Source organism: Lepidothrix coronata, unplaced genomic scaffold (assembly GCF_001604755.1).
Source record: "Lepidothrix coronata isolate B3197 unplaced genomic scaffold, Lepidothrix_coronata-1.0 Scaffold50, whole genome shotgun sequence".
NCBI classification, from domain to species: domain Eukaryota; kingdom Metazoa; phylum Chordata; class Aves; order Passeriformes; family Pipridae; genus Lepidothrix; species Lepidothrix coronata.
In genome coordinates this window covers 1685559-1829737 of record NW_016690230.1, presented here as the reverse complement: position 1 = coordinate 1829737, position 144179 = coordinate 1685559, and the positions used below count along the sequence as shown (strand labels likewise).

The window sequence follows — 144179 nt, the reverse complement described above, 5'->3', positions numbered from 1 at the left end:
AAACCAGCATCAGAAAACAATGAAGCAAAACCACTCAATTACTCTAAAGCTGTGAGCCTGACCAGGAGGAACAGAAACTCTTTGGTTCAGAGCATGTCCCTGTGTTCATGAGGGCCAAGTTCAAGTCCCTGGTCTATCATGGGGTTAAGAAAATCATTGTGTGATCTATCACAGGGTTAAGCCAGAACACTCACTCTCTGCTGAAGGACAGAGATCCAGTTGTACAGGAGAGTTTTTAAAAATAAATACAGTAGAGGTTGTTGAAGCCAGGCTGCCTACATGTATAGATATGTAAATACTACAAAAGCTTCAAAGCACAGACAGCCAGCTCTACTCTGGTTCATCTCTGAATCCTTGCCTCATTTCTCAGTGACTACTGCTGCATTTCTCAGGAAAGGCCATTAACTGTAATGAGTCAGAACACATCACAGAAAATAGAACTTTTCTGTAAGAAGTACCTGTGGATTAATGCCAACATTGATCAGCATTGATCTAAGCATGGGTCAGCTGTTATCCCTCCTGTGTCAGGGCACGTAATGAAGCCTAAGCTGAGGCCCTAAGCCACAAGAGAGATCTCAAGCAACATCAGAGATCTCCACAAGAGATACCAAGGGACTGTATCAGGCAGTTGGCACTACCAGGCCAATTTACAGTGTCCATAGTCCAAGGGAGGAGCACTCCTATGAGGATACCCTATTGCAAACCAAATTTCATACTTCTGGTTGCTCAGTCTACTCCCACTCAATTTGATTTTGTCTCATACTGCTTTGGTAAGGGAGTTTGTGTCTAAATATCCAAAGAAAAATGAGGTCAAAGAAATAGAATTTGAGATTTTTTGCTTTTTAGGTATTTGGAGGCGTGCAGTTTTCCTAAAATAGTCCATGCAGTAGGAGTAAGCTAGCTTTTTTGTGCTCCATTTCTCCTGTAATTTCAGATTTCAATTTGACCTCGAATTTCTTTAGTCACTTCAGAATACAAACCCTTCCACTAGTGTAAATTACACAGCTTTCAGTTCTCAGTCCTCATGCAGACATCCTCTTGACTTCAACATAAAGCACGAGTATATTCAAGTGGCAACAGAAGAAAACCTGTGCAGTTGTAGTTTAAACGTCATGGTTCACAAAGTAAAAAAGCATGTGAAATTATTCCTGAATATTTCTAAAATGCCAAAAATATTAAGAAACTAGGCCTGGCTCAATTTGCAATTTTTTTTTTGTAAAGCATAGAAAATGTTGTTAAATTCTAAGAGCAAAGTGGCAGAACATTGGCATTTCAAAAAGAATGCAAAGACTAATTACTAAGAAGTCAAAGGAAAAATATGGTCTTGTTCTACACTTTCAATTTTTTCCATTCAGCAAGAATTAGAGCTAATTGTATTAAAATATTTCATTAAGCCTTGAATTTTCAAATGTTGAAACAAGCTGTTCAGTGTTTAAATGCACACAATACAGGAAAAATAAAATAGTGTAATCAGTATAATTACAGAGAAAGAATAAAGGAACTTTTCTTTCATTGATCTCAAATAAAATCTAACTTGTACAAAATGAACAGTTACATCATCACTGTATCAATTTACCAATATTAATCTAGAATACATTAAAAAAATCATATGTATACAGTTAATCTTTTATAAACTAAACCAAACCCAAGGAAATACAAAGAAGCAATTTATAGGGGAATAAAAAGAGCCTTACTTCAGTGTACAACATGAAGTTTTAATTTCTTATCATATTCTCAGCACATGCATGCAACAATACTCCTGCCCATAGCTTTAATTTACAAATAATTAATATCTATTATTGGGTGATTATACTGCATAGCTTCCCACTGTTACTCTAATGAAAGAGCACTCTAATACAGAGAGTAAACTCTTTGAATAGAAGATAATACTCTAATAGAAGAGTATTTAAAATAGAAATTAAGGTAAATATATGCATTATTTAAAGAAGAGATTACACTTACTAGCTAATTTTTAATTTAATCTTACAATAAAAAATGTCTGATTCTTACAGACTTTACAGTTTTACAGAGCAACTTCTCTGCTTGAGGAGAAGGGGAACTAGGGCAGCCCCATTGTGCTATCAGACCCAGCAGAAAAAGACCATGCACACACATTCCCCAGACTTTCTATTCCTGGGGCAAACCCCATCACTGAACTTTAGATAAAAATTAAAAATGTTTAACTTCATTAAGCTGGGACCTGAGAGTTAGGATTGACAGGACGCTGAACATGAGCCAGCAGTGTGCCCAGGGGGCCAAGAAGGCCAATGGTATCCTGGCCTGGATCAGGAACAGTGTGGCCAGGAGGGCCAGGGAAGTGATTCTTCCCCTGTACTCAGCGCTGGTGAGGCCACACTTTGAGTACTGTATCCAGTTCTGGGCCCCTCAGTCCAGGAAGGATATTGAGGTGCTGGAGCAGGTCCAGAGAAGAGCTACAAGGCTGGTGAAGGGACTCGAGCACAAGTCCTGTGAAGAGAGGCTGAGGGAGCTGGGGTTGTTTAGCCTGGAGAAGAGGAGGCTCAGGGGAGACCTCATCACTCTCTACAACTACCTGAAAGGAGGTTGTAGCCAGGTGGGGGTTGGTGTCTTCTCCCAGGCAGGTATCAGTAAGACAAGAGGGCTTGGCCTTAAGCTCTGCGGGGGGAGGTTTAGGTTAGATGTTAGAAAGAAATTCTTTACAGAGAGGGTAATCGGGCATTGGAATGGGCTGCCCAGGGAAGTGGTGTATTCTCCATCCCTGGAGGTTTTTAAGATGAGACTGGATGTGGCACTTAGTGCCATGGTCTAGTAATCACGGCGGTAGTGGATCAAGGGTTGGATTTGATGATCTCAGAGGTCCCTTCCAACCTGGTTGATTCTGTGATTCTATGATGAAGCTGTTGAACACACCTGTCATGTGAGTGTAATCAAGGAAAGCAGATGTGGCATAGAGTGGCTTGGTCCTTTAAGGACCAACTCGGCATTTCATCATCTTTCCTTCCAAAATTTCGCAGGACCTGTTGAAATCATGTTGTGACATGTTCCTGAATGATATTTTGGCTTTACCTTTTGTGGGGTCTGTACATAGCAATGTCCTGATGCTACAAAATGCAATTACCAGAAGGAAGTAGTTCACCACGTACTTGAGGTTCAGACTCTGCCTCCTGAAAACATAGGAAATAATCTACACTGAAACATTTCTCACACTAACTCAGGTAGGTATTTAAGTTTCATAAACTATTTACATGGAAACAAACAGTCAAGTACAAACTCACTTTAAAAAAAATTTTTCTAGAAGCTAATTTTATTTATTCAAAACCCACTCCTCTTTTGGCAAATAGAACAGTTTTACCTTACTTTGTATCATTAATACTTAAATTTGCAGCATCATTAAACATTAAAATGTTTTTAAATGTTTTTCAGACAGCGAAGAGAAAAATACTTTTGCTTTTTTTTCAAGGACAAAATTTATCTTTAAATTTTGAACATAACAAAGTATGCCACAAACCCCACAATGCTGTGTGAACAATGAGGACGGCAGCTGTCTGACAAAGCACAGCATTACCCATCAGGAAATCCAATCGGGACAGTTCGTAGGAGTTAACTCACTTGCAGACTGATCAGTTACATCGTATATTGTCTTAATACTTCACTGATTTATTAATATTAAGTTGCAGTCCTGTTAGTAGAAACATTTTGGAGATGCTGGTGCTTTCACTGGATGAACTGCTCTCTTAAAGAGCTCTGCAGTAGATGAGATGATTCGTAGTCTTGAATATGCCAAGTTTCCAACTTTTATTTGATATACACAATAATACAATATATGCTACAGTGATTCTGATAACAATTTAATTCCAGATCTTGGGTCAGGCAGAAGCAAGGAGAGAGGCTGCAGGGAATCGAGTTCTGGGAGTGCATGAAGCCATGATGAGGGTATAACTCATGTGGAAAGAGCTTGGAGTTGATATGTACTTATTTTATCTGTGACCTGGTCTGACCCTCAACAGCATAATTTGGTCAAAAAGTTCACTTGGAGTCCCCTCATTTCAAAATCAGCAACAAAACAAGAAAGAAATGCATAACCTGAGGGACTGTCAGTTGGTTAAACTGCTTTTGCTACACTCACTTCAGTAGAGTTTGATACTAATTTACACCAGCTAAGAATCTGTCCTGATATGTTTCATTTACTCCTGAAGTCCTTTAAAAAACCTACCACATTTACCTACTAATTTTGTCCAAACTTTTGAGGTCACCCCTACCTATTTCTGAGCATCTCTTTGAATCAGAATCAGAATAGTACAGTTTCTCTGCGTGGAAAGAGATTGATTCTTCCTAGTTTATGAAGATTTCAGTCAACAAAGTGATGATTCCATCTATTGTGATATCTCATAAATGAATGTAACAGCAGAATCAGTGCTGTTGCTAGCTATTCCACAGGAACAGCTATCATGATAGGAAGCTGTCATGGCAGGAAGTTATCATCCCTACTAACAGTATGTCAATATGGTTAGTTAAGGACTAGAAAGAAGAAGAAAGCCCAAGTTCATGACAGGTTTTCAAACCAAACATCACAAATGCACACTTGCATCCCAGGAGACAAAGAAATTACTCAAAAGATAGCAAGTTGCAGTCCAGGAAAAGCTACTACTATAAGATAAACAGTGATATGACCAAATTCAGTGATTCAAAACCAGCTTAAAAGTAGTAAGAAGTGATTCTACTAGTACACCCATGGAAAATATATTTCCCTATTGAAGGGCAAGGAGGCAAGAAGGAAAAGAGGATAATAAAACAAAAATAAAACAAACTTATACAAGCTCAGTCTCAGCGAGACTGACAAATAGAATTCTCACTATGTTGTAAAACACTTTAAAAGTAACTTGGAATTTTCTGGGAAAAAAAAATGGAAATTATCTTAGGTCTAGGGATAATGACTTATCTAGGCAAATGAACATACTGAAAAGCTTTCTGCCAAAACAAAATACAATTTTGCATTTTGTATCACCTGTGGTGAATGGCATTTTACTGCTTAAGTCATATTCCCCATAAAACAGATAATCATTGGTGTATCAAACACAGGAGAAATCTCTCATACAGACTGAAATTTCTTTAAACTGCAAAAGATTCTGGAGAGAGGTAAGAAAAGTCACACACTGCTTCATATCCTTCTGTAATTTCCCTGGATATGGATTAGCAGAATCTCTTGAATCAAGGCCAGTGCCTCCTAACAGAGTCAATCAAGCTATTTCACCTTCATCAAATGCATCTAAAACCCATGCCCTTCTGAAGGTTAGGAACCTTCTTCTACTATCCAACCTAGCTTTATCCGTGGAAGAATGAATATATCTGGCTCACCTTTTATCATTCTCTTCTGTTGTTTCCTAGCACTTACCCTTTATATGTTTCTACTATGCAATCAGACCTTCTCTTGCTAGACTAAACAAGCCTGTTTCTTTTGTCTTGTTCTGGAAAGACTGACTTTCCATTCCCTGGTCATCCTAGTGCCACTTTTCTGCAGTGTTTTGCAGTTTGAAATAATTTGAACTCAAGGAAGTTATATGACAGTAAATCTACAGTAGAAAGGAATAGAATGTGGTCTATGGGATAGACAATGGTATCTGTGTGCTCTGGGTTATATTTGCTGCTTATAAGGGGGAAAAATAATATTGAGTTAGTAACTTGGTCTCTCTAGTCTCATTGCTTTCCCTTGTTTCCTTTCAAACTGCTTTATTAATAATTGCAAAGAGCAAATCATAACAAAATTGGAAGGCAGAAACTTGGCTGTGCCAAACAAAAAGCCCTCTTCCTAACCTCAAGGACATTTTGCCATTACTAAATGCTCGTATAAAACTAAAAATAAATGCATGGACTCAGCTTACAAGATTTTCTTTCTACAGCTTCTCCTCACTGTCAAACCACAAAAACCAGACAAGGGCAAGAGAGCCTTGGGTGCCCTATTTCCTCTCCCCGAAGGTTGTAATTGCTTATACATTAGGTTATGCTTCAAGAATTTACAGTGTAGAGTGATAAACTCATTATTATGTTATTTCTGCCTTGCTTCATTTTTCCAATTATTCTTAGATTTAATTGAAAATGTATACCAATGCGCATAATTTTATATTTTTATAATTTATATCCCTGAAGCCTTATAATTTTATTTGTGCAAACATATCTGTGTTAAATGGCCTCAGATGCCACAGTCAAAACCTCCAGTCCCTTCATTTTTCTTGTCTTTCAGAAGATTGAACTAAACTTTGTAGAAAATGCCCAAAAGATGTGAATCATCGCTGTTGTTAACTTGGGTTCCACTGCTAGATCAAAATCTGCCACATGAAAAAGGCAATTTCAAAAGCAGAGGCAAATTATGGCAAGAAAGCTTTCCTGAATTCTTTAGTATTTTCATAGGACTCATATTTTCACTGGTCTCATAATTTCTTCTATTTGTTCCTACGAATATGTGACAATACAGCCTAGATTAATCCAGCTGAAAAAATTACCATCCTTATCAGTTCCCTCCCCACTGAGTTACAAAAACCAGACGTGGTAGGATAAATACAATAATATGCACACTGGTGGCAATGACTAAGGAGATACAGGCCACTTACAGCAACTTTGACAGCCTTACTATGCAACAGGTAACAGCTCTAGACTTAGAAAAATGCTGTACATTTTATCAGTTAAAGTAATTTGCTGACTGAAATAGGGTAAGTACAGCCCGATAAGGTTGCTACTTAGTCAGCACAGGTGTCTTGATTATTTCTTGGTATTTCAGAATCATACGCTAATTTGAGTTGCAAGGGACCTAAGGGGGTCATCTGATCCGACCACACAACAGGGGAAGATTTGCCATTAGATAAGGTGGCTCAGGGCCTTATCCAATTGAGTTCAGAGTATTTTCAAGCACCTTCCACAAGTTCTTGAGGCAACCTCCTCGAATATCTGATCCCCTATGATTTTTTATTTCCCAGTGTCTAATTAACGTTTTCCTTGATGCAGCTTGTGTCTGATGCCCCCCATCCCTTGCCTGTGTACTACTTAAAAGACACTGGCTCTACCTTCTTTTCAGAAGGAAAAAATCATTCTCCCGTTGGACAGCTGAAGACATCAGTTTATGCACAGAAAACAGATAGGGATAAAGGCAAACATCACTATTTTAACAGTTGTGATACTTCAGAATACTGAAAGATTCTGTTACACAAGAACTGAAAAAGACAGGTTCACTTCACAAATAAAAACATGTGTTGGTGATTGCTAATTTAACACCAGTAAGATTAACCTTCTCAAGAATGGGAAAATGATGTTGAGAAAGGAAGCCCTGCAAAAAGTGGTTTATAAATGGGTTTGCTGTTTTAGTCCTGTTACCTTGCTCTCTCTCAACTCCAAAATTATATTTCCACTGTATGAAAAGTGGAAAACAATGAAAAATATTTAAAAGACTCGTTAAACTTTGGCATGCACATTATTGAGATAAAGCTCATACTCTTCTTTCAGGCAAGCCTTAATGAATTGCAAATTTTTCATCTGAAGCAACAGTGATTGGATATTGATTTAGGAAGGTAAAGGGATGTGATTAAAAAACAAACTACAACAGAATCAAATTACAACAATGTGGAATCTCATTGTATGATGAAATGTAATCATCCTACTCAGCATGGGAAGAAAAAAAAATGCACAGTTCTTTATCTCAGAGGAAGCAAAGTAAGGGTAGAAAAGTCATCATGAATTGTAGAACAGTCAAAATCCATCCCTAGAGTGAGCTACCTGAGGTTTATCTCAGTCTCCACATGGATTAAGCCTTCTATTTAATTCTTTCAAATTTGTCTTTGTTTTTCTCTTGTGTAAAGGATGCAGGAAAAACTCAATTTTTTTTTTTTCAAACCAAGCATTATTCTAGAGATTCTACCATACTAAGAGTGAAGAGATTCAGTGTGTTTTGTGTGGCTTGAATATCACCTGTGTCTATATTCTGCCCCTTTGCATCCTTTTTTTTGTCCCTTTTTCTCTTCTCCCTTCCTTTCTTCCCCTTTTAGGAAGCTATTTGGGGTTTCTGGGGTTATAGGTATATAATATTCTCACTGTATATATCTGTTTTATATGTAAAATATATATTTTTGCTATAGCTTTGGCTGTTTGGTTTTTCTTTTTTTTCCCTTCCCTCTTTGGGTAGCAGGTTCTGTTGTTGAGTTTCAGAGACTTGGCGGGAAGCCAGCTCGAAACTTGCACAAGTCCAGACAAGGATCAGTTGATGTCACGGGTTTGGAATGTCCTGCCCAAGCCTGGAGAAACCATGCCTTGATTTCATCAAACCTGTGCAGAAAACCCTTTGTGTTTTATCTCTCCCTTTGTGTTACCTGTGTTATCTTTGTGTTCCCTTTGTGTTCCCCCCTGTAAAATCCCTCAAAGTAGGGTTTTTCCCATGAGCTAATTCCTAAGACCCCAAGATCTGTCAAACCAGGTTTTTCCCTCACCTCATCTCTGGAAAGTCCTCAGTTGTAATAGAATGAATACGCAAGCCCCCTGTTGAATATGTAAACCATGAACCCTTTAAATATGAAGTTGTGAACCCAATAAAGTATTCCAGTTCCTGCCTCCAAGCTGGGATTGTGATAGCTTTATTATTCGCTACACAGAATCACATTCTGAGTTGGAAGGGATGTCGAGACAGAAGTGTCTGGAAAATCAGCTTTAATGTGGACTGTTTGCTGTACTATTCTGTGTAATCCACAGAAGTAGTATAAGGTCAGAGTTGGTAAAAAGTAATGATTTTTGGCTATTTTTGAGGCAGAAAATGGACTATGGCTACAACTCTAGCCTTAAACAGAAACTCTAATGGTTTGGGATAGGAGGAAGTGGAGATCTGTTATGAGTTTGTGGGATATACACATCAGAGAACAGAGAATACCTGACTTTTTATATTGATAGTTTTTGCCCTAATCCTAGCCAAGAAAACATGAAATTGTTAGACTGAGAGGTTAGGCTTTTATAAGGCTGGAATGGAAGAATTCAACTTCCTAGTGAATCATTCAGAGCTAAGATGACTTACAGCATCAAAAGGGAGAACTAACTCTGGGACAGATCAGTCTGTCCCATCATAGTAATTGTACTCAAGGACCATTTAGGAACCTCTTTACAAAATCAGGATATTCAAATTATGGTCAGGATTGAGATAGGATTTGTGTTTGGACCAACACGGGAAAAGCTAAACTTCCAGCACATCATTGACCTAGACCAGGGAGCCTGTATAATAAGAGAGGTGTTGTAGCCAGAAGTCTAGCTAGAATTAAATAAAACTGGGATTAGGAATTGGACTCCCAGGGAGTACAAAAACATTAGATCCTCCAAGACCAACACGACTATGACGAAAGAAGGTGCTGGCAGAAAGAAGGTTAAACAAGGCTATGGTTACTATGTCCTCATCTGAGGTCAGCACTATTTCAAGGATGATTAGTCTACAGGTTCAGCTGAATCAAGACAAGGGATAGAAACAAAATGGCTAGGTGTTATACTGAATTGTGCAAACCTTGAAGCTGACAGCTGCTGCCAGGGAGGGAGAATGGCTGGATGACTCCTGAGACAGGAAAGGCACAATAGACTCTAGTGTTTTAATGTAGAGTCAAGATTAAGTGTACCATAACCTTCAAGATGTTTTGGGGGTCTGTGGTAGTCCTTCGCAAATTTCACAGGTTTCAGAATTAATTTGAGAACAGTATATTGCTGGGCTGTTTCAAACCTAATTTAGGTAGCTCCTAATTTCCCACCTACATGTATTCATAAGCAATTTTTATTAATTTGTTGTTGCGTTCAGTTAATGATCCAATGACACAGGAATCACTATGCCCATGTTCAGATTATAATGTAATTAAAATAAGCTTCTCACTCAAACACTCTTGAACTTTTCAGACCAGATGGAGGGTCTGCGTGGGTCTTACTTACAGTCTAGGAAGGTTATTTTGCAACTGAGCCAGAGAGCCCTGTACAAAAGTACCACTTGTTGGTTGCTGTCAAAGGCTGCAGGCAACAGCTCATAGTCAGCAGCACGGCTTCTGTCTTGCTTTCTCTGATTGTCTTTGTTCCATAGGTAACAAAGACAGAAGATGCAAAGACCTGACTTTGTAGAACCAGGCAAAGCATTATGAATTGCCCTTCACTTCAGATCAACAGTGAGGAGGAAAGATAGCTTAGATTCAGAAACTGTGTATTTCTCCTAGCCCAGAACCTAATACGTTAGGCATCATTCAGCTAAGTGGATCTTTGTTAAAAATAAACAAAACAAAACAAAATGAAACAAACCCACAAAAAGCACTTTTTCAGTTCTTCTAAATTCCAACACAAAGAGAAAAAACATAGGGGTGAGTATCCACACGCAAGAAAAGCTTCACAGATAGTTTATGGAGAGTGAAGCCCTCTCTGAGAAATGGAATACAGAATAAAAACCAGAACAGCTGGAAGATAAATACAGGAGGTTTTGCCCAAATATGAGAGACTGAACTTGAGTCCGTACATGAGACTGACTCCTTGTTGAAAACTTTCTTTTCTTTCCTAAATGGATGATTGAAATTTGTAAAATAAATACTTAGACATCTATACTCTCTACACTATCTATTGTCAATTGAGCCTATTTGCGTTATTGAGCAATGTCAGATATTCTCCTGGATTTTTAAAGGAGTTCCATGGTTCTGTCTCAATGTGTGAATTTTCTCTTCTACAAGTGAAATGCCTTAGGGTCTGGAGACTTCTGGTGGTCTGCTGCGTAGGTACACTTTCAGCTGAATTTCTGACAGTAGTGCTGCCATCCCCAGGCCCAGCATCCAATTGTAAAATCTCATTTCCAGACTCCCCTTGGGAACACCCAGAGGAATTGTTCAAAGGTCACTTGTTCTGCTGCCTCTTGAGACAAAACTTATCTCTGTTTTCAGCCACAGGGTTCAGGAACTCTCTGTCTCCTTAGTCACTCCTGCAGGGCTAAAATCTGAGATAACTGTATCTTCTGCTGAATCATCTCCAGCCTTCACAAAGGCTTCTTACCTTAATTCAAACCAAACTAGAGTAGTTATATAGTCTTAGGCATCTCATGCTTCTCATTGGTTAGTGATGTATCCCCAAATGAACAATCCATTTCAGGGCTAGTTATAGATATCACAGGAGGAAGATTTTAATTTATCCAGTGCTGTGAACACTCTCCCATCTATTGCAGGTTCCTGTATCCTTGCACCCACGTAAGGTCTCTCTTTCCCAGGAGCTGTTAGGCAGAACAAGAACCGCTGCTATAATTGCTACATAGGTCAAGAGCTGCTACTATTCCTGTCATCAGACACTCATTATTCACTATCTTGGCCATTTTTGTTGTATTTTAGTCTGCATAAATTGGCTCTATTTCCTGTTAACCAATACAATAAAAAAAGTTTCAAGTCAACCTTTCTCGACTGACAGCCACCTTTATCTCAAGGATTATTTTATCCAAAGCTTTCCTCACCTAACATGGAGAACACTGAAACTTCTAAACTGAAAATTAGCTTTTCCGGGCTGACTGCCGTCAGCTGTACCTATTTGTTAGTCAGCAGAGCCATTCACCTTTCCAAGACTCATACAGTGGATTCATACACTCTCTTTCATAACCCTAATTCCTTTCTGTCATCTTTGTGAGGAACAGACCTATAACAGTCTCTTCCCCATCATCATCCCATTCTTACTAAAATTCTGAGTAATTTGACAAGAATGTACCTTACTCTTCAATAGGCTGTTCCACTCATTACTACTTCCCATAGTTACGTTCAATTTGTCCTCGTCTCTCTATTAGAATTGGAAAACTTGACAAACTAGAAAAAATATAACTAGAAGAAGCTAGGTTCTGCTGTACATCCAAAGGAAAAAAAACCAACCAAACAAACCAACAACACCACAGAGCTCCTGGTTTGCACCCAATCACAGCACATTGGCTGAAACTGTAAGTCAGATCCAAGGGCCATGTCTAAGGGCATGCTCAGCCAGCCCCTGTTAGCAATAAAGAAGAGTAGACAGACTTGATCAGAGATCAATCTCATATGCTTCTGTATCAACTGAATGCTCTCTGTGCCAGCTCAAGAATGGCAATACCAATGGTGGACCTGGAATGGGAATGCATGATCGTGCAATTCCCCTTTCAGGCATGATGCTGTATCCTGTTGTCTGTGGACAACTGCCAGTACCTAGAACAGGATGGGAAGAGCTGGTGGCTCTTGGTGATCCAGCTTTAGAAAGGATTTCCCAGATAATGGCTCTATGAAACACCCTTTTTTTTCCCTGGGGGAAGAAGCCATATACCACTCTACTGACTCAAACCAAGATCATCTTTTATTGTCTGCTCATACTGTCCCAAACAGGGCTTGCAAGTTAAGAGCCCCTTTTGTTAGCACAGGTGAATCTGACAAGACTCCATAAGAATCAGGGTAAGTTTTTTACAGAAATATGGAGTTTGCACATAGCAAAAGGGGTCAGGAGGGGGAAAGAGAGAAATAGAAAGAAAGAATGGAAAGCAAGCAGGTCCAAGCCCAGCACCAGGAACCTTGACTTCACTCACTACAGAAGTGAAGGTCAGGTGTAATCCTCACTTTATTCACAGGAGAAAGTGAACCTGGTCTGTCTCACACACATACTTCACCCTATTTGTTTTTCCTAATGTTCTCAAAAACTTCTATCTTGCTGTAAGTCTCTTTAAATTGTAATGGCATCATCTCTCAGTTCGAGCGGGGGCTCCTTTGCCTCAGGAATTCCTGGGAATTGTAGATTCATTTTATTTTCTGTCAAAATTAAACTCTGAATTTAATAACACTGTGATCTCTGTGTGTGTCACATTAGGAATTTGGATCTTCACCTACACACTTGCCACCCTCAACCTTAGAGATCTCAAATGTTTATATACCATCTGAACTAAGTTTGACAATAGGTTTCTTTTTTTCACTCTCTCTGTGTTCATATGATCCTTACACATATGGCCCTACACCTAAACACAGCATACTACTGAAGCCACCAGCACAGTATAAATCCAGGCAGTTTCAAACTAGTTCTGCTGGACGAAGGAAACACAGTGGTGCATTAATCAGCAGGGTGATCCAAATGCACCTGTACGTCTTGATTTTCTGTTCTAACCAAAGAACTCCATATGCTGTGTTCCCCAAACTAACAAGCATTGCCATGTGCAGATTTATATACCTGCTGGTTGCCTTGCTCCCCAAACGGTCATGTTTCCAATAAGAAATCAAATTGTCTGAGAAGGGAGAACCCTGGTGAGAAGGACAAGAGCTGGAGTTAAGCTTCATCTCACAGCAGTGAAGTTGTTATGAATACTTTGCAGAGCAGAAAATAACTAAAGCTGAAAAGAGTATGCTCATAGAGGTACTAATAAAACGTCTGGAAACTCAAAGCAACTTGTGACAGTCACATTAATACAATCAACTTAGCAAATCTTCTCTTAGGATTACTCAGCTCTATTTGTGTGACTTGGTTCTAACTCTAAAATTTATTAAATTATCTCCCTTCAGATGCAGATAAAAAAAGGCAAGTTAAACAGAAGGTAAGGTTTTCCCTGCAACATGGAAGAAAATTGGAAAAGGGAAACAATTTTTAGATGAAAATGAGAGAGACAATGGGAAAAGCAGTTCTTTGTTGTTGAACTTCACTCTATTTTATAAACCAATAAAAATACAGATTAATAGATTCCTTGTGCAATAAAAATGGAAATAGGATAGATATATTTCCACTTTGCGACTCATTTAACTTCTGCACTGTTCTGTGAGAAGTACCTTCTCTCTAAGGACAGAAAGAGAAGGAATGTAGAGAAAGGTAAAATTTTCTGTGACAGAAAACCTGGAAATTATCCAAACTGTATCTGGTTCCTGCTCTATTACTAGAAAAAACAATGATCTTAAATACAGGATTGAAAAAGCAACTAGCAATTACATTTGATTACACTTTCTTTAAATCACTTCATAAATAGAATCAGTGCTTAAAAAAACAAGGAAAATAAAATGTTCTGTGAAAATACTGACCACTCAAACTGAGACCCCAAAGCAGTTTTATACATCTCAGCTGGACCTAAAGACAATCCACATATTTATTCACCATTTTGTCCATTACTGCCCACAACTACATTCTTGCTTTTCACAGTAAGGTACATTACTTTGGGAGTCCATGCTGGCCAGCTAATTAGCCTCCACTGCTTCCTCTTCACTTTCCCGCCTTGTGGACATCCACCAGGACATTCTTCCCCACAATAGGAATGGCCAGAGAATGTACAGCCTCCAAACACAACCCACTGTTGGGTTCCCATGGTAAGGGCTGTGCCAAGAGCAGGAGTCACAAACCACCATGTACTTCTATTATGCCTGGCTCAACAGCCAATGCAAACCACATTGCTAGAGCTTCTTCTGCCTGGAAATTAACAGATCTCTGTTCTAAAAGTTCAAGCACTTCACTCTGTCAAGATCAACTTATGCTAAAATTTCCCAGTGAAAAGTCAAGCTCTTCTCCCAAAATTTATACACGCGTCAGTAAATAAGCTCCATGTGGATGCTTTGAGGATTGTTTCTTTGTTGTCAGGAATATCTAAACTACTGGCTTCCACTCTTAATTTTCTATCCCTGGGATGGGAGAAAGAGAAGAAAAAGGGATGGCCCTCAAGGTAGCTGTGTTGTCAAGCTCTGTAGATCAGTGATTCCAACTCACATTTACAAAGAAACTGTTAAATTTGCTTAATAAATGCAGGTCTGTTAATCAACAAAAATCTGCACATTAATGACAGCAAAGAACACAAAATGTCTTTGAATTAAAAAAACAACTAAAAAAAACAACTACTGTATTTTAACTGATGCAACAGGGATAAATGACTATTTTTAGATAAACCATAAACCACAGACAACCAGGATTTGGGAGGAGCTTTCTAATACAGCAACAGACACAAGCACACAAAGGCTACAGACTGAACCATGGGCATCCCTAGTTGAAACATAATGCAGTGCAATTTTAGCCAGCATGGACAGAGGTGTAACATATTGCATTTATTAATGAAGACAAACATAACTGAAACTGGAAATAAATCCAACTGGATTTTTTGTACCTTCTATTTCAAAGAAGTTTGTTCTAGAAGTGAGATGCTTTTACAAAGAGCTATTACAGAAACAAATCATCTGAGGTATAAAGGAAATTGCAGTTGTCAGACATATTCCTCTCCATCGCTGTAAGTAGCATCTGCTTGAAATTATCCCTAATGAACAAGCTGTATTCTTAAATTTCACAATCCGAAAAACTTCAATTTAGACATTTTTCATTTAGAACTGGAGGGATTCAGTTTGAAAGACTGCCTGTATGTTTCTCAAAGTAATTACCAGAGAATAACAAAGCTCTGTCAAGAGGTGCTGAAAATCCAAGTAATCAACATAAGCACTTTGAAGAACACACATCAGAGACAGAAGCTTAGAAATTCTTAGTGTGAATATCAGTCAAGAATTAGGATAAATTTTTACTGACTTCAGAAAGTCTATTAATTCCCCTTCCCTCAAAGATGGAAAAGTGAAGCCTACTATGTTGAAGAGTTTGAGACAAAACCTATGTCTTTGCCTGACTATAAGTGCTTTCTGTCCAAATAAACATGATTATCTCTTTCTTCTACTCCACAAAACATGGACTAGAATGAGCAGCATTTTGTCAATTTTCCACGTATCTCAGGGGAAAAATAAAGGAATTTTGTAGGTTTAGATTATGCACTTCAAAATTAAGTATTTAAAAAAACTTGTTATACAGTGCTTCTCATATGAGCAGCAATTTTATTTTGTAAATAAAGGTCAGAGGTAAAATACTTTTGTTCTTATAAGCTTATATAGTGAATCTGTCAACATTCATAATCAGTGACACTTTTTCACTGTGTTTTGAGCACAGCACAAAGAGAAAGGTAATTTCAAATGTTTTATTAGAACATATATTTTAAAAGTCAAAAAGGCAAAGAGGAGCCACAAAAAGACAAGGAAGGAAATTGGTTTGGTTTCATTTTGGGTTTTGAGGGGGTTGATTTGTTTGCTTGCTTTAGGGAAAAAAGTTATCTACTTCTTACTCCATCACAGAAATGTGAGTTTTGCGCTAATCAAGCTGAACATACAAATTCTGTGAGATTCCTGTGATTCACGATGACATCTCTTAAGTTGAGGAGTACAAAAGCCATTCAGATTTCCTTTCAGAATCAAGTCCCATTTTTCTACTATATGGATAAGAAAACCTCTAATTCATATTTTTGTATATCCTGGACAAAAAATTTCTGCTACCTTTAACAGATTTAAGCCTGAAATTTAGGGATATCAGCACACAGAGAAATCTTATTCCCTAGAAAAGAAAAGTATCCTATAAACCATAGTAAATAACAGAGTATCGGAGAAGCCAAAATTCAAAACAAAGTTATGAAACCAGAGCAAAACCTGTGCTAAAACTGGTGCTAGAACCCCAAAAAACCAAGTATCTGTTATTTCTGAAAGCAAAAGTTTTATTGTCTTGTAAGAAGTGATGATTTCAACATTGTATTTGCAGAGTTCATAAACCGTTTTTGAGACAGATGCTTATTTGCAGTTGTGACATTTGTCTTTTGGTATGTTTTTCCATCACACCATATAGATCTTCCAATACAGATCTTCTTTTCCTGCACTACAAAAAAAAGTCTTTAGGACTCTGACACTGCATTCTGGGTATTCAAAAGGAAAAAGGGAACGATTATGATTCTCATTCACATTGTCTGTGCTGCAGAGTAGCACAGAGCCTTGTCCTCCCACAGGGCAGAGGCAGTCATACCCACCACCTGGGGCTGGGTATCTTCTAATGCTCTCTGAGGCTGGTGAGCCAGCATTTTTCATTTATCACCCATGTTCTCAAGAGCAGGTCCAGGTTCTTCTATGACAGAGGACATGGACACGTCACAAGGATACAAATAAAAATCACTCTGCTTTGGCTACACTGGTACAGTCATAGTGTTTATAATACTGTAATCAGTTCCCACAAAGGAAAGGCAATGACTCTTTAAATTATCATAAATCTTTGCAATAGGAGAATTTCTACCAGTATGATTACTCAGGAAGGAAAAAGTATACCATCACATGATCTAGTTTTTAGGTAGAGAACTTATTGTAATGTATCCCAGGCCAAGGTTTACCTGTGCTAAGTTCATAAAGAACTGTGTTCTATAAATAGCTCTTCCTTCTAAAGGTAAGCACCACTAGATTCAGTCTCATTCCTTTCTCTAACAACGTAAATATTAAATGACAGGTCTTAGGTGAATGAACAGTGATCTTAATTAAACGTGCTCAATGAACCACAGCATTATAATTCGATCTTGTTCATTTCATTAGATAATGGCATTAGATAAATTGGAAGTACTTTTTGAATTTGCCAAGCACAGCTGAGGTCTCTTCTCCGTAATTCCTTCAATTAAACACATATAGATGTTCAGATCAGACTTGCAGATCGTATTTTGGGGTATTTATCTTCACAGCATATCACAGCTCATAATAAATGAATGCACAGTATAAATCTCCATGCAAAGTAAAGTTTTAAATATGCTAACAACTTTTATGTTTGGTACATTCAAATAAGCAGCTGGAGGAACTGGACCAAAAAAGGCTCAATAAATGTAGGCTCTTAAAAATTTATTCTTGCATAAATCCTCAGGTGATGCTTTAATTCTGTAGTCCACAGGCAAATACAGAGGAAGAGACGCACTTAAAGTGATGTGGTGAACTAATAAAAAATCAGTTATTCCAATCTTTCAGATTACTCTGTGACCAATAGAGTCTATTCCAAGTTTTACGGGACAAACAGATATATGTTACAGCTTCCGCTAGTAACTGCTAGCAATAAAACATACCCATTTGAGAGCAAGTCCTGAAGGAAACGAGCATTTATTTTTCATTAAATGGGCACTTCAGGATATGCCTACCCTTATGATTTGTACAGTTTTAACTTTCTTTGGAGGCAGCTCAGAGCTCCCTGTTCCTCAGGTCCCACTGCCGGGAACAGACACATTAGCCCAGCTTCTCTGCTGCCAAGTCAGTGTTCATCAGACTTTGTTAATCTTGTGCCCAAGGCTACCCCTGCACCTGACATTGTCCAAGACACTCATTTCTATTCCCCATTGGAAACACAAGTAGCTAGCAGAGAGATTTTCCTCTGACAGCATTAGTATACTTTGCTTCTGGGTCCTACCATATCACATATCACTGTCAGTGGATGTCTTCCCTGCCCTGCTTCATTTCAAAGAGCATATTTAAGATAAAAAAATTGCTTCATACTGGCAATATCAACAATAGAATAAGTAACCTCTTCTACCCTAGGCTCAGTTGCTACTGTCTGAGTTTTGTTGTGGCTGTGCTTACTCTTTGCCCACCTTTATAGTCAAAGTGGAGTTTAACAACCAGTCAGGTCAACACCTTGTTATGAAACATCAGCAGGTTGACACAATTCTCCAGTATTTGCTAGCAGAGCACCGTTCTGTTCTGTTGAGCAACAGCCACCTGGCATACAAGGAATATGAGTCAAACTATTTTAGAAATATATTAAATTCACAGTAGCAGCATTAAGCCAGGCTTAGAGACTGAACAATCCAAGTTGTTCTTTCCATCAGTTATATCCTTATCTCTGCTTACTTGAAATTATTTTTAAAATAGCCTGGGTTTGGATATTACTAATATTTTACAATATTCCTAATTGTAAGACTGGGGGGGGGGGAAGCATAGACATTGTAATAGTAAATACTGTATGGTATGTTGCAGTAACAGGTACTCCCTGCCACACAGTCCTACTGCAAATCTCTCTTACTGAGCAAAGGTTTCACTTACCTTCTGTAGCACAGGTTATTACTGTTTGAGCCCCCAGCTACTGGAATAATTACCTCTTGTTATTATATCAAGTAAGCTTTGTTCTACCAATGTTCCTTTGTGCTCTTTGGTGATTAAGGAGACAAAAGATGATTCTAGAATAGAGCAGTCACTGAGTGCTGATACTCTGTATCTGCAGAAGGCCAACAAACTTACTGGCCTGGACGCCAGTAACAACAGGAATACCACAGGGGCTACCCTGGAATCTGTCCTATTTAGCATCTTTATCAGTGACATGAAAGAGGCAGTGAACTGGTTCCTTAAAAAGTTTGCAAGAATACCAAACTTGAGGCAGGCTGAAAGGAGAACAAAGTGATATGTTCAAAGGCAGGGCTACCATTTTGATGGACCCAGACAAGCTGGAGAAATGAGCTGATAGGAACCTCACTAAACAAAGGACAAATAAAAATGCCAAAACCTGGGAAGGAAGAACCCCTTGCAATGCTACAAGCTAGGGACTAACTGGCAGGGGGGCAGCTCTGTGAAGAAAGACCTGTGGATATTGGTAGACAGTAAGTTCAATGTGAGTCAATGATATGCTCTGGCAGCAAGGAAGGTCAAGAGTATTCTGGGCTATATCAAGAGAAGCATAGACAGTAAATCAAGGGAAATTATCATTCTCCTTTTCTTATGTCTCATTAAACCCCGCTAGAACATCACATACAGTTTTGGGTTTGCCAATACAAGGAAGACAGCAGTAAATTGGAAGAAGTTCAGTGGGGGACTACTGCAGCAGTCAACAGCAGGGGCCTGGTCAGCCTAGAGAAAAGACAGCTGCAGGGGGACCTATTCCTAACGGGTGATTTATCAAGATAGTGGTGCAGGGCAGGAAGGCAAAAGACAACCACCACACACTGAAGTAGGACAGACTCAGACTGTATGCAAAGGCAAGGCTTTCTTCCCCATGGAGACAGCAAGTCAAACATTGGAGCAGGTTGCACAAAAAGGTTATGTATCTGCATCCATGACTGTTTTCAACACCTGACTGGATAAAGCCCTGAGCAACCTTATTTGATCTCATAGTTGACTCTGTTTTGATAGGAGGCTGACCTAGAGATACACCTCCTGAGGTCCCATCTAACCTGCACTGTTCTGTAATACCACATACGCTTTTTCCCTGACCACTAGAGAAAAGGTATGCAAAAAGACAAGTTTAAAGAATTAATCAATTCAATGAAGACATATACAGCTGAATAGATATTACTGTACACAATATAAGCATGAAGGATTGTGTGAGTCATAGAACCTCCTGTGACAGCATGCTACCATATATCATAAATGATTAATGGACATGATGCACAGAATATTGTTCTTCCAAGCCATCATTCAGCACAGTTTAGAAAAATACCTCAAGGGTCAGATGAGAGTTCTTTAAAGTGAAGGTCAACAGTGACATAAGCACAAGTGTGTATAATTGAATATGTTTATACTGTAATTAGAAGATTTTTAGCCTTCTGATGAATTAAATTCTGGAACAATCTGGTAATAGAAGTAATAGGGAATTAGAGCTAAGTGCTTTCAAGAGCTAAGGAACTTTATCAAAGGGATAAGTTAATCAATGTCCACAAAAAAAAATTAATGAAGACCTCATATGCAGAGGACTCAGGAGAGTGCTATTTGCTATGCTGAAAAAATACCTGGATAAAAGTCTATATCCTATGTGATCAAAGTCAAAACTGTCCTAAAAACATATTAAAATGCAAAGTAGCACTGATAAGCAGACTTTGATGAAAGGATCTGAGACCAAAGTACACAGTAGTATTCTGCCTGCCCAGTCCACCTCGAACCAGAATATTTATCCTGTTTCACAGAAGATTTTTTACTAGGAAAAAACAACATACCAAAACCAACCCAAATATCATTATTATTCTATATTACACTGGCTTTAAATTGTAGGTGTTACATCACCCAGGGAAAAGTGACAAAAATTACTAATGCAGTAGTTAGCAGTTTACAGATTGCAGGACAGAAACGCCCCAACTGAACATTGTGGTCCAAACACTTCAGACACACATTTTCTTGAGAGATATATGGATGACTCCATGGGCACTTGTAGCCCAAACAAGCATGATTGTACGAAACAAATCACAGAATCATAGAATCAGCTGGGTTGGAAGGGACCTTAGAGATCATCAAGTCCAACCCTTGATCCACTACCACTGTGTTACTAGACCCATGGCACTAAGTGCCACATCCAGTCTCTTTTTAAAAATCTCCAGGGACAGAGAATCCACTACTTCCCTGGGCAGCCCATTCCAATATCTGACCACCCTCTCTGTGAAGAAATTCTTTCTAATATCTAACTTAAACCTCCCCTGGCACAGCTTAAGACCATGCCCTCTTGTCTTGCTGATAGCTGCCTGGGAGAAGAGACCAACCCCCACCTGGCTACAACTTCCTTTCAGGTAGTTGTAGAGAGTGATGAGGTCTCCCCTGAGCCTCCTCTTCTCCAGGCTGAGAAAAACCCAGCTCCCTCAGCCTCTCCTCATAGGACTTGTGCTTGAGTCCCTTCAGCAGCCTAGTTGCCCTCCTCTGGACCTGCTCCAGCACCTCAATATCCTTCCTGAACTGAGGGGCCCAGAACTGGACACAGTACTCAAAGTGTGGCCTCACCAGCGCTGAGTACAGGGGAAGAATCACTTCCTTGGACCTGTTGGCCACACTGTTCCTGGTACAGGCTAGGATGCCATTGGCCTTCTTGGCCCCCTGGGCACACTGTTGGCTCCTGTTCAGCTTCCTGTCAATCCAAACTCCCGGGTCCCTTTCTGCCTGGCTGCTCTCCAGCCACTCTGTCCCCAGCCTGTAGCGCTGCAGGGGGTTGTTGTGGCCAAAGTGCAGGACCTGGCACTTGGCTTTGTTGAACCTCATCCCGTTGGAATCAGTCCAACTCTCCAGCCTATCCAGGTCCCTCTGCAGAGCCCTCCTGCCTTCCAGATGATCAACACTCCCCCCCAACTTAGTGTCATCTGCAAATTTGCTAATGATGGACTCAATCCCCTCATCTAAATCATCAATAAAGATATTAAACAGAACTGGGCCCAACACTGATCCCTGGGGGACACCACTGGTGACCAGCTGCCAACTGGATGCAGCACCGTTCACCACCACTCTCTGGGCCCGGCCCTCCAGCCAGTTCCTAGCCCAGCACAGAGTGCCCCTGTCCAAGCCGTGGGCTGCCAGCTTTTCCAGGAGAATGCTGTGGGAGACAGTGTCAAAGGCTTTGCTGAAGTCCAAGTAGACACATCCACAGCCTTCCCCTCATCCACCAGGCGGGTGACCTGATCATAAAAGGAGATCAGGTTGGTCAGATAGGACCTGCCCTTCCTAAACCCGTGCTGGCTGGGTCTGATCCCTTGTCCATCCTGTAGGTGTTGTGTGATTGCACTGAGGATGATCTGCTCCATAACCTTGCCAGGCACTGAGGTCAGGCTGATGGGTCTGTAGTTTCCTGGGTCCTCCTTCCGGCCCTTCCACAAAGAAGCAGTGTGACTCATCATTCATGAATGTTTTCTCCACTGTAGGAGGTACAAAAATTACAGGAGGAGACATCAATATTTTGGTCAGATGAGGACATAAATTCAGCTATACAGATTGGCTGGGCTTCAGCACATGACCCACAAATCCTCCATAAGAGCCTATATGGTCTGCTCTTACTAAAAGAGTGGTCTCCAAACATATCATGGAAACAATAACTCATAGCCACTGTCACTTCTAACCATTAACAAAAAGAGAAAAAAATAATCCAGTGGCAGACTAGTCATATTGGTTTACTGGAAAATAACAGCTCAGGCAGTGTCATAGGTCTTCTTAACATCTGCATCAAGTTAATCACATTACTGCAAAACAGTCAAGTCAAACAAATGGTGTCAATATGGATGACATTCAAAGCATCTTAATTTGAGATTCTTCCTATAAATACTGCGCATTCTACCCATTAGTGTCAGCATTTCAGAATGCTAAGTACTTTGCAGATGGCATACTTTATTTGGAAAAATTGTTACCATATCATCATTTAAACAGGTATTTTTTTCTACCTGTCTTGTCCTTGTTCCAGTACGCAGAACTGCACTTTGCAACACATTAATGATACAGCATTCACCTTCAACAACTATTTAACCAGAGTGTCACAGCTTCTTTCATATATTCCAGGTATAGAGTATTGTTTCTCAAATTAAGTTTGGAGGTACTCACAAACCAATATCAGTGTCTTAACCTCTCTTATATTCATCCGATACTCCCAATTGTTGTCTGGCTTCTTGCAAAGTGCTGTGAGAGAGTGCCAGAGACACAAAAGCCAGGTTCCTCACAGGGTAGAGACATGGCACGAAATGATGGCATAAGCTGTTTTCAAATACAACTATTCTGTATCAGAATTGGTCAGATCTTCAAAATTTTGGAAAAACATGCCAGATTCCATATCCATAGAACATAAATGTTCTCAGCTGATGTGCATGGCAAGTTTTCACATTTCACAACTATTGTAACTTTCTGTTTCTTTCTAAAGATGTAATAGGCATCATCTTCTCATTTTAAACTCAGTCACATTTTCAATGGTTTATGTACAGCTGTAAGAATGTCTTTTTTTTCCTTTTGAAAAAGAGAGTTCAAAGTTAAAACAACTAAGTAAAATGGAGCAGCACAACTAAATTCTATTATCATTTCTGCAGCTGTAGTACAATGAAACTTAGCTGTATCTTCTACTTGCGATTAAAGTCAGCATGACATATCTCATCTTTGCTGTGTACAATGTTAAATCAAGTTTTGTTATACATTTTACTCCAATAAATTGGAGTAAAAAGCACATTTAGCACCTGGCCATCAAGAATATCTATTATTGGAAGCATTTGATCATTGGATTGATATGGTAAGAGCAATGACATGTCAGCGCAGATCATCTGTCTTATCCCAAGAATTACACTGAGCTCGAATATTTTTTAATTAGAAGTAGGGGAAAAAATTTAAAAATATCAATTTTGAAGAAAGCTATTTTACATTCAAATAGCACACAGAACATGGACTTTGTATATGCTATTCTAGTCCCCTGGTAAAAAAAACATTGTTTCATTTGTGGCATGCCAAAATGATAAGCATTGCTTATTTATTCTGCTTTTCCATTTTATCATTATTGTAAAGAAAACAAGTTCCTGTAATAAATAGCTACAGAAGAATATTCAGCACAAATATAGTTAGGTTGAGACTTAAGTCTGTGCACAGTCATGTTAGATTACAGCTGTTTTAGCAGAGGCATTATCTAATGACTAACAAAATATACCTGGGGTTAAGACCATTTCAACTATAAAAGAAATATAAAATATTATTTATGTTCTCTAACTTTTGCAGTTTAGAAATACACGGTATAAAAGCAAAGAAAAGCGTTCAAGATCCCAGGACAAACTAAACTGCCTGAAAATTGTATTAATATCTTCCGCACAACACTTACCTATGCATAGGATAAAAATAGATCAGTCAAGTTGCACGAAAAATGACAAAGCACTATAAAATGACTACAAATATTTCCTTTAGAAGCAGCTGTGGAATTTTTTTCAACCATCTATAGTGCTCTGTGTTGCTATTGTACACTTAATCATTTGCTCTCCCACAGTTCCTGTTTATTTGAAGATATGTAAGATTTATTTTTAATATATACTAGATTTTGGTTCCACTCATACCACTACAATTTCCAGAATATAATTATGTCCATCAACAGCCAAATGTTTGCATGGAAACTGACTTTCATGGCCTCTCAATCTTGTGGGAAAATTAAGTATTGATGTAATTTCTATCTTTACCTTTTAAATTATTTTGAAACATTCTCAAAACAAAATTGCAATTTAAAACTAAACCAGGCCAATATAAGCAAATTATATGAAGTAAATATTGAAAAATAAGAGCAATTATGAGTCTTTACCATTGCTTTGAAGGATGCCATTTGTTACACAAAGCTTTTCACATGCATATAATTCTATGAGAAGGTCAGTGCCTACATGTTTGGAGTACCATCCATAGTTTAGCTACTCTCCTGCAGTAAGTTGCTCTAAAGCATTTTAAAAAAACCACAACAACAACAACAACCACCAAACCAAACCAAAACAAAAAAAAACAAACAAAAAAAACCAAAACAAGAAAATACCTCAATAGTTGTATAGCAAGGTAAAAGCTAAACTGAGCCTAATTGTGCAATTAGCCATTCTTCAAGCTTACATAGCTCTCTATAAAGTTATGGTATTTTACTAGAGTTGGCTCAAGTCATGTGATGAAAGGACAGTTGCATTAGGGATTCTTCTTCGAAAAAGCATCTATAGGAGAATCATTCTAAACTATATGTTCTTGTTTATGCATAAAAGCACTGGAGATTTTTCTGTATCAAACTCCTTCCAACCATAATGCTAGAAAGGGACAGTACACCCTACACTGCCAGATTCTTTAGCTAGCTTAGTTGTTTGGGAGTTCTCTTGCAAATATGTCTTCAGATTTACCTCAAGCTACATCTGTATGTATCTAATGCCAAGTACATCTCACAGGTAAGATCTGTCCTTCCTGTGATATCAACGTTTTGCCACCCAAGGAAAACAAGTGTTAATACTGCCTTGAAAAGCCATATCCCCGAAAAGTTCAACCTCCATAAGGCTCAAGTCATCACAGAGAGATTCTGCAGAGACAATTCCAGCCATGTTCCTTGGAAGAGCGACCTTGACAAATGATCCTCAAAATGCTTTGCACAGTTGCTGCCAAAGACTTAAAAAAAGTACCTGCTAGTGACAAAAGGAAAAGCTATATTAAAATATATATATATGGATATCTATCAGAAGATGTTAGACCAAAGAAGAATTTTAAATATAAACATGACTTCAATCAGATTTTAATACAAAATTCTGAAAACCTGTAAGATAAAACCAGAACATTTCCACTCTTTGTTTCAAAGTTATTTTGTATCTCAACTATATAAAAGGGGAAAACCCCCTCCATGCTCAATGATAGTATCAGCAACTTGGCATACAACTTTTAGAATAATTTAAACCAGAAATTCCATTTTTTTTTCATTCAGTAAAAATGTTATACACAAGCTCATGGCAAGGAAAACATCTCATTAGAATTGCACTCCTAAATTCAATAGAAATTTTCAAAAGCTATATCTATAATCCTAGTGAAGGAAGGCCATGGCCCAGGGACCTATTGGTTCACAGGTCAAAAAGCACAGGTTGCCTCATGTCCAGCTTGCAAAGGGACCTGTTCCTCTGTGACAGGTTTGTCTTAGAAATAGCTGGTAAAGAAAATTCCACAATAGAGTCACAAATCAAGTTAGTAACTAAATAGCGTGCATGACCAGGATCCAGTGCTCCTTATCAGTCTTTACTGTTAAATTACATAGATGTGGCCACACAAAGTTTAGGAGCTTGCTTTTGCTGTTACTTTTAACAAATTAGAAGTTAACTTTCACATCAGTTTTGAAGACCTATCTAGACATAATAGGTACACAAAAGCTAAATAAATTAATTGTGTTCTTGCGCATGCAAACTTTACTACATTATGACTGGCAAATTATTGTATTTTTGGTTTTGATGGACTATGCAAATCAAGAAAATAATTTATATACCTACCTATTTTGTCATCATGTTTCCAGATACAGGAATCAATGAGCATGAATGTATGAATTCTTGCTTTTCAGAACAGATTGAAAATAGTTTTTAACTACTCAAACATCAGTTCTTCATATCCTAAACAAGCAGAGCTTCCAGAAGACATTATTTCAGCCCAAACCAAAACAGTAAATAATCATAAAACACACGAAGAGTATGTGACTTTTCAAGAAGACTCTGGAGCTGTTTGCTTACTCTGGCTTTCCAGTTCCACAGCACTGGTGAAAAGACCAGGACATGGTCTTTACTGTTTTACAAAGAAAAACAACATTCTCAAGGACATTTCATTTTCCTACAGCTGTACATCCATGTGGTAATCTCAGAATGCTACAACTGCTACAGAGAAATGCTGCTTCGTATTTGTACAGTCTTAAAATTTCGTAAGTAGCCATTATTTTTTATAGTTTACTAAATCAGACTATAGTTTTCAGAATTTTATGAATTAGTTCACAGCACGAATGAAAGCCCAAAAGAACATAAAAATTATTTTAATTTCAGAAATTGCTTTGGTACACTGATTGTAGGACTTGTTTAATGCACATCCTATTTACAAAGAAAAATCAGAACTGCTTTTTAAAACAATGCATTTTTTTATGAAGCTGAATAGCTGCTGTCAGTGGTCTTAGCAATAATACTGGAAGTAAACATCCAACATCCAATGTATTAGATCTATAGTTTATTTATTTGCTGGTACAATTTAGCAGAACCGATCAGGATGATTCATAGTATTTGGAAAGTGGTTTCTAACTTAAATCTAACAAACTTCATAAAATTTGCTGTGTGTCAGTTAAAAGTGAAGAACTTTAATGTTGTACAGCTCATGTTTTAACTTCCAAAATTCTTTAGAATTCTTAGTGAGTTGCATCATAATTATCAAGAAGCTGCTTAGGATCCATTAAGGTAGCAAAACATTTGGTTCCTTACTATTCTGCAAATATTTATGTGATTGGTTAAGATGTGACTGCATTCAGACAGTAATCCATATTCTGTACTGCAGGTACATTCAGTTACATCCTCAATATAAAAGGTCTTATCATCCAAATAAACAAGGTTCTATTCAAACAGAGTTTTGTATGAGCACTCAGAGAAAAATTCAGTAGAATTAATTGTACAACTTATACCATCAATACATCTCTCAGGCATAATTCTATCCTTACAAAACTACCTCAAAACACGTGCTATTTCAAGTGATCAGAATAAAGCTTAGAAGGGATTTGCATGTTACATAGATTTTGAGTGCTTCTCAGATAAAGAAATAGTGAAATTTCAGCTATTTGTCATAATCACATAAGATTTGAAGATACAGCTTAGAATGAAAAGTAGTTTGACATAAGATTCTTCCAAGCACCAATGACAATAGAAAAAATTCTAGCAATATGAAGCAATAAAAGCAGAGTTTAAAGCTGCAAGAAAGTACCTACTATCCAACAGCTCACATGTGTGTGCATGTATACACAGTTATGCTTAAAATGGTCGTGCATCTTTAGGCATTTTTTGTTTAAATGACTTTTCTGTACCTTTTAGAAATATTTCTATTTCTGTAATATAAATATTCCTAAAAATAAAATGTTTACCTAAAATTATTTAGAAAAAGACTATTGAAACTGATGTTTTTCTTTTCTCCCCTTTGATCTTCTGGTCACAGATCATGAAAAACATAGTAGGCAAATATGTAATTTGGCCTTCAGCAACTTTGGAAAAAAAAACCACAGAAAACCCAGTCAAAACCTATTCAGAATTTTACTGTACAATAATTAGCTGAAACTTTTTTAACATGTTTACTAATGTTAGCCAAAAATCTAAATTAAATGCCCAATCCTGTCATCTTTTGAGAAAATATAAGTTTTAATTTTACTTTACTAGAAGCAATATTAGAATCAAAATCAGTTCAAAATTAATAAAAATCATGATACATTATTTTGTTAACTAACAGTGGAGGCTCAGTAAAAAGAATACAAGGCAAAGAATAGAATAGTGCACTGTGGTTTTATTGATGGCAGCAATGACAATTTGCCTCTTTCATATGTAAAAAGTATTCAGCTTCATTTATCTAAGAACTTTAAAAAAGTCTCTTGTGGTGTCAGGTCCAAATTCCTTCTGCTCACATGAGCTTTCTTTGTTCCATCCTGCTGTCTGGAAAAAGCCAGAATTTCCTCTAGAAGTCTTCAGCAAGTTGGAACTGCCAGTGAATTTCCGCCGACTCCAAGGAAGTTTCTAAATGAAAAAAATAAAATACTTTAGATAAGGATAAAAAAAATAATAGCACTCAAGAAACCATCACCACCCTCCATTCCTGGGCTCTTTGTGTAACATACGCTTTATTGTTACTTCATTTTCTTCTTCCAAAAGACTGGATATATGCTTTTCAGTAATTACAGGCAGAAGTCTTTAGAAGAATAAATCAGAAGGCTACGCTTCAGTGCAATAAATATGATTGGTCTAGTACAAAGAATACTTTCTGGTAATGACTTCTCTCTCACAAAAACACAGTTTCTCCATTGTTAAGGACTTTGAGACGGATTTTATAGCAAGTGTGACAAAGTTAAAATCAATTCTATCAGAGAGCAAAGGAAGACCCAAGAAACATATAATGACCAAGCACTCACAGGTCCACACTCACAGGTTCTTTCAAGCTCCTCCAAAAGCTACAATCCTTCAAAACACTCATTTCTGATTACTTGTTCCTCTTCTTTTTCAGACTATCATGACATTCTATACATAAAGTATAACATCAGGATGTATTTTTATTATTTTTAGATTCTAATTCTTATATCTTGACTCTCCAGGAGGAATACCTTATTTTACAGACCTGTTAAAGCTAGTATTTGAATCATACCCACATAAAATTCCTTCTGATAAAATTCTGAGTTAATGTTCTCCACCTCACACTGCTGGATATTAATAAAGGATAATTTATAGGTCAACTGCAACCACAGTGAGGTACTGACTACCCCATACTTCTGTTATTTCACCTTAACATGTCTACTCTATTCCTCTGTCCTCATAAAAATCACCAGGTCAAGACCTCCTGCAAGTGTGCAGCAATTGTTCTTAATATCCAAAGCTTTTAACACTGTGGCAAAAACCTCTTCAGAAGGCTAGAATCAGAATAGTTTGTGTTGGATGGGACCTCTAAAGGTTGTCTAGTCAAACCTCCCTGTAATGACCATGGACATCTTTAGCTATACCAGGTTGCTCAGAGTGCCTTCCAGCCTGACCCTGAAAGTTTCCAGAGATGGAGCATCCACCAGCTCTCTGGGCAACCTGTTCCAGTGTTTCGCCACTCTCATCTGCCTTGAATCCAGTTTGAATTGACCCTCTTTTAGTTTAAAACCACCACCAATATCACAAAAGGCCCTACTACAAAGTCTGTCTCCATCTTTTTTATAATGCCCTTTTAAGTACCAAAATGCCACACTAAGGTCCCTCTGGAGACTTCTCTTCCCCAGACAGAATAGTCCCCTGGATACAAACTCCACTTTTAAAAAACATTTCAGATTTTTAAAACTGAAACCTCCTCATACTTAAAATCCCATTACACTGTAGATGCTGATTTTTAAACTGATTATTTGGTAATACTAACTCCAGACTTGCGTGTGCAAATTCAACACCTGAATGAGTGTGCTGAACACTAATCCAGGAGGAAGAACAGCTTCACTGCTCCACCACTGCTAATAAATCCTCCCTGTCAAGTCAGGTAAGATTACACAGGTAGATCTAAGAGATTTGGGGTATAAAGTCATGCATCTACTGTATGAACTTTATGCTTCATCTTTGATACATCTCTATCATACTCAATACAAATATGGCCAGCAAACTTCAGTTTTAGTATTGTCTTAGTTGCCTTTGAGAACAAGACATGTTGGAATTTTAAATGTTATGAACTACAACATTAAAATTCTACAGAATTTACCAATTTATAATATAAAATAATAATCATCAAGGGTTCTACATCCCTCTTCACAAAAAAGACATTAAGTTACTTTATATAATAGATACTCCCTTTCAGTAAGTAAAGATGTCATTAATCAATGATCTGTTGAAGAGGTAAACATCCTTCAGAGGAAAACTGTGGTAAAATTACATCTTACTGGATCCCTTAAAACTTCCCTGATAAATCTGGTCTTCATTTAACAGGTTATCAAAAACTTGAAATAAGAACAATATGCCATGCTCTCAAAGGCTCTAAGGAATAAAAAGGAGGCAAAACCCATGCAGAAACCCACTTCTAGGAACGGACATTCAATATTCCTGAACTTTTACATGTCAAGACATTAAAGCTACATTGGTGTTGTACAAGTCCAGGCAAGCTGAAAGCAACTTAGAAAAGGACTGTGTTTGATTTTTCTGCCCATATTTAAAATCAGGGAAAAACTGATTACATCAATCCCTTGTTTTTGGTGAAGCTCAGTAGAAGGGAAAGGCTGTTATGGCTTATTTTCTGTAGTAGGTAGGTTTTGATACCACATCTGCTGTCCATTTAGATCAGGATCCAATTAGAATCTTTAAAACACCTGCAAGGAACAACTACCTGTACCTTACAAAGGCTGTTCCTTACTTGCCAACAATTCATTTACTTTTCTTGAGATACAGGAGTCACTATCACTCTCCCTGTCCCCTCACAGCTGACCAAAGCTAGTACAGTTTTCCAGATTCATACTGTAAAATTAGAGAAATACCAAAAATATTACCTAAAGACACAAAAAAATTCCCAGGTTTTGACTGCTGCGTACACTTGACACTTCAACTGATCACACTGACACACCATGGAGCCAATTGTGCAAGTTAAAACTTTACTCAGTGCATATGTCAGATTAATTTCTGCAGAAACTATCTGTAGGGATAGGCACAATTTCGGAAGAATCTGTGACAAAAAGCTAGAACTCCATTTCACATAGGAAGACTGTAAAATGCCTTCTTGAATGGGTTAGATGTTTTTTGTTTTCCTTCCTTCTGCATTTCAGAGAAAGTTGCAGGGAGAAGCTGTGAGCAAGCTCTCTCTTTCCCTGCTATGCAGAGAGAGAACACGTTTGCAGACATGTACAATACCGGGCCAGACAGGGTGGGAGAGCAGAGAGTCAAGATACAAAAAGCCTTGGAGAAGGTGGGGCATTGCCTTTTCGCCCTGGGGGCCCGGTGCATGCAGCATCGTTAAGAAGTGGTCCTTGTATCTGAAATAAACCCATTTTTTAATCCTTCCACTACCTTGCCATTCTTGGGAAGAATACCTGTGTATGTTTTACCTTACACTGTCTCTGACATGTTTATTGATATTGATGATACACTTACTTAAAATAGAAAATCAAATTATATAGGCAAAAATAGAATAATTTTCACCTTGGCAAGAGCCAGAAATAAAGTATGCTCTTACATTGCCAGTACTGCCCCAAATGAAAAAAGCATTTGAGCATATAATCAAAAAAGTAGAATCATGTTATTGCACATCAGAAATATCAAAAGGTGCAGAAATAAGCAACACCTGTTAAGCCAACAGAATGTGGAGGACTGGAGCAAGGAAAAGAACAAAAGTAAAAATAAATTGGCTAGTAAGTAAAAAAAAAAAATTCAGATTCAAGACAAAGAAACCTTGTAGATGCACATCAAGCAATATGTGGCTTACCAAAGCTTTCTTTATTCAAGATGCAATCCTTTGTAAATTAAGGATTTAGAAAATCAACAAGTAAAATGAAAGCAGTATAGTTTACGTGATTTGTTTAGTAAAATTACTGTAACTGTTTTATCTGGCTGCCCTTTTCAAATTTCTGAATGTATGCATCAGGTGTATTTTCTGAGGATGATATACAATCCCTTAATTTCTGGTAATTAATAAAGTATAGATGCAAGTATATCCTCAAGATTCAGAGTACAGTAAAAATTCTTTGGCCTTGTACCTCCCCATTCAATGGTGAACTCACAGATTTTATATTTTAGTGTTGCAAATTCTCCTTCGCATGCAAGTAAAACAACAGAAAGGACATTTATTCCCATGAATGGCTCATAAAAAGTAGAATATGGGATCTTGGACAGAGATAGACAGTCCTGAGTTGAGCAAGGACTGCAGCTACTTATTTCAGAGAAGCAGTTGGTCCAGTGTATGTGAATGAGAGAATCTTGCTGCTGCTCTCAGGTGAAAAAGTATCAGGTAAAAACTTGCTGAGCTGACATGAGTCTTGACATAAAGCAAAACCAAAAAGCTATTTACTGAAATGTTTTTATTGCCTTCCCTCTTCCCACAGGTATATTAAGTCTCTTTCTAAACCACAAAATCCAGAGAAACAGATATCCTACTTCTATAATAAATATACCAATATCCCTAAAAAAAAAGTAGAGAACAATCCAGACCTGCTTTTCTTGAAATCTAAACACATACATAAAATGCCAATATCTTGTATTTACCTTTTTTTCCTTATTCATTAGTTTCTAGCTCTGGGGGGTTGATAAAATTGTTGAGTAGGTCGTGTGGACCGTCTTGGCTGACCATCACCTCCTCTGCGGAATTCTAGAGTTTGCTCATATGTTTCTTCTTCGTCCTCCTGCAGGTAAATAGCATTGTTTTAAATAGAAGAGCTGGGAAATGCATTATACGTGAGTCGTTATATGCATACACACATCCACACATATATACGTGTATGGATGAATCCATGCACACATAGCAACTGCTGCTTCTGTGCTGAGGACCACTTAATGAAATAAGTGAGATATGGGAGTCGGTTTTTCAAACCTAGGAAAGCTAACAAAAACAAGCTGGAGAATCTCAAAACTCGATCCCCCAGGGAAGCAGCAGAAGTTATTAAATATATGTGGGGGGAGGAAAAATCATACATATTAAAGAAAAATTATTTTCCAAGAGTCATCCAGGCAACAAACTCAAGAAGCAAAGTAACCCTGATAACCTGCCAGAGCAAGAGAAAGCTTTCAGGAGTTCACAAATGTGTGTGGAATGAAATAAAAGAATTAGGAAATGGAAATACAAGGAACAGCATCTGGCAACATGCATGCTAGAAACATAGATCTGAAACAGCAGATAAAAATCTATGATGCAGTAATAATGAAAAAAGCCTACAAGCGTAGTGAACAATTTAGAGATGAATTTTCTATATGTTGCAATAATAAATATACCCCCTGAATAATGACAGGAGAGGTAATTATATATTTGCAATACTGTATTCACTCCTAGGTATCTCCACACCAGAAAGATATTGACAAATTACACAGAATTCAGGGGGAAGGGGGGGAAACAACCAACCAAAACGCAAAAATAATCAAGATACTGGAGAATGACTTACAAAGGACGAATAAAATAACTACATATTTACTTTGGTCAAGAAATATTGAGTGGAAAAATATCCATCTGGTGGAATATTTGAAGGTGGTGCACATTTAAGACAGAGAAAAATTTTAAGAGCATAAGAGTTTATAACATAGAGAAACAGAAGAAAAAAAATATAGGCTGAAAAAAAAAAGTTCCTGAAAATGAGTATGATTGTCAAACAGTGCCTCAGAAAAACAGTTATATTTTCATTTCTTTAATATCTTAACACTACACTGTAGCAGACACCAAGTCTAATGGGAACATGCAGGAAGAAATTTGCTTTTGGGAAAAAGTACTGAGTATGTAACTCTTAATCCTTTTCATTCACATCATAGGAGCATAGAGCAGCACAAAGCAAGAGCACTGAATGATTCATTAAACATTCATCAACAATTCCAACACCCAGCAACTGTCTGAGTGCAGCATGCACATAACAGAATAGGCAAGTCAGAGCAGCAAAATATTTCACTCTAAGCGACAGAAAGAAAAATCCTACAGCCTAAGTTTCTTTCTGTTGTGAAAAGTCAGATCTTACTCAAGAAACCTCTCTTTCTGAATTAGCTTCAACATCAATAAACATGCATTTTTGAAATAACAGTTACAGACAACCACATTCCTCATGGTAAGGTCTCCTATTTACAGGGCATATCTGTGGTCAGAGCTATATTTCAAGATTAAGCCTTACTACAGAGAGTCTTTCTGTAGAAGAAAACAGATTTTCAACACAACTGAATACAGTATAAATGATTTATATCTTTTACTTTCACTGTAGCCAAAAGCTGAAAAGCACAATTCTGCCATAAGACTTAGTTTTCTCAGTGTACTTTTACCACTTGTAGCACTATCAATTCCCTCATATAAAGAAGTTCAGAGATACTGACTATCAAAAAAAAAATCAATAGAGAAGTAGATGTCTAACACAAAGGTGCACATAGTTTGCAATATTACTAGCCCTAGTACAAACACTCAACTTAGTATATCAGGTAATCTCCTGTCACTGGCAACGCAAGCCACACTAGGATCAAAATGTTAAAAGGTAAGCTACATGATTGAAGTGGTCTAAACACCTTTAGCTCTTTCAGCATACTCTAAGAAACCTGAATAGCTGAAAATAGTTTCTATTGCCAAAAGAAAGATGCAATTGCAAGCCTTCTTAAAATTTTATGTCAAAGCTTCAGTCGAACATAAGACCACTCGTTCTTCAAAAAAAAACTGGTGAACTTTCTTGTGCTCAGTATCTGGATTTCTTAAAAACTAAATGGCATATTTACATTACTGAAAATTTAGCAATGTATATTGGTGTTTTCAAGAGACTGTAGCAAATCAAACATGAATCTTATATTTGGACACTTGGTGGTCTTTGCTCAGAAAGCACAAATTAAATAGCGAAGTGTATTGCACCTCACCTGTAATAGCCAACCTCTTTCTGAGGATTAGCATATCAGAGTAAATTTCTAGAGCAGCAAATCTTCATCAAATCTCAAATTTAATGTTGTGGATCCTTTGAACTCAGTAAAATCAAATTAAAATGAGAATTTTCTAACACATTTCTATTTTTGTGTAGTTGTCTTCACACATAGAATGAAAAGCTTCAGATGCATGCATTCCAAATCAAGTATTTTTACTGCAGTAGGCAAGAGTGAAATGTGAAATTACATTCACTTTCTTAAGGTTCTGAATAAAATGGCAGTGACAAATGCAGGAAATTATAATAACAAATGAGTAACGGAACACCTTTCAATTCCATACTCAGTGGCACACACAGTTACAGACTGCCTTGTTGAAGTCTGCCATCTTCACGTCAGATGACACATTGTCATTTGTTTCTTGGGTCTTACCTATTCACATTTGATCCTAAATGAATCTAACATTCTCCAAAATAACAATTTGCCAAGTCATATCTTTATTAAACATTTCTTGCTTTACCCTCAATCCACCACTGCTGATATTTCACCCTCTATTGCCATTTCATTTCCACAGAATCAAAGAACGGGTAAGATTCCAAGGGACCACAGTGGATCATCTGGTCCAACCTCCTGCTCAAGCAGGGTCATCCTAGAGCAGGATAGCACTGGATTGTGTTCAGACAGTTCTTGAATATCTCCAGTGAGGGAGACTCTACAACCTCTCTGGGAAACCTGTTCTAGTGCATGGTCATCTGCATAGTAAGGAAGTTCTTCTTCATATTCAGGTGGAACTTCCTGTGCAGCAGTTTCTGCCCATTGCATCTTGTCATACTGCTGGGCACCATCAAGAAGAGTCTGGCTTCATCCTCTTGGCACCCTCCCTTCAGATACTTATATATATTATTGAGATTCCACTCTCAGTCTTCTCTTCTCCATGCAAAACAGGCTCAGCCTATTCATCCTTATTTCTATTATAAGGAAATTCCTTATTTCCTTAAAGAAACCCTTAATTCCATTTTAAGTATTTTTATCTCACTTTACTTTAAAATCTCTCCACCCCACACTAAAAACTGTCATCCCTCTTCTGGAACACCATCCACTTTTTGCACTTAGTATCTCTTATGTTCACTTCCTTGTTTTTTCTGTTCTTCAACCAAAACCTTCACCTGTCTACATTTCTTCCATTCTAACTGCATTCGGTTAGGTCACACATCTTGCTACCAACTCTACTTTTCTAGTCTTTCTTACTGCTTGCTTGGGGCCTCTGGTGGTCTAGTGGTTAGGGTGCAGGACTCTCACCGCTGCGACCCGGGTTCGATTCCCAGCCCCCCGGGCAGATGGAGCTCGTCAGCCTTGTAAGGCAATCCATCTAAGAGAAGGTCACTCTAAACAAACCTACGTCCTGGGGACCTCACTGCCACTGTCCAAGTTTGCTTGTCCCCGGCAGATGAACCTCAGGATTAAAGGGTGGGCTCAGTTCAGCGCACGCTGTGTCTCACCTAAAAAAATCCACTGCGCAGGCTCGAAGGGTTAATGACCTTTCCCAAATCTTCGCTCGTGAAGACTGGCCATTATATACTGCTTGCTTTCAATGTATCAGTTGCTTGTGACTCATTCTAAATTATTCTTATCCATATAAAATCTAGATTAATTTTATAAAGCAAAGGTGGCCACAAATCTCAGAGCGTTTTCATTCTCCTTCTATTACCAGTAGAGGTTTTATATTAGTACACTGCTCCAAAACCTTATGTATTTTATAATCTCCATACTTCAGCTTATTATTCATTACCTAATACTCTAGGATCCAGGACTCAATACGCTAGTACTTAGACAATGCCCACCTAGGACTATGAACCCTGAGATCAAATGATAGCACTAATCGTAACTGCAAAAGACAGCAAAAAATGGCAGATCCATTGGCAAAAGCAAGGAAAGGTTCCCAATGCAAACAATGAAATTCAAAACTAAATTTCTGCAGTAACAGGGTTAGACTGACATGAGAGGGTGGAGCGTGTCAGCATTCTTTAGGTATTTAAAAAAAGAGGGTGAAAAGGGAAGCATAAGCCATTGGGAATTTCAGCTTCCACTCAATATTCTGCCATAAAAATCTGCAGTTACTTTTGATGTTTTTGTTCCATCTCATAAGACAGGCAAGAACTAAACAAGGGTGAAATGGGAATATATGCATACCTAGTGCTTTTATTTTGGACCCATATATTCTGAAGAGCTTGTAGCACCACCACCGTACTTGATCAGCTGAGCTTAGTGAATCCCACAAGTAACTTCAGTCCAGCCAAGTGACTACCAGCTTGCTTTCACATAAAAAATTCGATGGATTTCATAGCTGCAGAATATAGTTCTAAATCCAGCATCTAAAATACTTTAATAACCAATTTACTCCTAAAATTAACAATATTAGAGCAGAGTAAATGTATACTTCATTAAAAGCTTTCTCATTTCATTTCAACTGCAAGACCTCTTTCAGTGCATTCAAAAAAACTGTTTAGAAACTCTTCTTTTTAAACACAGACCTTGCAGTGAAAACTTACTGTATAACTTCTGAGAACAACGAATAGCTGGATTACATTAAAGAGCCAGACAGAAGTTATGCATCGACAGAAAAGCTCTGCTGAATGCTGTGCTCACATATATTTAGGATGCAGTTGCAAGCCACAGCTGAGCAGCTCCTGCACTTTGCCACTTACAAACTAGTTACCTCTGTCTATTACTGCTTACAAATGGAAAATTCTGCTCCGTTCACTGGGCCCTTCTATTAAGGCTTTTCAATCGTAGCTCTCTGTGGGCTATTAAGAGATGAGCACTCAGGCCTGTGCAAGGAGGCATGAAGAAGCAGAGTGGGGCCAGGGACTGTGGGACAAAGAAGAGACAGCAAGGCAAAGAAAGCAGAAGACATTTTCCATTTCAGTAGTGTCAAACCACTGCTCCAGTTTAAGCTGTAGTTTTAACTTCACCCACACACTCAGTGCATGGGGAACTTGCTGGATTCAGTATAAAGAGTGTTGGCTTCCTTGCAAAGAGACCTTTACTTCCATGACCATTTCAAATTCTATTTCATAATCCAGATTTAATGCCTCTTTGCATTGCCCACTATGCTGCCAACAGCAGCCTCCTGCTGTTAACACACAAGTGATCTCTTTTTTGCTGGTTGAATTCCTTTCTTAAAATTTGCTTCTTTCACCTAATCATCCAGTGTTGATCTCCTTGAGTACTTTTTTCGGTTTTGCATTTTCTACTTACCCACACTTGTATCAACTGAAAACAGATTGCAAGACATTCCAGATGTAACAAAAAACAAAAACAAAGAGAAAAACTATACTATGTCCATAATGAGAAATTCACAAGTCTTAGAAATAGCTAAATGTAATTATTTTATATGCAATATATTATATATCCTATATTTGCAAGGAAAAAAATAATTGGCTGAAGTGCCAACAGTATTTCCTTAAACTTTTACTTTATCTGGATTCTTTGTACTCCAGACTAATTAAGAATGAAAAAGTATTTTGTAGGGGGAAAAAAAACAGTTTAAAGTTAGAAATTTTAGAGTGGCTTTGGGCCATAATTTCAAAAATTACTATCAAATGAGGTGTAAAAATTCCAAGTAAAAGGGAAATTATGACTGAAATAGATTTTTTAAGGATCTTAACCAAGTACTGACCTTGTGACAGAAGCTTTTTGAGGTGTCTATTACAGAATTATTCAACATATTTGTTCTTGATCAATTTTCTTTGCAAGTTAGGTTTGTTACTTAAAATATCAGTTCCTTTCACAGAGTAATCTTGCAGAGTAATCTTCGTAAGCCTGCAGATGCTCACAATTTTATTTTTTTTTCCACAGTACACATCTATATTAGAGTGGGCCTGTGGGCACTCAAATTTCTGAGTTAAATTATGAATGAGAGGACCAAGGTTATACTACTAGACCTGCACACAGCTGATCCCTCACTGACATCAGATCATTAATATAAACTCATAGCCCTATTAATGCATTATCTTCTGTCTGTAAAGGATATGCAGGATAAAAAATTGTAAAGGATTTATAGGGTATACAAGTTCTTCTACTACTTGAAAATCATGATCCAATAAGCACCTCACTGCACACAGGACATTACAAGCATTAGATAATTAGTACAGGTACTATACAGATGCATATAAACTCGTATATGCTACATGTATAGTCCTCCATATGTAATTCTGCTTTAACTTTTACATCAAAACCATCAATAGCTTTGCTGAAGTTTTTAGGTTTAGCTTCATTACAGTAAACTATGTAAGACTAGTGATGGAAATGTCAAGTGTTTTACAGCAACTTGTAAGAAATTTACTGCAAATTTAATTGTCCTTAAAGGGAAACAACTGATTTACTGTATGGTACTGTATGATTTACTAAAAACATCTAAGACCGTGAACTGCAACTACACAATTATTGTTTGTTGCCATTCTGTGTGCAGCCAGGATAATTCCTACCCACTTACAAAACTTTTTAATCTACTATACTAGTGACATCTTTCTCTCCTTTAATGTTTCTCAAATTCTATTAGATTTTGCTGTACTATACAAATAAAACCCTACAATGTATTTTCAAGATCCGTACAAAGCCTTTTATGCAAGTCAGAAATTCAGTTCATTGCTTCCCTAATAGAGAAGCAGTCAATTTCAACAGTTTGTTACAACAAACTTGCTGTAATGTCATTTAAAAAAATAACACAGAACAGTAAAACAATAAAACATATACCCCTTGTTTCCCTTATTTATAATTAGAAAAAGGAAATGATCCTTATGAGGGTATGCCTTTTTCTCCACCGAACACACATGGGCCACAAGAAAATATGTTCCTAACTACGGTATGTAAAACTAGGTCACATGAAGCTGTACCATCACAACTGATGCTTTTGCATTTTCCAAATTTCAAGATGACCCTTCCTCGAGCAGTCTTTTATTTAGCATCTGAAGTAAGTTTATGGTAATAAATATTTTCTGTTGACTTTCACTAACCAAACATCAGAAGTCAAATAATTTTACATTTTCTAGCCAGTTTTTGTAAAATTCTACAAAGCATTCTTCAGGACCAGCAATTTATCAATTAATGTCTTATTACACAGTAATTAGAGATACTAAATTTATAATAAAATTATTTGGTAATCCTGAAAAAATTAACATACACTACTATTTTTAATTAGAATTACCTCATTTTTCCTCTGCTGAAAATATAAAGCAGCTGAGTTTCAAAATCAGATAATTTTTAAATTATTCTGTTAAAACCATAACACATCCTGACTTTCAAGTGAAGCAATAACCATTAGATAGTAAGTGACAGAAAATCTGTAGATTCTTCAGAAAAAAAAAAAATCAAGAAATGGAAAATAAATGGATGGGCATGGAAAATTATTCTGTACTTAATCTGTTCCAACTAAAAGCAACACAACAGTTAATGTGGAATCAGACATTTCTTTGTACTTCATTGTTTCAGCTGTGGAAAAAGTAACGTATTTGGAATGTGGAATCAGACATTTCTTTGCACTTCATTGTTTCAACTGTGGAAAAAGTAATGAATTTTAAAAATTCCTTACAAATACATTTTTAAACCATTCAGACCATATCCATTTTATCAGTAAAACCTTCTTCACTGAGCAGTATCAATATCAAACTATAAATATTTAAAGGTTTATTCTCAAACAATTTCTAAAAGAAAAGTGGATGCACTAAAGTGACTTATTCTATAAAAATTAACACACAACCAAGGGACACATAGGGTTTTCTCAATTTGTCAAGAAGAAAGCCATAAAGTGGAAGTGGAAATGTTTTGAACAGGATAGTAATACAGACTATCCTAAATATATAGCAAAAAAGAATATTTGCATATACTTGGAAAAAATTCAGTTTCTTTGCACTAAGTGCACTTGTGAACCAAACTATACTCTTCCATGGAAGGGGGTGAGGGGGAAGTATTTGCTGTATCACTGGACTTATTTTTAGCATGTAAACAGAAAATCCTGCCAACAAAAATTTCAGAAAAAAAGGCAGCTATGAGAAATTATCTAATGCTTTCCTGATAAGGCACAAAATCACTACCAAAACCTAAACAGGGAATAAGGGAGCTTTGGTGACATTTTAGGTGAAAAAGAAGGACGTGTGCATACCCTGACCCATGGCATGATTTGACATATGAATCTCCAAAGTCACACAGGGAGATGTATATTCAGTAAAAAAAAAGCCTATGTGAATTTATTTGTGAATAACTGCACACACACACACACAAAATATTAGGAAGTTAAACATGGCAAAAGGTATTTCAGTAAATATGGAGAAAATTTTAAACAGATATATATCCCAACTCCAAAATAAAAATCAAAACAAAACTGCATACAGGTAGTGAAGACACAAAAATTTAAGGGAAACTGTCCATGAGACAACACAGTTCAGCCCCATAAAAGAGAGAGTATCTTAACTTGAAAGTTAGGACCTCTACATTATTTATATCCCATATGCTTTACATTTTGAAATAAAATAGGCCGAATTGCACCTTTTAGTTAATAACCATGACTTAAAAAAAAACAACAACAAAAAAAAAAACGAGGGACCATGTCACCCTGCAAGTTCTGTAATAAGTTCAAAAAATGATGATGGGCAAAATATGCTTAAAAGCATTAGGAATCTTTTATACTGCTACGGGATAGAACAGTTGGTGGCTGATCACAGGCGGTGTTCCCCAGGGCTCAGTACTGGGGCCAGTTATGTTTAACATATTTATGAGTGATCTGGACAAGGGGATCGAGTGCTCCATCAGTCACTTTGCAGATGACACCAGGTTGGGAGGCAGCGTTGATCTGCTGGAGGGTAGGAAGGCTCTGCAGATGGATAGTCTGGATCAATGGGCTGGGGCCAATTATATTAGGTTCAACAAGGTCAAGTGCTGTGTCCTGCACTTTGGCCACAACAACCCCATACAGCACTACAGGTTGGGAGAAGAGTGGCTGGAAAGCTGCCTGGCAGAAAAGGACCTGGGGGTGCTGGTTGACAGCTGGTTGAACGTGAGCCAGCAGTGTGCCCAGGCAGCCAAGAAAGCCAATGGCATCGTGGTTTGGATCAGAAATAATGTGGCCAGCAGGACCAAGGCACTGATCATCTCCCTCTACTCAGCACTGGTGAGGCTGCACCTTGAATCCTGTGTTCAGTTTTGGGCCCCTCACTACAAGAAAGACGTGGAGGTGCTGGAAGAAGTCCAGAGAAGGGCAACGAAGCTGGTGAAGGGTCTGGAGCACAAGCCCTATGAGGAGCAGTTGAGGGAGCTGGGGGTGTTTAGCCCGGAGAAAAGGAGAGTCAGGGGAGACCTTATCACTCTACAACTACCAGAAAGGAGGTTGTAGCAATGTGGGGTTGGTCCTCTCTCCTAAGTAACAAGCAATAGTACAAGAGGAAATGACCTCAAGTTGTTCCAGGGGAGGTTTAGACTGGATATTTAGAAAATGTCTTCATAGAAAGGGAGGCCAAGCCTTGGTGCAGGCTGTCCAGGTAAGTGGTTGAGTCACCATCCCTGAAAGGATTTAAAAGATGTGTAGATGTGGCACTTAGTGATATGGTTTAGCGGTGGACTTGGCAGTGCTGGTTTGACTGGGTGATCCTGAAGGTCTTTGCCAACTCAAACAATTCTATTATTCTAAGTCTGTAATATCCAATCTTCAACAATTTTTATATCTACACAGAATGAGGTAATAAGTTAGGAACAAAGTAAAAAAAAAAACAAAACAAACCACAAAATTTTCCATGTGTAAGAAAGTAAAAACACGGCATAATAACCCCTCTCCAGAACGAATTTACTCACATTCACAGTACTTCCCACTTTGATATAGGGGGAAGGCCATTTCCAGGTTGAGTGATGAACCTTTGTTGAGTAGCTCCCTCCTGTAACTGGCCTGGACTTGTGGGAGATTCAGCTCTGTCACTGAGGACTAAACTTCTCTCCCCAGACAGTGATGAAACTCTAGGACTTATGATGCAATTTCCAATGGCTGGACCTTGAAATGCCCAGGAGTGAGGATTGCTGACAAAACCTGATGTGTGTCCGACATCAAAAGGAGGCTGATTATGTGCACAGGCAAAAGAAGCGAGACTGGAATGGGTCAAGAAGGATTGCAAGCAAGAAGGGAAACCTCACAAGTCTGCATCCAATAGCTTGAAAAAAATTTTACTTTCCATCCCAGCACTCAAGAATGCTCATCAGCAGAGCTACATTGAAACACCACTGCAGGAGCTCTGTCAGGAAAAGAACAAAGATTACTGCAATAGCTAAACACTACTGCTTTCATTTGCTCCTATATGCCATTGGAAGTCCTATATGAGCAAATACAGTCCAGGGAGAGAACAAAAATGCCCAGATGAGAAAACAGATGAATGCCAGAAACAAATTCAAAAAGGAAACAGGATACTATTACATAACTATATAAACCTTTTCAGCAAAATACTTTATCATCATGAACCTATATGAAATAAGCTCTCAAGATTTTCAGTAAGAAGTCAGAAATAACATTTCCAATTAGGTACTACAGAAAACAAAACAAAACACACAACCCCTCCCGCATAAAAAAAACAAACCCCACTAAAAAAACCCCACACCAAGATAAAAAGAAACGACCACCAATAAATGGCCTTCATAAGTGTGGGAGAATCTGAAACAATCTTTTTGAGCAATGAGATAGTCCCTGATATCCTCCTGCATAACAGCATGTCTCACGTTATAAAGTTAGAAGATCCTTCAACATGTGACATACAAAATAAATGCATAAAACATGGGAAAAACCACCCTCTATATAGCTATCACATTTATTGCTTTCTTATTAACCAGCTCTCACTCTTATTAGCAAAAAAGGCATTCCCTTTGGCAAAGAGCTCTTCAACACAAAAAACCAAAACCAAACCAAAACAAAGAAAAAAACCCCACAAAAACCAAACCAACTCCCTCAATCTCCCAGTCTCAAAAAAGAAAACCAGAAAGAATAATTCCCTATGCTCTAACACCTATGAGGAAAAACAAATCACCTTTCTGAAAAAAAGGCATGCCTTCAGAGTCAGCTTCTTCTTTTAGTTCTTACATTACAGAAGATTTCTTTTTTGCAGATATTATTACTGATAACACTTGCAGGTCATCAAACAAGGAAAAAAACCCTCAAGCATTCCAGATATTAACCATCCCTGTACAAGGAAACTTCAGTGCATTAAAGAATGCATCTATTCAACATGCACTGTATACAGAAGGAGGAGTAAGATCTGGTATCATACACACATAGCCCACTACAGATTATATTTGTCAGAGGTTCTCTTCTGCAATACCAAGCCAAGAGTATCATGTCTCTTGCCTAGAAAGCAACCAGTCAGGAATACTACACCAATTCCTCCAATTTCCTCTTTAATCAAAATCCTTTGAAATAACCAGTGAAATGTGGACAAACTCAGAACAGTGAAAGGTGAAGGAAACAGGAAAACAGCAATGAGAAGAACAGTCCAGACATTTTTACACAACAAACTTCTTTTACTTACTCAGCATATTCAATCCCAACACACGCAATACAGAGAAATCCAAGCATAAATACTTCAGAATTCTCAAAATGAGAATCTGAAGAACTTTTAATCACATGAGAACAGGATCAAAAACAATACTTAAACCAGGTTAAGCTATGCTATCTCAAAATAAAACTGCAAGTCACTTTAAAGGAAGGTATTTAGTGAGAAACAGTATCTCTCAAAATAAATGAACTAAGGAGCCCATATGCAGCCCCAAATAATGATTCATCATTGTGTGCAATTACAATTAATAACAAGGGGCTGAGGGGACAAGCATAATGCTCCAAGTGTGCTGCTTTAACTGTCCCACCTATTTTCAATAACTATAAACTCCAAGAAGAATGTGTTCCTAATCCAACTTGTACAGCTGGTGATAATTTGCAATAGAATTTCATAGTCTGATGAATACAAAATGCTCAAATTGAAGACTCAAACATATTTTGCGATGCCTAACGATACAGACAGAAAATAGAAAACCAGTTTTATGCCCACTTACTATAAATTATCTCCTCAACTGAAATATACCTGCTTTTAGTTTATGAAAAAGCAAAATGCAGTTCCTTAACCACCTTTCAATGTCACTTATTACATTTGCAGTAAGGGTTAGTAACTTTCAGAGTCAAATTGTGAACATGTCTATATTCCAACGTGGATACAACACGCTAGAGTTTGAAAAACTATGTAGTTTCTACAGGATATAGGTGCTAAAGAAAAACACTTACTAGCAGATTAACAGGATAAGTGGTTTCCATAATGTTTGTCTCAAAATAATGCCCCTCAAAAGAAGGTTGGGGAAATAAATAAATTACATAAAGAATTATCCTGACAGAACCTGAAGGTTAATTGTATGTAGGGCATGTATGATGATGCTCTGCAAAAGACATGATGGAATTTGAGGCAATATTTCCAGTAAGTAGAAAAGGTCTCTGGTAAGGGAAAAAAAGTTTAAGATAGACTCCAAAAAGCAATTTTTCAGCCTGGCAGGACAGAGGCAACTGAAATCACAACAAACTGATAAGATAAAAATAAGGCACATCCCGACAAAATTATTGAATATATCTTATTTGCTTTCATAAAGCCAAATTATATCCTTTTGTGGAAACTAAGTTTACACTAATAATGTTTTAGATGGATTTCAATAAATATCCACCTCCACTCAGGAAGATGAGCAGTCCAAAATACTCAGCTGTCATTAATTAATTGAGTCACTGAATTATTATGAACTGTAAAATTAATCGAGAGATTTTCCTAACATTAAAGAAGCCAAAGAATTAAAGACATCAAGTTCTTCTCTGATGCAATATTCAGGGACATTTTTTCTACAGGAATCTTAGAACTGATCAAGTAGACTGTACCATTCGCTTTTAACAGCTTTGGTTTTAGTGTAGTCAGTGAGGACAGAAGTTAGATAAGAGACCCAACCAACACACATATATCTACTGCACCTACTTAATTATTCAATGGGAAAGATTTCCTGCTTGACTCACAACACGAAAAGACCATAGTGCGGTGCCAAGGCCTTCAAGGCTTAAGAGTCATAAAGAAATGGCACCCAATCCTTCAAGGAGGTATTTGTCTGTCATAAATAAAGGCACCGGAATAAGGTTTAAAACCTCCATAAAACATACAGGAAAAAGTCTTCCCCAGCTTAAAGAGGCAGCTGCCAGCCTTTGCCATTTAGTGGTTGTCAGTTGCTCTTTACATTGCTGGAAAGAGGTTCAAACACGTTCAGAAAACTCACTTACCTGAAACAGGGGATAGGTATAAGCAAGACCTGAATTATAGTTTTAAGGTAACACATGTAGAAGCTCTTAGAGCTCTGCGCAAGACACAAAGATATCAATTTGAGCTCTCAAATGTCTGCCAGAATGAATTAACTGTAATCCAAGATCCTTTGCTATTTTCTTTCCTCAGCTCATTCATTCCTGGAGGAATGAGTTGAGGAAAGCTGCAAAGTGGATTTTCAGTCTCCACTGAACAGAACAAATTACAGAAAAACTAGGAATATGTATAATACTTATGCCTTAAAAATAATTTTTGCTTTCTTACATCTTTATGCAGAAATACAGTGCAAGATACAGAAAGAGGAAACTAATCTAAACTACAAACTTCATAATTAGAATTTTTAGAGTAATTAGAAATACTGTAAGCAAAGAGTTCACATGAATTCTAGCTTGTTTTGAGAGTAATCAGATAAGACCATAACATTTATAGGTGAAACTACATAACATATATAGGGAACACTATGATCTTTATTTCCTTCATACAGTAATAACAAACAAAACAAAACAAGAAGGTAATTGTAGTGTAAATGGGGTGGGAAAAGGCCTATCGTAAGACTAAAGAAATAGAGGATTAAAAACAGAGTAAGGACTTACTAGGCTTTAGGGAAAAATGTCACACAACGAACACTTAGGCTACAAATTTTCATAATTTATTGAGGAAAAAAATCCTACAAATTAGAGAATAAAATTAAGACTTAGAGTTTAAAGTATTATCTTGACTTTATTTTTTTTTTTCCACAGAACAAATTAAGTGATTCAGGAAAGTCCTTCACGTTCCATGCTTTTTTGTTGTTAGCATAATTTTACATATTTTACAAGAAAAAACAAACAGTTCTTATTTCTACAATGGCTTTTCAGTGATTTTTTTTCTTTATTTGGATTATAATACTTTCATTAAGTGACCCCTGCTACATTGAGGTAACTAGAGGGATACAGTATTGTAGTGTTACATACAAGACACTTATAAGAACTCTAGAACAGTGGAATCCAAATGTAATTTTATTATTAAAAATATTTATGAATTGCATACTTAAGACATATTTTTCAGGCACTAAGAAAAAAAATAAACCGTTTTAGTGTTCTTAAATATATTTATATTGGTATTGTATGTGATTACTGAAAAAAATTCCCCACTAGCTTTTTGGTTTACCTAATGTAAAACTCAGCTTTATCTTCTATACTTCTAGCCACCAGAATAAAGAGCTGCATGTAAGGTGTCAGAGAGACTGAAAACTTACAAGAACTCTGGGCAGACTGGGTAATGGACAGTATACAATCAATTATCAAGGAGTCTTGATCATCTAGTTATACTTTTTTCGTTAAGGTGGTAAGCACAAACCCTGAGAATATGAGGCAGATTCAATCTACAGTCAAGAAAAGATAACAAAACAAATTTTAAAAAAAAGACCAAAAAAACTGCCTTGACTAACCAAAAAACCAAACCAAACCAAACCACCACCCAAAACCCACTAAAACAACAAAACTTGTACTAATGCAGTGCAGTTCAGCATTGGAGAGACAGCAGGAACAGAGAGCAGAAAGTTAACTAGTAGAAGATGAAGTGAAAATGAAATTATATTAAACCTACTAACAGTGTAAAGAATTTTCATTAATTTGCTATTTTTTAAAATTATAAAGGTTGCAAAAAGCAGATCAGAAGCTTAGGTGCTTAAATAATAGGTCATATCATCAAAATAAGGTCCTTGTGGTACTTTGGTTATTTTTTCAACTGATTAGTTGAGCAACACTTGGCTTTTCCATTTTTTTCCCTTCCTCCCAGTGGTATATTTTCATCAGTTTTTATTTGTTGGACAAAAAATTAAATTCAACACATGATTACCAAACAGTGTGCTGAAACAAACAGTAAAGACAATCAATTCTAAGAAATCGACTAAATATATGCCTTTAAGTCAGTTTCCCAAATCTTTTCTCAGTATCAACAAGTCTTTCAAAAAGGAGTCTGAAAAACTGGCAATACCAGGACATCACGGCTAACATACAATATATTTCTACATTAATTTCTACATTAATTTCTACAAGTTTTCAATACAGACAGCTAAGAAAGACTTAGAATCATAGAATATGCTGAGCTTTAAGAGATCCATCAGGATCATCAAGTCCAATTCCTGGCCCTGCACAGGACCACACCAAGAATCACACCAAGACCCTGAAAGCATTGTCCAAATGCGTCTTGAACTCAGACAGTCTTGGTGCTGCGATCACTTCCCTGGGGAGCCTGCTCCAGTGCTCAACCACCCTCTGAGTGAAAAACATTTTCCTGATACCTAACCTAAAACGTCCCCGACACAGCATCATGCTGTTTCCTCAAGTCCTGTCACTGGTCACCACAGAGAAGAGATCAGTGCCTGCCCTTTCTCTTCCCCTCACAAGGAAGTTGTAACTGCAATGAGGTCTTCCCTCATTCTCCTCTTCTCCAGGCTGAACAGAGCAAGCGACCTCAGCCACTCCTCATATGGCTTCCCCTCAAGGTCCTTCACCACCTTCATTGCCCTCCTTTGGACTCTCTCTAATGGCTTCAGATCTTTCTGATATTGTAGTGCCTAAAACTGCACACAATATTGCAGGTGAGGCCGCCCCAGTGCAGAGCAGAGTGGGAAATCCCCTCCCCCGACCAGTTGGCGATGCTTTGCCTGATGCCCCCCAGGACACGGTTGGCCCTCCTGGCTGCCAGGGCACTGCTGACTCATAATTAACTTGCCATTGACCAGGACCCCGAGGTTCCTTTCTGTGGCACCGCTTTCCAGCCTCTCATTCCCCAGTCTGTATGTATACCAAGGGCTGCCCCATCCCAGGTGCAGAATCCAGCACTTTCCCTTGTTGAACTTCATATGCTTGGTGACTGCCCAGTCCTCTAATTTGTCAAGGTCTCTTTGCAGGGGCCTTTCTGTTCTTGAGGGATTCAACTGCTCCTCCCAGTTTGGTGTTGTTGGCAAACTTAGTCCTCCTTCTAGTCCTGCATCCAGGTCATTTATGAAGATGTTGAAGAGCACAGGGCCTAAGATGGAGCCCTGTGGAACCCCACTAGTGACAGGTCTCCAGTCTGATGTCACCCCATTCACCATTACCCTTTGTAATTGGCTCGACCCATGAGCCAATTGCTCACCCAGCTCATTATGTTTTATCCAGCTGTGTGTTGGACACTTCGTCCAGAAGGACACTGTGTGAGACAGTATCAAAAGCTTTGCCAAAGCACAAAAAGATTATATCTACTGGCTTTCCTTGATCACCTAGCTGGGTTACCCTGTCACAGAAGGAAATCAAGTTCGACAAGTAGGACTTTCCTCTCATGAAGCCATGCTGGCTGTGACCAATGACTGTGTTGTCCTCTAGGTGTTTTTCAACACCTCACAGAATAATCTCTTCCAAGATTTTACCAGGCACTGAAGTGAGACTGATAGGCCTGTAGTTTCTGGGGTCCTGCTCCTTGAAAATCAGGACGTTTGCCAGCTTCCAGTCAGCTGAGACCTCTCCAGGTTCCCAAGACCGCCCAAAAATCATTGAGAGGGTTTGCAATTACATCAGTTAGATCTTTGAGCATTCTGGGATGAATCCCATCAGGCCCCACAGATTTGCAGGGATCCAGCTAGAGCAGCAGATCCCACACATTTTCAGGGTTGACTGGGAGTTGATCATTCTCATAGCCATGGTCCTCCAGCTCAAGGCACTGAGACCCTCTTGGTTCATCATCCATGTTGAAAACAGAAACAGAGGCAAAGAAAGTGTTAAACACCTCTGCCTTGTCTCTGTCCCTGTTTGTGAGGTGACCATCCTCATCCTGTAACTGGACTATGATATTTCTATAGTGCCTATAGCCATTAATATATTTGAAAGAACTCTTTATTGTCCCCCACATTTTGGGCACTTTCAGCTCCAGTTGAGCTTTGGTTGCACAAATTTTCTCCCTAGACCAGCAAGCAGCATCTCTGAATTCTTCCCATGTCACTTGACCTTGCTTCTGCTGGACATATACCTTCCTTTTTCACCTTATTTCCAAGAGAAGATCCCTATTCAACCAAGGTGGCCTTCTGCCTTGTCTGCTTGACTTCTGACATTTGGGAATTGCCTGCTCCTGTGCCCTTAGGAGGTAACGTTTAAAAAGTGACCAGCACTGATGGACCCCAGCACCTGCAAAAACATTTTCCCAGGGGGCTTTATTTAGCTATCTGAAAATTATCTGGAAGGACTGAAATAAAAATCAGCATAACGTTTCCAACAATGCAAGTTCATTGGTGACAACAACGTCGATCAATGAAAGAATTACTGAAGTCAGTTTAAAATCTGCTTTGTTCTCTTGTAACAAGGAAATATCATAAAGTTACTTAAATCTTATGTCAAAGAATTAAGTACTAAGCAGCATGAGAACTTCATTTTGCATTTATGCATGCTGTCTACATTTATATATTAGTATGAACACTGAGACAAAGAAACTGACCAACAGTGTTCAGCTTAAAAGACAAATCTGAGTATCAGAGCACGACTCCAATGGGTGACAAAATACTACAAATAAAAGAGGACTAGACTTAGTATCCAAACACAAAGTGAAGAGCAAGGTCCTAATTAACTTTCTTCAGCAAAAATCCTATAGCTGCGAGGACCTTCTAGCAACAAACCAGTAATTCATCAGAAAAAAATCAAAAACATAGAAAGTTGTTTACTGTGAAGATGTACGATTGGCATTTATTTATCTTGTGTAATTATTTAAAATCTAGTTGTCTGAATGTTTGAATGCAATTCAAAGAACCTTGAGAAGGGTATCTTTCATTTCTAAATGGACTGAAAGTCCTTGGAAAATCTTCATTTCTCCCCAGTAACAACAGAGGAAGCCTCAATGACTCGATCAGGATGCAGCACGATGCTAGGATTACAATACTTAGTGGCAGAATGCCCTTTCCATACATGGTCCCACCATTTTGTGTCAGCTTTAACAAACTAACTGTGAAATAAAACAAACAGTCTGGGGGGAACAAAAAAGTGATCCATTTCATTCAACTCATCCTGTGGCTACATGACTGATGACCCAACATGTGAGGAGAGGGATGAGGAAGAACACGTGGTCAGATATCGGCAGAAAAGGCAGGGAAAATGACCACTGCTTCAGGCTGGCACCTCACTACTAGGATCAACTTAATACTAGTCCAAGTTCTTAGACTGTGAGAGATAACTTTCAGAGGGTTAAAGTAAAATAAAAGCCACTCCTCAAAACTGTAATCAAAACCAAAGGCTGATTATTAACCCTGTAAAAGGGTCAAAGTAAGTACAATCATACAGTAAGTAACTAGCACCTTACAGCTCAGCTAGCAGGACAAAAAGAAGGGGAAAAAAGGGTAAATTTTAATAGAAACAGCAATGCATCAGCTGGGAAGAACTTCAGATATCTTTTTAAGTACAAAAAAGCAATCTCAGAGGTCATTAGGGCATCTGAGAGCTACAGACAATAGTACATGTCAAGAGACCACTGGCAGGAAACAGGAGTTGACTGTTCAGCCTCTGCAGCAGTAGTAGCATGGTTATATGACCAAGAGGTAAGAAATTAAAATTAACACAGTCAACTCATCATTAAGGAATCAATATGCAAATATGTTTGGGGTTTTTTGTGCAGCTTTTTATAATAAGAGTAAACAGCAAAGAATTGTGTAATCCTAGTATTTTTTTTAAATCAAAATGTATCTCTGTTTCCATGACATTGATTAATAAAGCCTTTTGAAATTTCCAATTTCTATAAGGCTAATACATTCTAAACTTTGTAAAACACATTTTGAGGCATAGACATCTACCACAATATTTGGCAAAGAAGAAATCATTGAAACAAGAATAAAATCTTGATACAAAATAAAGTGATACAGATGTCTATTTTTTGTAATACATACACACAAAGTGAAAAGCTTCAGAACATGTATTTTAAAAGACTACTTCCTAACCTTTACAGAACAACATACAATGTATATGAAATAAAACAGAAAACTGGGTTGAATAAAGTAACAACTTTTAAGAGAAAAAAACATGCACAAAACTGTTTGGCTGACAGATCAATTATTCATTTGCAAACAATACAATTGAAATTTATTATACAGGAAAAATATCACATCATCATACACTTCTACGAAGTTTCATATAGACAACTAAAATTTGAGATTTTGTTCATGTATTCGCGTAACTATTTCTCTACACATGCAAGTAGCATTCTTTGCATGAGTAGGCATTAATTTCTAAAGAGTTACATACTTTGTACAGACTAGGTAGTTTATATTTTTAATACAATTTGTTATGACATACCCATGTGTCTGCATGAACAGGCCTGATGTTGCTGAGAAGCACCTCTTCATAATTTCCATAATCACTGAATTTAACAACTGCAGTTGTCCCAGAAGAATGGAGAGCTTCAATTTCTGCCCGGTAGAACTTAAAAGAGAAATTTTCAAAAGTCATAAAATATTATCAGAAATACCACAAACAGCTAACAATTACCTTTTCAATTACCTTTTCCTATACATATATACGTATGTCTCTGTGTATATATATACTTAGTCTTAGACAGTATTATGTTTTGAATTAAATTTGTACCAGATATTAAACCAGGTATCTTAAACTTCCACAAGGTAGACTGCAAGGGTATGGTAGAATGTATTTAGAACACTCCTTGAGAAAATATGCAGCTTATCAAAGTAGACTGAACATTTAAAAGACTTGTTTTCATTTCTCTGAAAGCAGAACAAATCCATCACTAACACAAATGCTGCTGTATAGAGAGAAGTGTTACCGTAAGATGTTTACTTAAAATACACATATCAGTAAGTGCTTACCAGCCATATACACTGAATGTACTTACATAATCATCACACAATAAAATATGACAAAAATATTATAAAACTGCCCCTTCAAAAAGTACTTTTTCTAAACACGAAACTTGATTTTTTTTACACTTATGCAAATATAGCTTTCTTGAAGATATTCAATCACTTCTATCTTAGTGAACACAAAGAAATCACTGCCCCCTAACATGGTTAAGCTTAGTACTGTATTGTATCATCACATATCAAAATTGTCCTAGATGTGAGCAGCAGCATTTATTATAAATACCAGGAAATTAATTACTGTCCACACCCCTTCTAATGTGATGAATACTCTTCAGATAACAGTCTGGGATAACCTCGTATGTATTTATTTTGCAAGTTTTTACTTTCCCGAATTTAAAAAACTCATCTCACAGTAATGCAAGTATGCTTCTCAAAATAGGAAACAATTCAATAACATGCCATTATACTTCACACTAATCCATCCACTCAAGCTACAAATTCCTATTTAAGAGAGTCAACTCACTATATGTTGACACTACCAAAAAACTTGTATGGCTTATCATTTATTTTAATCGTACAAGGAAAGGAGAGAAAAAAGTCATGGGCTGAGCTTAGGTGGACCAAAAGAAGGAAAACCACTTATAATAAATAATATAAAAAATAGACTGTAAAAAAAAAAAAAAGACCGAAAAAATGTGAATAGGACCTACTCAAAGAACAACAATATTTAAGGTAGTTCCCTTCTCAGATTATCAGAAAGAGTCAAAAACTAAAGAAACTGCCCAAGATGAATGACAGAGAACTCCCGAATAGATAATGACAAATCAAACAAAACAGTCTAAAACTTTTTTAGCAAAAGAGAAGAAAGCAAAGTGTCCTGCTGCAGAAGAAATCTTATTAATGGGAAAAATAGCTGAAAAGGAAGTATTTAAACTTTTAAAATATCAGTAAAACAAAACTATCATGCAGCATAAATCATTTGTTCCACAAATTCCTCAGCTGATAGTCTACTAGTGCTAATCAAAATTAAGCCTTTTGCCGTTTCCTTTCTGTAATGATTGAAATTAAAAGAGGGAGTTTTTTTAAACACCCCCGTTCCTGCAGACTCTGACCTTCCTTTGAGCTACTAAAGGTTGCATGTTGACTTATTCCAGAAAAACGCATTACACATCTACCATTCAAGACTATTTTTGTTCCTTGGCAAAGAACATGAGCACTTAGATCCATATTCATCCCTTCAAATATTTGGTACTTAAGTAAAATGCTTCAGTGAGGAGCTTAGTCTTCCTAAACTCCACCTAAATGAGAGAAACAAGGACTTGATTTTAGCATTTAAAAAAGTGACATATCTCACAAATATAAAAAATAGACCACGGAGCTATCCAAGAAGCACACTGCACACCTACGAACAATGTCTCTGTAGCAGTGTGCTAAATATCTCCTACAAGTGCGTAAGAAAACATTAGTGGTACAATTTGAGGCAATTCTCATTTGGCAAAGGCATACCTTGTTGTCTTCCCAATAAAGAGCAAAACATTCATCCCCTGGTCTCCAACTTTTTCCATACTCCATGTGAATAGATGGTTCTAATATTTTCTCTGGTTTTATGGGACCCGTTCTTCTTTTGGGACCGGTGTTGTAATACAACATTTTATCATCAAAAGATGGGATCGTAGCAGGTCCTGATGATTTGATAGGTCCTACTCGTCTTCCTTTCTGATGATGCTCAGTATCTCCATTTGGTACAGTATTAAAATTATCAGTCCTGCTGGGATTTTGGTAGTCATTATTAACACCAAAATGTTGCTCACTTTTTACCATAAAGGCTTCACTACTTATTGTTCGTGCCTTCCTATCACAAAAATTTTCAGAATTGTGTGTTTGGTTTTCCCTTTTCCCACGTTTCTGGTTATTGTTGTCTGTAGTATCTTGAGCAGCAGAGTTTTCCTTGAATTCTGTGAAAGACACTCCTTTTCCTGTTCTGTTTTGCATATTGTTATCTCTTTTTTTGAAAGTAATATCACTCTGGTGAGTGGCTATGGGATAACTCAAATCCCTTGGTCTATCATTTCTAGGAAAATGTCTGTCACTTTTATTTTTTTCATCTGTCCAATGTTCTAAAGAGCTGTGCCTTTCAGGACCTCTGTTTCTTGGTAACCCACTACTTTCCAAAGCCTGTCTTGAATTCTGAAAATCCCTTTGAAAACGAGGGGGTTTCTCGTTCCTCAGTTGTCTCGTGTCATTGCGCGAAATGTGTCTTGAATGATTCTCTTTGATGCCATTCTGTTCTGTATTCATAACTTTGTGCTGTACTTGATGTGGTTGCTGAAATTGCAATTTTGGTTCTAGAAAGAAAAAAATTATTTCATTGTTAATGTATTTCACATGAACATATTTTAGATGTAGTGTTTCACACTCTGATAAAGCAACAGTATCCTTTAGAAATGTATGCAGTATTTGTGACACAGAAAATTTAGCAGACACATTTGAACTGTAATTCCCAGTCACTGGAAAATATACACTACTGTAGGCTGCACTTAGAACCAAATCACCTACTAGAATGAGAAAAGCCAGGCATTTCCAGGAGTTTACTCATTCCTCTCTAAAAACATCAACAACTCACTTGAATAAGAGCCACTTAAGACAGAAAAGCAGAATTCCAAAATGGAGAAAGGAAGAGGGAAGAAAATGAGGAGAAAAAAAGGAATACTTCTAATCTGAATTGAAACTTTCTGTAAAAATAAGTTGCTAACAGTTATCCAGTATAAAAGATAAAGGCAAGAAATAGAAGTGGTAAAATGAACAAAGCTGCCAAAATGGAGATAACAGGAGTAGCAACAAAGTCCAGAATTCTGGAGACTGATCAATGAGCTGTAACAGGAACTGCTCAAGGATTACCTTCAAGAGCTTCAACAAGAACTCCAACTGATGAGAATGCCTGCTGGAGAGGAAGGTAACTATGGGTATCTGTGAAACTTTTCATGGAAATATGGTGGGTTTTAGGCAGCCTTGGAATTTTTAATAGGTTCTTTAGGTGAAAAGTTGAAGGAGCAGAGAGATGAAACTGAGAGAAATATGTGCGAGAAAATAAAGAAGAAATGAGATTAAACAGGAGAGCTGCAAGTAAGTAGGCTCCCGGTCAATACACTCCTGCAAGTGATCACTGTAACCTGTCTCTTCTCCTTATTAAATTCTAAGTTCTCTATTGTGTGTGTGAGTGTAAGACACCAGACCAGTTATTACTGGGTCAGAACCAACTTGTGTGGAGTGTGTGCGTGCGTGTGTGTGTGTGTGTGTGTGTGTGTGTGGAGAGGGAGGGATGGGTCAAACCTCACTGAGCTGGGGTGACACTGTATCCCTCATGGCAGACCCCTGGAGCCCACATGGGGAAGCCCCGGAGTAGCTGTCAGCCACAAACTGCCTGAGAAGACTATAACACACCACACCTCCTACAGCTCCTAAGCCAGGTTCAGATTGGCAGGGACAGCGAGGACACTGCCCCTCATCCTGGCCTGGAACTCCAGAGTGGCTGGTGGGTCACAGAACCCCCCTGGAGGGGTTGGCCATAGGGACCAGAGCAGATAAAACCATGGGCATGTGTTTGCCTCGTGTCATGGTCCTGACACTTGGACTTGTGAGAGCTGGTCTTTTACAAGGCTTTGGTGGTAGCTATAGTCTGTCTCCTTCTCCTTCTCTCTTCTTACTCCCTCTGCTTCTCATTCTTTGCTCCTTTCTTGATGCTTGGGGGTGGTTTGGAGCTGGAGGGGTTGGATCTTGATTGAAGTGTTGTGGAATTGGTTGGATTTTGACTTGAGTGTTGTAGATTAATAGTATATGTTGAACCAGTATTGTAGTGGAACATTTTTGTCTAGCTTGTGTGGTGTCCTTTTGAACTTTGGGCAAGTCCCCTTATTTACTCTCCGAAATTAATGAAGAAATTCCTTGGGAACAAGCTCGTGGCCTATTTTCTTAATGCTATCTCAAAGTATTAAAGAACCATATATCTATATATTTAACTAAAACTCATAGCCAATCCCATGAGCTGGCAGCTCCTGGGGTTGGAGTTTTACAGTGAGGGGATGTCTTTTTAAACATACTGGCAAATTTGAGACAGAGTAAGCTGGCAACTGGGACAAGGAGGACCTGGCAGCTGAATACTGGAGAGACCGTGGGTCTCGAGGCCATCTACCAGAGAGGCCACAGGTCTGGGCTCAAAGTTGTCAGACCTATGTAAGTACACTCGTGTAACGCTTCTACAAACTTCAGGTTGTACTACCCAACAAGCTGGACAAGAGGCATCTGAGATGCCAGAGGTTAAGGGTCTCAGGACCAGGAGAGACCCAAGTGAATACAGGCATGATGGCAGCTGGGTATGAGATCTGCCAGCACACTTTAAACATGATAGCAAAGGAAAACAAACCCAATAGAGTGATTTACATGAGCAATTTTGTGTCACGTGGGTGACTGCAAAGGTGTTGTTCCCTTGCCTGTGTCTATCCATGGCATCTGGCCATGGATATACTGTTTGCATGAGCCCAGTGGGCATGGTGAGACTGTGCACTCAGGCTCCCATACAATCCTGTGGGAAGGGAAAACTAAGAACTTCAGTTCACGGGTTACCACTGGAAACAATGAATGCTGATACCTGACAGCAAATGTATCACTTTTCATAATTAGATGCTACATGGTAAGAGTTAAAATTAAATAGAGATTTCACCTGTTTTGTTTCTTTGTTTGTTTCATAGAAAATACTTCCAAACATCATGTTATTATTAATAGGTCATAGAATTTTTATCAATTTAATTTACTAAATTAGGTAGTAAGAATCTAGCTCTATTTTTACATATACCTGATGTAGCATAACTTTTAGAAGTCAGAAATCTTTGACTATAATGATGTAGTGTTTTTATTTTTTAAAGTGACGTGAGCATACATAAGGCTTAGCATGAACACGATCTTGGTAAAAATACATCTTACTGCATAATTTATTACTTTGAAACCCATAATGTTTTTAATGCATTAATATGTAAATATATACTACTCAGAAAGAATCAAGAGTTTCATAAACATGCATTTTCTTTTTAAAAATGAAAATGTGACTAAATCTTGTATAATTTAAAATTTTACTTTTTGTAAGACTAAAACTTTTAAATTTAAAAGTACTTCTTTATTTTTTCTTTACAAACAGCTCATGAAAATAATGGTTTTGTTTAGTTTGTAACTTTTCAGTAAGTATCTTCATTACACTTTTCCACTTCTGTATAATACATACCCATCTTCTAGACTTCCTATGGCCTTGAAAGATTTAACTTGCTAATTAATGAATATTCTTTGCTCATGACATTCTTAATTTATACCTCTTCTCCTCTGGTAGTAAAATGCTTGGGTTTCCACTCTTCCTATTCCCAATCTAAGCTCTTACATCTATTCCTAATGTTAATTACACATGAAGTGATTGAACTGTTTGATGACCTCTGAGTGTTTACTCCCTTGTATACACCATTAAAGAAAAATGTGTATAAAACTCTAACATACTTCATTATAAACCATCTTATTTAATATTTTTATCATGAAATTCATTAAAAAAGTCACTGTTCCAACAGAAAAAAAGCAGAAATGGGTTTATGACTAGATGGGGCGTGGTAATATTTTGCTCAGTGGCAGGATTTTAGGTTTGACTTAGACTCTAAACGTTTCCTTTTGAGGGTTGTCCTTTCCCCTTTGTCTAAAGGAATAAACGCTTCCTGAACTGAGATGGGTAGTCACCTAGGCAGCATCTAGTACATACAAGGACTCTATACAACTGCAACACAAAAGCATGCAGAGCAGTTATACTTTAGTTAAAGCCTTGAGGAAAAAACAAAACACAGACATATTCTTCAATAACTAGAAAAAGCGTACTGAAATTTCTATTCAATTTCATATCATATAATAAGTAATTTTAGCTATTGTCTACCCAACATAATGTGATCATAATACTAAAGTAACAGGCTGATTTGAAAGTGTCTTGAATCCGTCAGTTACAGATTTCTTTTAGACAGCAGTGAAAAGTTAAAATAATACTATATGTTAGACAGTAAGTAGAGAATTTCAAAACAGTGAACACGAGCATCTTTTTTCTAGGTGTCTTTACTGTGACACACACAGGGTGCTCACAAAACATCTGACATTTTTCCACTCTAAGGTATGTGAAATCCAATAAACTTACATTTTCTATGGAGGTGCAGTTATTGTGCTAAAAGTTTCCCCACGACAGCCTTGACCGAGCAGGACATGTTAACCCACTGTTAAACGTTCAAGCACAAACCATTCACAAATGGAAACTGCCAACTTACAGTAAATGTTACTTCGTCAACAGTATTTAAGAAAAAAAGCCTAGGGATGAGAATAGTACTGATTCTTCATGTATTTGTGCTGATCACCAAACAACTGAAGGGATTCTGAAGTTTCTTTAAGAGAAAAAGTTAAGCAACAAGGGATGCTATTCACAGATTGTCTATTTCAACCGCTATTCCTTCCTTCTACTTCTTGCCCCAACTCCAACAAATCATTAGCTAATGTTCCCAGAAAAGTAATGCCTCCTACAGAGCAATAACAAGCAATTAATAATTTGCCATTTAACAAGAAGATTCGGTAAGCTCCTTTCAAACAGCAAGATGTGTTAACCCAGTCATCATCACTGTACCCAGAGGTTTGGGAACAAGTTCTGGGAAAAAATACATTTCAAAATTAAAGACAAGGCTTTTGTCATCTGCTGTGAAGCTTTAAGATGATGATTAGCATTTGTCAGTTTGAAACTCTCACTCAGTTATTTTACTCATTTTAGTTTTTGTATGTGATGACGCAAGAAGACCGTACAGAACTAATCACATTCCCTTGATTACAAGAAACCAGCAGGATCTGCTGCACTTGGAAATCTCAGTCAACACAGTTTATAAAGCACTGCTCCATGAACAATGGAATTTAAAGAGTACGGTTTCCTGTGGCTCTCTCCTGTGGATTTCATCATGTTTAATAATGTGGTTAAATTCAAAGACTGTGGCCCTTCCCGCACTGGTGGCAATGACTTGGGTTTCTCCTTTCAAACTGAATAATATTTTTATGTAACTGCACAGAAGTGTATCTTGGAGACAGCTACCTCCAGGGCATGTTCTATCTCACACTGGACAAAAGATTAAATAATTAGAAGAAAATTAATGATGCATTTGCACACATTTCATGCCATGGAATGAAATTCCCATTACTCAATAGCTTTGTCAAGTTAGATAAATATCAACATAAGTCTTTCTAAAATGTAGTAATACTGAGGAACTGGAACCTGAGGTCATGTTTCTGTTGAAACAAAATAAATACAAGTTGAGGAGGAGGGTGAAAATGAAGAAGTGGACAAAAAATTCCAAAGCATTCTGCTGTTGCATTTACTACAAACTTTAACTCACAAAATTAAAGGACTGGAACAAAAAACAATAATTTTTTATTATTCTTTAAAATGTATGAAATTTACTATATTTTTCTCTTTTATATTTAAAGAAAAAATAAAAAAAACAAGCCTCCTAACATATGTCACCAACACTAACATATTACTACAACAAATATAAGTGATTTTCTTGATATTCACAATTAACACCACTGAAGTTCCATTTTAAAAGTAAAGCTGAATAACAAACATGACTATGGTTCAATCTGGATCTCTTGTCAATAGGGCACACCGTATTTGTTGAAAACATGGCTACTAAATGGTAAATTCCAAAGGTAAATTTGCTCTAACTCCAAAAAGTCAGACTCTTTTTTTTTTTTCCAAGTGCCCTCCATCCCAGATATTCAAATAAATTGTGGCACCACAAAATGAAATAAATATATTTTAATTATATTGTATTGCATTACTGATTTGTTTTAAACCTTTAACTTCTTTGGGAATATATAAAGCACAATGTGCATTATTCCTTAATACTACAGTCAGATCTCTTGGCACTGTTTTGTTCTCTCTGATAAACCTTGTGTTTACTTATTTAAGTTGGCAAAGATGGATGAATTGTTCCTCATAACAAAAGAAAAATATAAGAAGGAGATTAATGGAAAAATCTTTTGTGCTCAGTGGCAGAAATAATCCAAGTGCAAGCAAGGGCAGCTAGTCGACAGCAATTTTGTCTATTACTTGTGTTATCTCTTGCAGTCAGGAGGATTCTCTTGCCAACCAAAACTTAAACTACTTAATTTCAACACAAACATTTTCATAGGTGCCACCAACCATTCCCACTTAATAAATAAATAAACGTGCAGTATAAACCTATGGATATGTTTGGTTTAATTCTTTGCATTTCACTTAAACAATGTATGTTTACTGTACGCTATGTTTTACATTGAAAGAACTAGCAGATCATGGAGTTAGGTATTTAATACTTCCAACAGCTGTAATTACTTCAAACAATATTTCATTAACTGGCAAAAAGGAGATAAAACATAAACAACCATTGCAAGACACCACTTAGGGGGCAAAGGACTAACAACTTGCTTTCTTATAACTAATTTGTACTTCTTTTTTAAAAAAAAGAAAAACGAACACCAAACAACAAGAAATTTAATGTGCTATTTTATCTCTAAAAAGGAATAGAAGTACATCCTAAAAAATACAAAGGTATTTCAATTCATAAATGTTTTTCTACTTAGTCTAAATCCAAGGATGAAAAGGTACCAAATCAAAGATAAAAAATTCAACAACCGTTCTGCAGTTCCTGTTCACAAATTGTTCCTGTTATGGCAAACCTAGAAGTGAATTAAGAAATTCTTCACAGTACTGAGGTGCAATTAGAAACAGTATAGAAGAAAAATAGGGAGGGATGCATAGAGAAAAGCAAATCAATCCTCTGTGTACTTGAAAAGATTTTACTTTTCAGACATTTTCTGTCCCCAGATCACATAAGCAGATTTTGAAGAAAATGCAGCATAGCACAGAATTAAAAAATATTTATCTCAGTTTAACAAAACTGCCTTCTGTTCTTTGGCTTCTATATAGATTCTCAGTCACTTAGAAGAGATTACAAGCTGTCTGAAGTGTACAGAAGTTTCATGCTTGCAATAATGATAAATACAGCCATCCCAGGTAATCATATGCTCCTGGTCACAAGCATTCATGTAACAGTAGAGACATTCTCATTTATTTAAAACCACTACTGCTATACAAAGGCCATCTCCGAATACCTAAAAAACAATATGGTATTTTAGAGACCATATAGGACAGCGAGATGCCAGAAATACTGCAAAATACAGAAGATGTAGAACTATCTTTTGTTATACGTAGCATAGTACAGGCTTTAGTGAATATAAACGGAGAAAAACCTGCCAGCCTGGGCTCTCCTTAGTGTACTACTATGCAGGAAAATCAATGAAGAGACCTTATTTTTGGCTATGTAACATTACATATTTGAGTCATTTCGATCAGTTTCCCCAATGTGCCTTTCATTTCTGACCAATATTTTTCTAATTCTAAGTGAAACTACATGTGTCTACTGCTAACAGCCGACAGGATCAAATGAAATTTAGAAGGTACTATATATATATATATATATATATATGTCCTGTTTTCTGCAGACAGTTGGATGCAGATGTCATCGTGAAAGAGTTCACAGTGGTCACTGCACATACATCACTCTGCAAACACTTCTAACACTCCTATCATCTCAGTTTAAATGGAACTTAAGACAACTAATAATTAAGAATTTAACTGAGATGATGTTCAACCACAGAGGGAGAAAACTAGTAGAAAATTTACTTTCAATATATCATTTCAAGGATGTGTTTGAATTCATCAGACTGCAGAATTTTCCTCGAATTTGGAAAGGAAAAAAGCACTTTTAAAAATACAAAATACATATGCCTATGTATTTCTTGAAAAAAATCCATTTGAAACAGACTTTGTGAGACAAAAGTAAAACCTGGCATAGAAACGGAGACACAATCCTATGGGCTTATACACAGTCAGTAAGGAAAATAAAAACAACATGAAACTAAGCAACCACTTCAAAGCCTTACCAATTACAAAGAACAACATCTTTTTCTTTTTCAGAAGAAAAAGGGCAAAAATATCTTAAAAAAATTTCACAAAATAATTAGAACACTTTCTGAACTCTTCAAAAGTGATAACAAGTTGGGTTTGGTTTTACTTTTCAGAAAAGCAGGATTCAGGAATAGTACAACAGACCGCATATTGATCATTCAGATAAAGCTAAAGAAACCCCAACACAGTGGTAAAAAACCCCAAAACCAAAAACCCTATGTCATGCTAGGAAATATGCCAGAACCTTTGGCAATTGAAGGAGTACAAAACCTTTACAAAGTTTTAATACAATTATGTCTTTCATTATGATCACTTATGGAATCTTTTTATTTTTATTTAAGAGGGGAAAAAACATAGAAAAGCAAAATGTATTTATCTTTAAAAGACAACATTGAAGATTATAAACTGAAATACATATAACCAATAAAACCATTTTTTTACTGATATAAGACTACGCTTTATTGTCTACGTACACGTACTAAATCCCAAGATCATAGAAGTCCCCCCTAGCAATCCATAATACCATTTTACAAGAAGCAATTCACTTATTTCACAAGTCTTGGTAAACTACCATTACTTACGTACTATATAATTACTGACAGTAAGCAAGTTATATAACGCACAGGGATTATTTCTATTATTTTCCTTTAAATGTCTTTCGGTCACACAAAAAAGCCTTCTCTAACCTCTCAATATAAGCACAAAATGTACCCAAAGAAAAATCAATGTTTGCAATGTAAGTGAAAAACACCCCCACTGTTTTAATTTCTGTTCACTGTAAAAATCTAATTCATCTTTGGTAAGTGAAATGAGTTGCCAAGATATATCTCAACCATCATTCCCTACACCTGCTTTCTGAATTATATTCATTACCTGAATAGTTTACTAAATTGTATCAGCTAATGCAGAATGCTTTTGTATTTGAAAGGTACTTTCTTTGAATATTTTAGATTTCTGACAAATACAGGGAAGACTCATGATATCATGAGCAAAGAGTCATGATTCAGGAGGAATCCCATCACATTAACAGACTGTGATTTATGTCATCTTATTTCAAATTACTTACTTTTAGACATCTAACCATTGCAGTGCAATTTATTTGACCTTTTTTCAAAGGAGAGGAACAGCTCTCCAAGCACTTTTTTTTTTACGATTGAGTGTGGAGGAAGTTCTAGTAATCACCTTTTAGATGACATAGATAGGAAAAAGAATTCCACCAACGCTGTCCAATATTTGTTCCAGATACATTAATTTCAGTAACTTACCCTCTACAGTTAGAGTACCCATTTTGGATTCCAAGAAATCAAACAGTGTGCTTGGTGCAGAAGGTCTGGCATTTCCTAGCTCTTCTTCATCTTCAGGTCTTATTCGGCCTCGGCCCTTCCCTTTACCTGTAAGCATCAAAAGTTTTTTGTGAATGGGTAATAAATAAATAAAAAAGTATACACTTTTTCATTTGATTTACAAAATGTTTTTATGTTCTGTCTTTAAAAAATTCTGTCATGGACAAAATAGATAGAACAAGGGAGAACATTTTTAATATAAAGAGATTTAGATCATATGTTAAGAAGAAATTCTTTAATGTGAGGGTGATGAGGCTCTGGAACAGGCTGTCTATAGAAGCTGTGGATTCCCCACTCCTGGAAGTGTTCAAGGCCAGGCTGATGGGGTCCTGGGTGACCTAATCTAGTGGGTGGTATCCCTGCCCGTGGGGGGGAAGGTGGAACAACATGATCTTTAAGGTCCCTTCCAACCCATGTCTTTCTTTGATTTTAGGACACACGTATTTCCCATTTAAGGATATTTCAATCTGTGATTTCCAATTCAAAAATTTTGACAAGACTATAAGGCACAGAGGCCTTTCTTAGTATTTGCTTTCAGGTTTGCAATGCATTCTAACTTTAAGAAAAAAAACATGCAGATATCACTTTCTATAACTACATTAGTAATCCACCATACACAAAGTCCTTTGCTTGTAAACACTGTTTTAAAGCACCTGTTTTCAAGTTTTACCTCTAGGTGGTGGTCCCTGAATGGGTTTCTGTTTACTGTTGTTCAGAAGAAAATTTAATGCTGCCTCTAGGCTGTTACTGTTATCCATAAGTGCCTGCCTTGCTGCTTCTTTGCTGAAACCCATTTCTGTTATGTGTTTTAGAGCTTTTTCATCAACCTGAAATAAAAGGTACACACACAACTAATAAATACAACAAAGATTCTATAAACCCACCAGATTTTACATTATTTTTTCTTTAATTTTTACTTGAAACACTATTTCTTATTTAATTGATGATAAATATTTCAGTTTTGTATAAAATCTTCACATACAATCTCTCTTAGGTCCAAACAACCAGCTAATAAAGGTTTGGGGTTTTTTAATATTATGATTTTTAATTCATTAGTTTTCAGTTCTACTATTATGTGCTGTCAAGTACAAATTCTCCTAGTCTAGATGAAAACTAAAAAGAATATCTCAAAATAATACTGGTATCAAAACGAGCTGTTTGGTCCTGTTTGAACCCTTTCACAACTTTTACAGACAATACATAACCCAGTTACACATTTCTTAAAACATGGAGAAAATAATTGGCTAAAGGTTTTGTAGAAGAAAACAAAGAAGTACAAACAATTCATTTCTACAGAAATGCAGGTTTTGTTATTCTAAACTGTATAGAGCACAAAAACAAAAAGGCAAAGCAGGAATCACAAAGCGTCAAGTATAGAAAATAGCCTGACATCTGCTTTAAAGCATTCTAGTGAAAAATGCCTCTTCCAGTGCAGATAGACTTACATGCAACAAAAACAAAATGGGACTAGGCCCTCTGTCCTTCCTTATCCCATACCCAACCTAAATGACATCAGTTACCCATCTACTGGAACAGCTGCAACCAAATACATTCTTAATTGGAATCCCATGAATATAACGCTGTATCTGCAAGTTCCAAAATAGGCATATTATGACCCTTCAGAAAAACAATCTCCAAACCTAGTGGAATCTAACCCTTAGATACACATTTAAAGTTTCCTGGATAACTTTTTTACCCTCAAATCGCACTGAAGCTCCTAATTATCTTGGTAAGGTACAAAAACACCTTAAGCATTCTAAATAGACTTCAAAATTATTGAAAGTCATTATTCCTTGAGGTATTTTGATTTTATTTTTGTTATATTTGTTTTTTGGTTTTGAGTAGTGAGCATTTAAGGTTCCATTTAAGTCTTCCACCTTACCAATTCTCGGTAGACACCTTCATTCTTCCCCTCAGGTTTTGCTATCTTCTCTTTCTGGAACAGCTCCCTGTTTCGATTCCCTCCAGCACTCACACTGAGATTACTTCTGCTACTACCACCGCCTCCTCCGAACGTCTTGGTCTTCAGATAAGCACAAAACCAAAATTTCAGCAAACAGAACTTACAAAAATAAGCCTCAATATTAGCTAGTAGAAAAAGTGCAGTAAATTTGTTGCAGTGATATTTTTTATGATTATGCTTTGCATCAACAAATAAAGCACTAATTTACACACACACAAAAAGATTAATTTATTAGATAGGTCTTTCTTTCTCTGTGCCCAAAGGAGGCTGTTAAAAGAGTATATAATTCTAGTTTTTATGACTTACAAAGCAGATTTCAAAAATAAACTAAAAGGAAAACCAAAGGAGGACAAAAACCTGACACATTAGAACTAAACTTCCTAGCTATTCTTTTAGGTTGAGTGCAGGGAATCACCGGTTTTTGAGAATTGAAAAAACACATCAAAATTGATAACCTGCATTAATTACTTAACTCTTATTAGCTAAATTGTAAACCCCACATTTTTAATAGTGGTATCAAAAACATATCTTCAATAAAACATTATGATACATTTATTGGCATTATTAAAAGAACATAGCCATCAATCCAAAATGACTCTCTGATTCTTTGTAAAGATACAGGAGTAGAATTATAAGCAGGCAAATATCAGAAAGCATTTGTCATTTAATACTTAAAATAACAAGAAAAGATCAATCACGGTAAGTAAAACGGTGTAACACATGCATTCTAACCTCCTTGCTCTTTGCTACTTCTGCAATAGCAGCTGTTCTCTGCTTTTCAAATTCATCATTGTCCACAACAGTTTTTACAGCATTTGTCATTTGCAGAGTCTTTCTGCGATCAAGGTCTCTGCTATCCACTTGCACATGAGACGCACATTTCTGAAAATGCAAAAGAATTTTTAAATTAACTCTTCTGCCTACTGTCATTTAAAAAAGACCAAAGTATTATTGCATTAGATTAGCACAACTTAAGATAAAGAATATGATCACAAAAATGTACACCTAGGACATCTAGATCTGTTTTTCCTAAAAGCATACTCCTCTGGTCCACTAGAAAGGTCAAAAAAAGACTTTTACATTTTAAGCTTAGCTCACAACATGGCTGTTAAGATTACTGGAAGTACCTCTGGCATTTAAGAAGGGACTACGTTAGTGCCTACGTGATCTGACTGGCACAATCAAAGGTTCCACATATGAAATAAAATTAAGTTTGAAATTGAGAGGAAAAATGTCAAATAGAAACTGGTGCCACAAAGTGATAGGATTAACACAATTTTTTTTTTAAACAAGCACATTTTTTATATCCAAGTCATCATGATCTAAGGTGTTTTGATAGCCTTTATCTAACTGGAACCAGGTACCCTAGATATCATAATACAGGTTTCTTTCATGAAATGACAAAGAGAAGTACGCTATACCTGCCCAAAAGGTACAAAAGGAGGAGGACCACCTTCTGTTCCAATGTTACTCCTATTGTGTTTCGCCAAACTCTGTAAAAGAACACTGATGATTAATAAATTGCAAACAGAAAAGAGATTATATGTTAAATGTCTATTTCAGAAAGCATAGGAAATTTGCAAGATGGACATTTTAAGCAGAAAAAAATAATGATATTCTTAAAATCCTGGGGTACTTAAGAAGAAGGTTCAATGAGGAGCAGAGAAAAGAAGAAAATTATGGAATTCTGCATAATCATTAAGGCAACATATAGAGCAAATATAGAAAATTCAGTTATATACCAAAACCTACACTAGCAGAACAAAGTAGCACACAAATAGGCAGCAGATGTTTCTTTACATAGTGCCCAGTAAACCTGCTGTCACTACAGATTGTAAAGACACACAGATTCAGCATGTTTTAAAAAAGGATTGGACCAATTCAGCCTAAAGAAGGTAAGGTTCACAGACATGTTATCAGTTTACACAAAGAACTGAAAGAAGAATGTAAAGAGAATGGAGCCAGGCCCTTTTCAGTGGTGCCCAGTGAGACAAAAAGACAATGGGCAGAAACTGAAACACAGAGGGTCCCTCTGAACATCAGAAACCACTATTTTTACTGTGGGTGACTGGGCACTAGCACAGGTTGGCACAGGTTGCCCAGGGAGGTTGTGGAGCCCCCATCCTTGGAAATACTCAAAAGCTGCCAGGACACTGTTCTGGACAACTGGCTCTAGATGGCCCTGATGGAATCAGATGACCCTCCAGGCTCAACCATTCTGTGAAATTCATGATCCCACGCATAAGCAAACACAGAAAAGATGAGTCAGAATTGTATCCCCTGATAAAACATAAAAGAGAAATTCTGGATGCTAAGGTTTCATAAGAGCTCAGGCTGTGCTCTCTCCCTAAAAAACATCTTTTTGCCACTGCTGGAAACAAAATACTGGGCTACCAGGAAATTTCCCCAATAACCTTATAAAGAGCATGGTATATAGGCTAAATTGATTAGGAGGTCTTTGGATCAAAAAGACCATAACAGTAAGCATAACAATTACTGATACACAGTATTGATAGAACAAGTGCTCTAAACTCTTTGGTTTATCGATGACCTAGGCCTGAAAACATAGCATTCTCCAATAACACAATTACTTGTTAACAACAACAGCCAAAAGATGGATTTGTAAAACATTGCATTAAACTATCTGTTCATACGTCGATAAAGTTTTTTTCTCATTCTCTACAAATTACAAAAACAGCAATAACCTGGAAGAGAAAGAAATTCACTGTAACTGACATTTGGTTATGTGTTAATTATTGTGTATTACACAGAAATATTTGGTTTTAGAAGTGGAAGAAGGGAAGAACAGGTCTTTAATGCTGTTAAAATGCTCCAAAATTGCATTTCATATAATGCATCTGTTTTATCATCTTCATTTTATATTATCTTTTTTCCCCCACTGGACAGTCATGCATGATTACATACATCATTTACTACTCCCGATTGGCAGAGACAGTATTATTTACTTAAGACTATATATGACATTTACCTATATACTTATTACACTTATGTAAAATTGATTTAAATACATCATGTGAGAACCGTAGTATAAACGTGAACATGCTTTAAGCCACTATATTATCAGAAAATTTTTTAAACTAAGTAATGGATCAATTTAGCTAATACATACCGAAATTAAAACTTTTGGTCCACTCCTTTCAAGTTAACTACTTTTACTGAGGAGCCAAAGACCGTTTTCTAAATCACTTATGGTTATTAAGTCCTTTCAAGGCTGAAAAAAAATAATAATCCTTTTCTTCATGCCTTGGAGCAAAAAACCACTGATAAAGTATTTGATAAATTATTCAAAACAAAGCACTTAGTGCAGAAATCATAAAATTTTTCTGCTTTAGATTCGATCAGTTCCTTTAAAGTGCTGCCTTAGAATTATGAGCTAACCAAAGGCTGATCACTGTAGTATGTTCATACCTTTCTGTATCTATTAACTGAAGCAGCACAGTACAACAGTGATTTCATGGCCAAGCCGCTTCACTTCCCCAAGGAAGGCACTCTAGGTCCAGTAAATCCTACACTTATTCTGGTTTTTATTTGTTTGCTTGTTTGTTTGTACCTAGAGAAATGCAAGCAGTTTTGGAATGAACTCCCACGCTGAATCAATTTATAATAAAAAAAATATTAAGTGGTAGTCTAAGAACTAAAGCATGTCCTACAATCAGGAAGAACATGATGAAATTTAAGGTTAAATTTTTCTTTCCCATAGAAGAAAATGACTGTTCTAATCTACCGCTCAAACATGCAATTGGGCAAATAGCAAAAAAGCACTTAAAATTGACTGCCTATTTACTACATTTAGCTACATGGATTTTGAATCGTAACAATTTATTGCATAAAGGCATAATGAAAGAATTGTAATGTTCTAATGGTAAACAAGAGCCCTGACACTTTCTTCCCAGGTAGTACTGCCTGCTGAGAAGTGAGAGCAGCTGCTTTGGAAATGACACTTTGTATTGCATCAAATACAAAGCAACTTGACAACAGTATTTTTTTTAACTTACAGTTAAATATGCTCATAGCACAGCAGTAACTATCATTTACAATAAACTTTGTTACAAATACACTTAGTATGCTTCTTTTATCCTTTTTGTTGTATTTGCATTGTGATATTAAAAGCCTATTTCCTAGGGAATCTCTTAAGAAACAAAGGTTTTACAATATGAGACTGAACTAGATGTTATGTTCTACTGTACCCTCACACTTCTTTCTAGTATGAATTTTGATGTATACATAAAACTACTCCCTTTTCCCATAAGGTAACCTCAATATTTAGCCTCACCTTCACCAAAACAGAAGACTCATTAAGTATAGTAGAGAACTTTACTTTTAGATAATTTGTAATTCAACAGATTCTATGTTTTAAAAATATAAGAGCCTATCAAACACTCTCACCAATCATCTCAGCAAAATTTGCTTCAGACTCCGCTTACATATTGTCTGATATTTTGATTAATGGCAATACGAAGTACTGTTTTTTCATAAGAAGGGTACCAGCAATATCTCGCAGATACTGACCCTTCATGTTTGAAACACCAGTCACCACCAGAACATAAGAAACTCCACAAAGCAACAGTTATTTGGAACTGTATTTTCACCTAAAGATGTCCAGACACTTTACCTTGCATTTCCAAATAGTCTAGAAAAAAAGATCTCACAGTAACAGTCTCATTTCCTCCTTCCTTATTTATATACTGTTACTTAAATACTGACGCTTGAAAAAAATTGAAATTTGCAGACAAGAATTTACCTTATGATAAAATTGAATGCTACAAGGAATAGCAAATTTATTCCTCATTCTGTGGGATAATACTGCATTCATTCTACATACGTTATATTTGTTGTGTGTGTCTCTCATTACTAAAACTAGATTCCTCCTGAAAGCGATTTGAATGGTCTGAATGGAACAAAAGAGTAATGAAGAAATGTAACAACTAGAAGCTGACAGGCAGGTGCAAGGGCAGTAATTTAAACTGGTTAAACAACTTTAATTCCTAAGTTTCAGTATATTTTTTGGCTTACTAGCACTAACATTACCTCTTATTTCATCATCTACACGAGAAGCCAAATTAACATATCTCAGACATTCTAGTAGCAAGAAAATAAAAAACTGGCTTCAAAACCAAAAAACTGGCTTCAAAACAAGTCATTTTAAATAGTCCCACAAATAAAAGTTTTCTGTCTTTTTATGCGAACACAATTCAGCATTTTATTTATGCTTCAGCGGCAAGATTAGACAAGGAGTGGCAATGTCCTTTGTCACCTCTCAGGTATTTTAGCAATCATGCTTATTTGTCCACTGTTCTCTCCTGCAAAGCTTTCTGAATAGGAGAGAAATATTGAATTCATGGGGAAATGGCTATCATGTAGCATCTGGCTTCTATAGACTTATTTGAGCCCTATCTGTCTAGCTGTCAGTCTGGATATAGAACTGGAACTACAATTTCCAGTGGTCATGGTTCACCTGTCCAAATTGATTTGTTGTCACCTAGAGCTTTTGACATTGGCCACATGTGCTGTGAGCTGGTCAACAAGAAAAAGAAAATGATACTCGGGCAAACTCCAAGATGGAACGAGAGAGCTGAGGGGATACCAACAGGCAATAGTTAACTTTCTATATCTTACCAGAGCAAAAGAGTGACAGCTACCAATCAGTTAAACATATCACATAAAGCCAACAGAACTGGCTCACAACAAGTGCTAAAAGGTGTAGTCAGCAGCACACCATTGGTTATTAAATGGTTTGCTTTCTTGCAAACACAACATGTTCCAAGTTATTTCTTGATATTTATTTCAAAAACAAAATAATAATTATGAAGTAAGAATTATTTGCTGAAGTCCAGATAGAAGAAATATGAAAACAGACTGTTAATCACCAAGAAAGCCAACCAATTCTATTGACCCTTGTCTTACAAATTAGATGGCATTCTTAAGAACATATTAGCTCTATGTGTCTCCCTTCTGTCCCCATCAATATTAAAACTCACAAGACTTTATGTTAAATAAGAAAAAAATTATAAACTGGGATATTTCTGCTGTTGGTCCCAGAACTTCTTTTAAAACCAGGAATAGCTTTTTTAAAAAAAAAAACAAACCAACAATAAAAATCAACCAACCAAACTATTTTCAACTATAAAAGCACAAAGAGGATGCCAAATAGAATCTATGACAATGGACACTGTGTAACTCAAACATTCAAATAAGTTTCGGCTCAGTTTGATGAAATCTAAGAAGTGCAACCAAACACCAAAGAAGGCTACTTGCAACAAAAACGACTGAGCTCCACTTAACATCAGCAACAAAAAAAGAAGTGCTTTATACAGAAATGACCATCATGTTCATAAGCAGCTACTCCATTTCATCCATCAGAGATGTGGATGCAAAAATACAGAGATGAGTGTGGTAGCAGTAGCGATAACTGATCTGGCAAGTATTTGGGACCAAGGGTAGTAGGGTCACAACTTCCTGCCCTAAGAACTTCCACTCATTTGTGAGAAAATGTATGAAAAAGTATTCCTGCAGCCACTTTTGTTCTATTGGGACAGACACCAGACTAAAGGATTTATGGCTTGTTGAAAGAATTTAAAACTTCCAATTTGTCTTTGTAACCACAAATTTATCTAAAGTACTGATAAAATCTGCAATACAGAGTTCGTATTAAAGGTTACCAACTTCAGTGCTTTCTGTACACTTATTCCACTATTTTTACCTCAAAAATACACAGTCTGAAGATGGTAATTGTAAAAGGCAGCATTCTATAATATTTTGGAACCAAACACAATGTTTAGGAAAGCAATCAGCCATGACTCTACCAAAATAAACTTAATATATTTGATCAACATTTTCAATCCCTGCAGAATACAGAAAGGAATCAGTTCCCATGCAAAGATTGCTTTTAATTTCTTAATTTGCAACATTATACATAAGACCTACTTACATATATCTGTCTGCAGCCCTAAAACTATTTCGACACTACACTCCTAAAAGCTTATCATAAAAAAAGTTCACAGTCAACACATTAAGCTTGATGTCATGAAATGTAATATGCATTCTGTAAAACAAATATTTGCAGTGGTGTTACCTCACCCTTTGTAATTCCCACTTTTCTATAAGATGCTCCACTTCGCCTCCAAGAACTGCTGTGTTACTGTCATCCAGCAGCAAGAACCCATTTCTCACTTCAACAACTCCTGAAAGCTTAATTTTCGTTCCAGGTGGAGTGTTCAGGCTAGAGGTAGAAACAAAGGCAAATATTTCAAATACATTTATTAATATTCTCCCACAAAGAAACATTTAAAAATACTTCTATTATACTTCCAACATTTCATATGCCATAATAAAAAATTAGCATCAAAAACCTTTGCAATAATTCCTTGAGTATACACAGTACTTTTCAATAGCTTTATTGGAACACTTCCAACTCATTACACAAAAACGCTATACTGCAAATTAGACTCTAACAGAGATGAATGTTTGCAAATTGTCTGCTTGGTTAAAACCCAATTTCAAAATACCAAACTAAGGACATGATTTGTTTAGACTAAGAGAAGATAGTCTTAGACAACTGACTTTAAGATAAGTTCCTCATCCTAGTATGTATTTATAGTTAATAGAGGATCTCCAGATGGTTAATCATCTCATTTTTTTTTAGACATTTAACTTAGGAGAAAACAGAGTGGTTAGAAAGGAAGCTTTCTATATGTTGCCAACAGCCAGGACTGTACTAGAATAAAAATAAAAAGCAGGCAACTCATAGTGCTTCTTCTCTCATTACTCTGCAACTTAAAAACATTATGAATACTTTCTGTCATCAGCTCCCACAAGGAGGTACCTTATCTTCTCATGTGAATCTACCCTATGAAAAGCAATGGCAGAAGTNCATGCATCTCTAACCCATAACTGGAAGATATGACAAGCAGAACAATCTAAAGACTGCTCATTCTTATGAGAAATAGGACAAAGCCACTTATAACTTTTCAACTGAGAGGCAATAATATCTTTAAAATATGCTGAAGCTACTGTTGCAATCACAGGCCCATACTACATGGTGAGGCACACTCACAGGGCAGTCAGCCAATCACAGCACCAGTGGCATTTAACCTTAGCAATGTTAGTAGGTTTTCTGTATTGTGCAGATAAAAGCAAAGAAAATGAGATCAAACAAACAAACATGCAAGAAATACAGAAAAAAATTAAAATTATGCATGGGGAGAGGGGTAAAAGAAAACCATAGTCATTAAAAACTTACAATTTAAAATAAAAATATGATTTTTATTTATTAATTTAAAGAAACATTATGTACTGAAACAGTACATTATTCCAGGATAATAGTCCAGTTTCAAACCTGAAACAACTATATGTAACACAAATTGAATTTTCATATGTTACACAAAAAGAAGAGCTCACAACATTACTAGAGTGATGAGTTTGCTAACATTTTTCAAATTTTATCAAAAAGCTTTCAAATGATGTCTTGTACTGTGTGTTCAATTAAATATTTTGTGATCTAGAATCTACTTACACAAGAGTCTGTTTGCCTTCCTTTACTGCTTTCTTTATATTCGCATTGGAATATGATATTCCAAGTTCTGCTGGCTCAAGCTAAAATTAAAATATCATTAAATGTTCTGACAGCACCACTCTAAACTGCAAGCTGGCTCCTGCTCAGAAGGAGCAGTTTAACAGTAACAGATGACATTCAAAAATTGTGTGTATATATATATGTGTATATATATATATATATATATATATTTGTTTCTGTTAACCTGTTGCGGCTGGGGGAGATTGTTGTTTTTAGTTTATTTTTTTTGATCTAGGTAATTTGAGCTCGCACCGTGCCTCTCGCGCCTTGACTCTAGAGATCATTTTTAGCATCTTCATAACTGAACACACAAAAAAATCCCCATGTTCAACAGTAATTAGCTCTCTTACCCTTCACTTTTAACTGAAGAAATATTCAAGTTAAAGGCCTGCCCACAGTTAAGCAGCATTAGTTGCATTAGCTTAGGTGTGTCAGACCTGTGACACTCCTGCTACAAAGGTCAGACAAAAAATGTGCTACTATTAAAAGCTGGGAATTTGGCTCAAGTTTACATACACCCAAAATGTTGTGTGCTGTGAAACTACGACTCAGTAGATGGCTGCAAAAATCCCCTTTCTTCCATTATGTACTTCAGCACAAATGGTACTGTAAATTACATTCAGATCTACTTTTGCAGGCTGAATTTAAGTTTCTCCTTTATATTCAAAATCCAAGAAGGAAGTTTGTCAAGCGATTCTTTTCATATATTATTAAGGACACTTCCATTACTTTAAGGACATTTAAGTATCGAGCAAAACTTGGACGAGAAAGTTGTTCACCTTATTTTTGACATGCTACTGTATTCTATAGCTGTGCAGCTTGTGTGGCCATCCGTCATCTGTAAACGTAACATTCTGGGAGCAGCCTGAGATTCTTCGTTATCCTTTGGTGCAGCAACATTGCGAATTTTCTGTATTTGCAGAACACATGGCCCTTCTAGCTAGATATGTGAAACAGAGAAGACAAGACTGTTAACACTGTTAAGCAAACGCTGTAATATCTAGACACACTAACAGATGCCCTCAGGCAAAGAAAAGTGTAATTTTATCAGGCAGTCATGTTCAATTTCTATCACTCATGTACTGCACGTTCTAAAGCATGATAAAAATGGCTTTTTCAGAGAACAGTTGTCATGTTTCATACATCTCTGAAATATCAATTATGAAAAAATAGTGAATGAAAACAGTTGAGGAGGCAACCAAACAAAAACACAAATACTGTCACTTCTAACATAGTATGGAGTCCAGATAATATTTCACATGCTGTACACACAGGGTCTCACTGACAATGTCTTCTGAAGAAAGAAAAAACAGCTTCAAAGACTATTGGTTTGGATCAAGAGTAAATTTTGAGTACAACTGCTTTGTAAACACTAACTACAAACACACCTTCTTCAAACAGTGGTAATCAAAATATACCAACTTTAGGGGACATCACTTATCTGTCAGTTGTAATAACAGAAAAACCAACCCACCACAAACACAAAACACCAAAATAAAACAAAAGAAACCCATCCAAAAAAACACAAACCAACTAACCCAACCACTATCGCGTTTCAGCTATAGTTGAGGCATTTTGATTTCTCTGAAAAATAAAAAGTAATTGTTGCTGCTCGACTGATCTCTAGCTCCTAAAAGCAGAAAAGATGAAAAAGTGAACATTTCATCAGGTTCCAGCATTGGAGAAACAGAATAGGTAGCCCAGAAGAACACAAAGCAAGAGTAGAAACCAGGAGGTAAACAGAAAGAAAAGAGAAATTAATAAATAAAGAATAGAAGCAAAGTAGCTTTACTATGATGACAACAAAAGGCCTGATGTAGCAATCACTCTCACTGGAAGGAGGTTTATTAAACATAGATAATTTTTAACTTGAACAACAAATCTGATCATCATTTTGAAAAAAAAAAAAAAAAAGGAAAGGAAAAAGGCTGTAGGAAACCAAAATCCACAATCAAAAAATAATGAAACAGAAACTGGGAAGCATATGAGTAAACTTAAAAAGGAATTAAATTGCTGGCAACTTAGGTTTTTAACTGCTTATCAATAATTTGTCGGTACTCAGAAAGCAACTCAGAAAGCAAAGAGTTCACAAATTAAATCCTTTCTGAATGTTTCTTCTGGAATCAATGTTTCCATTGTAATCTTAGTTCTCAAAAGAAAACCAGTAACACCTTAAATGTAACATAACTTAAATTATATATTATAACTTCATAGTCTTCTTTGCAGTTTTCTTCCATTAAAAATACTTAACATATATTTATGGTATATAGTCATCTAGATAGAAAGGGGAGGGTTCAGCTTTTCCAAATCCTATGCAAATGTGGCCATCTTGTGGTTAATGCTGGTAATGTTAACTTTTTTTAAATCCATACAAAACACAGATATTAATGAGTGAATGAAACATTTCTGTGTATTAATACTGAAGCTAATAACCACCTATAATGGTCAAATACCCATGTTGTTTCATACTAGGATTCTATGCCAGCTTTTATGCAACTATTTGCCTGTTATAATAATACTTCAGAATAAACTTATTTTCTATGCAAGATGGAAATAACATATATTCTCAAGATACAGATAATATCGATCTTAGTCTTGGATGAGAGGAACAATAGTATCACATAACTTCTATTGTTGTTCCTGCCCCATAAATATTCTTCTTTATAAACACACAGCTCTGTAACAAAGTATTTGCATACACTGAAAGCTAAATAGCAGCACTGTTTAAGTCGTCAGATTTGCTTTATGTTACTCAAAAAAAAGGAAACACTACAGTTAAGAAAGCAAGGATTCAGTGCAGTACCTAATAGCCTGAGCTAAAATTTATAAATAGGAGTTCTTCTCAAATACAGGCTTTTTCTGTGCAATCATTACTTCTTTTCAAAACCTGAAGGATTATCACCCTCCAGCAAATGGCTTGCAAGTGTCTGGTTTGGTGTTTTTTTAGAATAATTTTCTAAACCTATGATCAAAATAAACACAGTTGATCAACATAAGACCAAACTAAATTTTACTAGAAGTTCACATTAAAAATCCTTGATCTTTAACAATACTGACAGAAGTATGTAAATCGCTACAATTTAACAAACAACATTTGTTTAAAAAAATTGTCTTTAATAAAGACAATTAAGGGCCATTTTTTATTTTCTGAGATGTTCTTTTCTACAAAATATAGATGCATTTGTGTGTGTACAGGTGCAAAAGGGTTTTTTCCATAAAAGGGTAGCTCTTACTTCACAGGTATTTTAAAGCACTAACCACCAGAGTTTTCCTTCATTTTTGTGCAGAGGTTTTGTATTTAAAGGAAACAAATGGCACAATTGCACCTTCCCCAGTTGAAGCTGAGAACTATGAAAAACCCAAGTGGTGATCTGAGCAGCTAAAACTAGAAGAAAACATTTTAGAGCACATAAGTAGATTCTCACATATAACCTCTATCAAAGCTCTGAGGAAATTACTCACACTTCAATCTTTAACTGACCACTTGAACTATGTAACCACAACAGAAACTGAGAAAACATTCTTTTTAAAGGAAATGGACAAATTATTAGGTACATTCTGAAGTGACGGACGAAAACTTGACAACTACCTCTAAAGAAATCCTATCATAATAAACAAAACTCTGAAAAAGCAGTACTGTTAAGGTCATTTTGAATTTTTGAACTGAAATTGTATTTCAACAATAACACTAAATAAGGCAAGCATTACCACATATATAACCTTAATACCATGGAGAATTACATTTAACCAAATACATGTGGACTTTGGGAATATTACGTAATTAAGTAACTGGGAAATGAACAGTGCAAGACCAAATGACATTAAAAGCAACTATTTTGCTTGTTTTCTGTATTTCAAATAAAGGATACTGAAGAGGACAAAAAATATTAGAATTATAGCTATGAAAACCACTAAATCAAATTCATTTAGGTGGTAAAAAATTCTTGAAGCACTGAAGTATCTTCAAGAACATGTTATCCAGAAACCTAAACAGGTAAACAATCAGTTTCCTAAAACATCATCTTGGTTTATTTTTTCAAGTAATACCTGAAAAGAACATAGCTCCACATTATAAGAAATAAAGTTAATAAAACTTCTCCCATAAATTTAGTTTACTAAGTGATATGCTGCATGCACAAACTGCTGCCTAGCTAAAAACTATGATCCTGCAACAGACAATCTCTCAAGTGTGCTTTTCACACATGGCAATAATGTTCCTGCTGTTGTTCTTGTAGAAATCTGTGCTTACAGCACTTACTATTCCATTTAGACAATAGCGTTGACAGAAAAAACAAATGCAAACAACTCTTAACGGTCTCTCTCATCAGTCTTGCTTTCTTAAAACAAATTCACCTTAACTTATGAATATTTGAATTTCAACAGTGAAGAAACATATTTCCCCAGAATTTTCTCATCAGTGACACAGACTGTCTATATTTGGTAGTTGGGGATAATGAACTGAAGTGAGAACTACTGCTCGATTTAAAATAAAATTACTTCATTTATCGACTCTCTATATTGCATGTAAGGAACAAAACAGGAAGGGTATACTGAAGGGGACAAAGTTAATTTCTATCTAAACACACAACGTACATTAATAATGGCCAGTTAATAGGGGGGCTGGGAATCGAACCCGGGTCGCAGCGGTGAGAGTCCTGCACCCTAACCACTAGACCACCAGGGGCCCCACAACGTACATTAAAAATCTAGGATTGGTCACATTCTTATTTAAGCATTTCAAAGTTGTGAAATAAAAAAGAAAGTGCCCTCTTTTTATGCAAGTTATGCTCATATATATATATGAACATAATATATATACTATATAATACTATATAATATATATACTATAATATATTAAAACACCGGGTTCTTTGTATGTGAAATAATGACAAAACCAGACTAATGCACCATAGAAGGGTGTCATCACAAAGAAATCACAGAGCACAGAAAAGTGAAGTAGAAATATTGTCTACCTTTTCCACCTTTCCACCATTGATGTCACTGGGCAGGAACTTCTTGCCAATCGTTCTTAAATCTGTCTGAAATTAATATACAAGACAAGAGAATATTAACCTAAAATACCCTGTTTCCAAAAAAATCATTGTAAAATAAGAAAAAGAAGGGTACATTTTCCATAATGACAACTATTCATTACAAAAATCCATTCCTTTAACCCTGTATGATGAAAAAAGAAAATTCAACAACTCAGAGTTTACAAAAGAAATAATTTTGCTTTTTAAACTATATTGTTTTAAGTACATTTTCAATGTTGATTAAAATGCTTCAAACAGATGAAATGAAATGACTAAACATAACTATGATTAAACATAACTATGAGGTTTAATAGAGGTAAACACCTTTCTTTACTCTCCACCTGGCACTTAGAGAAAAGTGTTTTTAGTTTGTGACTTTTTACATGCACAAATCCTTCATAAAAGGTTGAGATGATTTTTGCAGCTACACTTGGAGTAAAAGCTTAGGTATTCTCATTAGATGCTTTTTAACTTAAATGTCTAACTATTTCTTTTGGAAGTGAGATAGACAGCTACATGACATTATTCTGCAACTGTGCAAAGTGGTCACTGACAACATTAAACAAAAGAACTCATACGATCAAAAGAAAAAATCTCTGCCCTTTCCTCACCTAACACTGTTTGGACAAGTACATCATTCAGGGTGATGTGAGCTAAAAGGGGCAGCATGTGAAAATAGGAAATAGAATAAAAATTAATGAAACTTTACAAATTACCTTTTTAGTGCATTGACATATGCTAAGAAAAAAATATAAGGCATAACAATGCAACCTACAACACCTGTGTTTTTTAAACTCCAGTGCTTGAAATAAGCTTGTTGTTTTAAATAGAACATGCTGATGCAGACTGCAGTAGTGAAGCCGAAGACCCTCCTTACTTATTATGACCAAAAACAACACTTCTAAAAGAAGACGGGCTAAATGTAATTACTAAAAGAACTTGGACACTAACTTGCCATTAATATATGTCAATGGACTACTGCTCTGACATCCTGATCTAGAACTGAGCAGGGTTGTATTTTAGTATATGAAACATTGTAGACAATTGGTTTATTCCGGTTTTCAGTGAGAAACACCCTACAAATAAAAAATTATTGTAGGAATGCTCTTATAGTATATTTACTGAGTATCTACAGAGTGGAAAAATGAGCAACACACTTTCTGTTGCACAAGACAGACAGTCTTAAGAAAGCACATTCAGTTTTCAGTCTGAGCCCACCTGAGGAAACTGATCTGTCAGTTATGTGTCTCTGAATAGCACACAGGGTCCTATAAATTGTTCCCATGTGTTCTATATCCATATCATAGAATCATCACAGAACGGTTTGGGTTGAAAGGAACCTTAAAGATCAGCTAGGTTCCAACTCCCTTGTTGTGGGCAGGGACACCTTCCATTAGACCAGATTGCTAAGAGCCCCATTCAACCCAGCCTTAAATACTTCCAGTGATGGGGCATCCACAACTTCTCTGAGAAACCTGTTCCAGTGCCTCACCACCCTCAGAGTAAAGAATTTCTTCCTAATATCTAATCTAAACCTACTTTCAGTTTGCAGACATTCCCTCTTGCTCTGTCACTAACTGTCCTTGCAAAAAGTCTCTCTCCATCCTTCCTGTAATTTCCCTTACAAGAAGGTACTGGAAGGCCACAACCAGGTGACTCCAAAGCCTTCTCTTTTGCAGGCTGAACATTCTCAGTCCTCTGAGGCTTCTTTCATAGGTTTGATCAGCTTAGTGGCACTTCTCTGTACTCGCACCAAGTGGTCAATGTCCTTCCTGTGCTGGGGACCCCAGAGCTGGATGCAGTACTCCAGGTGTGGTCTCATGAGAATGGGGAAGAGGGGCAGAATCGCCTCCCTCAACCTGCTGTCACACTCCTTTTTATGCAGCCTAGGACACAATTGGCTTTCTGGGCCACAAGCACACACTGCTGTCTCATGCTCAGCCTCTTATCCACGATCAGCAGAGCTGCTTTTGATCTGTTCATCTGCCAGCTTGTATTGGTGTTGGGGGTTGCCCTGACCCCAGTGCAGCCCCTTGCACTTGGTCTTGTTAAACCTCATGTGATTCACGTAGGCCCACTTCTCGACCTTGTCCAGGTCTCTCTGGATGGCATCCCATCCATCAGGAGTGTCAACCCCACCACTCTTCTTGGTGTCACCTGCAAATCTGCTGAGGGCACACTCAGTCTATGTCATTAATGAAGATATTAAATAACACTGGCCCCAGTATGGACCCCTAAGGGATACCACTTGTCACTGATGTCTATCTGAGTCACTGACCAATACCCTCTTGATGTGACTGTCCAATCAATGTCTTATGCATTTAACAGTCCACTCATCAAATCCATCTCTCTCCAATTTGCAGAGAAGGATGTTCTGAGTGACTGTGTCAAAGGCTTTACAGAAGTCCAGATAGATGACTTCAGTATCCCTTCCCCTGTTCACTGATGCAGTCACTCCCTCACAGAAGGACACTGGGATGGTCAGGCAGGACTTGCCCTTGGTAAAGTCTCCAAAAATGTGCTTTGCAATCAGAGCAGCAGAAAGGGGACACAACTTTTACAAATTCTCTGTAAGATCTTACACAAAATAAAAACATTTGAAGGACTGAAGGTACATTTATGTTGATTTCATACTTATTTAACCAATTCATACACACACACACACAAAAAAAAAAAGGTAAAAAAGTTCATATGACTTCTTGATTTCTTCTGCCCAAAACATGGCTCTAGCAGTCAAGGAAGGATTTGTGAATTTGTAAGAAGTCAAATATAAATTCACTGTTATCCTGCCATTAAAGACACACTGCTATTCCCCACGTACTCAACAGACAAGTTAATCTTCTGCGCATAAAATCAACCCACTTAATGACAAAAACAGTGATAAAGAATTAAATCGGGCTTTGGAGTGCTTGTGTTAACAGTTTTATTATCTATCAAACAAGCCAGAAATAACAAAACAGTCACAAATGATCATGTCAGTACTTGTTCCAGCACATTATTACATGCAGGGTAATACCCAGCAACTTGGAAGTATTTATTTGGGTTTTTTATGAAGCAGTAATGCATTCTCATATATACAGGCATGCTTATACAGTCCAGAAACCAAATGCTTGCCCTCTGCATGTTTTGTATTACATTCTTTGCACCTTTGCATTATAATTTTGCTTTAATTCTTTTCCAATTCCTTATATGAATTGGTGCCTGTATACATGTGAGTGATTGAACATATGCTTTAAAGAATAAATGAAAGGAGCAGAGGGGACATTTTCAGAGTATTACCTTAAATCAACTGGTGATTGAATCTTGAGGATGGACAAAATAATCCCCTCTCACACAATTTCATTAAGAAAGAACACTTGTCTCTTAAGCACTCTATTACATTGATTTTTTCCCCTTGAAACTACAGTTATTACCAAGCACAAAGTTTACATTAAACCATATATAGTGCATTTAAGCTTTAAAACATCTAAGTATGGATTTGATAAAATACATAAAACCAAATAACAAATACACAGATTAAGAAAGGCTGCAGACTTAATAATGTTTACCAACATTGTATATACTAGAATTCTGAAAAATAGGAATTCACATGCACATTTTTCTCACATACTTAAAAGTATTATGGTTTATTGCTTCGAAGATGTTTCTCTATCTTGTATATTCCTGTGTTAATCTAGTGGCAGGAATAACGACTACTAATCCATACTCCTACCGTAAAGCAAGAAACCTGTTGATAGTTAAATATGTATTCAACAGGATGTACAGTTTGAATGTGCTTTAAGGAGTATCTTGTCCAGAAGTTAAACTAAGTAAGGATGTTTTATTCATCCCAACAAACATATTTTGTACTACAATTTCATACTCAAGTCAATACATAGCATTTCCAATCGTATTACAGCTTGTACTTTGACTTCAGTTTTACATTTTATAAAACAAAAAATATTCTCCTACTGCAAAATCTGTTAATATTTCTCCTACAGGTTTCTGACTTTGGAAATAAAACTCACAATTCATACAGGCAAGGAGAAAGATAGGTACTCTGTCCTTTACATAAATCACACAGAAAACAGTACACTTAATTAGACAAACAAACCTATACTTAAACCATTAGTTGTATCATTTTTAGCATGATTTGTCAGAAAAAAACTTTCACTATCATAACTTACATTAAGGGCAACTAGGATTATATCATTTGTATTAACTTTTTCAGATGAACTTAAGCAAGCTTCAATTCCTTCATCTGAAAGATACCTGTGAAAAAAAAAAAATTAGAATATCACAAGATGTATCAATTAGACAAACATTTTTTCTGTACATGAGATTGTCTTTAGTTCCTATCTTTTCTGCTGGTGAAACATAGATGTAAAAATACTTGGAAAATAACTTTATGTCATCAGTTTCCTTACACTGAGATGAGGCTAAGACAGACTTCCTCTTCCATAATTTCTAAACAAAAGAATTTTTTTTTAAATGCAAGCAAGAAAAACAAGTTCTACTTACAAAGTAACAACAGCCATCACGAATAGGGTAACACTAAGCTTCCCATGCCCATCCTGCCAAATTATAGGAACCTGGTTTCAGAATCAACCATTTGACCTTTACTTGACAAGTGGAATACTTTCACTCATGCATTTGCAAGGGGAAAAAAAGCAAAACAAACAAACAAACGAACAAAAACAAAAAAACACACCAACTCCCAACCCACTCAAAACACAACCATATCTATTTCTACAGCCCAAGATTGTACGGTTAATCCTTCAAGGGCTGGGACACACAACACTGTGCCATGAAAATGTATTTTGCTTGCCTGGGCTAAAAAGAAACTGATAAAAATGAAAGTGCATTCCAGTGTATGAATAGCTAAATATAGTGAAAAAGATGAAATAAAAATACAAATCTCCTTCACGACCACATTTGGAAAGGCTATTTGTGAGCCTGATGGTGGTAGTCCAGAATCAGTATCTTTCTGCAAAAATTCTGTAACTATAAATTTTTCATCTGAAAACTAAGTAATTTCTGAATTGATTACCTGAATCCATTTTAAAGGGCTGACCTATTCTAACCTCCAAAAAAAACACTTTAAAAAAGGATAATTTTAACTTGAGTGGTCAGAAATTGTGACATTTGTTGTTCGTTTAGCCTTATATATTCTATTTGCATTCCCAGTTTTCATTTTTATGTAGCTGGCAACCTGCCTTCTCTGCACAGCTCTTCATTTTATTTAAGAACATCACAGCAACCAATAAATAGTTGATATTTGCTAGATACTCAGTCTGAAACACAGTACTTCCTCAAATAACATTTAAATAACTACCTACCAAGAAATCACCATTCCCCAAATAGTAAAAGAATGATTTAAAAAACAAAGAGTAATATACATTAAGAAATACTAAAAATAAATATTCATGGGTGCTTCAAGAAATACTTCTTTTTAAAGAAAATAACATATAAACAAGGCAAAACACTTGAAGGAAAGTATACTTTACAGATCTTTTTGATTCTAGCCCAGATGACTTTAACATCACCACCTCAAGTCCTCCCAGTGTTCCCAGACTAATTAATGATCACAGTTGTGCTCTAACCCAGACACTTGATGGGATATAACTGGTCAAATTGGACACTGGTATCTAGCAAATCCGGAGTCACTAGCCACCATCACCAAAAAGAAAAGAAAAAAAAAAACAACTCAGATGAACTGAATGGCAAGAAAATGCATTTATAAAAGCATAAGAAGAAGCACTTCTATTTTATATATAAAAGGCAGATGCCTGAGAGTAATGAAGTGGTGAGACTTGGTAGCTTGCATGGGAATACAGGATTTCCCAGCTGAGCAACTCTGAGCTCAAGTACTAGGATCTATGCAGATTTATCCAACTACTGTGAATTAACAGATCTCATTAGCTGGAGTCAGAAGGTAAAGTAGAACAGCATTCCCACTCTGTGCCAGGAAACAGATACAACCAACAGACACTATCCTGCTCTTGAGGCTTCAGCTGTGGCTTAATTACACCAACAGACTTCCTAGAAAGAGCAATATCATAAACTCTACACGTTTACCTTCTGTCATCTTCAGCATAAAACTGAGCATAAGTTTAATAGCAGGGGTTATGGGGAGTACAAAATCCATAAACTGAGTTTTAGACTGCTGGGTAAGTTGTGGAAGGTTTCCTCCTCTTCTGCTCCAAATGTGAATGAAGTCATTCTTCATTCTACTGAAGTTAGCAGAACTGTACTTCTCTTACAGAGTTACTTAGCCTAGTACTTTGACATAAGCATTATCATTTTCCAGCAAATAAAAATGTTTTTAAAGAATGAATAGACAAGAATCTGACCTAGAATTAAACTTCATATAGGACAAGATAAATTCTGCTATTACAAAATTCACTGCTGAGTCATGTTTTACTTTGTAACCTCAAAATGAAGACTGACTCACAGCTGGCAAAATCCCACTCTGCTCAAGTCAAAATTTTCAGTTTATAACTTCTTATATATAAATCTATATATAAATTTTCTGTTTAGTTTGTCTCATTACTTTGGAAAGTTTCTGAGATACAAGGATAAAGAGAAACTCACTGGAGAAGACCAGTAGTTTTTGACTTGTGCTAACTTAAGCAATAACACTTAGCAAAAACATTGCCCTCCTGACCAAAATCTCTGCCAACCTCACTGAGGCACCAATCATGAAATACTGTTGGTGACATCTGTTAGTTTGATTTAAGTAAACATCAAAGCTTTTCAGCAAAAAAACTGATTTACTTAGTTATTAAAATAGTTTTCAAAAAAGCAAAATCTGTGAACATTAATGTAGGGGGAATATTTTATAGTTTGAGGTTGGTTGGTCTGGTTTTTAAAGCTGCTTATCACATGAAAGCATAAATTACTTAAATGCAAAAGATCAGCACCAAAATTACTTTCAAGAAAAAAGATCAAATGAACAACTCTGACAGCAAAGTTTTGCTGAAGTACTTCAATAGAACAAAAAACGAGCTTTCCAGTAATGGGTCAGGTGTTGCTTCTATGCAACAGGACACAAAACCACAGGTTTCATAAGAAACAGTCAGAAACTGGTCAGGGAATAAACTGCAAACAAAAAACATTATACACCAGAATTAGTCAAAGCACGATTTCTCCTTTTTTAACAGAAGCTTGGAACCAGTGTATGTCAAGCTACTCCTTTCCACTTTGCCCTAATAACATTCTTACACAGCCTACTTCATATAGCAACAAGTACTCCAAATACATGTTTAGATTCTCTACAACCTTACAGAATGTTCTTATTTAAAATAAATCTATTTTCTTCTCATTGCCTGTACCATCTTCTACAATAACTACTATTCAGGTTTGAATATTTCCTCCTACAGGCCCACAAATTATTTAACAAAATAAAAATCAGTATTTTTATAAAATTTATTTTAAAATAAATGTATTTATACAGAAAAATTTACATAGGAAAAGGGAGTTAAAACAGACAAAGCTACCTCTTCAAATGGCATAATCCTCCCTGCACAACATAAAGATTATTAAGTCCAAACTATTTTCCTAGACTCTGAAGGAAACAAGAGTCCCCTTTTCTATCTGCTCTTAATAAGTGCATGTGATATGCCCAAGGTGGGACCTTTATAGCATAAGGCCACTCGATTTTTTCGTTCTCAGTATTAGATCAAGAAAAATAAAAATCTGACCCTGAACAAAACCAAAGACAGTAAAAACCTGCTCTGGAGTCAAAGAAAACAGCCCTGCAGCTCTGTGTCTCTACTAAACTCATTCAAGTGCCTCCCATCTTCTGCATTACCTGTTCTGCCCACTTTGCAAAATATCCCTGACCTGTTACAACCCTAGATAACAAAAGGTGAACTACAGAGTGATCACACTGCTGGAAGTGCTCACGAACTCCCAATTCCCAAGATGTACCTGGCAGTGCCATATAAAGTGTCTTTGTCAATGCTTGCCCTCCACACCTGCATCCCAAGCTATCCCCACCTTTTCTTTATAAAGGAAGGGGGTACTGGGGATAACATGGCACAAAAATGCTGCTGCCACAATCAACAAACTTCCCTTTGTCCTTCCATAAACAAAACATTTCAGAATTATGCACTTGTGCTTAAAGTGAAGGTGCAAATAAATAAAAGATAAAATAAATGGGTGAGAAGCATAGAGTGAGCAGCAGCCAAGCTCCACAAAGCTCTTCTAGAAGCCCAAGGCAAGCCAGTGGCTGACCACTGACATCTTACACTGACAGCAATGACATAAATTATTTCCTTAGTATACAATGCAGATAATACTAAATATTAAAGAGATGTTTATGTTTTTGAGGAAATAAATAAACAGATTTCTTTAAGAAAGTTTAAAAAGAGGTTAAAAAAAAAAAAACCACCACAAAAAATCCCCACAAAACCAAAAAAAACCAACACCAAAAAAAAAAAAAAGCCCCACCATACACACACCCCACCACCACACTGAATCCTCCACTATGAGGACTGGTAACTAGATTAACATACACTGCAAGAAACTTTAGTTTTCAAGAAATAAAGTACTCCCTAGACTTCTTTCATGCACATTTTAAAACAATCTTAAAAGTTACATTTTGAAGTCATGAAGAGAATTGCAATGATTTCAAGGGAATTTTAGTAAGCAATGCTGCATGAGTCACACAGGGATTCTGTAGCCTTGGAACATTAATACAAATTAAAAGAAAAAAGAAATAAAATCACAGTTTACAACCAAATGGGCATAAAGCTGCCACAAGTGGTTGAGATGGTTATTTGTGGAGCATTCTCGAGAGAAAGAAAATCAGAAGAGAGAGGAAAATAAATGTTTCTACTGCAATTCCTTCTCATTATGCTTGCAGAAACCTGAGGGATATCTCAGCTAGTCCTCCCCCTCACTCCAGTTCCACTCATGTGAGACACGTAGCAGTACAATCCTCTTAGCAACAGCTTTTGTCAGAAAAGCATCTCCTAGAAAGTACCTGCATTCTTACCTTCAAAAGAAACATTAAAACAAAGCCATTAGTAATGAATCAGCACTTTCTGTGTTAACCATTCACATATAAATCCAAATCTACAATTTTTCTGTCAAAATGTTCTCATTCAACTTCTACAAAAAACAGATTGCAGTAATTCTTCCTTTGTAATACACAGAAAAAATATTACATGAGTGACAGGCAGAGCTGTTTTCTCACTGCTCCTTCATATCAAGTATGAGATCAGTTTAAAAATCATTTTTGCACATTACAGGTGTGCACATTCTCCTTTTCAGTATTTCCCATTGCTAAGGAACATAACTGTAGTACCAATCTCATCTGTGCCTCTATTTATCTCACTTTATGTTCTACTTTACTTCATAAAGAACAAATTACAGTTGACATGGTCTAAACAGACAGATTTCTGTACTGCTACTCTATTACCATCTCTGCCTAAAACACTGAAGAAACCAGTGGTATCAAAGGAAGATGCATTTCTTGTCTGTTCTACACTGCTGGATCAAACACTTGATCTGCAGACAAACATGCACCTGTATACACACACACACTTGAAAAGGTTTAAAATCAGAGCCTTATTCTATAATTAAATCCACCAGGTAAATAACTTTCTTAAAGTTATTTTTCATGAGCAGCTTTCTTGAAAATCATGTTTTCTCTAATTAGAATTAACAGTTCATGCACAAACACAAACCTTTAAACTTCCATCCTTTTTCTATCCCGCATTACAATTTTTCTATAAATCCTCTGTAATTTTCTCCTATCATCTCTAGAATTAACATTTTATTAAGTAGAAGCTTTCTTTAAGGAAAGAAGTAAATAAGGAAAATTAATATTAATAAATATGCTCGATAAAATGTATGCATTTCAGATTCACAACTCTTCAGAGCATCACTGTGATACTGGCAGCACATATAAACTGCACTACCACTTCTGATTCAGTGCCAGCCACACAAAACAACATGCGAGTACTACAGTAAATTTTATATAGCTATTTTCAATGTGCATATGCAAAAACCAGAGTGTTCATTCCATTACTTTGCAACAGAAGCAGATTTATACAATCATGTCATAAAAAAGGTAAGGTTTTGAAAGAAAAAAAATCACCAAAAGCTCTCAAATTTCTCATACTTGGTAACACCACAATAAGAGAGAACAATTCAAACAATACAGCATCGGGCAACTTAAAAGAATGCACTAGTACGAGACCACCACTGGGTGCCAGTATTGTTCCATAACAGAAGAACCGTATCTCCTGTACCAGCTACTTTAAAAACCTGGGAGTTCTCTTAATAGGGTTTCAAAACGTTTTGCTGAATTTCAGTTGTATAAAGAAATTACACTACAATGTTACAAATTTTATTAAGAGGCTATCATTAGAGCTGTTTAAAAAGGAAAAACAACCCCGTTTTAAGATATTATTATGCTAAATATGAAAATCAGATTTTCAAGAAGGTTTTTCCATATCCTTTAACCTGCATAACAACACTGAGAAGGCAACTGGCGCTGTTTTTCCCTTCAGCTTCTGTGCTTTTATTTAAAGAACTAAATGGCAAAAATTAGGGCCAACTGTTCCTTTATCCACTCAGCAAACGTCTGTAAGGAATGACAAATGTAGATTCAAGTGATATTCTTGGCAATTTTACTATTAATATTCTCACACAAAGAAATGCCTTTTTTTTTTTGCAATTGCATTTCAAGACTTACTTCCTACATCTTGTTCTTACCTTGCACATTTGGTGTATCTTCCTCTGTATTTTGTACTTTCACTTATGATTATTGCTATATACTGTATTTTTGTTTTCCTATCACTTTTCAATTTAACAACACTTTGAACTCTGACCTGAGCACTCACAGCTTTGCAGTTCTAAGGAGCTTTATCTCATGTTTGAGCTTAGCACTTCATGCTCCATCATCCAGGTGTTTAATCACAGTATCAAATCAAACATGACCTAGAACATGTTTCCATGTAGCCTCAGATTTTGACAGTGAACCATCCATAGCCATTCTTTCTAGTATGGTCAAACTAGTTTTATAATTGCCTTACAGGAACTTAATCTAAACTGTTTCCCAATTTTACTCCTTGAAGATGCAAAAGCAAAATATTAAAATAACAGAACGTGCTGTATTATATCACTGTTAAAAACCCACTAAGTTTTAAGTGGACTTATGCTAGCAAGAACCTACTTGAACCATCCAGAAAGCATACTGAGAAATACAGAATTTTGGTTACAACTAGGTAAGCTTTTAAATGAACAGACAACACGGTACAAGTCTAGCTTTAAAATATTACTGACATTTCTAAAACTGGTGCACAGCCACATCACCTCAGTTCCCCAGGCAGTTAAACTTGCATCCCCAGCTACCTAACTTTTCACTCCTGGGAACCCACCACTTACTTAAGTGCAGCCTCCAACCCAGGTCAAGCTGAAACCCCAGAGGGGAACTCATAAAATATGCATTCTTAAGCTCATGTCCTCAGATGTTAAACTGACAAAATTTAAGGCCTAATCCTCTCTCAGATGCCTGTGACACTTGACTTTCAATGAAAACATGAGCTAAGAAAGCTAATGTATTTTTAGAACAAAATAAACAAAAAAGGTGGGTTTTTTTTACATTACATAATAAAAGCAGAATGACTCTCATTGCTGCCCCCCCCTCTTTTTTTAAATGTGAGGAAGCAAAACCAGTTAATTATCTAGCAGTAAAATCTATTTTATTAGTAAAATCATGACCTAAGAAAAGCACAGCTAACACTTGGAGCCAAGGAAAAGGAAAAGAAAAAAACAAAAAGAAAACAAAACCTAAAAGTGCAGTCTTAAACAAGATCAATGCATTAGTTTCTTCCTGGGTTACTTCTACCCGAAACTTGCATTACAAATGGAATAAAGACCACTTCATCACAAATGGGATAAAGACCAATAATTTAGGAGCACTGCAGTCCTAAGCACATGCAATACCAAACACTACAAATATTATTTCACTGCATAAGCAATACAAGTCTGGCAGCTGGCGATGAGGTTCAACACAATCACCCACTGTGCTTCTCCCCCAGGAATCTCCTGCTCCCCCATCCAGCCTACCTGATATTGCTGCAGAGCCAGTTCCCTCCCCTCCTACCAACACTATAGAGGCAAATGACCTGGATGGGAACTGCTCTCCCTAACGATCAGTGTTTTCCCCCTCTCCTACAACACTACAGGAGAGGAGAACTGTCTTATCCCTGGGTCAGTAGGTCCTGAGACAGGATTTGGTGGTAAGGAGTTTTCTGCGAGGGGTCAGAGGCAGAGGACACCCCGGCACTCCCTGCAATACAAGGGCTTCAAAGTCTGTATTTCTGTCATGATTTTTTAGTTGCCTTTACCAACCCAGCCTCTCATCCATTTCCAAAGACAAGGATCATTTTCATACAAAAGCTTGAGTAAACAGTGATAGTTTTAGAATTAATCTTTCATACATTTGACATGCAAAGAGAACTGTAAGTCTATTATTAGGTTAGCCCGACGGTCCATGATTCTATCTCACACCTCCCTAGACCCACACACCACACTTCTCCCTTTATTTAATTACTGAAACATGTATTATATTGGGTTTTTTCCTCTCCAGCCTCTCTAAAATTACATTAAGTATCAGAAGCAAGTTTTCAGCACACTGTTCATCAAGTTCTTGCACACAGAATGTGAATTTTAAGGTACATTTTAACAGTTATGTTAGTGTGGTCTTTACAGTAGCACCTCCCATAGTGTGATACACGGTGTGATGTGTGCACTTTTTAAGTCTATTTTCTTCTATAAAATTCCTACTGCTGGGAATGCAATTTTTTTTTTTTTTTACACAAAAAGGTTTAAAACTATGAGACTGGCAGCACATCTTTCACGAGCACTTCGCAACAGAGAAAACAGGAAAAACTTTGTTCTCGAACCAAACATAAAACTTATAGCACCTTTACAGCCAAATTACACATCTCCAGTAATGCCACCATCACAAACCTCACACTCTCCATCTGCTCTTTCCAAAATGCAATACAGTTCATTCACCAAACGCTTTCTCTAAACTACATAAACAAAACTAAAAACCAGAACCAACCTTCCTTTATAATTTCAGTTCCCAACAGAAGATCACAAAATAATCACTTGCAAAGCCCTGAACCTGGAAAATGTCTGATCATACAGTTCTACAAGAGGTTGGTGTCAGGACACCTACTGTTCTTTTCCAAGTCAACGAGTGGAAAAGGAAGAAATACATGTGGAAAAGCCTCACTTGAATTGACAAATTCCTAGGCAGGGCACTCTCTGAAAGGACTGTGCAGCTGTTGAACTTACTTTCTTATGCTTTCAAAAAGCTCAAAAAACTCAAATTCATTGAGTGATGTAATGTTCAGCTCTTCACTGGCATCTCTAAACAGGGTGAGAAATCACTGAAGGATGGGATAAAAGCTACAAACTAAGATGTCAGATCTGCACGTGGTAGGTTTTAAAAAATTGTACATCTACACTTTTATGGTCTTATTTATGATAAAGTTTTAAATTGCATTAGCAGCACTGAGTATATATAAAGGTAATTACCCTCAAGGCTTACATAAGTAAATAGCCATTAAGTTTTAAATTTTAAAACAATTGCAAAAGCTACTGATAAATACTAATAAAATAAATGACAGGTGGTTTACATTCAAAAATTATCTAAGTATAAATTTTTCATATTAAAGATGGCAAAATTTTAAGCACTTGTTAGGAAATAGGGAATGAAGTAGATTGAAAGGATGAAAGCAAACAGAATTTTCTGCCAAATAAAACACTGCTTAGCATCAGTCTAGAAGGAACTTTTGCTCATCTCACTCATGACTGTATTTCTACTTCTTCAGTCCTGCATTGACCCGGGAGACACAAAACATAACTTTCTCCACTGGAAGTAACCAACCAAGTTCCATAATGCAACAATAATCATCAATCACATCGAAAAGCAGACACAGAAATCACTTATTTCACCACCATGTATGTAAGGCTAAGAACGTCTGAGTCAAACTGAGAATGCTATTCTGCTTCAGTGTCCAAATACTATCCTTTTATTGTGAAGATTAAAAAGGTATTGAGCTCTCTCTTTGCCATGTAGTTATATACAGAATCTTTGAGAGAACGAGTTGGTAACCAAGTTTAAGAAAGGTCAAAAGCTCAGGACAAATCAGAAAGTTAAGATATAATAAAAAATTATAATCAAACTGTGAGGAATTATTATTTCATAATTAAATAAACATGGTTTCATGTTTTTGTGACTTCCCAGAGAACTTTACTCCACAGATATTATTACTGATGGTTTAGACAAAACAGTAAGGAGGTAGCGAATTTTGTATTTAAAATCAAAAGAATAATGAACATCTTTCAAAGGAAAAAGAGAGGGTAACGATACCAACCAACCAGGAAAAAAGTATTCAAAAGAAAGACTGAAGAAAATATTCTGGAGGATTAATTTGATAAAAGCTAATAATAAAGACATTTCAAAACAGATGGAAGAATCCTGACAGGTGACAAAGAATGCCAAAACACTGAGATGCAAAAGGATCGATTAAAAAAAAAAAGTTATACTATGTAAGTTGGTTTCCTTTGGGTTTTGTTGGGGGTTTTTTGTTTGGGTTTTGTTTGTTTTTTTTTTTTCATTATTTCTAAACTAAATCTCTACAGCAGACATTCAGGGGTTTTCCAAACTAAAGTTCTTGTTCAAATACAAATCTAAGCAAGTTTCTCAAACTCATATTACAACAGAAAAGGCAGTGACAACAAAACCCACTGGGATCAGCAAGTATTCACTACAAGAGCCAAAATCCAGAACTGCCGACATGTTTTAAATGAACACCTCTACCAGAAGAATGGAAAACAATAAAACATCACACAATATTTTTAAAACAAGTAATCACATGAAATCCTAGGACTTACATAGACCCTTATGAGCAAACTCATATAAGCTATAACAGAGACTAGAATTTGTAGCCTCATGAGAACCCTGGGAGCTCTAGGGTGAAGATGATACTTCTGGCAGACAGAAGATGTCCCACCCACAGCTATTAGACTTCTCTGAAACATGAAAAAAATAGCTTTGGCAAGATCCCTCATCACAGGTTCTTAAAGAAACAGAATTGTTAAGGCACAAGAAGAAAGAAGAATCCTTTCTCACATACTAAAACATGAAAGAAGGGTATAAACACAATGGTCTCTCTTCTAATGGATTAGTTATCACTGGATATCGGTTTGCACTGCACATCACAAATTTTAAGGCAAAGGACTGGACAGCAAGGTGGTAATTGGTGATGATTATATAGTTCTAGATGACACCAAAATCTATAGTTCGTTTTTCTCTGTGGTAGTAGGATATGATGCCAGGTGAATTTCAACATTAATAAACACAAAGCACTGCACAATGAGAAGAAAACAACCCTCACACAACGTGCACAGTCCTGAGCTCTAACTTAAGTTATCATTAATAAAAAATATGCAGTTGTGAGGTTATTTTCAAGACACTAACTCATGGCTCAGTAGCAGTCCAAATCACTAAGAATACTAGTATCTGTTTTGAAAACAAGACACAATATTACAAAAGAAAGCAAAGCAAATCAAAATTACTAAGCAACAGTGTGGCTTTACTCAACTTTTGGTTATAAAAGCTTAAAATTTCAAGTTGTTTAATTTTTAATGAAGACTTCCACTACTAACACTTATAAGACATAGAGCAAACAGTTGATGTGGCCTCTGTGTAATCAAGCTGATTATGTGACAGATTACAGTCCTCTGCTTTTTATAAAAAGCCAGACAAGAATTAACTAAGACCAGCTCTCGGCATTCACAACACAACTAATGAAGTGGTAATTTAACTGTACAGCAACTTAGTACATATTTTGATCAACTAATGAATTGGGAAGTAGTTGAGAATCAGTAATGCCTCCAATACTAAAACAGACGTGTAAGAAACTATCACATAGATATACGTAGGCAATGGACTCTTTGTGTTACCGATATTAATTCTTTCCCTCTCACCCAAAGCAGTCACAACTGCAAGTTCTAAGTGTTATAAAAGCCACTTTTAAGAATCCAAACACAATTTTGCATTGATATTTAGAAATTTTATTTGGCTGGATCTTTTAAGGTCACTTTGCTCAATACCTGGCAGGAACACAACAATTCATTCCAGTCTACCAACACCATCAATCATCCAAAGCTAAGATCCCACTACTATTTAGTTGACTACATGATAGAAGCCTGAAGTTTGATGGCACACAGTATCTAGACCATAACCATCTCTGATGTCTCTAACTGGATGTCAGCACTGAAAAACTTGACCAGACACAAGTCCTTCACCCACAGAAACCATTCTCTTATTTAAGACAGCACAAAAAAGGGCAAGATTAGAATTAGGATGCAGAGAAAGATGATAGTAAGGCTACTGAGTAATTAAGTATTACCAGCAGTACCCTGAAGACATAAAAATTACCAAATATCCCCTCTTGATTTGGCATAAAACCATATGAATTTTAAGTTGTTATTTTGCTGTCAAATTCTAGGTTGCATCTTCATAAGCACAGATTTGTCAATATGTAGTTCCAGAACCACCTTGGTTATTTATTTTTTTAATGTAATTAGTGCTTTTTCTCTTTTTCTTGTGCGCTCAAACTGATGTTTGCCTTCTAAATTCATGTAATTTATAACCACGTTTTTCCAGATTATAAAATGAAGGTAAATACAACAATTATAGTGCTTATGTTAAATTATTATTAGAAGGTACAAAGTGAGGCTGTGCTTCTGGCATTCCACTGCACAGAAAAGCCAAGTCTGCCATCAGACAACAACTAGTTCTCTGCCAAAACAAAAGAAACATTTAAAAATTTGAAACACAAAGTATGGCTGGAAAAAGTAAATTCCATTAACCAAATCAAAATTCAGACATAGGAAAGGCAGCTCCAACATAAACACAACCATTTTTTTTTCTCCTCATAAAATAATCATTAAAGTATTTGTTGCTGCTGAAGTCCATAAATTGTTTTTAGATATACTTCCTAATCATCAAAATCAACATTTTTGTTTCAGTGTTCTAAACCTCAAAGCTAATAAAGGGAAAGTAATTGAGTTTATCATCAACACCGACTAAAAAGTTCTGCAAAATCTAATTTTATGTTTTGAGATTTCACCTTTCCTATAACAGCTACAAAGGCAAGGATCTCTGTAAATGCTGTCCTTTCTAGCCTGCCTCTGTATTGTTCATTTTGTCTTCAAGTAGTGACAACGTAAGTAAAGCCATTATTTTTCAACATTTTTAATTACCTCATGAGGATGACGCCTTTCCTCATTTATCTAAATAAACATACATAGCACTTTTAATGGCAGAAGGGTTCATTTCTATTTCTTTCCCTTCTCTATCTTCCTCTTCCCCACAGATCCAAACAGTTCTTATTATTAAACTGAAGGACTGCAGAAAAAAAAGTAAGATGATCTTATATGCAAGAAGGCATGTAAGATAGCAGGGCTTTACAATCAAGATATGACATGACAGCTTTCAGATGGGTTGTTCGCAATATTCTCAGAGAAAAAATCCACAATAAAAAAACATTCCCTTGAAAGTACACCATTCTCCATGACACTGCAGTATTATTACACTCATATGCACAGGATTTATGTTCTAGCCTATAAGTCACGGTAATTTACCTACTCAATTTTTTATTTTCAGTATTGGACACACATTAATCATACAAGCAAAATAAATCTGCCAAAATTTGTAGATGAAAATGTAGAAATAAGTGTAGAAATCAGATGTACGTTCCTTGGCCACACCTCGATCATTACTGCCCTTCAAGTATTACAGTCAGATTATTTCTCTACTTAGACTTTTTCTTCTGTCTTCCCCTCTTTCATGCAGTGCTATACCCAAACTGGACACTAACTCCAGCTAATGCCTTACAGCAGTGACCAAGGTGAAAGAACCTTTTCAGGTATCTTACAAACACCATAATTAACAACCGGAACAGCTGCTTTCTATACCCCTTTCAACAGCATGACACTGCATCATACTCTGTATGGGATAAAACAAAATATAAGAAAAGAACCGTCCAAATATTCTTCTGCAGAACTGCTTCTCATGCATATCTCATATGATATGCAGGTGACTAATCCTACCTACACCCACAAAATAATCTGCATTAAACCCATTGAAATACATTGCTTTTGTTTCCTTTCCATTCTATATCCTTTTCAAAGTTAATTTTAAATTCTAAAGACTTGCCGCTGAAGTGCTTGCAACCCTTCAGGTTAGACATTTCCCATACTGTAAGTAATCCCCCATCTTAAAAGCAACTGTGTCTGCTGTATACAAACTACATTTTCTCTTAAGTACCTAAAAAAACTCAAAAGCTTCATTAAAGAAACAAGACAGTACTGCTTTTTCCTGTCAAAACTTGTCATGACTTGTTTCCTAAATTTCTGTTTGTGGTTGCTTGCCATCCTATTATGTTTGTCTATAAAAACAGTGAAAATTATTAAACTGTTTACAGAACAACATGTTAGCCTGAGTGTTTTAAGATTCTCATATTTACAGAGAAAAAAAACCCTAAAGGAGCAGTAACAGTAGCTGAAGCCCATGAATCTTTTCTCCCACTGTTCTGCTGCCACATTTACGGAAGTGTGAAGTGTGAATGATTCAATTTTACATAAAGTGAAAAGCAGGCACTTTGGAAATAATCTTGTTACCCAACTCTAGGCACACAATCTTTACCTAATCCTGGATAGAGATAATGCAGATGAATAAATCAAAGACATAAAAAGAAAAAGGAAGAGTACTTCATACAATAAGATTCCCATCTTAACCTGTTCCCCATGATACTTCTTTAATATAAGAGGACATAAAGAATTATCTTCTGGAAAGAAAAGCCTATTTCTCCCTCTAATTAATGCAAGTTTAGAGGGGAAAAAAAAACCCACAACACAAAACATTCACCAAGTTCTGCCTCAAAAGATTTGCCCTACTGCTCAGATTTTGGAAAGAGCTGGTCATTTAAACTTTCCCTCTTGTTAATTGCTAATGGCTGGACTCTGTGGTTAAGTACCAGCATTCAAGTATGGCATCTTAAACTTAGCTGATGTCAGTATGCCTTGCTGTGTTTACAGTCTTTGCATGACATCCCACATCACGGGTCACATCATCTTTCACTTAAATGTTGATAGTTACCACTCATGTCATATGTCAGATGAAAGCGAACAGACACGAACTGCAACTTGTTCCTGCACATGACACTATTCCACTGACAGACACCTTACTGATACTTCCATATTCAATGACTCAGTCATGAGGAATCTTAAGGTGAAAAAAAGGATTTACTTTTTACAAGGGTAGTTTCTCACAGACATTGCCTCACAGTGGGGAAGCCTCTCAGCAACAACTGCTAGAGGCTTTAATTGCATAGTTTGCATGCAAGCTATCCAATACAGGCAGAGTATTCCTACAAATAGACCAGATTTATTTCCCAGAGACAGTGTGTTGATTTGAGATGGGTTACAAAGGTTAACCTACACATGATTTGGCATCAGAACTTGGATGTCGTCTATTCTTGTTGTGGGATGGCAGCCAAGTAGCTGCTGGCAGCGTCTTACAGCAAAATTTTTGCTATGACTAATTCAGGTGACTGTACCAGTACCATAGAGAAGAATGAATATGTCTTTCCAAGGGAAAAAAAAAAGGGAACTATGTCTATCTGTAGTAGTGAAATTCAGGGCAAAGATTATCTGGAACCTTTCAGTGGCAGTCCCAATCCTTTCTATAGACACATGGTATGCTTTTGCCATCAAAAGAGCAGCTTGCAGGTAGTTCAAGCAGCTACAACCACTTTTAGCTACAAAAGGTAAATCCATTCCTTTCCTTCACTTAACAAAGTAGTGTATTTCTGCCATAAAAATATCTTTGCTTGTAAAAACACCTCTGTAAGCTTGTTAGGCAATTCAGCACATTTCCCCAATCCTAGTCCATGCAAACTCTCAGGAGGTTACTGCTTTTAACTCGAAATACAGGGGCTTCACAACCTTCTTAAGCCCATTTGTCCAGCCTTTTAATCAAAAGAGAAACAAAAAGTATCAAAATCTAAGCAGTGAAAATGAACTGCACTATACTACTCAAGTATTTGTTTAACTTACAATTAAATGTTCATACCTATCTGCTACTATATAAGCAGCGTTAACAGCCTTCATGAAAACTCACAGCATAGTAAGCTACAAAAAAAATTGGGCACCAAGCTGTGGTGAGTCGACCTCAGCTGGACGCCAGATGCCCATTAAAGCCGCTCTAGTGTTCCCCTCCTCAGTTGGACAGGGGAGAGAAAATATAATGAAAGGCTCATGGGTCGAGCCTTTCATGGGACAAATCACTCAGCAATTATCGTCACGGGCAAAATAGAGTCAACTTCGGGAAAAATTACTTTATTACCCATCAAATCACAGTAGAGTAATACATTAAACCAAACCTTAAAAACCTCTTCTCCCCACCCCTCACTTCTTCCTGGGCTGAACTTCACTGATTTTCTCTACCTCCTTTCCCCTAGAAGTGCAGGAAGATGGAGAATGAGGATTAAGGTCAGTTTATCACTTGCTGTCTCTGCTGCTCCTTCCTCCTCATACTCTTCCTCTGCACCAGTGTGGGGTTCCTTCCATAGGAGACCATCCCACATGAACTTCTCCAACATGAGTCCTACCCACAGGTTGGAGTTCTTGACAAACTGCTCCAGCGTGGGCTCCTCTCTCCACAGGGCCCTAGGTCTTGCCAGAAGTTGGCTCCAGTGCAAGCTTCCCACAGGGTCACAGCCTCCTTTGGGCATCCATCTGTTCTGGCATGGGGTCGCCCAGGGTCTGCAGGTGGATCTCTGCTCCCTTGTGGACCTCAATAGGCTGCACAGGCACAGCTACCTCACCATGGTCTTCACCACGGGCCAGAGGGGAATCTCAGCTCTGGCAACCTGGAGTATCCCCTGCCCCTCCTTCTGCACTGACCTTGGCGTCTGCAAGGCTGTTTCTGTCACATATTCGCACACCTCTCTCTGTCTGGTATTTGTTCTGGCACAGTAACTTTTCTCCCTATTTAACTCTTCTACCCCAGAGGTGGAGGACCCCTGGTGGTCTAGTGGTTAGGATGCAGCACTCTCACCACTGCGGCCCGGGTTCAATTCCCAGTCAGGGAACTCCTCCGGGCAGATGGAGCTCATCAGCCCCATAAGGCCATCCATCTAAGAGAAGGTCACTCTAAACAAACCTACGTCCTGAGGACCTCACTGCCACTGTCCAAGCTTGCTCGGCCCCGGCAGATGAACCTCAGGATTAAAGGGTGGGCTCAGTTCAGCGCACGCTGTGTCTCACCTAAAAAATCCACTGCGCAGGCTCGAAGGGTAAAGACCTTTCCCAAATCTTCGTTTGCGAAGACTGGCCATGATGACTGACCCCAGAGGTGCTGCCACCATTGCTGATGGGCTTGGCCTTGGCCAGTGGCGGGTCCATCCTGGAGCTTGCTGGGATTGTCTCTGTGCACATGGGGGAAGCTTCTGGCAGCTTCTCACAGAAGCCACCCCTGTAGGCCCCTGCTACCAAAACCTGGCCATGCAAACCCAACAAACAAGCTGTCATACTTTAAGTCTAAACACAACAGAATTGTAACAGGTCACGTTACATGCTTTTGACAAATGAAAAAAGACTATGCTTGCAAAAAAATGTTATGTTTTCTTTGTATAAATAGATGTAGTTTTCAAAGTTTCCTACTTAAAAAAGAAATTTATTTATGGTAATCAACAATTAATGCAAAAATCTTCAATTCAGACTGAAGATTTCAGTTCCTCAGGGAACTGGACCATTCAGATGCTACACGAACATGCCAAAGATTAAGGTACTCCGATAACAAGGATCTGGAAATCTTCATGTGCTCAATTTAAACAGCTCTCTGTGAGGGTACATAGTAGTGCTATGTGAGACATCATCAACTTCCAGCTCAGATGCACGCCAGACTCCTGTAAGCCGTGTCACACCTGCCAACCCTAGGTCTCCACTGGCATTAGACACCTGCCTGTCAGGTACCACAGCAGAGCCCTCGCGCCGACAGGACTTGGCACTTGGCTCACATGGGCACGCTGCCCACTCCACTCACAATGAAAAAGCAAAGCCTCTGCCACAGCTGCCATCCATAAAAGAGCGATCCATCCATAAAAGAGCGATAACAACATCGCTCTGCCTCACAAAGGCACTGCAGGGAAAATTGAATTTGAGGTGGAAACCATTCAGAGACAAAAAGTGGATATTTTTATGAACAAATTTGGAGTCTTTTTAATCAACAACTAAACATTTGAAGCAACATGGTTATTATACCTTGTACTCAAAAACACTGCAAAGATCACACACACAAAACCACATTCCTTCCTCTGTTTCTTCCTCCACATCCTCCAAGAAAATGCCACAAAAAAAGAGCACATTTATTTTATATACAGTGATATATTTCATGCTATAATTAAAAACATAATTAAAAAGCAAAACCAATTAATATTGTCCACCATGGTAAAAAAAATTAAATCAGTGTACTGTATCACACATTCATCTTAACTATGGCTAAACAACCCAGAAAACAAATACTAAAAGGAACTACCACTGACCCTCTAAACTGGGCCTCCAGAACCAAAAGGTGAAGCAAATAACAGGGACTCATCCATACCTCTAGAGTCTCAAATCTACAAAGCAAGGCCTTACACTTAAAAACTACAGAATCATTTTGGTTGGAAAAGACCTTTAAGATCAGAGTCCAGCTGCAAGCCTAACTCTGCCAAGTCCACCACTAAACCATGTCCCTGAGTGCCACATCTACACGTCTTTGACAAACCTCCAGTGGTTGAGATTCAAACCTCTTCCCTGGACAGCCTGCTACAAAACTTGACCATCCTTTCTGAGCAGAAATTTCTCCTAATATCCAACCTAAACCTCCCCTGGAATAAATTGAAGCCGTTTCCTCTCATCCTACAACTTGTTACTTGGGAGAAGAGACTGACTCCCACCTTGCTACAACCTCCTTTCAGGCAGTTGTAGAGAGTCCAAAGGTCTCCCCTGAGCCTCCCTTTCTCCAGGCTAAACAACCACAGCCCCTCTTACGACAAATGCTTCAGACCCTTAACCAGCCTCATCCGTCTTCTTTGGACACACGCTAGCATGTATACATATATATGTAAACATATATAGTGTGTATATATATATAAGTAAAATTTACACAGCTAGGAATGGGAAAAAGCAATCTGCAACTAACTAGTGCCATCTGAACAGTTCTGATGAGATTCAGTGACCCTCACTGCAGAGGGTAGGCTGGATATTTGAATCTGAATGAGTCACTGCCCCATTTGCAATCACCACAGCAATTTATCTTTCTTATCTTGGACACCTAGCTTAGAAAGAGATGAATGGCCTTCTGGAGGTAATTATTTCTGTAAATTTAATGGAGACATAAGAGTAATCAGCTCAACATAGGCATCTAAATTTTAGACAATTACATTTGGACAGAGAATTAAACTTGTGTCTACTGTTGGAGCATAACTCCAAGACTACACATTCCTGAGAACAGCCATCAAGATGAGCTATACTTTGCAAAGCACAGGCTAATATTTACCTACTATTTGAATGCAACTGCAAGAAAAGCTTTCAGCATGTCAGAAAAGATAAAGTTTCTGAAAAAATCAGCATAATCATAACACTAGGGAAAAGAAAATTCTGTCATATGTGTATATAAATAAATATATATATATACATATTCAAACTCTTCTGGGAATCCTAAGAAATACCTTAGTTTCGTGAACATCAAAGAAAAAGTTCTTAAGAGGAACTAAACTTCTGCTTCCTCCTCTTTCCTCTAATAGAAAGACAGAAACAGCTACTACAGTGTCAGTCTTGTAGAGGACTTACATAAGAAGTTAACAAATCATTTTACCGTCCTCCACCAATGACTGAACTTTCTGACTCACAGAAATTATACAGCTCGATCTGGAGGATTTCAGGGAAACTGCTACTTCCAACACTGAATTACTTTTACACCTATAGCACTAATGGCTGCCATAGATTCCAGAAATATGCAGAAGAGAGACAGTGTAAGTCGAGGTGACTGAATGATGATCACCATCTCCGAGCATACACAGTGCCACAACTCCCATAGCCGATCGAGAGTATTTTACCACCAGAACGTAAATGACTGCCTCAATATTAAAGAAACCCCTGACAAGCAAATAATGCACATAACTGTAAACCTCTGAAAGTCCGCTAATTCACGTCTGCTTTCAGAAAAAAATTGGTGTTAATATTTTCACTGAACAGACACCCCCATAAATTTCTACTTTGTGTAACTCAAACTTGACACGAATGGTACGCAGACAGTTCACAGTAGCAATAATGCAAAATCTTACAAACTCTACCCTGTTGCATCCTATGCATACCACTGCCTCTGGCAGTTTTCTGAAGTTGATTTTATAGCTATAGTTTTACATGTAGATAGAAAATTCAGGAATAGAAAAATAAAGCTCTCAATAATTTATCCAATAGGATAAAAAAATCCTACAGGTTGTTTTCAAAACCTATGTATTGCTACACAAAAATGATATTAAAGACACACAAAGACAATACCAAAAGAGAGAGAAAATGCAAACATTAAAGGTCAGACTGAGGTTTTATAAACAGTATTTTTACATGTATTTACTCATACCACTTCAGGCATAGGCAATACCATAATATGCTGTAACTCTTGTCTTCAATAGCAGTCCACACTAAATACATTATGCCAGCCTTAAGACTTTTTTTTTGCTACTGTTTCAAGGATATTGTCATCACAGAATCCATGTGAACAATATGAAACAATTAAATGTCTTCAAGTGCTTCTCTAAGGTGAGATGACATTTCTTTCAGATAATGGAATTAAACATAGTCAGATTTTAGTTAGAAGCATCAAAAAGACAAGCATTACTTTGAATGTCCTGCTTGAAACATCTACAATTATTTTTTGTCTGAGTAGTAGCATTTTAATATGAATTGTACTGAATGTGCACTCTGTACTCCTGAAAACCAAGACTCCAGCCTTCCTCATTGCTCTGTTTTCACCCTTTCACTTCTATATCTGATGCAAAGCAGTCTTTCCTCACTCACTGTCCAAAAATAGAGATCATCAGCAAACTGTTACAGAGATACCCAATAACATGTACAGGGAGGCTGGCAAAGAGTACTCGAGTAAGTGTGCTCAAACTAAGCAACTTGGCATCTGGCTTGCCATTTTTCTATTCTGGCAACACCAACCTAAGTGGTGCGGTTGGCACACCTGAGGGACAGGATGCCATCCAGAGAGATAAGCTCAAGACATAGGCCCATAGGAACCTCAAGAGGTTCAACAAAGCCCAGTGCATGGTTCTACACCTGGGTTGGGGCAACCCCCAGTATCAACACAGGCTAGGGGATGAAGAGATTAAGAGCAGCCCTGCCAAGGACTTGGGGGTGCTGGTGGATGAGAGTCTGGACATGATCAGGCAACACGTCCTCATAGAGCAGAAAGTTAATTGTATCCTGGACTGCATCAAAAGCAGCCTGGCCAGCAGGTCGAGGGAAGTAGTTGTGTCCCTCTACTCTGGTGAGACCCCACCTGAGTACCGCACCCAGCTTTGGGATCCCCAGCAAAGGAAGGACATCGACCACTTGGTGTGAGTCCACATGGGGGCCACAAAAATTATCAGAGGGATGGAACACCTCTTCTGCAAGGATAGGCTGAGAGAGTTGAGGTTGTTCGGCCTGGAGAAGAGAAGGCTCCAGGAAGACCTTACTGCAGCCTTTCAATACTGAAGGGATTATGAAAAATAGGGGGATGAGCTTTTAAGCAGGGTCTGTGGTGACAGGAGGGCCTGTGGTGATAGGACAAAGGGTAGTGGTTTTAAACTAAAAGAGGGTAGGATTCTAACTAGAAATAAGGAAGAATTTTTTACAATGAGAGTGACGAAACACTGGAACAGGTTGCTTAGAGAGGTTGGTGGATGCCACATTCCTGGAAACATTCAAGGTCAGTTTGGATGGGGCTCTGAACAACCTGATCTAATTGAAGACATCCCTGCCCATGGCAGAGGAGTTGGACTAGATGACCTTTAAAAGTCCCTTCTGACCCAAACTATTATTATTTTATTAATGGCATTAAGTCAGATATGCATGCTACAAAATTTCCTCATGAACTTAAAGGTTCAGAAGTATTTCTGATACACCAGAGCTGTTCAATTCACACGGAACACAGGAAAATACTTTTTATATCATTCACTAAGACACTCAACAGAAGAGACTTCCCTTCCCCCCTATATAGATAGGGGGGGATGAGTGTCTTTGCCACTGACAAACTATGAATGCTTGTCTAAACAACCCAATAAGGTCTTCTGTCTTCCTGTACACTCAGACTATGCTTACCCTTTAGGGACATCTATTTGTTTTGTCTTTACAGATTTAAGGACCTGAGCACTGTCTGCTGAAACATAAAATTAAAAAACCTCATGCTCTTCATGAGACCATTTTCACATCCCTCTCCGCAAACATGATTTCCTCCCATTTCTTTGACATTACTACCTATGCTTTGGCAAGACTATTAACCTGTTTACTACTGAGAAATTAAGAGAAGTTAATGCTTTGACAACAGAAAATTTGGCCTTCATGGAGACTGGTCATAGCCATATGACTCACAGTGCTGATCTCATGAAGTTGCTTTGTCTATACAAATTTAATCAGAGAACTCCCTCTGTACTCACAGACTTCTTCCTGAACCAGGCATCATCTAGTTCTTCCACAGCCTCTGCTATGCGTTTTGCCTAACTTCACGTATGTTATCATGTACACCTATATCTCCTCTAAGTTTAATTAATGGATAGATGTAATTCCTTATCTCTGTGCTAACAGCCGCAATCAAAAAACTTACTGCGAAGAGTCCCACCTCACAATAAGCTGTACAATAGCACACACATCAGAGTATTCTTGACATGAATTAAATTCATGCATTCTGCTCCTAGGTCTGAAAATTTTAAGTGGTCTGAAGTAACTGAACTCCAGCTCCATTTTCTATAGGCAACATCACAATATACCATCAAAACTTATATAAGCACAAGTGTATCCACAGCCCCACCTACTTCCTCAGGGAGGTGAGATGGAGTAATTTGTGAGCAAGCCATGGGATATAGAGGGGTGTTGTACAGGGACTAAGACTTGAGATACTCACCTCTATCCATGAGCAGCATTTACACCCTGAAGCTTTCCCTTGACCAAAAACATCTCTTTAAACTCCTCATATGACTGAAAGCTGCAAGCTTTGGCATACAAAGATGCAAAGGACACAGATAAAAAAGAGTGACAGAAGTGAAATAGCGGTGAAGAACAAAGTTAGAAAAAAATGACAAAATAAGTAAACTTGTCTGTGCCTTTTTTTTTAACATTGCTTCAACCGAGACCATTCATTTTTCTGCTGTCTGATGTTCTGTCAGCAGCATTCAGAAAGGATATGCACAAAGAATGGAGCAACATGAGGCCTGTCTTTATTGCGGTGAACAGGTAACTAGTATGACAGCCATTTTGTCAGATAACTAGTTGCTTTTTTAGAATGATTTTCTCCTCTTTTTTCTCTTTTTGCTTTAGAGTTATTTGACTGGAGCTAATATGTCAGTACATGTGGCAATATGGAAAGAGAAGACCCATGTTCTTGTTACCTATTCAGTGTATTGCTGATTAACTGAAAGTCATAATCACCTGCAATTCTGCAATCCTTCATTAATATACACCCACCCACACTCAGCTACTTCAGGTTCTCTTTTTCTTACAAGTTTCACAGACAGTTAAATTCCAGTCTACTTTCACCTGAAGTATTAAGAGCTAAACACCTTAGTGTGCACCTGCTCTTGATCTCTGACAGGTAAGGTAGGAGGTGTTAGGAGAGCAAAATTAATGCTTCAGAATAAACAGAGAAGTTAAATTCACAACTTCTATTTTCTGGTTCCCAGGGAGAAGAGAACATGACTAACTTGCAGTTAGGACAAGTGGTGCTCATCATAAGAGTGGGGAAAAAGTAAAATTTGCAAAGTAATGCTTAAGACTATCACTCTCCTTATTTTGAAGACATTGCCTCAAATCGAGATAAGGTCAACTGAAGCTATGAAGTTAATCCCCTCAATAATTACTCTCTTCTGCTCTGTGAATAAACATATAAGCCCTATAAACTAAATCGTAAGAGAACATCATCCCCTGAGCCATTTTTATTTTGGACAAATTCTGATAAAATCCTTTCTACAACTGTTGAAATTTTATCTACCTCAATCTTTCAGAAAATGGTCAATTCCAAGCTGCCTTGACTGAAGAGCTTAGCTTCTGCTTCTAAAAGCATGAAGGGATTAAAAACATTTTACCACAGATGCATGATGTCCTAGCAAAGAATAACTGCAGTGGATAACTGTACAACAAATAACACTGTGCACAAAAACTAGACTTCGTATTATAGCACTGCATGAACATACCATTTCTCCGCAATTTCCATGCTAGGTATCTGAGCCTTTGTCAATTCCTTCTGTTGAAGCTGTTCTAAATGTTAAAATACACACAAAGAGAAAAAAAAAAACAAAAACAAACCCACAGGCTGACTCACCATGCCTAAGGGGTAATTTGCCTGAGATCCTGAGGCAACTCTGAAGAAAGTTTGATTACACATAAAATGGGGAATGGTATGAAAGAAGAATGACTATTCACAACAGTGGATATTACAAATTCACAAAGCACAGGAGGCAGAATACATGTTCAAATCCCCAGGGCTTGAGTTGGTATGCATTTCACCTATACTGAAACACTCCAGCTGCTGAACTAACGAGCATAAGGCAGAGACAGGCACTTTTGCCAAATTTCTCTTCCCTCCTTTTGTATTCACTACTTGGAAAAAGCAAACACATCATAGATTAAACAGACAAACCATTTCACATGAAGTCTAGTTACTTCATTTTTGTTTTAGCAACCAAATCCAAAAGTTTTTAAAATGCAGTTCAATTACCCTTGGAAAACAATGATTATATGGTATGCAGTCTATCCAGCAGCCATGTCACGCAGATGAATTCTAATCACACAGGCCAATTTTAGCCAAATTTGACAGAGAAACAGAGATCTCAAAGACACCTAAGTTTACCCTAAGTTTCATGGAAATCAGCTGCTGGGTAGAAGCAAGACATACAAATTAGCAGTTGCATTGTGGAAAAGGGAAACAGAACTTGGCTGCCATCCATCTCGAGCAGCAGCAATCAACTGGTCAATTGAAGCACTCACCTCGCTCCAAACAGCCATAACACAGGCTGGTGCTTGCCAAATGCAAGGGACGTGAGAGGAAGCCAAATGTGTTCTGGGGCAGGACAGACCACAAGAAGGACATGAAGGCATGATAGCACACAGGCACTGGAGAGCACCAAGGGCACCGCAGCAGCCAGTCACAGGAGTCAAAGGGGAAAGTTTACAATAATTAGTTTAATTTTAAGATTCAAGGGCACAAGCTCAAAGATAACCACACTTTCAGATTTCCACAGCTCTGAAAAGCTTACTTTCAGTTTGGTTTTCAATTCATCAATCGAGCCAAGTAATCATATGATGCTATGACTCAAAACTGGACTATTTACCTTCTTTAACACAAGAGTTTTAAACCTTGTGCTCTAATATTCTGAAGAAATAGTGAGATCAAGTCTGTGCCACAAAATTTAGGAAGCAATATTAAGCTAAAAGGCACATAGCAAAATACACATCTGCATCCTGCAGAAAAATATAATTCACAGTACATGATGGGGGCAGGCAAGCAGGAACCAGCAGAGATAAGACATCTCAAGCAATAACCACTTCTAGGCTGAGAAGTAGGAACTGATGACATCCTCCATCTGCCAAGCAGTAAAACAGGTAAAAATCTTCGCAGAGAGAGATGGCATGATAAAGCTGAACCTTTTTTTTCTGCATAGGAACATACCAACATCCAGTCACCAATTCTCACAGAAGCCTGTACAAGCCAAGTCCTACCTCTTGTAAGACCCTGAGATTAGCATGTTGGTTAAACCATGGTGCTAGTAACACCAAGGTTGTGGTTTTGATCCCTGTATGGGCCATTCATTTAAGAGCTGGATTTGGTGATCCTTGTGGGTCCCTTTCAGCTCAGAATATTCTGTGATTCTAACTCAACTGCAAATGACTGTTGACACTCTTCTATCCAAAATCACAAGTACATGATGGGCTAAAAGGCATCACTCTAAGGCCACACTTGTAATTTTGAAACTTTCATTGAATCTACCATGCACTATATTTAGCTTAATAAGCTGTTAATTAACTTTCTTTTTTGAGGGGTAGGAGATTGAATAACACTACATCTGCATCACATCACATTTTCTCAGTCGTTTGGTACTCTTCTCTATAATGACAGAGATGGAATATATATCTACCTTCATCTTACTCTTTCTCCTTGTCCTAATCTTCTTTTCATAAACTCTCCCTCCTGTCTGCCCTTCTCTACTTGTCAGTAACAAAGCAGACTGAACATACCCGTACAGCGGTAAAGACTAAGGACATCTGGGGCTGCCTTAGCAAGACTGTAGCCAGCAAATCAAGGATGTCATTATTCCTCTCCTCGCAGTGCAAAAGCCACATCTAAAGTATCATGTCCAGCTTTGAGGGTCCCCGTTATGAGAGAAGACCCACAAACTGAAGACAGGCCACTAAGATGTTTTGGTGATTGAAGCCCATGTTCATAAGAGGACATTTGGCTGTTTGGCTTGTCAATTTGGTTCGTCCCAAAGAAGAGCAGACCAAAGGAGGAAGCCATTCCCCTCTCCTTGCCCCACTACCTGAAGCCAATTCTGAGCGCTGTGGAGTGAAATGATAAGTACAATAAACACACGCTGAAAGACAGGAAATCTCAACTGGACATAAGGGAGAGAAAAATTTTCCCAGAGTGGATAAGCACTAGAGCAGGCCACCTGAGAGATATTCAAAGCTCAACTAGACAAGGCCTTCAGCAAGGTGACCTAGCTTGAGTTAGCCCTGCTCTGAGCAAGGGCTGGGACTAGGATGGCCTCTTCAGAATTTGTCCAGGTAAACTTTAATACATTGAGTATCTCAAAACAAAGCAAAACCTGGTCTCTTTGTAAGAATTAAATCCCAAAAATGCTTTCTCAAAGGAACATTCTGTGCCTTTTTTTCGCAGTAAGGATACTTAAAAGTCGGCTTATTGAGACTGGAATATGTAACATAATATTCTCACATATAAATAACAAAAGGCTCTATCTTTAATAAGCCAAGTGTAAATTTGATCATTTTTAATCACCTTATTTAGCCTATCAACTGTATTCATGAAGGAGACTATTAATATTTCTCAATTCAAGCTGTAAAATCTTATTTTATTACCACACAGAAGCAGCACTGAACCATTAAACTACAAAATGAAACTTGGAAATGTTATTAATTGGTATTTTGTCATTAAAGCATGTCTTCTGTATCAATGTCAAAGACCTGAACTACTTCTGCTTCAAGACACTTCATATTAATTTTGGAAAAAAGAAAAGTGTAACATGCCCAGTTGTTTGCTGACTCAAAAAGCAAGATGCTAAGCAAATACCTTTAGTTTTCTTTTGAAACATTTAAAACAGAATTTTGTCACCAACAGGAAGTCACCAAGAATAGCTGCTGTATGGGTACTGCTCTTAGAGAATTGATTCAAGTGCTCTAAGTAAAAAAACTAACTTTTCAAGACACCCAAAGCACATCCCTCCCTCCTACATATCAAAACTGACACAAACAAACAAAAAACGAAGTTACAATCTGCTCAGAAGACAAGGATGAAAGATGGGACTCACTACTGAAACAAAGAAGCATACGTTAAAACTGAAATGCCAGGCAGAAAATAATTTCTTTTACAGCTGTGGTCATCAATGCTTAAAATACACACACCCTTATTGCTATTACTGTATAATTTTAACTCAGTACAGCAATTTTTTCTGCATACAGAGAAGTTATTTTCAACTCTGCAAAGGTGTCCTGTTTCTTTTTATTCTACTCTGTGCTAAAATAGCGATTTCTACAGATCTTTAAAACTAAATTTATAGCATATTTACAAAATATCACTCAAACTATGCAGCATGAAGGTATGCACGCTGGCATTGTAAAAGAACACACATAAAGACATATTTACAACTAATTTGGAAAGCTCTACAGCTACAGAGATCCATATATTCCTAAAACTAAAACAGTACTACTGCATCTGTTAAATGGCTTCCAATGACTACATCCAAGATGCACTTAAACCTGCTGCTTTAACCCAACAGGTAGCTAAACACCACACAGCCACTCACTCACTCCCTGTCCCCCAGCAGGATGGAGGAGAGAACTGGGAAATAAAACGTAAAATTCAAACAAGTAAAAGTGAAAAAACAGGCAAGGTAGACAGCTGTTTAACATCTTCCATCTCCAAGGCAGCTGTACTGAAAGGTCATTGGTACCTTTATGGGTCATTGAAATGCCCTCTCTTGAGATAGTCTGTGCCAAGGATGCATGGAGCCTCTGGGCCAGTCTCAACAGGGCACTTTTGCCACTCAGTCCTAGTCAGGCTCACTTCAGCCTCTGATACAGGAAGCAGCCTTTCACTCCACAAGTACAGATGCCTTCTGTCCCTTTATAGCCTGATGGCATTAGGATACACTTTGCAGCAGTGTCCACTAGAGCCTTATACTCCCGTAGGTCTGATGTCCCAGGCCACTGGATCCACTCAGTCCAGTAAACCTGGTTGTCCCTTTCCTCCACCTGGCTGGAGGCAGAGCCACTCTAGTCCTGGTCATAATATTCGCTACTCAATTCCCATAAGTACAGATCAGAAGTTCCTTCTTCAAGATCAAGAGTATGAGCCATTCTACTCTGTCTGGCGAACTGCCAACTGAAGACTAGAGCTGCAATTTTCCTGGAAAAACTCCTTTTCGTGATAGTTTTTACTTGCAAATCATATACCCACACCTCTAGGATCCTGGAATATTTTTCCATCTCACTTCCTCATGCCTTCTACATGGTCATGCAGGTAAAAGCACAAGGTGCCCTGCAGTGTGTACCCGCTATATCCTCTCTCTTGACCAGAAGAGTGCTTACTCTTAACAGCAGAAATACTGGTCTAGACAGGTGGGGAGTAGGATCTATCCTCTGCGTTGCTGTTACCAGGTTCTCCATAGCTGAGGCAATGGAGGAAGATAGACTTTCTTTGTACTGCTAGAACTGACCAGCTAATTCATTCACCTCTTGTCCCTTTCCATCTTCCCAGGTCCTTACTGCCAATGACTTGGCATAAGGTGATGGTGCACTTCCACCATATCAGTTGCACACACCTGACTTCGTCTGAATCTTTAGATAATTGCTTGTTGTCCAGGTCATCAAAAATCATCTCATTCCCTCAGGTACTGGATACCTCTCTCTGGCTGACGTATAGTAGCTTCTTTGAAAGGATACCTTTCCTTCACTCCTGACAGGAATCCCCGCCAGACACTGAGGACTTATACCCCTTTTCCAACTGCTTTGTCAATGCCCCCTTCCCTAGAAAGGAATCACAGCTGCATGACTTCCCTACCTTCCAATTTCAGGCTACTGGCTCCATTATCCCAGTATCAGAGCAGCCAGATGACCATGTGCTCACCTGTGTGACAACTGAAATCCTTTCACATAACTCACAGCTCACTCAGGAACAGGGATAAGGAGGTTAGTGCCTCATTTATGAATTCTTCCTCTTACTCCTCCCCAACTGCAGCTGACTCTATTCTTCCTCCTCCTGTTGTTGTGATGGTCCTGCTTTGGAGCAGTCTGCCTTGTCCACTTCTTCCTCTTGCTCCCTCTTAAGAAGAAAGTCCTTCATCTGATACTAAATGAGCTGACTTCCACTCCTAATATTTTGTCTTGTGTACAGGGATGACTGAAAGCAGCACAGGTTGGTTCTTTGGTTCAGCCGCAGTGCCTGTTGTAGGGGTTGGAGTAGCCATAGTGCCTGTCATTTTGTCATCAGATTCAGAGACCCTTGAGGGCACTGAGTAGTGTTGAACAGGATTTGATAGGCATAGGCCAGGGCCTAGCACACTGCAGTGATTTGTGTCTCTGGAGTTGCCATGGTGGCAGCATACTTTTTCCAAATATTTTATCAGTTTTTCAGAATTCTGCATTTGTCCAGGGGTCAAATTGCAGAATTTGGAGGTGAGCACTGTCCTAGGTGCTTGCCTGTACTATCCCATACACCCTAATACACATAACTACCCAGCCTTGGGGCAAATCTCTGGGTGGTATTCTTAAATATTCTTAAATAGTTGTTTAACCCTGAACAAGACCTGAAACGCACTCAGGAGACGCAGCAACAGGAACATGATGGTTTGACCATGCTGAGGATATTAAAAATTCTCAAGAGCTACTGTAATTTGCCTGGAAGAGAAGGGGAAGATGAAGGAAGGTATCTCCCCCTTAGCCAAGGCTGTCTGAGGAGAAAAGGTACACTGCAATTATTCCTGGTTCCCATAGATGGCTCCGGAAGCTCGGACATGGTGGCAGTGCTGAGCACACACACCAGATCTATCTCACAACCACAATTTTACCATAAAGCAGTGCTATACAGTACAACAAAATGCTAACCTTAACACAGCCTCCAGAGGTGGTAACAGCACAACATGGAACATATACAGCAAGTATAGTTACTCACACATATGCACATATAGTCATACATATTAAGCAAGTATTGCTATTATGTAACACAACACTGCAAAAACTCCAAAACCAAACAAATCAACACTATAAACTAAAAGAGGGTAGATTTAGATGAAATATTACAAAGAATTTTTTACTATGAAAGTGGTGAGGCACTGGAACCGACTGCCCAAAGAAGCTGTGGATGCTTCATCCCTGGAATTGTCAAGGCCAGGTTGGATGCAGCTTTGAGGAACCCAGTCTAATGGAATGTGTCCCTGCCCATGGCAGGAGGGTTGGAGCTAGATGATTACTAAGGTCCCTTCCAATCCAAACCATTCTATGGCTCTACAACTATGACAGATTTGACAAATTTGTTTTAATGTGCTCCAGTCAGAGCTGTCACTATCTCAAACTTTTATGCTCCATGTTGGTTGCCAGAAAGGACTGTCATGGTTTAACCCAGTAGGTAGCTAAACACCACACAGCCACTCACTCACTCTTCCCATCCCCAGTGGGATGTGAGATTGAACAGGGAAGAAAAAAAGTAAGATTTGTGGGTTGACATAAAGACAGTTTAACAGACACAAAAGGAACAGAAAATAATAATAATTATAATCCTAATGAATTAGAATATACATAACAAGTGATGCACAGTGCAACTGCTCACCACTCGCAGACGAAGGCCCAGCCAGTTCCCAAGCAGCGGCCCTTGGTCAGCTTTTCCCCTATACTTACAGGGGGATGATGCCCTGTGGTTTGGAATATCCCTTGGGACAATTGGGGTCAGCTGTGCCAGCTATGTCCCATTCCAACTCCTCATGACCCCCAGCATCCTCGCTGGTAGGGCTGGGTTAGAAGCTGAGAAGTCCTTGACAGTATAAACAATGCTTGGCAACAACTAAAACACCAGAGCATTCCTTTTCGTACTTAAATGTTCTTTGAAATAACAGGTAAAAATCAGGTGTTGAAATAGCTCACTGTTAGGATTTATTCTCATATTCTTTGGTTTAATTAACAGTTTCAATTTAGTATTTTGGCACTGCAGGCTGAGGAAGAGAAAGAATTTAAATTAAGGGCTCTAACACTCGAGAGATTCATCTAACCTCCCAGCCAGACAATGTGCAGCAGGAGAACAACATACTGTCTTTATTCTCCCTGCTTTTTTTGAACGATCCTCTAACTCAAGCTTTCACTTCCTTTCCTTCCCAAGTCATTCACAGAAACGTTTGACCTGACAGAAAATTACTTTTTTCTGTTCAGTCAATAAGTCAGGGGAGGAAGTCAGTTATTACTGCTAGTAGAAGATAAAAATTATGTTATTAATTTAAGAATCAAACAACAGTGGAACACAGTAATTATTTTGAACAGAGAAAAAATACTGGAAAACACTTAAAAGTGGAATTATTCAGTTATAAAGCACTAAGTTCATCTCTAGTGCAATAGCATGAACAAAATATGATCACAGCAAAAACGTAACAGCAATTACTCTTCTAGACTAAATTAAGCTTTTTTCATTTCTTCATGTTATTATCATATGGTGACATGGTTCAGTTGGGAACTAAAATATAAATTAGGAAAACAGAAGATAGAGTACTGAAGTGATCAGAAAGATATTCTATTCCCTTCTCTTTCCCAATCCCAAATCTAGAGAAACTTACACACTAGTAAACCCTTAACAGCGTTCTCCAAGGAAATCTTTTCCATCTCAAAACCACAGAACAGAGAATCTTTTTGCCTAAGCGTCCAAGGTCATAATGAGCATCAATTTTGTGTTTCTGCAAGAGTTATGATCAAGACTGAAAGCTTGGTGGATTAACAAAACACCTCAAGCCTAAAAACAAGTTCAAGTTCCTGTTTCCTCATCTGTTTATTCCACAGCGACTCTCTCCATTCTAGACAATTCTTTGAAATAAAATTCTGAAATGTACACAAGAAATATTTCCGACCAATTTCACAGTGAGAGATTTCATCAGCCATTAAGAAAAAAATTAATTACCAAAAATTGTTACTTATTATTTAATGACACAAAAATTGATTGAAAGCATTATATGCAACATATTCAAGGATGATTTAATTATTAAGCAAACCCAAACCTGTTTAGTTTAAAATATTAGTATAAACAATGATGCATCCACTTCCTTTACTTCCTTAGATTTTCACAGTTGCAAAAAACCAAATCTGATATTATTTTGTATCAAAAAGTACAGACAGCACTCAAGTGAAAAGCTGCAGTGGTACTTGGCAATTACTTCCCAAAAGGCAGAACTCTGAGCTGTTTTTTACACTAGCTGAACTGCCATTCTCAAATCTATCAATATCTACATGTGTGCTACACTGATGTCTATCTGTGTATTATACCTTACATTTGAATTTAAAAACACAACTTTGAAAAAGTTTTTAAAACCAAGAATCATGACTATGCTCATTATACATTCTGTTTTCAATGAAAAGCAGCTTGATGAATCATATTTTTACATAAGGATTCTCAGCATTCCTTAGCAGCTCATTACTTCAACACTAAGTATGCCTCATTCAGAAATCACTACTCTGCACAATCAGAACCAGATCCTTGAAAATCACCCACCTTCTCTTCAGCTCCTTCACTGATGTTGTCCCCCCTCACACTCTCCTCCAAATAATGGAAAATTTCACACTTGCCAGTACTTTCAACTGTAAACAAGAAGGTGTTTCAAGAAGTTGAAAAGTGTAATGCTTCATTAATATTACAATTCAAAAAGGTCATTTAGAATTCACCTCTACTTTGTATTTACAACTGTTTTAGACGCAGGATCACAGCTACGGAAGTAAAAAAAGTATGTACTTCGAAGCTGCAAGCAAACATAACTGCCCTGATGCCTTCTAAAGTCTCCCACACTCCCAGTGTACAGTGACCCTAACAGTAATTATGGCAACATCAACCAAAAGAAGTAAGTGTAAATGTGCTTCCACACACGGTAATTTCTATTTCTATCATTCTAACACACAATACCACAGAACAAGATGATCTAACTATTTAAAAAATGTATTTTACCCATTCAGTATACTGCCACCAACATCAGAGCTAAGTGATTTCATATCCTCATTAAATAGGAGATCAATATTATTAATACCCTTGGTAAGGGTACTGGATAGCATACAGTTTTAACCTGTGCTTTAATGCTGTATTTAAACATCGAGATCACAACATATTGTATTTTACAACTTTAGCAGATTGTAAAAAAACAAGTTAACATGAGTCTCTAACAAATCCCTAACAGAAGAGATTTAGTGATAGCATACACACACTGTTATCTAGCAGTAAAAGCTGCAATGCAAAAATGTCAAACTTTTCCAGGTAACACACAGAGATGTGCCCAAGATAACCTCACTAACTCTGTACTTTGATAAGATAAGCTTCCAGCATGCAGCACAGTTGTAATAAAGCAGATGGTAGAAACAGCCCCTGCAGTCAGAAATTGCTGGACAAGAGCTCTTGCATGCTTTGCTCCTTGAGAAGATTTGCTACTCCATGATTCATAACAGGCCAACAGTCCACAGCAATTTGAGATACAAAAGTCACAACAATGAGAAGGGTTTCCTTTGTTCAACTAACAAAATTCAGTTTGGTTTTTTTTTCTCAGATACAAGCTGTGAACACTGTTTCTCACTCACATTTTCCCGAGAAAATGCTGGCAGCCACCCTAAAGTGTTAAATTGAACACAAATATTCTAAGTCTGGGGCTGTGCCAAAGGCACAGCTGCCATACCACTGAGAATATCTTGAAGCTGTCTGAACACACATGGCTTTTTCTCCTCTGGCTTTCTTCAACAGCTCTTTTTCAGATATGACACAGCACTATAAACTCCTAGACATTCCTGGAGCACTATGAGACAAACAACACAAAAGAAAAAGTCAGCCTTGACCACAGTCCCCAGAGAGCATTTCCTGACAAAGAAGTGAGTTCAGCGCTCTGGTCTCCAATTCACAGTAAGTCTTTGCTTGCTGTCAGTTAACGCCATCACTCCCATTTCCAAAACCTATGCTACATTTCCCAAAGTAAAGGACTCAAAATGATATCAACACAAGAATGCCCGTTGTGCTTCAATTACTTACCAATGTTACAAAGATTATTTAAAACAGTAACTTTCTTCTTCTTCAAATGTGCAAAGAAGCTCTATGGTTGTACATCAGTCCTAGAGCTGTCCAGTCTTCCTAAATTCTGACACCTCATGACTATGCATTACATTAAGTACATAAAAAGTGATCAGAAACATTCACATACCACTCATCTTCCAGAAAGAGTTTCCTTTTGCCTGTCAGCTCTGCTAGAATTACTCTTACTGGAATTAAATATGCTCCTTTTGCTCTAAAGAAGTAGAAAATGCACTGCTCCTGAAAATATGAACAATACGCGCAGCTTGGAGAATCAGTCTTAGATTTATGTTAATTATATTGTTATTACAATCACAAAATAAGCAAACTCTAAAAAAATAACCAGTATATAGGATATTTAATATCCAGGATTTCTAAGTGTAACTATAGTTAAGTAAAACTTCAGGATAGCTTCATACTTCTACATACTCCTACATGTATTATTTACATGAAACCGCATTTTATTCAGCAGTAAGACATGAAATATGCACATAGAGAAACCTACTGAATATCACTCTGTTATCAGTATGAATGATAACAGTATCTCATTCCAAAATCACCAGTTACCCTCCCATCAGCTTGCTGCTCAAGGACTCAGGGTCTGGGGAGTGTGAGCACACAGAAATTGTAGAGAGAAAAAGCCATCTGTCTCAAGAGTCTCATGACATGGTTTCAGAATGCAAAATCTTTGCAAAGGGGTTTCTCCTGAGAGCTGGTTCATCTATATGCAACATCTACTCAAAATGCCTCAAATTTCCACTTTCTAGAAGGCATAGGCTTTCTGACTAGTAATTTAAATTACCAGGAACACACAAGTTTAAAACAACCTACTTTTTCTCAAATTGTAAGAGATACTGACCACCGAAAAATACAGACTTCTTAAATACATTGCTGCTTTTATTAATTCACTCTTCCATTGGGAAGTTCATTTGGGTTTACTGGAAAAGGCAAATAATAAAGCATGCTACTATTCTATCCTGCCCTCAAATCCCTACCAAAATCACATTTTACAAGCCTTGCTTACACTACACTGAGAAACAAAATTTCTGTGAGAGAAGAGGTAAATCAGCCCAAAACAGTCAATCATAATTACGTAATAAGCTCCACTCAATCATCTTGTTTAAGTACTGATATCAATTATTTTAACAACAGACAAACTGATAGAAAATACTGTGAAACTCAGCAGACATCAAAGATAATGTGCCCTGTTCAACACGAGTTCGTCAAAGAGCAGTGACACAAAGAGATGGAAGGAAACTACTATGTCACTGAATCAAACCCATTAAGTGACACTTGTCCTAATAAAGTATTTGCATCCCAAAAGGACAGCAAAGCCTAAGAATTACATGGCTAAGTAAATAAGTTCTGAAACAAGACTCAATCACATTCAAAATTTCAAGGACTACAAAAAGGAGACTAGCTATGGAAAACCTACACACTCCCACAGAAATCGGAAAGAATCAGACACACTATACCAAGAAAAGTAAGGCCACTGAAAAGGTGGGTGTTAAAAAAGGTCTGTAACAATGTAAAGGACTTTCAACTTTTGATGTGTTGCAAGTAGAAAAAGCTTTTTTCCTCTCTTTTCTTTTATTCAGTAAAGGTTTCACAGTAGCAACAACTTCACTCTAAACTGCAACAATTCTATAAATCAAGGACAGCTTACACTACTGCTTCAGCTTCCTAGCAGAGAAATCAGCAAGCGAAGTCTGTGTTCCCAAAGATGATGCATAAATCGATTTGAGATCTCACATAAGATGCTGGAAGGAGAGTCTCGCCCAGCAACTAATGAAAACTGGGAGGGTGAGTTGCAGTAAAGCAGTGCAAATCACAGCTGAGACCGAGCTCATTGGAGACTGTCACACTTGGTTTGTCTTTTCCCTCTGTCCTGTTTTCAACAGTCCGGTTCATTTCTCTCCAAATTCTCACTCCCTCTTCCCTCATCTCCACGCAAGGGTGAAAATCCTTTTTTCAGCAGAACAACAGTGTGAAGACACTTACCTAACAACATAAAAATAAGAAGATAAATGGTGCTTTTACTTATGCAGTCTAGGTCTATGCAACACAGTTCCCTTTTTTCAAGGGTGACCAGAAGCAGATTATTCAGGTAAAGAATGTAAAACACCACAAATATCTAGAAGTAAGTGTCTGGAATAATTCCTAGCCTTCAGTCATTTTACAGCTGATAGTCCAGCTCCACTGTAGAGTTCAGTATTCAGTGTAGCTATCCCTGTCTGACTTCGCCTAATTACAATTTTAACCCACTTCTATTTTTTCTGCTCCACAATATCATGGGGCAATTAAGTTCCACAATTTAATTACACATTGCTTGACAAGCTACTTTAATTTTCATTGGGTAGCAAGTTTAATTTGCTATGTAGCCTAATTTTTGTCCCAAAAAGAACAGCTACTGTTGCTTTCTATTCATCATTTCTGTGTGATCTACAGATTCTATAGACCTCTATCACCTCTCCCCTTATTGTTCTCTTTTTCACACTAAATATCTTCATCTTCCCAGCACAGAGATCTTCCACACCTCTTATCCACTTTTTCACTGTCTATCAAACCTTTGCTGTGCTGGGGTGATTACATTAATGCACACTGTTAATGATTTGGACACACCACTGATACACATAATCACCTAACAATTATTTAATTCTTTGTGAACAATTCCCAACAGCTGTCTGACCACTGCCCTTCTCTGAGTAAGTAACATGAGCAAATTTAGAGCTCAACACTGTGTGGATAGGTCTGCATTATTTTCCCCTGCATGAGCATCATTTGGCATTCACCAGAACTGAACTGCATTTGTATGTGAAAGCACTGGACACAGTGCTGGCTTTGTAAGAGTTTGCTGAAACTACCCAATCAGTTCAGATTTTACCAATCCCCATAGATCAACAAACTGCTATGGTGTCACAACACTGTCATTCCTTAAGAATTTTTTTTTAATACAGTGAACCCCTAAATCCCAGCAGAAATCTACCACTAACATTGTTCCAAAATGAAGCAATCATTTATCTATCTAGTTTCTCATCTTTAACCAACCATAGTAATCCACAGGATAACCATTTAACCTTAGCAAATCAGCTCTGGTTGGGGTCCCCAGTCAACAATTTTACCCACTTTTAAACCAGTCTGCTACTAACTTTGGTTAAGTGCTTTCCAATTCTAGAGTTGCAGCATTCAGTGAGCAATAATCATGCAGGATTTGGTGAGTAAAAGTTCTACTTTCATTATATGTACCGCCTGTAAATTACATGAACTTCACTAAGTTCACCCCCTTTAGTTTTCTCTTCTGCAAACTGTGCTTCAAACATGTCAGTCCCCTACATCCTTCCATCTCCTTATTTCAGCTATCCTTCTTTGCATCTTTTCAACTACAATTAATTACAGCCCTCAATTTGTTTCTTTTAAAAGTTGTGACAATTCCATCTAGTAACAGCTATTTTTCAAACACGTAGCATCTTCTTTGAAAAGAAGAAAAAAGAAGTAGGATCTGTATTAGTTTCTTAGAGTTGTTTCCCTTAACAGAATGTAAAATGTTGGACCTTTTCTGCTCCTCCAAAGTGAAAATGACAAATAATTCAGGTTCTTACTACCCATTATTTGTGATTCAGGAGGAACGCAAACAGATCAGACCAGCCAGTAAGGGATACACCTGAACAAACAAAAAATGCAATGATGTGGCATTTTGTTTTGTGCTGGCACTTTGAGATTTCATGGTACCAACCAAACTTCATAAAATAATGTGCATCACAAAAAAAGTGTCAAGAATCTCAAACCCACCATGTTACGCCTACATCTAGGGAAAATCTCGTATCCTGCCTTGCAGGGACCAATTTCAGCTGAGATTTACAAAATCATTTCAACAGAACATGAGGGAAAAGCAGATCCATCTTGCAGGATCCTGGAACTGACTACTTTGCCAAATGCCTGCTGTACACTTAGGAAGAGGTGTTAAGATTCACCCCTGTGAGCAATTCCCTGTGTTTCCAGGCATACACCTACTTTTGCTTTAAAGCTTGGATCATACCAGATGATTACTCCTACAGGAGAACATATTTGAACAGACCAATCTTAAATCTAATGTTACCCAGTACACAGCACATTACTTGCTGAAATATCAAAAACTCAGTTTAAGAGTTTGCCGTACAACAACTATGTATTTTTCACTTATAAAGTACAGAAAACCACACTGACATTGATAGAAGGGTTTTCTTGTGGATTATTAAGCAGTATTCTTTTGTTTCCAAACAACCAGTACAATTCCATTTCATCTTCATCTCTGGGAATAACTTTTCATAGTCACAATGTTGTTTACATAATCTTCTAAATATGGAAAGTTTTACAAGACTATATATTTTTGCCACAGTTACTAATTTTTATGGCATCATACACTGCAATAAAAAAAATCTGTAATGCTTGACAAGGAATTTGCATGTACATTTAGTTGTACTAAGAAATTCTTTAGTTACACACTTTGCATGTCTTGCTTTCCCACAGAGATCAATCACCAGATCCGAGATCTGTGGAACCACAGGCTAAACCTGCTGTAGGACATGGCAGATTGTTTATTTTTGACAATATACTGTCATTTCTATGTAATAAATTCCCAAGTTCTGCAAAGATCTGGGAACAACAAAGAGGTCTTGGCTTGTCATGTTCTTTTGTGAAATGCCACCCAGGAGACATCCAAAAAAAAGCTAACAAAAAACTCTGTTGCAAGCCAGCAAGAAGTGCTTTTCAACTCATTGTTTACATAAGAAGATGTATTCTGCAGTCTTTCTGAACATCATTTCTAGCAATAAAACTGCATTCACTAACTTATGTTCCATTAAGGCCTATATTTTAATGGGATTACTGGAAAATTCATTCCAGAATTTATGAATGTAACTATAACAATACAAAAAGGTAATTCTGTCCCTTAGCCTTCCTCCTCATAAGTGTTTGATAATTAAATCAAAAGTTAATACAGAACTTCTGTTCCAGGAGTGAATATCTTTTCCATTGACATGTAATACAAACACATCTTACCTCTCCCCTAAAGTTGGAGTCAATATCTCATTCCAAGGTACAGTGTAGTAGTGCATAATGAAAAGAACTAGCATCAAAAAATGCACATTTTTAAAGAGAGCTGCAAGGTCACATCCTCAGAAAAACTACAGTTCTGCATACAAACTACAGGGGTCTTTTACAGATTTTCAAGAAACATCACAAAAAAAAAAAAAACGCTCTCAGCTTTAGCTACCACTATTACATTTACTAGATAGGGCTAGTTCACCTTTCAGAAGCTGACAAAAATGTAATTGATACACTGAAGCCAAACATTATAAAATTGTTTGTAAATTTGTAACAGGCGACTCTTACAATACCTAGCTGGGGGGGAAAAGTAAATATATAGTTACTATTCTATAGTAACTACACGATGTTACCGGTTTACTTGAAAAACACCTTCATTTTTACTTCAGAATCATAAAATGTAAACACTAGTTGCAGAAATTGATATAAACAAGTGTCTACATTAAGTCTTCTTACCTTGAAAGACTTAAGAAAGTAAAGTAAAATCCATCAGTATAGGCAATATCTTACAAGCTACCAGATTTGCAACTAAGCAAGAACGTTTTATTCACATGAAGTGCCATGCAGGGCTTCTGTAGCTTAAGTGGAATATAAATAATAATAATAATATATAATATTAATAATAAATAATATTAATAATATATAAACTCAGTTTTGGTTTTGTACTAGAAAACATATCATCCTGACATCAGGTGACAGCACCAGTAACAACCAATTTGGTACAAAACATGATTTAACCACCAGTGTAGTCAAGCATAGTCAGAAACACACTACATTAAATATCACCAAAGGCTTACTCATACAGGTGTTAAATAACCTTAAGATCTAATAATACGAGAAAAGTCATAAACATAAGAGCAACAGCAAAACAGTTGGAAGCACGGATGTCTAGGTTACTATATTTTTAAAGAGCACAAACATTTAACTAAACTAGATTTTTGAATCATTATTTATTTTCCACTCCACCTCACATTCCTCAAAAGTACATGCATTAATTCACCCCTCTTGCATACTACCCTTCCCAGCGCAAGAAGGTCAAGGCATAATTCCAGTGGACCTGATAATCAGCCCATTACTCACCCGATCACCATGCAGCCTCTGGCTCACACTGCAGTACTCTAAGAATAACAAGTCTTTATGGCCATTCAGGAGTATAAGCCCCCAAGGAGGGAGGGCAAACACTGCAGAGTAACAGATTGTTTCAGAGGCACCTCGTATTTGTACTGCCAAGACCTCAAAACCCTTTACCAATGGCACTCGTTCAACTGAAAAGACAGTAAAACAACTAAGAGCTGAAAACTGTGCGATAAAATTTTGAAGAGGCAATAGAAAGAAAACTATGAAAATAAAAACCACTTCTATGGAAAACTTCTGCCTTTTCAGAGAGGAGTAAGTACAGAAAAAGAGAGGGGTTAGCTTCAAGTTAACAGTCAAAAATTCCCATTAAATAAGATAATGTTATGAAAAGTAGCAGAAATAACTGATTCTTTCAATTCAGTGATAGCCAGGAATCACAGGATTGTGCACTCTGGAACCACTTACAACAGTGTTTTTGAAAGTTGATACACTTATCCAAGAAGCAGACTTAAAGACATTGTCAGTATTATCAAAAAGTAGCACTGCAACAGTTGGGATAAAAAACACAGCCACACCAGCTGGTTAAAGGAGGTGATTATCCCACTGTATTCAGCATTGGTGTGGTCTCATCTGGAGTAATGTGTACACCATTGGAAAACTACGTGAAAGTCCTTGAATATGTCCAGAGGAGGGCAACAAAGCTGCTGCCACGTGCTTTGAGGAGCGGCTGAAGACTGTGGGTTTGTCTAGTTGGGAGAAAAGGAGGCTGAGGCGTGACCTCATTGCTCTCTACAGCTTCCTGAGGAGAGGAAGTGGAGAGGCAGGTGCTGATCTCCTCTTCCTAATATTCAGTGATAGGACAGACAGGGATGGTTCAAAGTTGTGTCAGGGAAGGTTCAAACTGGACATTAGGAAGCATTTCTTTAACAAGAGCGTGATCAAACACTGGAACAGGTTTCTTAGAGAGATGGTCAGTGCCCCGAGCCTTTTAAGTGTTTAAGAGGTATTTGGACAATGCCCTTAATAACATAAAGATTTAGTCAGCCCTAAAGTGGTCAAGCAATTGGACTAAATGATTGTTGTAGATCCCTTCCACATGAACTATCCTTCTTTTATTCTAAATCACATAACATCTGCTCTAATTTTTTACATCTTAGCCATACATGAAATCACAATCCAGGAGACCCACAAATAGCGAAACAGGAACATCCTCAGAATACCACTGGCAATAACTTTGCTTTGTGTGAGCAGTTTTTCTCAACTACATCCAAAGTCTGTCACTCTGTGCTTTGGTACAGTTACCACTAACTTTTGTTTTGGTCAAAGACTTCCAAGTAGGTAAAGAAAAAAGTCAAAGTGACAACCAAGAAGCAAGTTACTTTAATCAGTAAACAAACATGCAAAAAAACCAACAAAACAAGACAAAATCCTACAGTGCAAAATCCCCTCTAGGCTACCAGATAAGAGTTTGCAGTAGGTATCTAAAAAGCACAACTCGTCAAAACGTTGTTCCAAAATGGATCTTGTGTGCCCAACGATTAGGGCTGAGTAGAAAACACAACCACCCGAGTTCAAGCCTCCCATGTGCCTCATTTACCCTACATTAGTTTCACCTTTTTCATCTTCCCCTCCTTGCTGAAGAGGGGTACAGTGTAATGAACAACAGCACTGTGGTCAAGCGCCGGGCTTCCGGCAGAGCAGGCCCGGGGCAGGCAGGAGCGGGCCGGCCACCGCCGACCCCGGAAAGGGTCTGGGCTGGCCCCCTGCTCGGGCTGTCGGCCCTGCCCGCAGGGTGACCGGGAGGGCCCGGGAGCTGCTCCCAGAGCGAGCCCTCGCCGGGGGCAACACAGACCCCTCCTCGCAGCCGCCTCCAGGGGCTCCGAGCCGGAGCCCCAAATACAAGGGCCCCCCGGGCCAACGCCCGCAGTCACCCCGAGGGCGCGCTCGGCGGCGCGGCCCAGCTCGGCCGCACTTACCAGCCCGACTCGGAGAGCGCCGCCCGCGCCCTGTCGGCCATGGCGCCGCCCGCCGCCGCTCACCGCAGCGCTGGGGCCGGCGGCGCCGCAGGGCCCCCCGGCTCTCGCTCGGAGCAGGAGGGACGCGGGGCCTGCTCGCTCCTTCGGGCCGCTTCGGGCGCTCGGGCCGGGCCAGGCCTGGAAGGGAGGGAGGGAGGGAAGGAGGGACGGGCGCGGAGGGGAGGAAGGAGGGAGGAAGGGGCGGGGGCGGCGCAGGCAGAGACGAACAAAGCCCGCGACCGGCGGCGGGCGCTGTGCTGCCTGCCGGGAAGCTGCTGCCGCCGTGGCGGAGAAGGGCAGCAGTGAGGGCAGCGAGGCAGGGGCGGGGCCGGCCCCGCCGCCTCAGGCCCGGGCAGGAGTGGTGGCGGTGGGAAGGGTTTATTTTAGGTGCTTTTGTTTTATAAATAATACTGTTAATAGTAGCGTCATGTTGAAAAGGACTTTTCCTCATGGCCTGCAGACGGGTGTTGCGGGTTAGGAGCGATTTTTAGCCTTCAGAAAGGTGAGGAGCGGCTGGGGGAGCTGGGGTTGTTCAGCTTGGAGAAGAGGAGGCCCGGGGGAGACCTTGTAGCTCCCCACAACTCCCTGGAGGGAGGCTGTAGCGGGATGGGGATCGGTCTCTTCTCCCAAGTGACAGGACAAGAAGAAATGGCCTCAAGTTGCGCCAGAGGAGGTTGAGGTTGGATACGAGGAAAAATTTCTTTGCAGAAAGGATGAAACATTGGAACAGGCTGCTAAGGGAAGTGGAATCACTGTCCCTCGAATCATTCAAAAATTCCACCTCATGTAGATGTGGTGTTTAGGGACATGGTTTAGTACTGGACTTGTCAGTGCTAAGGTAATGGTTGGACTCAATCTTAGTGGTCTTTTCCAACTTGAATGATTCTGTGTGAAAGCCTGTGCTTATGGGGTTTGTCTGTTAAAGATGGAGTTTTCTTCATGGGTCATTCTCACCCTTGAGATGTTTCAATTTTCATGCAGCATCTTCAAGTCAAAGCTTGCAGGTTGGTAGGGGGGGGGGGTTTATCCATCTGAAAACCTCACTTTGCTATACCGAGTACAAGGCACGCAGGATTTCTACATACAACACTCTGGGCTGCTCATTCCTGGTATTCTCTTTTGTATCTCTATACTGTGGGACAAAGATTTTGTCACCAGTGCATATGGTATCCTGTAGGGCTGCTGTTTTAAAGACACATATATCTTTAAGTTGATAGTTATAAAAATCTTGACAAAGAAGAAGGAAACAAAACCCATATTATTCAGACTCAACTGAGCAATGTCTAACATTACACATACCCCTGAAGCTTTCCTGATCAGGAGCCTTAACAGAAAGGTGTACTCTAGCCCTAAAATAAAAAAAAAATAAAAAATTCAACTTAAAATTAAAGACTGAGACACGTGATCTCTGCTAGCAAAATGTCAAAACAATACTGCAATCAGGGAAGTTTTAATTGTCATAGTGGTCATTAAAAAATAAATTAGCAGAGGGAGTGTTATTAATTAGGAAAGTGCAACACTGCATTTTGATGTCAGTTCATAGAGAGCAATCACCGGAGCCATCTACTCAGAGTTTGGTAAAGTGAACCAACCCAACCTTCTATATACTTTATGGAGTGAGTAACCATACCATGTGTTTGGATTTTCAGAGGTGGTGCAGTCCCAAATCATGACAAGGCTGTGGGTGAATATGAGCTTCCAAAGGAATAATATCTAGGACAACTAGCTAACGTAAGAGCCTTGAAATAGACCTACTTATGTCTGTACCAAGGAAATTCTTAAATGAGTCACGAGGCATACCCTGAAGTTAAGCAGAAGAGTCACACTGAAATATTAGTGGCCAAGTCACACCCTTTTTCCACACTTAACAGTAGCGGATACTGACATGGGAAAGCACTAACAGGTAGGTGAGAGTGTAGTTCCAGTTCAGACACTTATTATGCAAAAGAAATGGGAGTAAAAGCAGCTTGCATTTGTAGTCTGACCTGTCTGCACAATAGATTATCAAGTAAAGGTTGTAAACATTATTGTAACTCAAAATGGGGTGCCCAGAGAGCCAATTAGCAAGGGATGGAGTATGACCTAGGAGAAGATAATGAGAATTACAGACTTTATACATTACCTCATGTTAGTTTAAGACATGGAGGCTTTTGCTTACTTAAATCTTCATTGAAATCACCAGGCAATTATACCAGCAATTTATGCCAGCAAATGGCTAGCTGTTGCACCTCACGGGACAGACCACCATCTATAAAAAAACATAGGTGCTGTCCTTCTTAGAGGTCTGCAGCCATCTGTTCTAACAAATTCATTATATGCAAGCTGAGATGTGTGTATATAAATATATATACACACACATGTACATCCTTTTGTACATAAGAGGTCCCCATTAGTGTTTCTCTGCCCACGGAGGGCACTACCTCATCTTGACTGTTTCTAGCAGCTGTCAGCTGTGCTGCAGGAAGGTGAACAATTAGCTTCACGGTAAAACAGAAAGTGATACAATGCCTGCTAGGCAGTCAGAGAACCACAAATTGGAGGGATAAGACCCTCTGTGCCAACTATTCACAATAAAACACTCTTAGAGCATATTCTCTATATCAATCACCTTTAGAATAAATGACATTGCTGAAGCTAAGGAGCATCAGAGTACCTGGGGCTATACAGGGACCAGCCTAAACTCCCACACACTTTTAAGGGGCTCAATGCCTCTATAGCTTTCTCTGACAAATGTTACTCAAGATGAGTCAGTGCATCACTGTTCACAAAATTCACATGAACTCCCTCTGTCCAAATTGCCTAAAATGCAGTTCTTCTGGACTACTGCCCATGTGACGTGGGACAACTTAATCTATGACAAAGAGGTTATTTCACGATGCTCTGTAATTGTAAGTACTTGAAAGGTTTGGTCTACTCAAGCACCCCTCTTAGGGCAGTGGTGAGACAGAGAACAGACAGAACTAGCACACAGGGCAAGACAGCAAAAGCCAGTTTTTGAAGCAGACTTACAGGCTTACAACCTGTGGATTGATTCATCCTTGTTGCCTTTATCTCTTGCCAGTTCCAGGCCCAATCCTCTTGGTTCAGCAGTGAGCTCAAAACCAGGGAGCTGAAACTGTTGACCACACCTGCCAGCAAAGGGCAAGAGCAGAAAGCTGCAATGCTCATTGTGAGTTATGGCATCATTCACCCCAACCTGGTGTGCTGAAACCAACAACAGTGGGATGGAGACCCTGCACACCAGATTCAACGAGAGGTCCCCACAACGGCGGAAATGCTGTTTTGGTCTCAATTTCTATTTTCATCTTTCTCCATTACGTTATCTGAAGGTAAGAGGTTGTTTTATCAAATGCAAAAGCAGGTGATCCTTAGCCTGGATCTGTAGCTGAAAGTAACTGAGCACTGAAGGTAAAGAACCTTCCCTTCTGGTCACAGTGGTTGTCAGGATGGGGACATTCATATATGGCACGGTGATGCTGTTGTCAGGTCTGTGCAAGGCTGCTTATCAAAATGTCAGCAGTTCAGACCTGAAAGTGCAGATGAACACTGTGATGATCACAAGGGTACGATGGATCACTAAGTACTGCAGAATGTAATCTCATATAATTATGGTGCTTCTGTCTTCCCTCATGGGCCAGCAGAAGGGCTTGTGTTTGTCAGTGATTCTGGCACAACTCAAACTACTGGTCCTCTGGACACTGAATTGGTAAACAGCCAGGGAGCAGAGGATCAAACAGCATATGGCTTTGCAGACTTTACCGGGCTGCAGTAAACATTCCAGCCCTGAACAGCTGTCTCTTGCCTCTAACAAGATTACTTTTAAGAGACTGATACCTTCTGGACTGGATGGAAATCTGGAAATAAGCATGCTGCTGTCAGGGCTCTGAGTGCAAGAGGCTCTGCAGCCTCTTCCCCCTGCTTTGGGGTTTGGCTGCCTATGCTCCATTGCAGCTCTGATATTATGCAGCTGTAGCCTTGGATCAGGCTGCTGGGGACAGAGCTGTGTGAGAGGGAGCTATGGGAAGCCTCTCGGGGGCCTCCTGCTCTTTGCTTGGGAGCTGCATTGAACTCAGGCCTCTATCCTTGAGACTTGCCTTAGGTATGCCTGTGCCTGTCCATGTGCCTTGCTGATCCTGAACCACTGATTTGAATTGCTGGCTTGACCTTGCACCTGCTTCATCACTGCAGACATGTCTTGTAGTCTTGAATGCTGGCTGACACTGCTCACTAGCATGGTACCTGCTCAGATATTGTGGCATTGTGCCCACCTAGTGAGATCATTGCCCTACCTGCCTTGCTGTTGCCCTCAGCTCCTGGTTTCCTTCCCTTGTGGGACTGAGGGGATAACCCCCTCAGTCTCTAGGCTAGACAAAGCTCTGTATGTCTCAAACCTTTTGACCTTCTCTGGCGATTGTCTTTATTTACCTTCTTTTAGAGTTTCAGGAAAAATATGCTGTGCTTGGCAGAAAGCCTCCTCCAAACTGATAATCTTGTGATCCCTGTGAGAGCTGAGGACAGAGCACAGCATGCAGATGCAGAACTTGTCTCTGGTCAATGGTCTGATTCACATGACTTGATAACTTGGGGAAAGGGATATGTTTGTCTCTACAGATAATAGTCCTCGCTGAATACCTGCGCGGTATGTACGTCCTACTGTTGGTCCTGGAGTCGTCAGTGCAGTTCCTGACCTGTCAAAGTTCACTCCATGGCATAGTCGGAACATCTGGGTGACTCTAATGAAAGAACTGAACCACACGACCTTTTGTGCATCACTGGTGTATCCAGAGCAGCCATTTCACACCTGTCTTGTTGGTGTTCCTCTGGGTGACACGGAAGCATCTCTCCTGGTGCAGGATGTCGTCCGATGGCGTGACTTATTGAAACGGGACTGTCATACTGTGCGCGGGTGTCTTGATCATGTTGATAGCTGGGATGATGTATTGTCTGTTAACACTCCACTCAAAAGTTAGGTATTTTAGAGTCACTGTTTGTAAAAGACTGTGTGTATTTTAATCATCGTGTAGGTTATGACATAGAACGAGCACGTGGTGAGTCTATGGTACGGGATGTGTTCCCTGAACTGTCTTTCTATAGAAATAGTTGCTTCTGGTGTTGGTAAGAATCCGACTTGGAGTACTCCAGCAGTGAGTGCACCTTGTCAACTCCCTATGGGAGTGTTTCTTCTGTGTGAAGATAGAATCTAGCCAGGAATCCCTACACAGCCATTAGGAGGGCCTTGTACATCTAAAAAGTTGGTGGTTGTAGTTGTGTTGCTGATGCTGCCTTGTTTAGCATCGTTCCTGCAAAGGGCCCTGCCTTTGTGGCACAATTACAGACAGGGGGAATTGTGGGGTGAAGTCACAGCCCCACAAATGAAGTTTGAAGGATTTGGAGTGTTGCAGAGTGTTGGGCCATTTCCCATGAGAGCAGTGGAGCTATTAGATAGTTCCCATGGACACAGCCTTGAGCTGTGTGGCTGAGTGCAGGTGCCGCATTCCTGGATGTTGTTGTAAGAATATGTTTGTGTTGTGTATGGGAAAGTAGAGGTGGGAGAACTGAATAAAAAAAAAGCTGCCTGCAGACATCTCTCTGGCTGTTCATCCTAGTGTGTCTCTTCATCCTAGTGTGTGTGTCGCGTCTTTCTTCCCCCACAGGACCGGGACCCTTTCGACAGATACCCAGCGACGTGGGACCACCCATGCTTGCTGCTTTCTGAGAGCTCCTATCCCAGAGCTATGAATGTGGTATGTTACACGAAGAAGTTAGTGTCCCTTTGGCAGTCACTTGGTGTCTGAAACCGATACACATGATACAACTAAACAAAACTCAGTAACAGTGGAGACTCTACTGAAGGCCAGCTGCCAGTCATACAGTCACGCAGTGACTTGCTGTCACAAGATAGCAACACTGCCCTCAAATAGAAGACCAGGTAGGGAATGCCTGGTCCTCTCTGCAGACTTCTTCTCTCATGCTTCCCCTGACTTTCAAGTTGAATTTGTCATAGCTTGTCTCGGTGAAATAAAGGTCGATACTAATGAACACTGCTGGGCAGAACTGCTCATGAAGGACTGCATGTTGAAATTGTGCTATATATATGGGCAGACGAGTGAGGGAAAACACTTTTAGGGCCTTCACATATGTGCTAAAGACCTTGTGGAGTAAGTGTCACACAAGAAGACACCTCATACAGTGTCAACTTTCAGCGTGATGTAAAATACCTGTAGGGATTTTACATGGATGGAACACATTATGGTTGCCTATCCAGCCACATAGACATCCCTGTTAAAACTAGGCCAAATTCTCTAGAGTAGGACAGCAACAGCCAAAACAATAAGGTGATGGAAGCCTGTAGATTGACTTGTCAGAACCATACAGGCATAAATACCATCATCCTGCATAGTACACAAACAGAATATGGCCTTAACATAGATTAGCTTGGGGAGCACAGCTGTGAAGCAAAACAGTGACTACCTATTACACAGCAATATACGTGGCTGTGTAGTAACTCTGTATATTGGGTTTGCTACTATTACTATTAAAAGCCGTAAAGTTTTCATTTTTTTAATCCTCAGTACCAGAAGACATCATCTCTACTGAACACTTTGGGGCATAAATGATCTGGCAATCTGTGTCAGCACTTGACTTAATTGCAAGGTGAGAGAAAATGACTGAATAAATAATTACAGTTTCCTCATGGAAATCTAACAAGATTACTTTTGGATTATAAAAGATTCACTCTGTGGTTTTCCTCAAGTGTTGTTGTATGTTTGTGCTTGAGGAAAAGCGAGTTATTGGAAATCTATGCCAGACTCCAAATAAGCAGTTGACTTTCTATCCATGATTTAATACACACTAAACAGGCAAGAATGCTTCTGTGCTATTTCCTGGCAGTGAAAAATTCAGATGTGGCAGCTTTTGCCTACCACTGCTCTTTCCCTGTAGTCTGCAGACCCAAAGCAGTGCAGTTTGGAAAAATAATTACATTTCTTAACTTTCAGGAAGCATCAAAATCAACACTTCTAACAATCAAGTGCAATAACTGGGCATGCTGTTTGCTGACCTTCACTTATGAATGATTCCTTTCTCTTCTGAGTCTGCTTTTATTTATGTATCTCTTCTGTCTCTGTTGATTTTAGTTATTATTCTGTTCTCTGTGCTCCTTCTTTCCTGCCTGTTAGCAAAGCACAAGAAACCAAAAGAATGTGAAAGAATCATCTGATCTTCATAGTAGGTTTTTAATTTTTCAAGAGAGAATTGGGCCCTATTTTCTGAGTAACTGCAGAATTATGAAGGGAATTACTTAAAGCAGCCTTAGATATTTCAAGTTATTGAAAGCGACATATTCTTTTTCCAACTATATTTCAGCTAGCTCCTAGGTTAAATTCTGCTGTTCTCAAATGTAAAGAATGAAAAGAAACAGAAATGCTAGAACCCTGAGCAACTTCTCATTATTTGCAAGTATACACTTGGAACTTCCTTGGCTTGTATATTTATCCTGACTGCCTAAGACAGTTCAAATGGAGTCCACACAGCAACAGGGCATAAAAGCAAAAGGAAGAGCTTCAGAGACTGAAAAAGGTGCATAACCCCACATTTTCAAGTGGGCTCCTGTTGCAACAGTTGTCTAAAAGTTTTAATTCCTTTATTTCAGTATGAAATCATAAGTTTATTTTTTCCACAGCCTGCAAAAATCCTGATTCGGCACAGAAGCAAATATATGTGCTAATGCAGCAACTATTCTATACAGAATCCAAGAGTTGACAGTCCGGGGGACACAAACGCACTCTAGAAAGCACAGTGCTGTTTGGCAAATTAGTGAACCACTGAGAAATGGCACTCACCATGAAAAATGACCAAAAACAGAAAAAAGAGAGGAATGAGAGAGCTAAAGAAAAAGTTCTGGTGGAAGACCAAAGAAAACTGAGAGAATAAAGAAAAGTTGGCAATAACTTGGCCACGGCATAGTGCAGCAATTTGGGCTCTCTGTGTCAACTGGAATAAGATGTGACGAATGAAAATAATCTCTTATCATGAAAATAATATGTCAAGTAATGTTGCTAGTAAGCAAACCAAAGTAGATGCAACATAAAAACGTACAGAGAGGTCATTAAGGACTCCCTTTTTTCTTCTCATGCAAATAGCTTTTTGGTTTGGAGGGTAAATACAGATTTTATAAGTTTATCTTTTTCCCTCATCTGGCCACAAATTCAGAAATAAACAGTACTCTGTTCCACCCTCTATAAAATTCACCGAGGCATTTCCTTAATTATGTTTACATATGCTCATGCTTGTGGGGCTACTGTGTGAATTGGGCACCTGGCTGAAAAAAGGGAAGTTGGAGAGAAGAATTGCCGAGGTTTTTACTTTAAAGTGGATCTCTTTTCTGGTCTGATTCACATTACAGTCCACACTGCTTGTGTTGACATAGAGGTAGAAATTAATTCAGTACTGATGCTGGCAACAGTATATCATCAGATCATTGCCTCTCTGGAAAAAAACAAACCCATTACTTGAGGAGCAGTGTAGCTGCAAATTAAAGGTGTGAGGAAAACACATAACTGAGGGGCATATGAAAGGCAAATGTGAGAGGGACAGGAAATGTGTGTCTGGGAAAAACATTTGAAAAACAACAGATAGATAGGAAGAAGAGGTATAATATATGATATCAACACTTGGACCAACTCACTGACCATTTCTATAGAGCCTAATTAAAACTTTCAAATTTTGTTGGGTTTGCCTTATTTTCAGATTTTCTGCAATTACTGCTGTAAGTTGCAGGTTTATTTTAACAGAACACAAGCATAGGCTAACACTTACTGCTAAAAATGAAACTGTTCTTTCCCATCAAAGCACAAGAAGCAAAGCAGCAGAGCAGAATCAATAACAGTTATTTACTAGCAGTTTTTTATCTATTTTAGTGCTCACAACCACGTTCAGTTAGCCCGATAAATAGGGTGGCCTGCTGTTAACAAATATTGCCTGAAGCAAAACACTAAACAATCTAAAAGAACCTTTTATACCTATTTTACATATTTATTTCCAAACATTTCCTAACAGCTCCAGTTAATGCATTAAGGTGCCCAGTCCTTACTGGCTGCACAAATCAGTCTTTCATGCTGACGCCAGCAGTATTACCATGGTTACATGATTAGAGTGGCTTAACCTGGCAGGTGGCTTAGCAAAATGCCCAGTGCCAAAACAATCCTAGCACACAATCTTTAACTTTCTATCAAACAAATTAGTATATTGCATGCTCTGTTGTCCAGATCATGGTAGGGTGGGTTATTTTTTTGTTTGTTGGTGTTTTTTTTTCCTGAGTAACAATGTTGTTCTCAAAATTTTACCACTTATCGACAAAAAAATTGCTAAAAAATTATTTTCGGGGAAAAAAAAAACCAAAACCAGTTTACTCACATTTTTGTAGATCTAAGACTCTCAGTAAAGTCAACAACCAAGGGAAAAAAATCAAGTATTCCATAAACTGCAAAATTCCAATCTGAGGTTTATGTTTATAACTGCATTTAAAGTTGGACTTTAGATCTGGAAAGATCCCATACCAGCTGGAGGCTGGCCTGCTTTTGCTTATTTGAGAGGATTCTTTGGGAAATGCAAAGCTCTGTATTATTATTTTTTAACTGATGGTTTCAAAACTGAGATCCGGAAGTTTTGCTGATAGATTCAGCTGTAAACAGTTGTGGTTGGCAATATCAGAACTGCTCCATCATGGTATAAGAATATTTGGCTCCCAGGTATCCAGATCAAGTTATTCACATAAAAATAGCAAAGTGTTCCATAGGACTGAAAGCAAAGTACCTTCATGAGAGGAGAAAGTATCATAGGAATATAGAATGTGAAAACATAATGAACAGATCGGACTTTGGCAAACAAGGTACTGCTAGCATTTTCTTAGATGGAAGCTACCAGACTTTGCAAATCACAAACTAATACAAAGCCTTAATACCTCAGTTGGTATTATTTTAGCTTTAATGATAAAGATATTATAAGTGTTATATATGCTACATGCAAAAAACTTCCTTTGCTTCCTCCTGTTGAGTGGGGTACAATGCTAAAAGAGCAAAGAGGCAGTTTTCATTCTTAACACTTTCACACTCCTTGCCAAAATCCATTTTCTGATCTGAATATGAGACCACATAGTAGCTTAAATATAAATACCTAAGGTATAAGAACACCTCAGAGTGTGTAGAAGTTTATAGCTGTTTTGTAGTTTCATTCATACTATTGCCCTATATATTTTCTGTCTCACCTCTGAAAAAACTGATGTGTTGTTTTTCACAGCTTGTGTGCTATCTCCCCTTTCTCATGCTGATTTCACTGCTGCATTGATGAAGCTCCAGTCCTCTGGTCTTTTTACTGTAGCATTCAAGTTTATAGACTCTGAAGCCTGCCTTAGAAGTGACTCAAGTAATTTTTCGCATTGGAGGAGAAAGCTGAAAAGTCTTCAATATTTAAATAGAAACATAAGTTTCAAGTGAGGTATAAAGGCTTCAGATCTCTTAACTTAATTCATCAATTAACATATCTGCAACAGCTGGGGTTTGATCCATATTTTCAGAGAACAGTAATGTTGCTGATACAGCATTTCCAGTTCAGTCGCAGGAATAGTGAAGTGCTTTTCAGAAGATAATTTTAAAAGTACCCAGTTGACAGGATGTTTCTTCAGGGAACCATTGATCACATTCTCAAATTGCAACAGAACCAGAGATGGTCTTCATTTTAATTTCAATATCAGGAATACCTTAAGTGACGATCACAGCTAACCCATTTTAATGACAACCCTGAACATTTAGAAGCTCTTATCTATTCAATATACTTCTGTGCAGAGCAACAAGAACAGATGGATGCTTCCTTAACACCTGCTGCTGTGGGAGTCTTCTGAAACACTTGCAAGTAAGAAATTATTACTGCTATAAAATGTCTCTCTGTTTTATTTGTTTAGAGGATTTCTATAGAACATATATGCAATTTATTTTAGGCTTTCAAGTTAGGTTGTGCTTTTGGAAAGCTGAGGAAGGATCACTTACTGAAGGAAAGCTTATATCTATGCCTCATAAAAAAAGGTTTTAGGATAATAAATTGAAGATTTACTGCAACCTGTTGTGTAAGGAAGCTAAGGGATGCACATGGTATGCTACTCCAGAAGTGGCGGAATAGCTCCAGGGCAAAGAGCCCAGTCCTGCAAAGCTGGAGTCGTCCCAATGAGGAAGAGAGGACTTTTTAGAGGAAATCATGGAAAATTGAAACCTAATGCTTTTCTGACTAGGAACATCACAGAAAGATGAAGTGCAGAGATTTTAGTTCATAATTGTCCTAAGAGCTTTCCATGGGTGATCTAAATGTTTCTGTACTTCCACGGGTAGCCAAAAGGCGAGAGCCAAATTATTTCCTATATTTGGAACACTGTTCTCTTCTGAAGTTATATGCATAATGTTTTCTTGGATTTTATTTTTTTGTAGACTTTCAAACACAGTAGATTCAAGAAATATAATGTAAGTTCAAAGGACCCAAAAGTTATTAGAGACTCTAATCCACCTAGATTATTTGAGTTTCATTTTCATTATGCTTAGTGGTCAGAAATTGCCTTTAAAAAAATGAGTTAATTGCAATATGAGATACAACCCAAGCTGAAATATCAAAAGAAGACAGTCTAATTTATATATATATATAAGAAAAAAAAACAAACCACAAAACCAAAACAAACCATATTTTCCTCCTGCCATCTTTTAGCACAGATGTTGTAATAATTAATGCAGGTGATTAGGAATTTGAAAAATTGAGAGGGTGGCAGCATCTGACGTAGAAGTGAGGTGTTTCTTCCAGTCCAGGCAGCCACTGGGGACTAACTTTGTAGCACATCACTCTGGTTCTGCTTTATACATCCACAGATTTAAAAACTGAAGTAACTACTCTGACAATTTACTCTGAGCTTTCACAAAACTTTACTCAGTAATCCCTGACCTATAATTTCTGACTGGGCTGGAGAATATATCTTAGAAAGACACACAATCATAATTTAATGGCTTCACATAGTGATAAATTCCTTAATTATTACTACAAGAAGGTAGGTTGTTTTGACCGTAAATTGCCATCATGCTAAAATGATGCATATTATTTTAGCTTGAATTGATATGTTTGTCTTCTAACTACAGAACTTTATATGTTGCCTTATATTGATTTCACAGTTCTCCGATCTAAGTCTCATCCCAGTGTACAAACTGACAAACTATAGTCAAATAACCACTGGCTTTCCTGTTGGCAAAATTTAATAAATGAAAGTCGTTAATTGCTTCTGACTTTTAGGTGTGGTTTCCAAACCTTACCAAATTAAAAAAATATTCCAAAGAAAGCTGCAAGTATTTTTAAAGACCAGACAGAAGAAAATAATGTTGCTCCTTGTTCATCTCTGCAATAATGCTATATATAAGCCTACAAATACATCTTTGTTAATTTATCTAAGGATCACAGCAATTAATTCAGACACTTTAGATATTAGGTTATCCTGCCAATTTACATGCATCTAGGATAGATCTTGTAATTTGTTTTGGCTCCTCTGTCCCCTGAACACAAAGATAAGTTTGCTATATGTCTAGAACTTGAATTTCAAGAGCAGAACACTTTAGAATGTTTGATGTACAAGTTTAGATAAAATGTTTATTTACTCTGAGTGATTAAAACCTGAAGTACATGACTTAGGAGGAGGAGCTTACAAGAACTGAGTTTGTTTAGCCTGGAGAAGGCTGGGGGAGTTGCTGTCTACAAATGCCTATTGGGGGGTCTTGGGAAGGTGAAGCTGGACTCTCCTTGAAGATGCAGAGTGAAAGCAGGAGATGGAGTGACCACAAACTGCTACAAAGGAAATTCTGGTAAAATAATTAGAGAAAATAAAATTACTCCTACTGAGGGTAAGTAGCCACAGGTATCTCTACCCTGAGGAACCTCCACCCTTAGAAATACTCAAAGCTTGACTAGGCGACCTGAGTAACCTGACAGACCTACTCTGAATGGTGGATCAGACCAGATCCCTTACAGAGAGGGGTTTCTTCCAGTCTAAATGACTTTGACTCTATGACTAATTAATTAGTTCTGCTGGACTAATTCAGTGGTATATGGATGTTGTAATTTTGGCTCAAAGTACAGATCTTTCTCCACAGATCTTACCTGATACTTAACAGGAACAGGGATTTTTATGAGGGTGCTGATTCGTGCAAACAAAAGGCTACTCAGCAGACAAGAGCTGAATGTCCACCTCTTCCATCCATCATGCTTCTCTTGAACATCCCTGTCTCTCCTGCATAAAGTAAACTACTTCACTTAACACCACAACCTGTTATGATAAACTAGCATAAATTCCAGTTCTACACAATAGACAAGTTTTAGTTCCTCATACTAGACCACATCATAATTTCCAGTAGCTCCTGCATAAAACACTGACTTCTCCCCAAGGCACGTGGAGGGCAGATGATTGAGAGGTAATGGAACCCTGGGCAAAACCAATTTCTGAATCAGGAGCCTTCTTTTTTACTTTCATCTAAAAATTGGTCCAAAGAGTCACGTTCTTGATGAAGCTACATTCTGTGCCAAAGCTAAATGTTATTGAGCTTGCTTATCAGACAGGATAAGCAATGCAAGGTATATAATACTGTTAACAACTTTGTTTGTACCTGTTGTGTTCACACGAATCATTATATTATCTTTACTTAACAGTCTCTTACACCCAGCTAAACTAATCCAGTGAAAGACACGTACATAGGAATTAGGCCTTTGATATGATCAGTAAATTAAACTAACTTGACTCCAGGAAGAAAAAGATAAGAAAATGCCTGTCCTTTTGAAAAAGGTCACAAACAAAGAATGAGAACAGTGCACATTTAAAAATTCCAGAATTTAAAGAAATAATGACCAGAGGGATAATGGACCTGCCTTTTCTGTAAGTTTCTCTTTCTGACAGAATCTTTTTACTTGACGCTTTTCTGTATACCAGATTAAGGTCACTTTCTACTTATATGTTCTGACTTGATGTACCTAAAATGCGGCACTTTTATTGCAGAAACCAAACATACTCTATTGCAGCAAAAAGTGAGAAATAAACATATTAGTGGATTAAAATACAGCTACATTGGCCAGTGTGTTGCAAATATATACATCTTCCTTTCTGTTTTCTTCTACAGTTTGAGGCTCACATCAAAGTCATGTCCCTGTGTTGACATGAGAAGTCAATACTTACAACATTGGGGAAAACAGAAGATGAAACCATGAATGAATGTGCACTGTTGGCTGCTCAGCTAAGGCTGTTTATATGAAGAAGTGGCTTGCACAGAGGTGAGAGACTGGGAAGCAGTTGTTTTCTGAAATATAGCTTTTGGCTTAAAGAATATGTGTTCTGCTAATTACTCCAAGATCAAGTATAATTGAGGAGATGTACAACTATGGTAGTTTGGTCTAGACCTTCCCTGGTGACCAGTTTGTAACCAAGGAAGGGTCCAGATTTACCCAGTATTCCCTACGATTTTTACGTAAGCCAGGCTATAAGAAGAAAGGAGGAAAGGCCTTTGCTCTCTTTCCTTCCGGCGGCTTTGGAGGTGCAGGTTCCCTGCTGTTGGGTCCGCCATGTTGGGGAGCGAGGCCTGGTTGGGCCTTGTCGACCTTGGGAGACAGAGGTTGCCGGCAATCGTTCCGGAGCGACTCTCAGTTGTCCCAGGGGAGTAGTGAGATATTTCTTTGCTAACTCTCTTAGTTGCTAGATATTGGGCTATTGATCGGGAGATATATATATATATTTTATTTTGGTTTTGTTCCTTTTCCCTTCCCCCTTCCCTTTCCCTTGTGAAATTGTATATATATTTCAATTGTATATAACTGTAACATAAGTGTAAATATATTTATATTATATTTATATAGGGGCCTCTAGTGGTCTAGTGGTTAGGGTGCAGGACTCTCACCGCTGCGACCCGGGTTCGATTCCCGGCCCCCCGGGCAGATGGAGCTCGTTAGCCCTGTAAGGCAATCCATCTAAGAGAAGGTCACTCTAAACAAACCTACGTTCTGAGACCCTCACTGCCACTGTCCGAGTTTCACTCGGCCCCGGCAGATGAACCTCAGGATTAAAGGGTGGGCTCAGTTCAGCGCACGCTGTGTCTCACCTAAAAAATCCACTGCGCAGGCTCGAAGGGTTAATGACCTTTCCCAAATCTTCACTCGCGAAGACTGGCCATTATTATTATATATATTGCTTTAGCTGTCTCTCTCTCATTTCGGTTTTTCTTGGTTGTTTTTCTCCCTCTTCTCTCTGAGGTTTGGGGGTGGGGGGACTTCTTGTGGTAAGGTTTGGAGACTTGGCAGGGAGCCAGCTTCAAACCATATCAACAACTAATCTCAGAACTTTTTATTCTTTCTCTTTCCAAAAGCAAGTGTTTTAGTGTAGTTTTCAAAAAATCCAGTCTACAGCATCATCTGCTTACACAGCCAGGAAATTTTAAGTGGTGTGAATATGTCATAGAGAGGGTACAGCTAAGTCAAAGTTAGGCAACTCAACTGGAAAAATAAACAAACATCTTTTGCAGTGGAGGAAATATCCACTAGCTTTAATGACTGTCTGCAGTGACTGCGGTGAGGTTTGTCAAGTTGATTTCTTTGAAATAAATTGGCTTCAAACACAAAACAAACAAAAATATCTTTCTTCCACTTTTTGAGTGGATGCTTGAGTCACCTGGTGGCATCTACCTTGAGCAAAAGAAGACATAAACTTACTTAAACTGTATCTTTTCAAATGTTTCTGTAGACTCTGTCAGGTGTTTCAGATTGCAAGTTTGTTTTTCTTTAACTGTATAGAATGATTTGATTTTCAGTCTTGGCAGGTGACACAGTGATGACACCCAAACAGCATTAGCAGGAACCTTCTTTTGCTACGACAGTTCACCCACACTTTATAACAGTCTTGTTCAATGACTCACTCGCTCTGTTGCTACATAATTTCTTCCTTTCTCCTGTGAGCAGGGAACAGCAGTAACTTCATCTTTGGCTATTCATCTCAGAGCTCTTTGAAAGTCCATTCATATTCATCTGGTTCATCTCTATTTTCTTAAGTGAAAATCGAGATTTTTGTCCTTACAATGTATAATAGTGTGTGGGCTTGCCTTTCAACTCTATTTATCTGATTACAAATATATTTGCAAGTAGTTATATCAAAGATTCTGCAGCCATAACAAGATTTGTAACTTACAGTACTGCTGAAGGTGTGAAATATGTATGTGTGTATACTTGTCCCTGACTTCTCACACAATATTTTAATGTAAAACTTAGAGAGTTATTTATATACCTACTCAAAGTTCTAGAGTAATTACTGTAGAGTAAATAATAAAAAAAAAGTGATGCAAAAAATATAAATCTTGCTTTATGTTTGGGGGCTGTACTAAACATAATTTGCCAGAAAGCTGCATCTTGTGTTTGCAGAGTGTTTATCAGACTTCACTATTTATAACAGATGGAACTACAGCATTCTGAATGTTTCTATTAAACAGTAAATGGCACTGCAACATAAACACAATATTGCGGAAGTTTGGTCTTGCAAATTAAATTCTACAACCCGGCAGATAGCTTACAAATTTAAAATTGTCTTCTCTTTTGTAGAATATAACTATAGCAGATATACATTGCCACATGCTCAGGAAGGTAACGTTATTGCTGCATACTCTGAAAAACAGGAAGGGGAGGATAATACTGATAATTCTGCAAGGGCCATTGCATGGATTTTATGAG

The 144179-nt window shown here is 37.8% G+C and overlaps 1 protein-coding gene across 3 annotated transcripts; it reads right to left on the bottom strand.

The window, feature by feature from the left end:
• Positions 1-27163: 27163 nt before the first annotated feature.
• TDRD3 (tudor domain containing 3) lies at positions 27164-127442 on the bottom strand. Of its 3 annotated transcripts, XR_001874911.1 has the most exons (15): positions 127368-127442; positions 84548-84632; positions 80322-80387; positions 76128-76288; positions 73854-73995; positions 68177-68248; positions 67488-67637; positions 66675-66815; positions 65463-65619; positions 64715-64840; positions 54902-55740; positions 52875-53000; positions 32897-33033; positions 29107-29212; positions 27164-28714 (listed from the first exon to the last, which is right to left on the bottom strand). XR_001874911.1 is itself a non-coding variant. In XM_017815371.1 (14 exons), exons 1-13 carry the CDS (start codon positions 127406-127408, stop codon positions 32914-32916), a joined length of 2226 nt encoding a protein of 741 aa, XP_017670860.1. In that variant the 5' UTR covers positions 127409-127442; the 3' UTR covers positions 27164-28714; positions 32897-32913. The 3 variants fall into 3 exon arrangements, 2 of the variants coding, with proteins under 2 accessions (XP_017670860.1, XP_017670861.1); XM_017815371.1 differs by lacking the exon at positions 29107-29212; XM_017815372.1 differs by lacking the exons at positions 29107-29212; positions 127368-127442 and having other exon boundaries at positions 80322-80383; positions 84548-84623.
• Positions 127443-144179: the final 16737 nt, after the last annotated feature.

Coding starts and splice junctions, on each gene's coding strand:
- TDRD3 (XM_017815371.1), bottom strand. CDS start 127,408: ATGGCCGACAGGGCGCGGGCGGCGCTCTCCGAGTCGGGCTG. Junction 76,289..80,321: donor ATGGTGGAAAGGTGGAAAAG/GTAGACAATATT, acceptor TCACATATCTAG/CTAGAAGGGCCATGTGTTCT. Junction 53,001..54,901: donor TTTATTGGGAAGACAACAAG/GTATGCCTTTGC, acceptor TTCTCTTTTAAG/TTCTACCGGGCAGAAATTGA.